This window comes from Gordionus sp. m RMFG-2023, chromosome 1 (genome assembly GCF_954871325.1).
Source record: "Gordionus sp. m RMFG-2023 chromosome 1, tfGorSpeb1-WG-v2, whole genome shotgun sequence".
NCBI lineage: Eukaryota > Metazoa > Nematomorpha > Gordioida > Chordodea > Parachordodidae > Gordionus > Gordionus sp. m RMFG-2023.
The window spans coordinates 86,901,147-87,045,325 of NC_088775.1; the positions used below are offsets into that span (position 1 = coordinate 86,901,147).

Genomic DNA, 144,179 nt, shown 5'->3' on the forward strand with positions numbered 1-144,179 from the left:
GGCTGAGCCTAAAATTTCTATAATAGACTAACTCTACCTATCACAAGCTTACAAGTTACAAACAATCTCCTCGTCTTGACGCTAAAAAGAAGGGATGGCTTTTGTAATTATACTAAATGGAGCAGGAGAAAGTCTAACCAATCTTTGGTTGGAAGATAGGAAATCGTCCTAATAAACTCGAAAATATTATTATATAAGATAACTTAATGGAAAATTTTTTATTTTCAGATCTAGAGCGGGAAAGAAGGAAAGGTTTAAAAATAAAAATGAGGCTTCTAAAAAGAGGGAAAATTTATGAAAGCCATATTTATTATTTATTTATCAAATGCTAATATATTTGGTTAAAGATGTTGTTTTCTTAAACCAATACTTTTAGATTCTTTAACTTAGAAATTAATGGCCTCCAACATATTTGGACCTGGACAAGATAAAGATCTATTGCCCTGATACTAAATGCTAGGTCAAGATAGAATTTGGTTTTAATAATAGCATTGATATCATGGATACTCAGACAAAATGCAATGGGTCTTAGTGATAGCCTAGTTGAATCCCATCATTATCCTTTCCCCAAAAACTAAAAAAAATTTCTGACCATAGAAGAATTTATATAAGTGAAGTAATCAGGAATTAATTCAAAGAATTTAGAGTATGATATAGATCTATGAAATACATTTAAAGCATTTTTAAAATCATAGAATTGAATTTGGACTAAGATTTTTATTATATATCCGAATAGTATCAGCAAATGTCTATCAGCCCACTTTGACATATAAGACAAAATTGGTAATCATCATGTTAATCTTTGTTGAATCTTAATTCTGTTTGTTATTTAATCGGCAGTTATTTAGGATAAGCAAATCCAATAGCAATCAATCGTAAAAAGAAGGATAAGCAATTATAACAAAAAGGATATCATATTTTCAATACATTAAGCACATTTTTAAAGCGGTTATTTCATTATATTCTTGGCCAATATCCTCAAAATTCTTATTCAGATATGCTTGGCCAAGAATTTAATTTATGCATTTTTTTAATAGGAAGCTGATACAATGTAAATTTAAAATATTGAAAACAATTCAAATAGAAAGCTCGTAAAAATATGAAATATGTCATATTGCGATTAAGATACATTGCCATTTACAGACAAACTGTAGATCCAATACCTTTCAATATTTTTAAAAAATATATCCAGACCCGCTTGAAAATATGATATTAGACCAATACCGGCCAATACAAAAAAAATATTTTCTGTATGTATTAAATAAAAAATTTCTAGAAATTCCACTGCTTTTAATAAAATATTTTGTCTGGAAACGGTCTTAGATATATATATAAATATTATACAAAATTATTTACCACAGTTTAGGATACCATTTATGATAATTAATGTAAAATAAAGTTTTGAAATCATTATTTAAGATTTTATAATTTATATTTTAAAAAAATGAGAAATATAATTTCAGAGTTTAAATTTGTTTTTTTTAAAATAAAGAATTAAACGCCCTTCTAGAAAATATGGCATGTTTTTTAATTATATTTAAAACAAATTTTGTACTTGCTATTGTGTAAAACTCTATTCAAACTTGTGTAAATATGAATTCAAAAAATCATATATTATATTATTTTTTTAAACATAATAATATTAAAGGGAAACCCAATTATATTTTTTTTACGATATTCCCTATAATTTTATTTCATCATATATATTATACATGTTTATTAAATAATCAGAAGTTGGACTTTAACGGGATACTTAAAAAAATAAAACTCTGCCCATGCCCACAATAACTTACAAAAATTTTACCCAAGACTGATCTAGGCCTTAATCTAAAAATTTAATTTTATCGCATTCAATGAAAATAAACAATATATTATATTTAAGAAATAAAATGTGCTATAAATAAAAATAATTTATTAAAACTTTTTTATTATTAAGCGTATTAATTTTACCGATAAAAATATAGGTAAAGAATGGGCTATATCCGGGGAAGGGTGAGCCTTTCTACCCAGAAGAATATTACTGATAAAAATAAATCCTATTTTGAAATACTTATAAAATATTAGCATAATTTATTGATAATTTAAACAAAAAGATTGGATTAATATTGAAACAGAATTCATGTGCCCAAAAAAGCGTTTACTTGTTGAGACAAAGAGCTATAAATATTTCAAATGCACTTACTAGTTAATTGTAAAATATAATTTTCATGCTTCTTTCGTGAATATTTGTCTTGAAGTTGAAAATTTAAAATTTTGTTGGTTTCATTTATCGGTTTTAATTTTTTTACAGTTGCATGACCTAAGTTTGTTTTCTTCATAGCGGCTAGCAAGGATGGATATTGACTAAATTTTTTAATAATTTCATCATTTGCTAGTTGTTTTTTTTCTATTATAATTTCCTACCAAATTAAATTTCAATAAGCATAAATATATTTCTAACACAAAGCTAAAAAGCGCTAATATGAACCCCTGAAAAGTAACCCCACACTCTAACTATCTTTGAAAATTTAGACATATTTATGTTTAAATAATTAATTTTATATAGAATAAGCTTTAATTTTTTAAATAGGATATTTATTGGATAATTAAAACCATTATAACTTTTCAGTTTTTGATAAATTTTGATTTAAAATAGTATTTGAGGGTAAAATTCATATATTTTGATTCGTTAAAACATTTCATCACAATTATTTCGACATACACAGATAGAACATTTATTGCCTTCTTGCAAGAATTATGTAGTATATGGCATATATTCATTATTGTGCTTAGCAATTCGGTAACTTTGATTTTTGCCAAAATTTACAGAGGCAATATCAGCGCAGAAAGCTGACATGCAAATGATTTCTAAAGAGAGGTAAATTAATTATTATGTGATGATAATGTGTTATGTTTATTAAATTTGTTAACTTTTTTTATTCCTAACTATCTTAAGCCCACCAACTTAATATTTACTCAAATATTCATCTCCAAAAATAGCTACTTTTCGCTATAAAATGTTTAAATTTTAAAAAGAAATCATCTTAATTATTATAATTTTAAATAAAAGATTAAAACTATTTATTATAACCTTACTATTGTTTTAATAAAACTATATTTATGTACCATTCCATATCCAAATATGTTTTAATTCTTTTTATTTATAAAGATTTGTTATGTAGGTGGTAATATTATAACAATAAAATTCGTTAATCAAAATAAATAAAATTAATTTATCTTACACGTAGCCCTCAATAAATTATATAATTAAACAAGCCCTAGCATTATGGGTTAGGATTTGTGGTATTGCATTATTTATGAATTGAGATAAGACAATATATTTTCTATGAAATTCTTTTTTCTGTCGTTCGAGAGAAAGGTAACCCTGGAGGTTTTAAGCGTTCTAAATCATAACGTATATTCATCATGCTGGCATACGTATTCCTTCCAAATAAGAGTTTGATTTCGCTGGGTTGGGCTTGGGCCTATATATTTTATTTTTAAAAATCGGACCTGGCCGGGCTTGAATTTTGAAAAAATACTAATATCTTAAAATTCTTTGCAAGAAATAAAGAGCCAATATTTTCCATTGGTTAGTAGAATGATCAAAAACTAAACTATATTGAAACAAAAAAATTTTTTTGTATAAATAAATTCGTGCCCTGTAGGATAAATAATTTCTATTTTTATTTCATGTCAGACATTTCGGAACTAATATGATATAATATTTTCTCAAAATCAGGCCGGGCTGGACAAATTTTTTAAAAGAATTTTAGGTAGGATAGGACTTTATTAGGTCCAATAGCGATCACTAATATAAAAAGTATTACTCACAATATGAATTTCTCTCGATTTTATCATTAACTTTAAATACTCTTATTAAATTATTAATACACATGTTGGAATATTTTATTGTAAAATATGACTCTTTAAACTTAAAAACGGATGTCAGTAAAAAAAAATTAAAAAGGATTAATTCATAACGTTCATAGATTCCATTATCACAAACGAACAAATAGTAAATTACTCTTCCTTATTTTATAAATGTAATTTACAATTTTAAAATGTAGATATTTTGAATTTTTTTAAAAATATAATTTGGATCACATCTGATTAAATGTTATGGTTATTCTCAATTAAAATTAGTAATTTAAAAAAAATTATCATATAAAATATTTAATTTGAAAATGGAAAATGAAGGTTAATTTTTAGAAAAATTGAAATCAATATGTTTTTTTTATATAATCGATATCAATATATTTTATTGAGACCAGACTAAAACCCCAACAGAAATTGATATTTCAGATATTGAAATTAACCGTATTACATTATTATTTTTGAGCATAGAATAATCATTTTCTTTTGGTATTAATATTCATTTATAAGTTGCATCAATGAGACTCTAAATAATACTTAATTAGACTGAGGAATATATTCATTTTGAAGCTTCGTTGAATACAAATAAGCCAAACACGCCATTTCCCAGATAAGAATATAAATATATGAAACTTTTAAAAATATATTTTCATAGAAATTAAATAATTATTTACTTGAGAAACAGAAATAAATGCCAGCGGCTGTTTAGTGTTGTGAAATGATACACCCTCTAATTAGTGAATCGTCTTTCTAGGTAGTTATACTTCGATAATCGACACGTAGGGGAGACTTGGGTTAGTCGAACCAATTTTTACAAATTTGGCTATAGCTCTTGTTGTTTTATAGATAATATAAAAAATAATATCAGATTGGATACCTAAAACTATACTCTATAAAGGTGCCTTATAAAAAATCTTAAGAATATAATCATTTTTTTTTAAATTTTATTTTTTGTTTTTGTTCAACAAGCCCCAATAGCGGGGTGAGGCAAACCACTTCAATAAACCATTGATTTTTTTAGGCCATAATAAATTGAAATGCATTTTTATTTATTAATAAGGATATGTTTATAATAATTTTATTGTTTTAATTTAATAAACATTAAGGACATAAAAAAATATGAATTTTAAGGAGAGATTAAAATTTCTTAGCATAAATCCTAAATACCAATCATAAACAGCCATGAAATTGCCTTTTCAAGATTTTGAAATTTTTTTCAATATTAATTGCCATAATTGACGTTATGGTTTAGCAAACCCCGCTAGCTCTAAATTGACAAATCATGATTAAAATAATATCTAATTAAGGATTTAAGACTCTATGTGCCTCGATCTCCTTACTGATGTAAATATTATGTGAAAAATAAATTATGTTTAGAAAAACACATTTTTTACAAAAATATTTTATCACCATTTTCTAAAAATTATTTTGAGGCGAATGCAATTACATTTTTTTTAAAGATTGCCTTCTGTAATATCTACAAGGCGAAAGAATAAAATTTATGCCTAAGAAGTCTTCTTATTAGTGATCTCGGGCAAATTTTTCAAGCCCGGCCCGGCCCGAAATTTTTTTAAAAAAAAGTTTTATCGGCCCGGCCTAGCCCGAATTTATTTAATAGAAATTAATTTTTATACTCAAAATATATATATTCTTGTTCTATAAATAAAATAAAATATTTTTATTTTACATAAAAAATTCAATATAAAATTGATAAATTTAGATATATTAAGAAAAATTTCCAAGGCTCGACCCGACGCGGCCCGAATATTTTTTTTTAATATTAGGCCAGAGCCAGGCCCGAAGCCCGTTTGGTCCCGGTATTGGCCGGGCCGGGCCTACTTTTGAAAATCTCTACTTTTTATATGCTATGGGTAGTGCATACCGTCAAATAAATATGCTGGATATATTAATTGAAAATGATTTTAATCGATAAATTATAAATTTAATTAGTATTAAGGCCCATCTTAATCAATTGTTTTGATATGGTTTTCTAATAGATACTTTGTCCTCGTGCATTACTTTTAAAATTCTGTTATAATCTTTATTAGTAATACATTTATGAATTTATTTGGCTTTATAAATTGTCACTTTTTAAAAAAGAATTATAGGAAAAATTTGAACGATAAAAACATCTATAGTGTTTGGCAAGTACCTCGTCTGGAATATCCAAGATAGTTAGTATCTATATAAAAAGGATGAGTATCAATAAATTCTTGTTCAAAATTTTTGATTTTTTTTTTATATTTTGTCAAGCATTGTTGCAGTATAAATTTTAAAGTGTGGAACATAAATAAATTTATTTTAAAAAAAATAATCTAATAATCTACAACACTTTTTATTTATTACTTTTAGTTAATAAAAAAGATTTTTCCAAAGTGTCCGAAACTGAACCCTATTTTAGTTATAAATTAGTGGTATTCCCTAAAAAATATTTTTGAGGCGAAGAAAATAATAATTTTATTTTAAAGATTCTCTTCTGTAAAAATTAAAACTGATTATTAATTCTTTTTAAATTAGATTATCTCAATGTTAAAACCGGTTCACAGTCTTTTTTAAAAGTTCAGGTTGGTTCAGGGTAGGATTTGGTAAATAATAACGGATAATACAGGTTTAACAGTTCAATTATGTTCGGTTTAAATCTATAGATTATTTCACCATTATTATTAATCCTTTTCTTTCAAAATTTAAATTTTTTTTTTTTATAATCATAAATTAAATTTTTATTCCAATTTGAAATATAATAATATCACATAATAAAGTATTAGTTAAACAAAATATTTATTTAAGTCGTAATATAAAGTATGGTTAAATATATTATTCATTAAGTAAATAAAATATATTTATTTTTTTTTAATTTTTAAAATTTTATTAAATTATATATAAATAAATTATTCATTACGCGATTAAAATAATATAAAATATATTCTAATCATCATGTGAGATGAGGCTGCCAATGAAGCTGATGTAATAGGCCATGTGAATTGCTATTGCGAGTCTTTGTCTTAAGAAAAAGCCTTGACGAGGTTCATCTGTTAGTTTGCGGATTAGCGATCCAAGTTCCTTGAAGAAAGAAAGAGCACGATTCCCAAAGGTGGTAGTCAAGGTAGTGGAAATGATGGGAATGAATAAGTGATCTTGGGATATCTCTGAATATTTTGCAATTTTTAGAAGCTCCTTGTTCTCCAGAATGTTTAGGGATTGATTGGAAGGAGCCAATGGATCAATACAAGAGTAATCCCAGACCAAGAACTGACCTCGCTTCCAGGGAATTTGAGAGATCCCGTCAGGGCGTTTCCCATCAGATCTGAAAAGACCAGAGGGTTCGAGAATAGAAGGAATTTGAGCGGATCTCAGAGCTCTAAGAATTATAGAATTGCAAATGTTATGTCTAACGATGCGGCCTTTACATGAACGACAATGTAGACTATACCTTCCATTATTCAAAACAGCAGAACTGCAGCAGGCACAGATGTGGGGTTGGGTTACTAAGCAATTTAGCTCATTTTGGGTCAATTGTAATTGTAAGTTCGCGGAAGGAATGGCTTTGAGAAACTCATGTCCAGAACCATTAAGCAGAGAGGAGAATAAGGGACGGTCCAATGATTGCATACTGGAAAGGAGAGATTCGACGCAGCTTGCAATAATGGGCTTATCCCAGTCCTTCTGCTTGTTCGTTTCTGGAATTGGGTGGTCGGCAATGAATCGAGACTTCGATTCAATGATGGCCCTATCAAAGGAAGGGTCAGAATTTAAGGAATTAGGATTTACTAAATTTTTGGTTAAAAAACAGCTCGATATACAGGCAGTTAAGGCAAGATCGGAAGGGGATCTGATGCCTAGTCCTCCCATCTTGGTAGGAAGGGTGGCTTGTGCACGCTAATTCAGGAATTTTAGATTAAGGATACTTTCAATTAGGACTTTAATCTCATTTTCATAAATGCCTAAGGAAGTGGGAAATTTAAAAATAGGGGTAGAGCGGAGCGCGTAAAGAATTTTTGGGATATTGAAGAAATTTTTCAGGAGAAAAAAGTCTTTATGAGAAGGGAGAAGGGAAAATAGGTCAGCCAAATCATTAAAGGTTTCGAGTGTTGATTGTAGGAAGGATGATATGGCTGTGTCCACTAACTGGAGCACCTAAGTGAGATAATTCCTCCAGAGTAATCTGTTTGAAATTATGAAAATTGTTTTCAGATGAATTAATTGGAATGAATTCTAATTTTTCATGGTTGATTGATAGACCAATGGATTGCCCTGCATCCTTGATTATCATTACAGCTTTATTGATTTCGTCGTTTGGACCACAAAGGATTCCATCATCGATGTACCATGCATGCAATGATAATGAACATGCCTCGTTAATAGATTTAACAATTTCATTGATCCCTAAACAGAAAAATAAAGAACCTAGAGGATATCCCTGTTGTATGCCCTCAATCGAAGGAATTTTATAGGTATCAAATTGGAGAGTGGAAGGCTGTTGATAGCATGAATAAAAGAATTTAGTGTAACCAGGAAAGAGAATTAATTTTTTTCAAATTTTTAATTTATTATAATAAATTTAGTTATCAAGAATATTAAACATAGAGTCTACTAATTTGCCACCTGATGATGATATGAGGCCAGATGGTTCAACAATAATATCATGACTTTAAGTTAATACTTAATTTAGGACTTCACATATGTCTCTTTCTTTTCAAACGTTCTTCTATCAAAATTATTCTCGCCTGCAATAATTACATCGTCTAAAGATACATTAACCATTGGAATGCTCTTTAATAGGTTTTGCATAAAGGGTTGAAATATTATCGGAGCGCTAGTTGACCCAAAAGGAATTCTTTGGTATCAGTAACCGACATGAGTCGAAATTACTAAAAGGTCTCTACATTCTGGACAAACTCCAAATTGTAAAAATGCATCTCTTAAAGCTATCGTTGAAAATATTTTACCACCCGCGATCCTATTTGTCAGGTCGACAAAAGTTGGTAGTAAATCGTTATCTATCGTTAGATATTTGTTGATTGTTAAACGAAAATCTCCGCATATCCGCACGGCACCGGATTTTTTAAAAATATTAATCGTTGACGTAGCCCAAATTGAGTCTTTGTTGGATCCACTTTCTAGATAGCGCCTTTATCTAAAAATCTGTCCAACTCAGCTTCAACTGAATGTGTATTAAAATTGAGTTTTTTTCCTGAACTAACTAGGTGAATTTGAAATATGGGATATGATATTTAGTAGATCAAAATCGATTGTTTGAATTTAAAACAGGTTTAATTTGTTGTTCAGCAATTGTTTTTCCACATATTCCTTTGTGTTAACTAGGTATTAACAAACATAACCCAATAAAGATGATGACATAAAGAATGAATAATAAAATTAATATAGTGGTTTTACTAATATTTTGGATTCACAAAATAGAGAAGCAAAAGTTGAAAAAGAAAACATGGTCTGGAATAAATTGAGAATTTATAAGGCCCCTGATACTAATGGGAAAATTATATAATTCCTAAATATATATGGCGGGCCATGCTCTAAAACAATGAAAAAGAGTTGAGGGAAAATAAAGATGGAAGAATACCAAAATTAAAATATTCTCATGTTATTAGATATAAAAACCCATATGCATAGATGATTGTGTGAATAATTATGAAAGGAAACAAAGATTACATGAAATAACCAATAGAAATGACAAAAATAGTTTTAAGAAATATAAAATAGCATGAAAAAGGGTAGGCTGTTGATCAATGTAGATAAAACTATCATAATTCTCAAGCAGAAATAAAATTCTAATACCTATTTATGTGTTTATTATTATTTTTCTTTGCAAGTTCAGACTTTTCATCTATTAAATTATGTTTAGTCTTAATTCCGATAAAATATTGAAAGATATAGAATAAATAGTAAAAAAAAATGTTTTTACTTTTTATTGTTAAAGAGGTTTGTTTATATAGTGCTTTTAGCTAAGAACATACCTTTAATACATTTCCATATTTGGCTTTTTCGTTCCCACTTGGATATTCCAATGTCAATCTGTATTGTTGTATTAGAGTTTTACAGTTCGACACGCAAATGTTTGGATTAAAGCATCAGCGGTTAGTTGACTGTTAAATGAAAAATAAATATTAAATTGTTTGTTATTAATAATATCTTTACCTGAACATCCATGCATTACCTAGACCTCCTACACTAGTTAATATTTTCAAATTAGGATACTTGTTTGCCAAATTCTTTAATTTTGTGAAATCATCTTTTAGTTTTACAAATAAATAGATATAATATAATTTTAAAAATTTTAAATTGAAAATACAACTTATACATGTTGATAAAATTATCTCCTTTTAACTATGCCATAATATGAAAATGAAGAAAAATTATAAATATCCCTATAGCTGATTTTTAAAATATAATTTAGATATTGTAATAAATAGATCCTTAATCGCCCTATACAGGAGAAATAATTTTGTAGATTAATTTTTTTATATTTATATGATATATAATAATTACAACTTACCCATTGAATAAACTTCAATTTTTCCGTTCTTTTCTATTCCAACATAGCTATAAATTAAATGAGTATACAGGTTACCATTCACATCTGATATATCTATGTAATATTGATTCCAGGATGTTATATACCCCACAATAACTTTCGAAGATACTTAATTATTTTTTTAAACGTAATATAGTATAAAATATTTTTATAAATTTTTTATTTATATCATTCTCATTGAATTTTAAATATTCATTTGTACTTTAATTAATGAAAGAGGTGTTGAAGGGTTGATTTACTTTAAATATTTTTCCTAACTCAAATATAACCATGATTTAATATTACAAAGTTTTATAATATTAATAAATATGAAATCTTTATTTTACATATATTATGTTATGTATAAATATCATATAAAATTATTTAGTACAGGATATAATTTGTAATAATTGATGTAAAATAAAGTTTTAAAATCATTATTTAAGACTTATTTATAATTTATATTTAAAATAAATGGGAAATAAATTTTCTGTGTTTAAATTATTTTTTTTTAAATAAGAATTAAATACCCTTCTAGAAAAAATGGCCTGTTTTTTAATTTTATATTTTAATAAACAAATTTTTCATTTGCTTTTGTATAAAGTTCTAATCAAACTTGTGTAAATATAATTCAAAAATATAAAAGGGGGAAATCCAATTATGTTTTTTCTACCTTTCCCTTTAATTTTATTTCCGTCATTTATATATTATACATATTTTTTTGAATAATCAAAACTTCGATTTTAATGGGAAATTTAAGAAATTATAACTCGTTCCATCCCACAATAAATTTCAAAAATTTTAAGCTCGACCTAGGCCTAAATCCATAAATATTTTAGACCGGGGAACATACGAACAAAAAGAAAATATCAATAAAATTAAAACTACTTTATAATATTATGTGCTATAAATAATATTTTAAAACATTAAAATTTTTAACTTTATTAATTTTACCGAAAATAAATATAGGAAAGGATGAGCTATATTTGGGGAAGAGGAAACCGTTCTACGCGGGGCTTTTGAGTTGCAAAATATTGATTATTTTTAAATATAAAAATGACATTACGAATATTGCTGATAAAAATAAGTCATATTTTAAAATACTTATAAAATATTAGTGAAAATTATTGACAATTTAATCAAATAAAGATTGATTTTTGCAACAGAATTCATGTGCCCAAAAAGAATAAAGATCTAATCACAGATACGCTTATTTAGATAATTGTGTATATAGTTTCAAGCTTTTTCTTAAATATTTGTCTCGATGTAGAAATTGATATTACGTTTAATTTTTTAAAAAAAGAGAAAATAAAGATTATATAAAAGATATAACCATCTTTACGTATTTGGGATTTCGTAATCATAATTATAATTTAAAAATTCCTTTTTTTGGAGATCAAACATCATTATACAAACATTTAACATTATTATGTTTAAATATATTTTCGAAAGATATTCGTTAAATTAGCATCATTTAAGAATTTTTTTTTATAAATTTTTTCATATATTTTTAATATTTTATTTTATAACATTACTATTGTTTTAATAAAACTAGGAATCATTGTACATCCAAATATGTTATAATTCTTTAAATTTATATATATTTTTAATGTAGGTGGTATAATTTTAAAACAATAAAATTTCGTTCATCAAAAAAAAAAGGAATAAAATAAATTTATTTTGCAAGGAGCCCTCAGGAAATAATATTTTTTAACTAGCCTCAGCATCATTGGCGTACGCAGCGGAGGGGGGGGGGCAAATCCCCCACCCCCCAAAGCCAAAAAATGCAGATACCGGATATATTTTTTAAAAATATTATTGTTTATATTAAATATATTTATTCCTATCTCATATTAAATATATATTTAATTACATTAATCTTCACATTTATCTACTAAATTATTTTATCAATTAATTTCGATTTCAAGTTTTCCGGCGTAATATTTACTTATTATTTTCAAATTTTTAGTGGCGTAATATTTATCTACCATTTTCAAATTTCTAGTCAAATAATAATTATTTCTGAAACTTCTTGTCCAACAGGGAAAAAGAAATTGCAACCTTGTCCAACGAGATCGAGTCTCTGCCATCAAGCGGTAACAAGGAGTTAGAAAAGCCAATTATTTGCTATTACTGAAATATCACAATGGCCTGAAAGAAATATTTCCTTGGAAGCAAATTATTGGATTCAATGCTTATTCCAAATTTTATTTCTCATTAGAATGTATTATTTAATTATACAACTATTTTAAGTATTACTTTTCAAAAACATGACTGACTTGATTAAGAAGAAGAATAGCGGAGAGCATTTTATCAGAACTCAAGGAAATTAAGGCTAATGTTGATGAAGAATTCAATATTTTATATTTTATTGTTGAGTCAAAGCAGAGCTATACGTATTTAATATTTGTCTCCCTCGACTTGTAGCAAGGCAAGCTCATCGTTAAAACATTAATATAGGATCATTAGAAGAGTGTATCTTAAATACAGATACATTTATAACCCAAATAAATGAATTATCATGCAGCACTTACTAATCTGCAAATAACTTCCACAAAATCCTTCCCAACCTTTTTTAGATGGTGATAGAAAAAGAAATATTTGATAGATTTTTATTATGAAGATGTTAAAGTATCTTATGATGCCTTACTATGAATAACTATGTTTATAAGATTAACTATGGTTGATACAGTCCCAAAAAATGCTATGGATGCTCTGCATTATTTCAAACACATTTTAGATTAAATTCCCAATGTATTAAAAGGGTTTATAAACTCGTAAACTAATGAGAGAACATTCTCTTTTTTAAGAAGAATAACAGAGGCCTGCAGAAGTACAATTTGCAGGGCACGGCCCGGATTTTTTTTATACGGCCCGGCCTAGGTTTTTTTAAAAAATTTTCAGGCCCGGTCCGGCTTTATTTAAATTTTAGGCCCGACTCGGCCTTTTTTAAAAAATTTTCAGGCCCGGCCCGGCTTTTTTTTAAATAAAATTTTCAGGCCCGGCCCAGATTTTTTAAAAATAAATTATATTTATTTTTGATTTTTATAGCTAATAATAACGATTTCAAATATAGGCTATTTTAAAAAATATAGCCCGTATTGGGTGTTTTTTTAAAATAATTCAAGCCCGGCCTGGGTGTTTTTTTAAAAAAAAATCGGGCCCGGCCCGGATATATTTTAAAAAATAAAAATATTGTCCGGCCCCCGGGCCTGGCCTGCAGGTCTCTGAAAAACATACCAAGATGTACAACATCTGAAAGTAGATTGAAAGGTTTGGATCTTTTGAATATTCATAGACATTTGAAGACAAGCAAGGATGAGATAATTAAAAAATTAGCTCAATCACAACGAAGATATTCTATACTGTATTATAATTTAAAAAAAAATAATTAAGTATCTTCAAAAGTTATTTTTGGGTATATACCTTACTGGAGTCAAATGATCTTAGATATATCGAAGGTGAATGGTAACCTTTATACTCATATACTTTATGTCAATGTGGGAATAGAGAAGGAAGGAAAAATTAGAGTTGATTCTAGTAAGTCGTAAATAGTATATCATATATATATATATATATATAGTAATTAAATCGGTATGTGGTGATTAAGGATTTATTACAATATCGAAACTATATTAAAATAAATCAGTTAATATTTCTTGCAGAGTCATTCATTTATTATTCATATATTTTTTTCTTCATCTTCATGTCCTAGCTTAGTTAGAAGGTTAGATAATTTTATCAACATGTATAAGTTGTATTAGTTTCAATTTAAGTTTATAAAAAAAATAATTTTATCTATTTATTTTAAAAGTAAAAGTAAAAGTAAAAGTAAAAGTAAAAGTAAAAGTAAAAGTAAAAGTAAAAGTAAAAGTAAAAGTAAAAGTAAAAGTAAAAGTAAAAGTAAAAGTAAAAGTAAAAGTAAAAGTAAAAGTAAAAGTAAAAGTAAAAGTAAAAGTAAAAGTAAAAGTAAAAGTAAAAGTAAAAGTAAAAGTAAAAGTAAAAGTAAAAGTAAAAGTAAAAGTAAAAGTAAAAGTAAAAGTAAAAGTAAAAGTAAAAGTAAAAGTAAAAGCCGATTTCACAAAACTATAGAATTTAACAACCAAGTATCCTGATTTAAAAATTTTACCTAGTGTAGGAGGTCAAACTTGGGGATGGATGGTCAGGTAAAGACATTGAAAATAACAAATAATTTTAATATAAAAATTATTTTTCGTTCATTCAAGTCAACTAACTACAGATGCTGATCCAAACATTTGCGTCAAGCTGTAAAACTGTAATACAGCAATACGGATTACATGGGATTGACATTGATTGGGAATATCCCAGTGAGAACGAAAAAGCCAGATTTGGATATATATTAAAGGTATGTCCTTAGCTACCATATACAAAAAACCTCTTTAACAATACAAAGATAAAAACATTTTTTACTACTTTTTCCATATCTTTCAATATTTTATCATAAAAAGTGCCAAACTAAATTTTAGTAGTTAAGAAGTCTGTACTTACAAAGAAAAATAAACACATAAATAGGTATTTGAATTTAATTTCTGCGTGGAAATTATTATTGTTTTATCTACATATATCAACAGCTTACACTTGTTGATTCAATTTTATATTTCTTAAAGCTACTTTTGCCATTTCTAATGGTTATCACATTTAATCTATGTTTCCATTTATAATTATTCACACAATCATTTATACATATAAATTCTCATATTTAATAACATTAGGCTACTTTAATGATATGCTTCCATCTTTATTTTCCCTCAACTATTTTCCTAGAACATCGCCCACCATATCTGTTTATTGATTTACATCAAGCCTAATTTACTACTAATACTAATATATTTTTGCAGCTCATATTCGCTATTCACTCTAACTTTTCTATAACTGATTTATATAATTTGCCCATTAGAATTAGGAGCATTTTTTTTTGTAAACTCCTTATGAGTTCTTCATTTCTTCCAGCCAAAGTTCCACTTTTACATCTCTTATTTACAGATCCAAAATATTAGTAAAACCAGTATACCAATTTTATTATCTATTCCTTGTGTCAACATCTTTATTGGATTGTACTGCCAAGTCACAATAAAAAAATTCCTCAAATAAAAATTGCTAAACAACAACCAAACCTTTTTTTAAATACAAGCAATCGGTTTTGATTTATAATGTATCATATCCCATTGTACAAATTCACCTAGTTAGTTCAGAGAAAAAAAAACTCTCAGGATTTATATCTGCTTTTATACACACTCAACTACTAGGCCAAATATCTTTCTCAAAATCGACGATTTTTTAAATATATATTATACTCATTATGTGACAGTGGCGTTCCAAACAAACAACAAATGTACCCATTCGTACACTGCCATTGGCTGTAACTAATAAAAACCTGTTTTTAAGTTTATCGTCATATCGAACAATACCTCATTTCCCATTTAAAAAATTTTTTGAGTCATCTTAAAGCCCCCTTTTGCCCGCCTATGTTTTTTTTAAATATTTGCTTGCCAGCCCCTTTATACCTATTAATTTTGTTTAACCGAGGCCTACAAGTGTTTAAAATATAAGTCCGTTCTACTTACTTCATAAAATATTTTAAATTTATTCGCCCGCGCCTGTCTATCAGCCTCCTGTTTTGAAAATATTTTTAACACGCTAGCTCACCCTCCCAATTTTAAATTTTTAATCTGCTCACGCCTAACTCTAGCATAGGTGTACGTGTGAGGACTAAAAGACCACACGTTTCAGATTTCTAATTCGATCATAGCCTAATATTATCGGTAAACAATATTTTCTGTGGTTTATCTCTCAGATTCCTACTTATAACATTAACTATCGTAATAAATATGAACATGCTTAATGCCTCCCCTGTTGTATTTCCGATATCTACATGGATGCTATTCATTTTCTCATCTTGTTTATATACATATTTATCTTCTGAGATAAATTAAATGAGAGTTATAATTTCAGAAAATTTGCTAAGTTATTCCTAAGCAAATATAATGGGTAAACACCTACAGCACAAAATTTAAAAGATATCTTTGGTCGTTGAATATCAACTTCATCATATTGTAATGCAATTTAAAAACCATCTCCGATCATTCTAACTTATTTGCATTTTCCATCTTGCATTTTTATTTGTGTGCTGGATATCTATTTTTCGTTTAAAAAATAATTGAGATTAAACGAATTTTTCATTAGAAATTCCTACTTTCTTAGTTATTTTTACTGTATACTAATTTCTTGTGCGACTAATATTTGTTAAAAGTTTGGCTGGCACTCTTGCTCTACTTCCACTTGGTCGGTTAAACATCATTGGCATCGCCTACAGTGAACATGATTGTAATTTAGCCTACTCATTCAGTAATATTTTTTTTGGTCCTAACAAATCATTCTATCTCTTACCCGGTCTAGTGAACTTTTAAAACCGCTTTTGACTACCCGGCAAGATTGCCATTTCCGATCGCAGATCAGAGTAAGGGAATGAAGTAAAATGATTTTAGTAAGAGACACTTTTTAATAATAAGATTTTAATTAATTAAATATTTAATATATAAATTTAGATTTTGCGAGAAACACTAGGATCAAATCTATTACGGCAAAAGCTCCTGCTAATGTTAAATACTCTGTTGGATTGGATGAAGTAGCTTTGAATAAGTGAATGGACATATATATATATAATTTCGCTATATCCCTATCTGCAAAGGAAGAATTTTCTTTCTTCTAGTAAATATATTGTCACATAAATATTATAAATGTAAAGAAATGATTATATATGATTAATATAAAGTTATCTAGATTACGTAATGTTGATGACATACGACTTCCATGAATCCTTATTAGAAAGTTATACTGGACATAACACACCTCTATTTGGGCCAGGACCTAACACAATCTTTCAAATATAATTTTATAGAATTATTTTTAACGTTTTGACACCCTAAAATAAAACTTTAAAAAATAAGTAATCTAATTATTTAAGAAAGGATGTGCTGATGAATGGATAAAAAAAGGTCTTAGAAGCGTAATTGTAATTGGGTTGGCATATTATGGTCGTAGTTGATTATTGCAAAATGCAATTAATTTTGGTGTTGGTGTAGCGTCAATTGACCCTGGAAATGGTCTTGATGGAATGTTGACTTGGAACGAAGTAAATGGATATTCAATATATTAATGCTAACATATTCATCTGTTTATATTTTATAATTAAGATAGATATTGCAGGTTGGAATAATTATTGGGATGACATAGCGAAAGTGCCTTACGCTGTTTTAGGCAAACAGTGGCTGAGTTACGATAATGAGAAGATCTTGGAAGCTAAAGTTATCAGAAAATGGGATAAAATATATGAAAATTATTACTGATTCTAGATAATTGACAAAGTCTATATTACAAAAATAATATATAAAAATACATTCTCCTTTATGTTTATACTCATCCGAAATTAGATTGAATGGGTTTGTCAGAACAACTATCAAGGGGTGATGATTAACGATATAGCTATGGAAATGACTCAAACTCTGATTCAATTCGTCCAAAATGCAATAAACTACTATTGCGGAGAAGGTACAACTGTTACTAACTCATCAATTACAGCCACGGATAAATGGTATACGCACACTACAATCAATACTATCGATAATTGCAGCACTGATACTGATACTATGTGTAATGGTCAATTATTTGCAAAATATCCTCCGGATTGCAAGTGAGAAAGTTCATGTTCATTTCCTCAATATTAAATATTAATATATGTCAGGTTTTCTTTTTTTTTGTATTTAATAATGAATATATTTTTAAGCTATTATATTTTTATTTTAATCAATATAAACTCTTTTCATTTTCCATCATTTTTACATTCATAAAAATTTCCAAGTTTTAAAATAAAATTAATTAATTTATAAATTTGTAATTCACCTAATTTAATTCTATTAAATAATTAATATTTGTATATATATTTATATACATATAAAAAAAACATTTTAAAAAAATAAATAAATATAGTGTTTGTGACGGTGTTAAAAAAAAATAAAAAAAAATATATTGAGGTTAGGAAGGATAATTTTGTGGGGAGAGACTGCTTATGAAGCTAATATAATTAGCCTTGTGTATTGCGATGGAGAGCCTTTGCTTTAAGAAGAAGCCCTCGCGGGGTTCACCGGTTTGTTGACGAATGTGGGAGCCGAGTTCCTTGAAAAAGGATAAGGCATATTTCCCAAAAGTAGTAAGGGTAGTGGAAATAATGGGGATGAAAATATATTCTTGAGAGATTTCGGAATATTTCGCTATTTTGAGTGTCTCCTTTTTCTCGAGTATATTGACTGTTTGATTTGATGGAGCGAGTGGATCAATACAAGAATAGTTCCAGACCAGAAATTGACCGCGCTTCCAAGGAATTTGCGAAATACCGTCAGGCCGTTTCCCATCAGATCTGAAAAGACCGGATGGTTCAAGAGTGGAGGGGATTTGAGCAGATCTAAGAGCTCTAAGAATGATCGAATTGCATAGATTATGTCTTACAATTCGACCTTTACATGAGCGACAATGAAGACTATGTCTTCCATTGCCCAAAACTGCGGAGCCGCAACCTGAACATATGTGGGGTTGGGTAATAAGACAATTTAAACGGATACCGATTGCATGTGTGAGCTCGTTTTTATTTAGTTGTAATTGCAGATTAATAGACGGAATGGCCTCGAGAAACTCATGGCCTGAACCATTAAGCAAAGAAGAGAATAAGGGACGGTCATATAATTGCATTCTGGAAAGGAGTGATTCAACGCAGAGTGCAATAATAGGCCTATCCCAGTCCCTCTGCTTATTAGATTCAGGAAGAGGGTGATCCGCAGAAATTCGTGTCCTCCATTCGATGATGGCATCATTAAAAGAAGATTTATTATGTTTTTAGTTAGTAGGCAACTGGATATAAAGGCCGTTAAGGCGAGATCGGATGGAGATCTGAGGCCCAGACCTCCCATCTTTGTGGGTAAAGAAGCTTGTGTCCAAGCAATTTCATCGAATTTAAGATTTAGAATGTTTTCGATAAGGATTTTGATCCCATTATCATAAACTCCAAGTGGAATGGGGAATTTAAATATGGCAGTTGAGCGAAGTGCGTAAAGAATACGGGGAATATTGAAAAAAATTTTCACCAGGAAAAAGGCTTTATGAGAAGGAAGAAGGGAAAATAAATCTGCCAGCTCTAATAAAGTATCCAAAGTGGACTGAAGAAAGAAATAGCAGAGTTACCACCAACAGGGGCTCCCAGATGATAGAGACCGTCAAGAGTCGTTACTTTGAATTTGTTAGTATTAGGTTTGATTGTATTGATAGGGATAAATTCTGATTTCTCTGGATTAATGGAGAGTCCTATAGCTGATCCGGCCTCCTTGATGATGTTCACAGCTTTATTGACTTCAACATTGGAACCTCCAAGGATACCATCATCAATGTACCAGAAATGCAAGGATAATGAGCAAACCGAATTAATGGATTTAATGATGTCATTAATACCTAAACAAAAGAATAGGGAACCTAGGGGGTCTCCCTGCTGAATGCCCTCGACGGAAGGGATTTTAAAGGTATCAAACAGAAGAGTGGAGGGCTGTTGATAACACGAATAAAAAAACTTAGTGTAACTGGGAAATAGATTACTTGAGGAACTCAAAAAGGAGTTCCGGGAGAGTGTGTTGTAAGCATTAGAGAAGTCAATTTTTATCAAGAATTCATTAGAAGGTAAATTTTCAAGATATAATCTGGACAAATGTACAACAGCTTCACAGCCACCAGGGATTCCTACACCAAGTTGGAAGGGACTTAGGAGACGTGAAGCATCATGCTTAATTCGAGATGATATCATCTTGGCTACTAATCGGCGAAAGGTAGAACCAATGGCAATGGGTATGATATCATTATTAGGTTTATGCTTATATCTTAACAAAATTATTGATAAATTTAATGATCACTAAATCTTGTAGAAATGTCTATATATCCTATCCTTCATGTTCTCATCTAAAATAAGATTCAATGGGCATGCCAAAAGAATTATCAAGATGTGATGATTTGGGAATTATCCCAAGAAAAACCCAATCTCGAAGTCAATTCGTCCAAGATAAACTAGATTCTTATTGCGGTCAGTTTGTCCTAGACAAATCGGAATCTTTTTGCGGGGAAGATAGCATACTTCTTATCAAATTCTCCAATTATAACCTCAGGTGCTACACAACACACAAATCCTCTTGTGACAACCGGAAGTTCTAATGGTTGCAACGCGGATACTAATATAATTTGTTTGGGCAAATCAGGGCTTGCCAAATATCCACCGGATTGCAAGTATCAAAGAACAACAAAAATTTTATGTTTCTTTAAAAATATAGTTTTTAATATGAAAATTTTATTTTATACCCTTCATAAAAAATATATTTTATGACAGTAAGTATGTGGATTTCAGATTGGTAAGCCATCCCATATTCAGTTGCCCATCTAATTTACAGCTAAACGAAGCTGGTCAATATTGTGATTGGGAAAATAACGTTAATTGTGTGCCGTGTTAGACCTTATGCATAGAATTTATCTTTACATAGTTTTAAAAATGCTAATGCTAAATTTAGTTTATATTTATTATTATTATTTTTTAGCTACTAGTATATATATTATATTGTATTGTGGGATTGGGTATAAAAATTTAATTTCAGGATTTATTATTTGATTGGATTTACAAATCTTAATTGTATTTTTTTAATTAAAAAATTGTATTGTACCTTATAATTTTAAATTTTAACCATAGATGTAAATTATAATAATAAGTGTAAAGAATCATAGTATGTATATAAGTCAGGTCTGTAGAGATGAACCACTATCAAGCTCATGTCTGAGGCAGTGTTGTTAAATCATTTAACTTTAGTAAACTCCATAATGGTTAGCCAAGTTTTAGTCCTAAACAATGAGTCTCAATCTTCAAGTTGAGATTTTAAGTCATTTTTTTTAGAATATTGGATAAGCCTTATTGAAGTTGGCCAAAGTTGGGTGATTTAACTATTAGTTTGTGTGATATATTCGCGATTGTTTAATAATGACATTAACTCTTTATTTATTATACCTTTTCAAAATGTGATTTTGGGATTATAAGAATTCTACGAATTCTCCGATTTGTGATATAATTTAAAATTGACCAAAAATATTTAATTTTTATCTTTATTTTTATTATAACATTTAAATTTTAAAAAACTATCATATAACAAAAAAACATAACAATATATACAAAAAATAATTTATCGTTATAAATCATTTTTTTTTAACTTTTTTACCTTTTAAATTGATCTTTACTTTTACATTTAAATCGATTTTACTTTTACATAAAATATTTCATTATCACCTCGAGTGATTTTATTTAAATTATTTCCACAATATAACATTTCCTTCTCTTTTAGTTTCCCCCTTCATCGTACCCATCATTCGTATCGTATATTGAGGTAATCCCTAAAGTTCTTTATTTATTCCAAGTCCATGTACCTTTTACTTCTAACATCAAATTTAACTAAAAAATTATATTTTATTTTATATAGTTTATTTATAATCAATGAATCTCTTCGGTCTCAAATTGTATTGTCGACTTGGCTCTTGAATACTTATTTTATTTCGATCTCGTATCTGGCTTTGAACTTGAACTTGATCTCGTACTTTTATCTTGATTTTGATTTTGCTCCTGACCTCTTCCCCCTCTAAAAACTCGTTCACTCGTCGTATAATCATTACTTGTCGATCTTATTTTTATTTGATCCTTTGTTGTTGTTTAGCCTCAGTCATATCTTTTCATTAATTTTAGCTTGTTATCCTTATCATCTAATCATTCGCTTGAACATCATCTTCACACTAGCTTGTTCATCTCATTATTCATTATCATTTTTATCAATGTTTGTAAATATGTATTATGATCAATAAATCTCAAATAAAATAATTTTGGAATAATTGAAATGATAATGGAATAAATAATTTATCATGAGAATAAGAATCAATGGAATATAGAATAATAGAATATTTGGAATTGTTTCATTTTATATTATAATTTTTTATTTATTATTAAATTATTTTTATTTTTAAATTTTACTCCTTTATTTTTCAATTTATACACTTTTTTTATATCATAATTTCTCTTCAACTTGTTCTTTATAAAAAAATTTCTCCTTCTCCTTCCATCATACGATCTCCATTTCGTACTCCTAATCTCTCTTTCAATATTATGATATTTAATCATCTTTGTTTTAATTTTCATTTTCAAAGTTTTTTTAAATTTTTTATTAATTATAAAATTTTTTATTTTATTATTTTCTTCAATTTTTATTTCATTATTGTTTTTAATAACTATTATTTCTTCAATTGTTATCAAATGATTTATTTCTTCTAATTTATAAGAATTTATTTCTTTTTTAACATTTAATTTACACAATTCAATTTTATTCAAGTTTTTATTATTATGATATTTATAATTATAATTTTCATGCTTTTTATTGTAATATGTACCTTCATAATTTTTATTATCTACTTCTTTCTATTTTCCTCGATTATTTTTACAATTTTATTAAGTATGTTCCCAAAAACTTTTATCCATGTCCTTCCCAGAATTGCAATTTTGTCATTTTGGACTACAAAAGCATCTAAGTTTTGAGTTTTGTCTTCATATCTCACTTTTATTTTAACGATTCCTAGCAGCTCTATTCTTCTCCCATCATAGCCAGTCAGTTTCGTATCCGATTTATTCAAGACTTTGATTCCTATCTTTCTAGCAATATTAATCGGCAATATCGAAAATTGTGACCCGGTGTTGATCTGCATGTCTACCGGTATATCGTTAAGGTATATTGTAACTTTGTAATCATCATTTTCCTTGTCATCATCATCCATTCTATTTACGTCAAATCTGTTCTTGTATGACTGATTATTGTTCTGATTATCATTGTATCTAGGTATGTATCTCGATTCGTTCTGATGTCTATAATATCTATAATTATTTTCATTATATTTGTAATTATCATTATTATTATATCTATAGTTATCGTAGTTATAATTATTTTTATTGTTTAAATCTTGTAAAATTATTATACGGTCTCGGTCCATTATACCCCCTATCATCATCATAAACTCTAGGATTATAATTGTTTCTATATCTTGGTTCATAATTATTTGTATGTCTCAAATCTTCATAATTATCGTATCTCGGTTTCCACTGATATCTGTGTACGTGCGACTTCATCCCTTTATCGTGTTCATCATATTTCATCATCCTTAAATTTTTTACTAAATAATCTTCTAATTAATCAATTAATTTTGTTTTATCAATATTGTCTTATTTTAAATATTTTAACATTAAAATTTTATTATATTTTTATTCAATTTTATATTTTAATCATCTCTTACGTTTTTTAGAATAATATTAAAATCATTTTCCATAATCCTCTTTCGTCTAGCTTCACCATGTTTCAGTATAATCTGTAGCGTCTTAATTCTCTGCCACCATATAAGAATTCTACGAATTCTCCGATTTGTGATATAATTTAAAATTGACCAAAAATATTTAATTTTTATCTTTATTTTTATTATAACATTTAAATTTTTAAAAAACTATCATATAACAAAAAAACATAACAATATATACAAAAAATAATTTATCGTTATAAATCATTTTTTTTTTAACTTTTTTACCTTTTAAATTGATCTTTACTTTTACATTTAAATCGATTTTACTTTTACATAAAATATTTCATTATCACCTCGAGTGATTTTATTTAAATTATTTCCACAATATAACAGGGATATAGCAAATATTTATATTAATTTTACCACTTTATATTTTATTATGCCCTTTATGCAATTGATTCTATTATTTAATTCTATTATTTCACTAATAAGAAATTATTCCATTATTTATTTATCTTATTGCACAACGGATATAACTGGTACAAATAAAGTTTGAAAAGTAATTAATAACGTGTCCAATTATTCACTATTGGCTATTTTTCGTGATAAAAATAATAACATTAATAGTGTTATAATTACGAATCCTTAGTAAATTATTCAACTCAATAAATGCTATTTGGTTTTTGCATGAAAAAATTGAAATAATAGGATAAATAGCGATGAAATCATAACTGTTATCAACTTACGATCCTAACAGGCGATTAAAAATCTAAATATGTTATGAGTGCATTGTCTTTAGGGACTAGATCTTGTGTCTTTGGTCTTGAGTGATGTAATATAGATAAAATACAAACTCCAACTTATCGCTATAATCTTCTAAAATACAATATTTTAACTTACACTTAATAGCGATTGGATCTTCTCTGAACCCACCTTTAATGCAATTAACTAAAGTAACATTAACTGTAAAATAATTATTAAATCTGTCGAGTTTACTCTTAAAAAAAATATATTTGGGACTATCTAAGCCTTTTGACTTTTATAACAATTATAAAGAAAAAAAGGGATTTAAATATAACACTTTTGAAAAAAATATTAAAAATTTTTTTGATAAGAAGGCTCAGATTTTCTTAAAAAATTTGGGAAAGGGGCTAAAAATAACAAGTAGAATTAGTGGGGGTGGGGTGAACTTTTTAACCCCCCCCCCGTTGTCCTCTCCCAATACATCCCTAATGTCATCACTTCTATCTAATTAATGATTTGGAACTAAAGGAAGGCACACTGCAGCGTATACCACACGAATTGCTAGCTTATGCAAATTCAACTTTATTCTTTAAAAATTAATCTTAAGTATTCTCTATCAAAAGAAAAATCATTTTATTCCAATATTATGCAGAAACTATTCATAATAAAAAATTTTTTTTTGCATAATTATTCCGAGCCCATTTATCAAAATAATATAATTACTCATGTTTTTTGGGAACTTGTAGTCCCACCTCTGTTTTTATATAATATTGTATTATTTTATTTTAAATTTGATATGTTAATTATAATATTTAAAAAAAAAATTAAAAAAAAAATAAAATTTTAATTTCTTGTGACAGTATGCAACAATGAGAAGCTTATGTTTACACTAATTGATTTTATTCAAATTTTAAACCTTTTATTAAATACACGATAGCAACATTGTTGGTCCTGCAATAATTAACATTCCAGACATTATTAATAATTTTAAACACATTACAGATTTATCGCTTAACAGGTCAAATCCATAATTCTTTTCTTAACAATTCTATTATCAAAAATGTCTCTTTCAAATATTTTTTCATTAAGGAATTTACTATTCTTGGTTCTTCTATTGGTGGTGGCACTACAATAAGGGTCTTTTTAGACCAAACTAATTCTACTAAAAGAAATTTATCACTTTTAAATGAATTAATAGCTTATCAGGCGTTCTTATTATTTAAAAATTATTTAAAACATCGAAGATTATATTTTCTAAGAGATATAAGCCAATCTTCTCAAAGATCTAACGTTCAAGCATGAGTTGCAAATCGGCAAAATATTTAAGACTATCGCTACTAAATATAAATTCCTGTTAAAATCCCAGAATTTGTTTCCCATTTCTCATCCCTCCTCATTTTTATAGCTTTTATCTCTTCAAAATTATTGTTGTATATTAGAAAAGTCGATTTCGAACGAGAGCTTTATTTTTTGGATTATTTTCAATAAAAATTATTGTAAAATGTACAGCCGTTTCATACCCACTGGGTAAGCCTACACATAATTGATCAGGGCTGAGTATGTGTCAGGCTTTGTGTTAGATTCTTGAAGAAATTACTTTTGCTACCAATCAGCGATTATTTGAACCAATGGTGATGAGTCGGCTATCCTCATTGGGGGTTTTAAAGAGCTATGAGTTTGGCACCAAAGAGTAAGGAGGTAACGAAACTGGAGATGTCTCTGTTTAAGATTTTATTAAATAAGTTGCCAATTTTGTGAGAATTGAAGTATATTAACATATCAATGGGGTGATGATGTCCTGAAGGAAGATTGGTTGTATACCATCAAGTACGTGAGTGGGACGCGATTAAAAAAGGATTGCTTTCCTCACTTTTTCCTATGTGAAATGAGGTACAATGCGAGTTGTGGAATTAATAAGTCGGGTGTTTGAGCATTGATATAGGTCTCTTCGAAAAAATTAGCAAGGGTATCATTCTCGGAAATATGTTTAAGGACTCCTTTAATATTAAGACTGTCTATTATTTTCAAAAAGTATATTGAATAAAAATCTAATTGTTCCAATAAAAAAAAGGTATTGTTAAATATGTGACTTTCTAACACGGGATACTGCTAACGGTACATACCCAGTCACATTATTGAGGAGCTTCGTCAAATTGTAAGTCAGATGGGCAACTCATTAGGACAGTTTTCCATACGACAATGCATTTCTGTTAAAGATGTTTTGTAATATCATTTTAAAAATAATGTTTAATTTAAAGTTAAAATTTTTGCAACTACATATACACCAACCAATGACATATATAATACCTAGACTGACTATTCATTCATTAAAAGTGTACATCAATGCAAATCAGCTGGAGATGCCATCTTTCTTTACACTAATCATTATTAAAATTTTAAATGGGAGCCTAATTTATTCCTATATCTGATGCAAACTTTATTAAAGAATTACCGGATCATCGAGATAATAAGGAAGCAAGTTACCAATTTAATAGTAGTTTTTAACAGGAGAATATTTACTATATGTGTTACCAAAATGGCGGGTCCAGCTGATTTGCTTTTAAAGACGCTTAAAAATGTATTTTAATTAATGAATCGTCAATCTAGGTATTATATATGTCATTGACACCAACTCACAGATTTCCATTAAAAGAACTATACATACACTTTAACCACTTATCCCCTAAAAACAGCTGACGATGATGATTATGAAAATTATTTAAATATTTGTATTATTTATTGTATTTATTCGTCTCTGATTTCATAATATTGTTAACTAAAAATACTTTTATATTTAATATTTCGATGATGAAAGTTATGTATCGCTTTTTAAAAAAAATTAAAATTTATATGGAGCCTTTAGTTAATCTAGAACCTAATTCGAATGCCTCATCAGTGCGCATTTTAATGCTTGGAAGGGACTGAGTGGAGAAAAGTGAGTAAAAGATTGCATTCCTTTATGTAAGAGGCAGAATTAAGAAAAATTATCAGTCACGAATGACCGGAAATAATTAATTTAAAAAAAAATTAAATCCCAAAAATATATTTCGAATTTTAAATTAAATTTAGCAAATATTTTTTATACACTTTTTGCAGAATTTATTTAAACTTTATTTTTTTATTTGTTATATAGCATGCGGAGGGCGCCACATTTTAAAATTATTTATTCGTTACTTATCAAAAGTTTTGCTATATTTTTTTGAATATTTAAAATATATTGTAATTCCAGCGTATATCGAAAGTGAATGAGATAGGAGGGGAATACAGAATATTATCATTTCGTAAATTTGTCTGTTCTGTTAAATATCATTAAGCTAATAAAAGAATATCTCTTACACAGCCCTCTACCTCTATCTTTCGTAAAAGTGCTATAACCAATAATTTGAAATAAAAATAGGCAAAAGTAAATTAAATTTTTAAAATAACCGCTATAATTTATAATTTTGCGGAAAAAGGGTATTTTTATATAAAAAAAAACCCAAATTATTTTTCTTAAAAATATAATATAAAAGCTTAAAATAAGTAGACTTAAAGACCTCTAATAAATTTATAAGGGAACACTTATTTAATAAATAGTATTTTGTTCACCACTACCTCCCCATATTAAAATACTAGAAACTCCTATGCAGCGAATAATTTGTGCTATAATGTTTTCTTTCTTGGTTGGTTTAAAAATTTAAAGAACTGTTGGGTACAAAATTCAAGATAGTTGATTGAATAAATTAATTTCTTATTAATATCTTAACCGAGTTCGTATAATTTCAAATTATTATAATAAGTTATTATTACATGAACCAAAATAGAATATGTCACCATTGGAACCTATCCTAACCCCGAGCAAAAGTGAGCTGTAGGCCCGAAAAGGGGAAGAGTTGGGCTAAGACTTCCATATAAAATATATATAATAAAAATTTCTACGATGCTCTTGAAGAAATTTTATCTGGCAACTTTGTTGGGTTAATATGTTCCATTATTATTTTTACCTTCTAGAAACCGCTCCCCCCTTACCCCGCCATTTAATGGTGCTTAATCCTCTCTCTGGTTACTAAAAATTTTTGTTAACCCTCTCATCCTACTACCCTCCAAAAAATTTAAATGAAGCTATTGCATTATAATCCGCTTCTGTTAGAAAGGCTCTGATTTTGTTAAAATTAGTCTAAAGCCATTACGCGCACTCTATTTAGTTAGGTCATCAAAACAAATACACGTATTTGATTGGTTTACTATTCGTATTCGTACGAATTATAAAATATAATATTCTTATTCGATATGGTTAACTGTAAATTTATCGATTTTTAATAATTTCATTTTTAAAGTCATATATTCAATTTAAATAAGCCTAAAATGAGTGACGCGATGGTAGTTCACAGATTTCAGAAGTATCACTGATTAAAAAGACACTAGACATAAAATATCCTCGGATAAATATCTAAATTTTAATAATTTTTCAATAAGAAAAGGCAAAAAATATATTAGTTTCTTTCCATTCCATTCTTAACTAAAAGATTTTTACACAAAAATTCATAAAAATGTGCATGAAAAATTTTTGGACATGGTCGGGCCGAACTATAACATAAAATATCAAGTAAGGCATAGCACATCTCTGATTTTTTTTATAAAATTGTAGGTCAGCCCCGGGCCTTGAAATTTTGGTTTATTTTTTTTTTTTGAATTTCAAGATTATATTTTGATTTTGATCATTATTATTAATATGAAAATAAATTACCATATTTCTTTCCATATTATAATAGCGATCATAGGTAAATTCGCAAAAAACAAACAATTTATTAAATGATATGATCTAATTTTAAATACACAATACAGATATCAAACGTAGAAATAAACGACGATAGAGAAGAGAGATATAAGAGCCCCTTATGCAAAATTGGAAAAAAAAATTAGGCATAGATATTTAATGAAGATTGGAAAAATCGTACTAAAATATTTAACCGACATTGAAGCAGACAGTAAGTATTTAAAAGTTTTACCAATTTTCGCGGTCAGCGTTAGCCGTAAAATTAGAGTTATAGTAGAAAGAAAGAGGGGAAGGGTTAATACTATTTAATGGGTAAACCAATGCCTAGTTTATGCATACGTTTACTTCGTCAAACAGGAAAACACTATTTCCCGAAGTTAGTGTTAAAATTAAATTGATCATTAAATAAGGGGCTGAATCATTATATAAAAAAATGGATAAATTTTGTTTAATACGCTAAGATTTATATAAGATTGTTTTAAATTTATCACCAAAAATATTTAAACAAGTGAAGAATAATAATTCAATATTAAAAAAATCTCCTATATAATCATTAAAAAAAAATTAAATTGGGATATTTTTGTCCGGTATCTTTTTGTCCGAGGTTATTTTTTTTTTACATGCGTTTTTTTTCAATGTCTATTGACGGAAGGTATTTTTGTCCACCGTTTTTTTGTTCTAGGATGTTTTTGTCCAGTGTTTTGTCCCAGGGTTTTTTGTCCCAGTCAGATATTTATGTCCGAATCAGGACATTTATGTCCAAGATTCGACTCCAACTCATATGTTTTTAAAATATCTGAATCTAAATTTGGGTATAAATAAAAAATATATCACCTATTTTTTGAGTACAAACGTTTATTTTTTCTATTGAGTATGTCTAAATTAAAAATTGACTTTATAAGCACGTCCTAATGGTCACATTGGGTTCATACACTTTCCCTTTATTTAATATAATAATATATATGTATATAAAAATTTTAAAAGTTTTTTTTTCTTCTCTAAATATCGGTTTGTTATAATATCGATCATGGGTACAAATAAAAAATGTTGGATCAGGTGAAAGAAACAAAAGAAGAAAAAAAAATTGGCACAACACTATTTTATTTTTTAGATATTATGTGTTAGTTATATGGTTATATTTTATATATACTTGAAAAAAACTTCTATTTTCTGTTTTTATATACCTTGTTTATCGAAAATTGCAACAGTTGATTCAACATACCCTATTTTATCGAAGGCCATGAAAGCCCTATATATGTGTATAATAAAATATAGAGAGAGAAAGATATAACATAAAATATTTACATTTTTATATTTTTTGGTTAAAAAAAAAATTATTTTCTTTTTTAAAAAAAGATAAAATAAGATAGAGTATCTTTTAAAAAAAATATATAATGATTTCACTTTATCTTACTTTGGCTGCTACATATTGCGTCTTGGGCTATGGTATAATATATTTATTATCATTATTATATTTTATATCATCAAAATTTTTTTACTAATTAATAGTTTCTCTTACTGTTAAAAATCGAATAAAAGTTTTAAGTTGGACAAATATTATAAAAAATTTTCTTTTATTCCTAAGGTTACAAAGATATATTATATCAAAGTTAATTTATAAAATTTTTTAAGGAAAAGTCCAACATCTTCCTAACTGTTTTTCTATTTTTGGAGGAACATTTCTTGTAGTTTTTCATTCTCTTGATCCCGAATATACCACTATTATTATTATGGCTAGAAATCAAATATATCTATTCTACAAATTTTAATAATAATCAATTAAAAATTATTAATATAAAAGTAAAATTTGTTCAAAAGCCAATGGCAAGATTTTCTACAAATCATAGAGAAAGTATTCTGCAAATGCAAATTTTTAAATTTTTAAAAAATTGCCTTTAAATAAATTATTTAATTTGCTAACATATTGTAAACTTTATTGTAATCATAAAATCCTGATTATTAGACTTTTGACTATTTGGGGACAAAATTTATTATTTATAAATATAATTAAGTTTATTTAAATTTTTATTTTAAAATATTTATATTAATTAAAGATATAAAAAAAAAGTTAAATATCCTATATAATTATTAAATTCATAAAACAAAAATAACTATCACGATTAAGTGTCGGCTAAAGTTATTGTCGGCTACATACCATCCTGGAGCCAACAGAATTTAGATATATCAAATATAAATGGTAATTTGATCACTCATCTACTTTATGCCGTGCCAATAGGAGCAGATGGAAAAATTAGAGTTGATTCCCCAGGTATGTTCCAACGAAAAAAAAATATTTGATATTTTTTAAAAACGTAAAGGAATCTATATTTACATATTAATATTAATTTGATAAACATATTCGCAGCTGTATAACTCTAAGAGAGGGGGATTATGCATCTACTTTAAAATGGAAAGGGATATAAAAAAAAATAGCTTTACAATGATTATGCTTAATTTAACACTCTTTATAGCATCGGATACATCCAATTAGAAAGAATTTTCCAGTTGATTTTGCTTCGCTTTGTAAATAATTTTCCTCTTTGGATCGTTTTTAAATTAGTTAGACCTCTCTGACCTCTCTGACCCCAATATATTTTTTTATTTAGGTTAGTAAACTCTTTGTATTTTTTTTCTAAAGTAAAAACAGCTGATATATAAAATTTTTTTGATTAAATCAGGAATAGGCCGTATTTACTATCAATTTAAAAATTGTATAAATATTTTTTTTTCCTTTTTCTTCACTATAATTAGCGGATTTCCAAAAATTAAAAAATTTAACGATAAAATATCCTAACTTAAAAATTCTACCAAGTATTGGAGGTGCAACCTGGCGATGGATGTTCGAGTAAATACTTAAAAATTATACAGAAAAAAATAAAACACTTATATACTATCCCTTTTCATTCCAGTCAACTTAGTACAGATGCTTTGATTCAAACGTTTGCTACTAGCTGCAAAACTGTAATTTAACAATATGGGTTGCATGGGATCGATATTGATTGGGAATATCCCTACGCTAGCGAAAAGGCAAAATATGGAAAACTGTTGCAAGTAAGTTTCTTAGCTAAAATTATGGATATTTTTTTCTACATCTCTAGACTCTTCTAATGTATTCTTGTATTATATTTTTTCTAATTTATGGCTAGAACTATATTTTTATAGTTTAAATAAAGCCCCTGGTCTATGATCCCTATCAATTCCCGTGAAAAAAAAAATAAAGACAATTTTAGAAGAGAACTGAAAACATTGGCTATGAATCAGGGCGGTTGGCACATATCAAGAGCCCATATGTTTTTTAATATATGAAAATGATTCAAAACTAAATCAATATCTGTAAAATATAGGTTTTGCGACAAACTCTAGGATCGAATTTATTAATTATGTCAGCCGTTCCAGCTGGTGTTCAAAATTTTGTTGGATTCGATGAAGTCGCTATGAATAAGTGAATATTCCACATGATTTTTTTTATGCAACTAGAATATGGGTAGTAGAAATTGAGAATCGTGATTTTAAATCATATCAAACTCTTAAAATAAATTATGAATCTGTATATTTAATCTGAGATAAACTTTTTAATTTATTTTCTTCTTCTTAGAAATTATGAATATTGCAAAAAAATATAAAGTTATCTAGACTATGTATTGTTGATGACATATGACTTCCATGGAGCTGGGTGGGAGAGTAACACTGGACACAACGCACCTTTATTTGGACAACCACCTTATACAACGGTAATCTATAATTTGTCAAAGTAATTTATTAAATTGTCTCTAACATTTTAAAACCATAAAAATTAAATTGAAATAATATTTTAGAAGGGATGCGCGGACGAATGGATAAATAAGGGTCTCAGAAGTGACAAAATTGTAATTGGGTTAGCATTTTATGGTCGTACATGGCGATTACAAAGTTCCGCTAATTATAGCGTTGGCGCGCCATCTGTAGGTGTTGGATCTGGTGATGGATTTTTGGCCTTGAATGATGTTAATTGATAAAATATTTACCTACTTCAATTTCCCACATTATTTTTTTATCATTATAAAAATAAGATAAGTAACTCAAATTGGAATGAATATTGGGATGACTCTGCAAAAGTTCCTTACGCAGTTATAGGTACAGATTGGCTGAGTTACGACAACGAAAGAAGTCTGGAGGCTAAGGTTTTAATAAATTTGACGGAGGAAAAAAAATTTATATGTTTGCAAAATTATAACCTTGCCCATCGTATTTAATTAAACCCATCTTAAAATAAGATTCAATGGGCATGCCAAAATAATTATCAAGGGGTGATGATTTGGGAGTTATCTCAAGAAAAGACTCAATCCCTTATTAGTTTCGTCCAAAATAAGTTAAATTATTATTGCGGGGGTGGTAGCACCAATCCACCTGTTACAAATCCACCTGTTACAAATCCACCTGTTACAAATCCACCTGTTACAAATCCACCTGTTACAAATCCTCCTGTTACAACCGCGCATACTACGCAGCATGCTAACCCTCCAGTAACAACCGGTGGTAATAATGGTTGCATCTCGAATACTAGTCAGATTTGTAATGGTAGAACAGGGTTTGCCAGTTATCCACCGGATTGCAAGTATTTAAAAAATAACCTTTTTAAAGGTTTTATAAAGATTATTTATTTTTTTTAATTTGTCGTCAGGAGTAATTATTCGCTTCGGAAATAAAAATGTGTGAAAAATAATTTTAAAATTATATTTGATGTTTAAAAAAAAAATTATGTCTTATGATAGTAAGTACGTGGATTGTAGAGTAGGGAATTATCCTCTCATGACTTGCTCATCTGGTTTAGTATTTAACGAAGCTGGTCAATACTGTGATTGGACTTATAACGTTAACTGTTCTCCATGTTAGAAGACCTCGCACATTAACTTATTCTTTAAATACATTTATTTTATATGCTATGGTAAAATTGGGCTTTTATTGGGTATTAGTATTTAAAAATATATATCATGAAAAATGTTCAAATCCTTATCTATATTATAATTGGGGTATTAAAAAATTTGTTTCAATTTTATTTTTTGGGTTAAATAATTATATCATAATGATGTTTAAATCTATATCTATATTATAATAAAATAAATTTGACTTTGATTGTTATTATTTATTGGGTTAAAGATTAATAATCATTTTAATAATATATTATATATTTTAACATTTAAATTTAATAAAAGATTTTGGGTTATGAATATCTACACTATGCATATCGGTCTCGAAAAGGGAACGCTCTAGCTTTCATATTCTTTCTATAGTTATCCCCAATCCTGTGGGGAAGAACCGCCCCGTGGAAACTTAACTCTTAATCAGAATTTTATATCTCAGCTTATTTTTTTACTCGTCATTCCCAGAATGTTGTAACCATTTGTCCACTCGGCGACACTAACCACTTCTACGAATGTCTAGTATATTATACCATTTATCGACATCTTTTAATCTGCTTTAGATTATTTCCTAAAATGAACCATAACACAATAAGCAATTAATAAAATCTCTACCTATGATATCAAGTAACAACGCTGGTTGAGGTTTCAAACAATGATGCAAAATAATTATACAGTTAAGCCACAAGTTAATTAATATCTTACCTAATTCGACTAATCAAATAAAATGTTTATATGGTATTTGTAATTATAATGATGAATTAACAACCTGTCTTGGTTAACATTTTAAATACCTGATAAATCATTTCCTAGGCTAGATTATATATATGCGGTGTATCATTCATTAAGGAGAATCTAAGTGTCTATCTGTTAACATGAGGGTGTAACTAAGTGAGAGATTTAAATTAATTTTATAAAATCAAAAATAGAGCAAAAATATTTATGCCGAATTATAAAGTTTTATTTAATTTTTTAATAGTTTTTTTAATTTTGGTTCAATTATTTCTTTATTTGGGCTGTGTCAAATGATAAAATTATAAATAAATTAAGTTTTGAAGAAAAAAATAACATAAGCTATTTCTAATGCAAAAATAAAATAGTGTTTTAAATCATTTTTGGTCATATACAAAAATTGATTTTTTTAAAATAAATAATACAAATTAATAAATATGAATAAAAATTTATCTAAAATTTATTTATTTGGATAATATTTACGAAAAACTCGCAAGTAATAATTAATGGTGGCATTGTTATATTTGTATTTTATTTTCGTTTTTGTCCGTTTTTTTTAGTTTTTTGGAAAGGTTTTTTTTGTTGTTTTTTTCATTTTTTATTTTAATTTTTACAAAACTTTTAAAAAATAATGGAAGACTCCAGAAATGTTTTATAATTCTATAAATTTGTGAAAATTTAAATTTTGATAAACAAAAAAAAATTTTTTTAATGGAATCTTAACCACTTGAACTAAAAATGAATTTTTTTGATTGCCCCCTGAAAGATTTCTATTATAATTCTATTAAGTAAAATATAGATATAATTTTATTATTTAAAAATTAATAAGACTATCTAAATATTTATTAAATGAATACTATTTTAAATATTAGATTAAATTAATACATATAAATTATATTTACACTATGTCAGCTAGCAATCAAATTTTATGTTAAAAATAGAATATCAATATAACTCACTAAATATTAATTTAGCATTAACAGTTGAAGCTTAATTAACTATTATTATTTAAATTATTTTATAACCCTAATTAAATAAATATAATCATTTATTAATTGAAAAATAAAAAATTTAATATTGTAATTAGCAGAGTTCAAAATGACTAATCAACTTTATATTTATTTTTAAATTTTATTATCATACCTATTCCTAAAAATATTTTCAAGGTCCAAATAAGTATAATAAAAAGTAAGTAAGTAGAGATATAGTTTATAATCCTATATTATATACAGTTAGATAAAATGCCACTTTTATAGCCGTATTTGACAGTTATAATATATTACAGCCAATATTATAATTGATTACTAATAAATGCTTTTGATAATAAATATAGTAACAATTTGCTTTCAAGTATTTAACGCCATCTATTTAGTTATAAATAATTTTAAAAACTATACATTTTATTATTCATCCTACAATAGATGTAATAAATTTGATATCTTTTCTTTTCTTTTTTACGTTAGGAAAGCTATTTTTTCTTTTTCAAAAAACAGTTTTGAGTTAAAATTTTAAAACAAATATATTTTTGATATTTTTACAAACTACTTATATTTTAAGATATAATATACCAATATCAACTAGAGGGTGGTGCGACAATATATAAAATCTTAATTGTTTCATCATATCATTCTGATCCTTATTTTATAGTCCAAAATGTTTCATTTCTGATATGGCATCCTTGCCGTGTAAATAACTCAAGGCTTCAATATATTTGCACAATTATTTCTTCCAAAGATTTTTGGTGTTTTTATTTTATCAATTTATCCAAAATATTAAATTCTGTTACTAGTTTACATTGTGAGTGTCATGCCTATTACTGCAAATTAACCAGCATCTATTATTTGTGTTGCTATGTAATTTAAGATTAATATTACAACGGCTGAGAGCATATTATTGCATATTTTAAATAAACTATAATGGTCAACTGTGTAGTCGTTTATATATTATATATCATTTAAAATGGATGATAATCTTTTAGAAATTTAATCTCTCACAATAATACTCTCTTATTTATCTAGCTACCATCATGTCATCTAAAAGGAAGCTCTAACTACTTAATAGTTTTATGATTTGGATTGGTCGTTTATACTCTCTTCTTCAAGAATTGTTGATTTGGTTTAGGCCTATAAATTTTTTCTAATTAGTCCATTCTATAAATGTGTAAAATGGTAACAGAGAGTTATATTAGTTTGATAACCTTTTGTCAATGTATGTTGCTAAGAATTATATTATTGCATTATGTGGTTTTTAAATATTATCAATTGAGGGATATGTATGAATTAATTAATCTTTTTTATCACTTTTAATTCTTTAGACGCAAATTTTTTTTATATCATCAATCGAAAATATTTTATACTTTAATTAATAGATTTTGTATTAAAAAAATTTATTTTTAGAAATGTCTTGTATTGTTTTAATTATTTATATACCAGTTTATTTTGTATGCATAATATAATAAATGAGAAAATTAAAATTCAGAATAAGTGTTCAGAGTTAACAAATTAAAAAAGTATAATATATTAATATAAAATCTGGCCTAAGGTCGGGCAAAAGCGGGCAAATTGGGGGTATGGGGGGCGAATTCCCCCGTAAATTTTTTTTAGTTTAGCCCCCTGAGATCGTAAAGAGGCTAGCGACGCCCCTGGTTATAACTAGGAGTCTTAGAGATAAACTATGGGCGGTATTTTTAGTTCTCCCACTTTCGCCTATGCTAGAGGTGGGCGTGAGAAAACGAATTTAAAAGAATTTAAATGTCGAGGATAAGCGAGCTGAGCGAGCAAATGAATTTAAAATACTTTAGAGTGAAACGAGCTGAACGGACCTATATTTTAAACACTTGGAAGTGCAAGTTAAGCAAATTATTTAGATAAAGAGGCTTGCAAGCAAAAATTTAAAAAAGAACATAAGCAGACAAGTGAGTTAAAAAAATTTTACAGTAGGCAGGAAAGCTTGATCAACTAACTATCATAGAGGAAACATAAGGTGTCTCGAAAAACATTTTAGATGGGAAATGCTGTATGTATTGTTTGATGTAAATGGGGTAAACGAAGAGCAAAATAACAGGTTGTTGTTAGTTAGAGCCAATGGCAGTGTACGAATGATTACATTTTTTTTGGTTAGATAAGCCACTTCCAGATATGGATATAATAAAAAAATATATTAAGAAAATTTTAGATCTTGATAAAGATATGTGGCCTAGTGGTTGAATTTGTATATAAATTGAGTTTAAATTTATACAATGGGATATTATATAGTAAATTAGAAGCTATCGCATGCATTTAAAAAACTTTGATTGTTGTTTAGCAATTTTTACGAATTTCTTTATCATGATTTGGTAGTAACAAACATAACCCAATAAAGATGATGACACAGGGAAAGATAAAAAAAATTGATATAGCATATTTTTGCTAATATTTTGAATTCATAAAAGAGAAGTAAAAGTGGAAATTAAACGAACAACGTGAACTGGAAGAATTGGAGAATTCATAAGGAGTTTGCAAAATAAAATGCTACTGATTTTTATAATCTGTCATCAGTTAGAGAATAAAGTTAGAGCTAACAAAATTATATTCATAATAGTAGGAAATTAGGCTTGATGTTGATCGATTAACAGATATGGCAGGCGATATTCAAAAATAGTTATTGGGAAAAAATATTGTGAAAATGGTTACATATTATTTATAAATAGCAAAGTCTATATTATAGAATAATAAAAAAAAATACTGTATGCCTCCTCCAACCAAAATAAGATTGAATGGACATGTCAGAACAATTATCAAGGGGTGATGATTAACGATATATCTAAGGAAGAGACCCTAGCTCTTAGTAAATTCGAAAATGCAGCAAATTAGGGGAGGACACAACTGTTACAAACTCATCATCAACAACCACATACACGGAGGAATCGACTACAACCGAGAGTAACTATAATTGCAGCACTGATACTGATACGATGTGTAACGGTCAATTACTTGCAAAATATCTTCCGGATTGCAAGTGAGAAAGTTCATGTTCATTACCTCAATTTTAAAAATTAATATTTGTCAGGTTTTCTTTTTTTTGTATAAAATATATTTTAAGTTTATCTTTTTTATAAAAAAGGATGAAAACGAAAATTAATACTATTAAACTATTATATTGAAGATTATTTTTTAATGATTAAAAAATGTTTTTAACAGCAAATACGTGGATTGCCGAGCGATAGACCGCCCTGTAATGAGTTGCCTACCTGATTTGCAATTTGACGAAGCTAGCCACTATTGTGACTTTGAAAAGAATGTTCACTGTATTCCGTGTGAGCCCTCCCACATTTAAATAATACATTTTTATTAAATAAACATTTTTGAGTTTTTATTTCAATATTAGATTTAGAAAAAGAATATATATTATAATTTCGATTTAAATTACATTTAAAATTTTCTTCTACTCTAATTATATTGATCATATTAGATGAAAGAAAAAATATTTTAATGATATTATATTATAACAAAATATAAATAAATATTATAATGTATTGGATAATTTTGTACTCGCTTCGTTTAACGAGTAATTAAGGGCGACATATTAGACTATTTTTGGAAATTAATTAAGGATTTAAGACTCTATGTGCCTCGATCTCCTTACTGATGTAAATATTATATGAATGTTTGGAAACATATTTTTTAAAAAAAATATTTTATCACCATTCTCTAAAAATTATTTTAAGGCGAATTCAATTATAATTTTTTTAAAGATTGCCTTCTGTAAAATTATATCTACAAGGCGAAAGAATTTATGCTTAAGAAGACTTCTTATTCGTGATCTGCATCGTGCCTAATTTTTCAAGCCCGGCCTGAAATTATCAGGCCGGCCGAATCTAAATTTTTTAAAAAAAATTAAACCGGCCCGGCATGAATTCGAAATTTTTTTAAAAAAATTATCCGGCCCAGCCTGGCCCGAATTTATTTAAATATAAAAATTAATTTTTATAATTGCTCAAATTAAAAGACATATTTTCTAGTTCTATAAATAAAATCAATTATTTTTATTTTACATAAAAAATTAAATATAAAATTGATAAATTTAGATATATTAAGAAAAAACTTTCAAGGCCCGACCCGGCCCGAATTTTAAATATTAGTCATTAGCCCAACCCGAATTTATTTTATAAATCCCGGCCCGAAGCACATTCGACACGAGTACGGGCCGAGCCTACTTTTGAAAATCTCTACTTTGAACGATAAAAACATCTATAGTGTCCGGCAAGTACCTCGTCTGGAATATCCAAGATATAGTATTAATAAAAGGAAGGAGTATCAATAAATTCTTCTTCAAAATCTTTGATATTTTATTTTATACTTTGTCAAGGGTTCAAAATTGTTCGCAGTATAAATTTTAAAGTGTGGAACCAAAATAAATTCATTTTTAAAAAAATAATCTAATAATCTGCAACACGTTTTATTTTTTACTTTTAGTTAATAAAAAAAGGTTTTTTTTGCATTTAAATTTTTCCAAAGTGTCCGAAACTGAATCCTATTTTAGTTTTAAATTTTAGGTGGTATTCCCTAAAAATTATTTTTGAGGCGAAGAAAATAATAATTTTATTTTAAAGATTCTCTTCTGTCAAAATTATATCTGCAAAGAGAAAGAATAAATATTATGATGAAGAAGGCTTCTAAAACTATGGGTATCTCACCGTCAAATATATCAAAAATAACTGAATTCAATAATATTTATGCTTATCAGTCAAAACTGATTATTAATTCTCTTTAAATTAGATTATCTCAAGGTTAAAACCGGTTCACAGTCTTTTTTAAAAGTTCAGGTTGGTTCAGGATAGGATTTGGTAAATAATAACGGATAATACAGGTTTAACAGTTCAATTATGTTCGGTTTAAATCTTTAGATTATTTCACCATTATTATTAATCCTTTTCTTTCAAAATTTAAATTAAATTAATTATTTTACAATTTTTAATTTATTATAATTAATTTAGTAGGCAAGAATACTAAACATAGAGTCTACTAATTTGCCATCTGATGATGATATGAGGCCAGATGGTTCAACTATAATATCATGACTTTAAGTTAATACTTAATTTAGGACTTCACATATGTATCTTTCAAATAACGTTCTTCTATCAAAATTATTCTCGCCTGCAATCATTCATCGTCTAAAAATACACTAACCATAGGAATTCCCTTTAATAGGTTTTGCATAAAGGGTTGAAATATTATCGGATAGTTAACCCAAAAGGAATTATTTAGTATCGGTAACCGACATGAGTCGAAATTACTAAAAGGTCTCTACATTCTGGACTAACTCCAAATTGTAAAAATGCATCTCTAAAATATTTTATCACCCGCGATCCTATTTGTCAGGTCGACAAAAGTTGGTAGTAAATCGTTATCTATCGCTAAATATTTGTTGATTGTTAACCCAAAATCTCCGCATATCCGCACGGCACCGGATTTTTTTAAAATATTAATCGTTGGCGTAGCCCAAGTAATTGAAGTCTTTGTTGGATCCACCTTCTCGATAGCGCCTTTATCTAAATGCTGTCCATCTCAGCTTCAACGGTTCGACGCAACGGAAATGGAATTCTTCTAGATGGCAGTGCAATTGCCACTGTATTTGGTTGTATCTTGATGATGGCTTACTGTAATTTTATTTGTCCTAATTTTTTTTTTTAAACTTGCGGAATTTTGAAACAAAAGTATTTAAACTGGAATCTTTCATATTTATTTTATTAAACGAGCTTCTTCGGGAAGTTTTATATCAAATTCTTTAAGAAAGGGCATTCCAAAAATAAGGGAATTCTCACCCTTAACTACCCAAATAAATAAAAATTTTGTAATATTTTTTACTAAACTGCAGCCCATTTATCTTCGCATAGATTGTAGCTTAATTAGCAAAAGACAGGCGAGGTGTCTGTGGTAAAATCATTTGTATAGCCTGCGTTCTACACTCTTTCGCTATGTGGTTTGCTTTTCCGCACCTAAAGCATATTACTTTTTTTTGACTGAAATTAGGTTTAAAACTTGGTTTATAAAAATTATGGTTGAATTTGTTAGCATTATAATAATAATTATTATTAATGAATTTGTTTACTTTGTTATAATTATTTTTAAAATAAGTATTTTTGGAACATTGCATAGGCTTATGTTTAATTATTTTATTAACTTCTGTCAGGGTTTCCTTCTCCAATGAAGACAGCGCGATCGCTAGACGCACAATATCTTCAAAAGTAATATTTCCTCGGCATATTTTGACCAAAGTTCTTTGTCCAGCTCAGGTAACCCTACTCCTAAGATGAAAATATCACTTAAGAGTTTATCAACAGGCGATTTAAAATTACATAAAGAGCAAATGCTTTTTAAAGAAATCAATAATAGTTTCATTATTTCTTTTTAAGGTATAAAAATTGTTTCTATGAAGAAAAATTCTCGAGACATCCTTAAATATTTTTTCTAAATTCTCGAGTAAAGTTAAATAATTTATATTATCTAAATTTTTAGGAAAATAAAATTTTTTAATTTTAAATTTTCAGTGCCTATATAGGCCAATAATAAATCTTTTTTTTTATTTTGCTCGAAAATATTTTTTATCTTGAAAATGAGTTCTATATATAGGTAATCCTGAATATTAACTTTTTCTTTGACAAATTCTGGAATATGAAATTGAGTATGTGTAGATGTTTCTTCGTTTTTCTTGAGGAATATCTTCTTTGAATCTTCGTTAGGCATAGTATTATAATCTTTTTATTTAAAATAATTCGTCGTCGTCAAAAATGACTTGAAAATAAATCGTCGCCAAATGAAATGTATTCAGAACAATAATATAAAGTGATTTATTTCATATAATAAAATATATATATGTTCTTCTATTTTTATAAATTGTAGCTTTAAGCAAATATAAAAATATATATATGTTCTTCTATTTTTATAAATTGTAGCTTTAAGCAAATATAAAAATCAATTTATTTAAATACATTACAATTTATTTAGATAATTTTTGGCTAGGCTGTATTTCTTAATTTGATAGATATCTTTTTCTTTTTATTGATAATTTATCTAAATTCAATTTGTTAAATTTTATAGTTATGAAAAATGAATATTTAGCTTGCAGCTAACCCAATATCTTAACGCCTTCTGATGAGGCATCTTGAGTTGAGTATATAAAAGTTATTTTTTGTAGTATGAAATTGATTAATTTTAAAAATAATATGACTAAAAGAATAACTGTAAAAAATTAAGCCTGGTTGAGTGATTCTAGTAGCATTTCTTTTTCTACAATTCGAATGCATATGAAGATGGTAAAATTTGTTGGGAATGGTAGTTTAAGTTCATGAATGTTTGAGTTTGGTATAATGATTATCATTGGAATAATAAGGTAGGATAATTATCACTGGATTAATATTTTTTGAAAGAATATTATTAGCCAAATTTGATTGACGTTTTTTGAGGATTATATATATAGAATAAATAAAAAAAATATTCAAAAAACATTATTTACTCACTAATATGAATCGATGAGAGAAACTAAATAATTATTTGGAAAAATAATTAATAAACATCATGGGGATCTAAAAAATACTTAATTTTATCTTATTAAAATAAGAAATAATTACATCTTCATTTATGGACCAAAGATCTAATTTTGATGGACCCGACTTCGAGACATTTTTTTCCCAAAACCGAACTAAAAAAATACAAGAGATTATGAACCCAAACCCGATTTTCTCTGAACACGGGTTCAAGTATATCTTTTATTTATTTATGGAGATTTATGTAAAACAAAGGTGAAAGAAAAATATTCATCATAGGTATACATTGATCAAGAATTAAAAGTCTGATTTCAAATTAGACCTTAATTTATGGTACCTTGACAATGGCTCTTTTGGAGGGTCTTTACCCAATGTTTTGTCGGTCATCGAGTACGTTGAAATGGAAGCTTCGAAAATTGGTCTTTCCTTAAATAGAAAAAGATGTGAAATATCTTCCTTCAACAATAAGTATTTTACCCCTCCCCAAGATTTTAAAATCATTCCGCAAGAGGAACTCTGTCTGTTAGGTCTCCTATTGGCTCTTCAACTTTCCTTTGTCGAAATTTTTTTTACAATTTGATTCAATCCTTTTTTAATTTGCTTAAAAAATCTTCCTCATCTTCCTAAGCATCAGTTTTTTTTCCCCAAAAAATATTTTTTCTAACCTGAATTCTTACACATCTTTAAATCTTCCCCGCTTTCCAATATAATTCCCTCCTAAAGTCCTTCGAATTAAAATTTAAACATTATATAGAATTCCTTCTAGTTTTAGTTTTCCGATTTTAATTGGTTATTGCCTCTATACCTTCTTACTAGGGGAGGTCTTGGATTTTCATCCCCCCATTTTATGGCAATTGCTTGTTTCCTATCTTTACGGATATCCTTTAGCGACTGTATTTCCTCGCTTATCGAGTTGAACAATCCCCTTTTAAGATCGGCCAAACAATCTTGGCTAACTCTAGTTCTTCAAGGATCATAGCTCCTAGTGTCAAGTCATTTAAAGAGGTTTCAGTTCTCATGCTTCACTGTGCATTTAAAAAACTTTGTTTATGTCTCGATCTAACTAACCTTCAATTATAGAAACGCAAAAAACATCCTAATGGCCATGAAAGACTAGATGCGATCTCGAGTGGTAAAGGAAATTTTACCCACACGATGAGTTTCAAATTGCCATAGGCCACAGCCTAAGGTTTTTTATTCACTCTGTTGGTATCTGTGCTGTCTGCAATAAGCAAGTTGAATAATTTTCTGTACATTTTTTATGCCTCAAAATTAGTAACCGTTTTTTGCGACATATCAATCTAAATAGGTTGATTGGTAAATCTTTGATTTCGGCCTCCCCAATAGTTTGGAGTGGAGCCCTTAGATATCCTAAATAATGATGGTAAGCGTTCCGATGGCATGTCTTTGACATCTTGGCTCGGTGACAAAAGACTGTGTTTTATCTCTTCCCGGCTAACAGAAACTTGGACCCCTTTGAACTCCAAGAAATAAAAAAATGTAATAAATACAGTTCCCTTTTAAAATATTTTATTTTTATTCCCCTAATTTTTAGTGTATTGGGAAACCCCGGTTCCCAATCTTTATTTAATCAATTGAGTAAAAAAAATTCAATAAGGACAGGGGGTTAAAAACGAGTCCCTACTCTTCAAACAAAAAATCCAATTTGAAATCCTAAAAGGGAACTACAAGTGTTACTTCGAAACACTCCCTTTTCCCTCTCAGTTTTCTTTATACGTATTTTATATTTTCTGTGAAAATAAAGATAGATTATAATTTTTCATTCGCAATTATGTAAAGTATTTTTAAAATTTAGTCTTCATCTTTTTGTTTCTTATCTATATTCTAAGAAAATATAAACAAATAATACCAACACAATAAATTTAACTCGTGAAAACAATATTATATTTTTTTTCCAAGTTTTATAAATCATTTTTTAATAAATATCGTAACTCATTGAATGATTTTGTGCCTTATAGCAAAAGATTTATCTAATTATGATTTTTTATTAACCTTATTTTCTGTTGTAAAAATTTTGAATAAAAATTTCCTCAAAAATTAAATAAAATAAGAACTAATTAATTATTTTGATCCAAAATAAATTCAAATCTTTTATGGTATATTAAAATATGAGAAGTCAGTGATATAGTATTGCTCTTTTTTGTAATTCTGGTTTTGTCTATTACTTTTATAAATAAAAATGGTGAATTAAAAAAAGTAGATTGACTCATGGCACAGTTGGAAATTTGTTATCCAAAATGGATGAATAGGTAAGAGGCGTAAATGGAAACTATTATAATAGATGACTTTTTGACCTACGCTCTCGTTGAGCCACATTGTTTAGTAAGCTGTAATCGCTATATTACACTTGGAAAATAGAAAGTGTCAAACCTTCAACCCATAAGGGAAACTAAAATGTTCTGATAAATGTCAACATTATTTTATATTTTTTATGCACTTTTTAAAAATAAGAAAAAATTTATATGATGTTATAAGAAATAAGAAGTTTCTAAGAGAAGAGTTTATTCCCATAAAATTTTTTATGTGAGAGGCGTGGGGTGGGAGTGAGGGGGGGGGAGCATATACAAAACCTTTACTCCATATATGAAGTTCTATCAAACAAAAGTTGTCCGACTGATAGGACTTATATTATTATTTATATAAATATTATAAAAAAGGTCAGATACGAAAATAAATTTAATGGATGTAAATTTTATTTGCGATTTTATGAAAGAATATGGAGAATATTATAAATGCTCGAGGAAAATAAGAAATCTTGATTCTGGAAAAAAGAGATAAATAAATATCCATAAGGGAGAAAATAAGCTCATGATCGGCCTTTATCCGAAGAGTACGTGTTTGAGGGACTTGACTCCTAAAATGACCTTAATTAATGACTAATTTATCTTTGAAATTAGGGGGAACACTTTAGTTAATAAATAAATTAAGGTTTAGAACAATATCAAAAAATGTTTTGTAAAGATTATGTAAGTTTTGTTTTTAAAATGTTTCTGGGATAATTATGTTTGGGCATTTTATTACGATGAAATGTAACCTATAAATGTCATAACTGGAATAGAATTCAAGATATAAATTTCAAATAATCTCATATGCCAGAAAACGTATTTCCAGGTTCAATAGAGTACTAAATTCAGAGTATTAGCATAGAATTTAAAACTACTCCTAAATTTTATTAATTATTTAAATAGTAACTGGGATTCATAAAATAAATTAAAAATACACCAAAATTGTTTGAAATTCAGTGTGGTTTTGGGTTGTGAAATGAATTGAATTTTTAATCATGTCACATTTTTTTTTAAATTAAAAAAATCTCAACTAAGTAAACTATTCAAAATTAAGACCTTCTTTATTTCCTTATAGATTCCTTCTCCCGTTACTATGACATATCATGAAGAGAACGAATATACCTTTTCATAATACCTATTTTCTTGGGAAAGTTTAAGATATTTGTTTATCACGCGATCATACTTTAATAATTCAATTACAAATCAATACACATCAAATATTAAAATAATATATAGAAAATTTAAAGAGGAGAAAGATCTTTATCAAGAGGAAGAATAGTTTAGTATGAAGAGGACGAATATTTAAAATATCAAATAAAATAGTTAATTATAACACCATCCTCGGGGGACCGGGAGGTACTCAGAGAGTCACTCTACATTATAATTACTTATTTCCAACAATATTAATTTGAGTATAACGTAAGTTTTTCAATATTTTCATTTTTGACATTTTGCGTACAAAGTTAATGATAGTTAGACGAAAACAAAATTTAGTTTTAATGGCATATGAAGGCTTGTTATAGTTTCAGATTTAAAAAAAGATTTATTAACAGGCTATAGTCGGCCGAAAACTAGGTTTAATCATTTTATAGCAGGTTAAATCAGGTAAAGTATGAGTAATTTCACAATTATAATCAATAAAACTTATAAACAAAAGAGAATCATTATTATTTTACTAGAATATTAAATTTATAACTCGAAATATTTAATATGATAAAAAAAATACAAATTAATTTAAATAATTTATATTTTCATGGAAGAATCTTCAGACCTTCTACGGTTTTCGAAATATCAGCTGTGATCATAATTGGGCAAAAGTATTTTTAAAATATTTGAAGAATAATTAAATCAATCGTAACATTATTTTCATTTATTTATATTTAAAAATAAATAACACTCAATACCATTTCGATAGTTTTAAGTTAAGCCGAAGTGTTTCTATAATTTCTATGCCATTATTCTTGACTTTTTAAGATCTATGTTTGTGAACCATGACCCCATGTTGCTGAATAATGTGAATACCATGACCATTAGAGGACCACCAATGTTGTGGAATAGTTACACCAATTATATATTCAATAGCATTATGCCCTCGACCCCTACATGTAAAACAGGATAAATAAGCTCCACAAATTGACAAACTCCTCGCCACTAGGGATTGGCACGTTAGAATATTGCTCCACCTCTCTGGCTATTTTTCCGTCTTGTCGTTGTATCCAACAGTCGTGCCACTTATCAGCCAATGAATTCGTCGTATTTATTGCTTTAACTTGTATCATGTTGCTAGATGACTTGACAAAGAATGTCTCCATTGACCACTATTTGTCTTATAATTCTAAAAATTTTAAATATACCATTTTAAACAAAACTCAAAATATATTCCTTTTCTTTACACAATATTCATTTCAATTTAACATTTTTATTTTTTAAAAAAAAACAATAAATTGTATTATCCAACAAACACATTATTTTTATTATTTTTTTTTTCTTTAACACATTTTCAACCTCCCTTCCAACCCCAGTTGTTCCTAACCTCCCTCAATTTTCCAAACCCGTGTTCTCCTTTCTTTTAACTTATTCTTGCTTTGCCAATTTTTACTATAATTAATTACTTTCACTTTTCCTTTGAACACAAAGTTTATTTAATAAACCCCATTTTTTAAACCTTTTACTATACACTGTACACTGTTTTTTAAACATTTTTGCAAACTTTTAAGTTTTCTAGTTTTACCAATTTCTTATATTATTACCTAAACCTTTTTATTTAAACTTTACTATATAATACATTTAGCCAAAAATATTATGCAAATGTGGAGATTTTGCTCATAGTTGGTAAAAAGGTTTGGACATCAATTAACCAAATCTCGCGGCTTAACATTTTTTGCTAAAATATTGGGTTAGCCGTTTTTAAAAATCGAGCCGTATAACAACACTACATTCTATAAAACATTTAACTTTAACCCGTGTGCTTTCTTTACATTTACCTTTACAATTTAAATATATGTTATATACTAATATAAAATTTTATTAATAAACATTTTTATTTAATATAAAAAAAAAATTGTATTAAAATGAGATTATTCGGGTCACCATCGTTCTTCTTAAATATTGTTTGGAGACATGTCATATTTCGATTTGTCTAAAATAATCATTTCTTTTTTATAATTAAAAGTTTTTAAAAGTTTTGCGTTTCGTTTTTCTGAAAAAATTTAAACTTCTGCAAATTGAATTTTGATTCAATAAATAATTTTTCTTCGATTATTTCATCATCACTCATGTCTTGTTCCGTTTTTCTCTTTGGCCCATTGATCTAAAAAAAATATATATAAATATTAGCATGAAAAAAATTATATTAATCAACTATTAGTAAAGAGGGTCCTGGAATCATTATCGGATGTTTTTGGTCTATCGACTTGCTTTTTGTAACTTTGTTTTATAATTGAATTTATTTTTATAGAAATAGTAGTTGTACATTTATTCAAAATAAAAAGATCTTCAAATATTGTAAAATTTAAAGATTTTTATTTTTTAGAAATTTTGAACAACGATGAATATCGTGATCTTTGAAGATGTTTTATTTTTTAAAAATTTTAAACAGCGATCTTCAAAGATCTAGGTCTGTTATTTTTGATCAACGATCTTCAAAGATCTTCATATTTTAAAATGTTATAGTAAAATTATTATTTTTATGATATTTTTTTTTGAAATAAATGGGTTAGAACAAAGTTATAAGAGCAATAAATAAATCATCACCAAAAAATTAGATAACAGAATAGAAAAAAATCTATCTAATGAAGATAATGCAGCTAACAATTCGACATCTTAAGTTAATTAATATAATTATTTTTCATTCCAATATTTTAATATATATTTTTTTAAATCAATAAGGTAAAATAGAAATTGAATGAGAAAGCAGGGGCGAAGTAATACAAACCCTCTACAAAACTTCTAAAGACTATATAAAAGAATTTAAAATTATTAGCAAAAAGAGAAAATTGTAATTATCTAATAAAATAAAATGCACAAAGAATGAGGAAAATAAAATTTTATATAAAATTAATAAAAATAAAAAATTCCTACAAACACTCTTTGAGAGTGATACAGAGTAGTGTTGTTAAACGGCTCGTTTTGAGCCGATTTTTAAAACTCAATATTTTATCCAGAAAAATATTACGTAAGCCTGAATATTTTGCTTAAAGAAGGAACAAAGGTCTTTACATATATTTTCGGAATCTTGAGGCTTAGGCAATATTTTTCTGGCTAAAATATTAAGTTAGCCGTTTTAAAAAATCGGCTCAAAACGAGCCGTTTAACAACACTAATACAGAGGAAGAAAAATAGATTTATAATTAGAATTATTGTTATTGTTGTAACTATGTCTTCTTTTGTTATATATATATATTATCATCGATTATATCATTGTTATTATTTAAATTATGCATTATCTATATCATCATTATATAAACAATCGTTAAGGCTCTCAGCTTCTTCATCGTGATGTATTAATAGCTTAATTAATTTAATCATATTTGCTGCATTATCGGTGGTTCGGTGGTTATTGTTTATTTTTCATCCTCTGTATCACTCTCAAAGAGTGTTTGTAGGAATTTTTTATTTTTATTAATTTTATATAAAATTTTATTTTCCTCATTCTTTGTGCATTTTATTTTATTAGATAATTACAATTTTCTCTTTTTGCTAATAATTTTAAATTCTTTTATATAGTCTTTAGAAGTTTTGTAGAGGGTTTGTATTACTTCGCCCCTGCTTTCTCATTCAATTTCTATTTTACCTTATTGATTTAAAAAAATATATATTAAAATATTGGAATGAAAAATAATTATATTAATTAACTTAATATGTCGAATTGTTAGCTGCATTATCTTCATTAGATAGATTTTTTTCTATTCTGTTATCTAATTTTTTGGTGATGATTTATTTATTGCTCTTATAACTTTGTTCTAACCCATTTATTTCAAAAAAAATATCATAAAAATAATAATTTACTATAACATTTTAAAATATAAAGATCTTTGAAGATAGTTGGTCAAAAATAACAAAGATCTAGATCTTGAAGATCGCTGCTCAAAATATAAGATCACGATATTTGTAGATCGTTGTTCAAAATTTTTAATAAAAAAAAATCTACATTTTTTACGATCTTTGAAGATCATTTTATTTTTAGTAAATGTACAACTACTATTTCTATAAAAAATAAAATCAATTATAAAACAAAGTTACAAAAAGCAAGTCGATAGACCAAGAAACATCCAAAAATGATTCCAGGACCCTCTTTACCAATAGTTAATTAATATAATTTTTTTCATTCCAATATTTATATATATATTTTTTTTAGATCAATGGGCCAAAGAGAAAAACGGAACAAGACATGAGTGATGATGAAATAATCGAAGAAAAATTATTTATTGAATCAAAATCCATTGCAGAAGTTTAAAATTTTAAAAACGAAACGCAATACTTTTAAAAACTTTAACTCATAAATAAAAAAGAAGAAATGATTATTTTAGACAAATTAAAACGAAATAGGACAAGTCTCAAAATAATATTTGAGAAGAACGAGGGTGACTTCGAATAATTTAATTTTTTAAATAAATTTATGATAATTGTTGGATTCAAGAAATTTTTGGATACAAGGGAATAAAGGAAGCCATTGTGAAGTGTATATATGGAGGAAATAATAATCCTTTTTTTAGCATAAATAATATATTTACATATGTGCCTGGGCTGGTTTTTGATAAAAAGCCTAAAAAATTTTCATTGTGATTAACTTAAAAAAATTTTGCATTTTTTTTTCTTCTAATGATATTTCAGTATTGTAAACAAAGTGATTGCCTAAATACACTTAAATATTGTTTATTTTCATTTAAAGTATTAAATTAAATTTTTGGATATGGGCTTGGGCAAAATTTTTGAAACTTATGATGGGTTTGGGTTTGAATATTTTTAATTAAATATGGAATGGGCCTGCAAATTATTTATTTTTACTACTGGCCTGGGCTGGAGGCTGATGAATAAATTAAGGCCCCGTGAAGGTCCCTAATTTCAATAACTGAATTATTTCATTTTCCATCTCACTTTATTTAAACTTAAAGGAATGAGCAAATCACAGATATGCCTTAATTTAAATCATTTGAAAAAAATTTTTTTTAATAATTGCTGGATTCTACAAATCGTTGGACACCAAGAAATAAAGAGAGCCATTGTGAAGTGTATATATGGAGCAAATTTTAAACCATTATTTTAGTATAAATAACAAAAAAAAATCATGCTTATTGTGACCTTGCCTTAAATTACATATATTTTAGGGATTTTTTTAAGAACCATTATCAAAAATATAAGTTACTAGCTATAGCCTGTCAACGGGAATCAGAATTTTATTCTTTATTCAATCGCTGGGGTGGCCTAATGGTACATGATGAATGCTTGTAAATCGTTTCGGGTTTTTCTTCGATGATGGATCTGTACAGACATATGATAAGATAATTTTCTGAGCTGAGAAATACCACACCGAAAGGCTTGGACAGCCGGGTGCTAGGATACTTTTCCAATAAACCAAATAAGATGGCCAGCTGAACTCGTGGTCATTCAAGGATGATAACGATCTCTTGGTCAGCGTTAGGATGATTGTGACCTAGGGGGCCGTTCGAGCACAATGTATACTAAGCTACAATGGACTTGATAACGATACTCCGGTATGAGATCCATCGGGATTGATACACCGGTGGGAGATAAAGCTTACAATGGAATCGATAAGAATACTCTGGTGGGATATCTGTCGATATTGATGCTTTGGTGCGAGGAATACGTTGGATATCTGTAGATATTGATAGTGTGAGACCAAGATACAATGTTCTCGATAACGATGGGAGATCCAAATGGAATCAATCAGAAATATAAAAATAGATAGTATGAGTAATAAAGTTGCGAGTTGAAGGAACTTACCACCAGAAAAGGTGAAAGTAAAGGGAAAAAATAAAATTCAATGATGGATGGATAATAAATTATACCTTTATTTGATGATGAATGAATCATAATTTCTCCTATCTTACGAGATGTGATTCAGAAAATTATATTTATTTAGATTTTTAAAATTATCAAAAATGAGAAGAAAAAAATTGAGAAGTGCTCAAATAAAATAAAGATTAAAAATGACTTAAAGAGATTGAAAAGGTTAGAAATGTATGTAAAAATTACAGTGAAAAAATCATAAAAAGAATATTGTATGTATGATGAAAAAAAACGCAAAGAATTGTTAAAAAAATGGACCAAAATTTATTAATTATTTTTAAAAATACAAAAGAATTATCAAAAATGAGAAGAAAAATAAATTGAGAGAAGATATAGTAAGAAAAATAAAAGTAAAGAAAATCGCAAAAAGTTAGAAATAAATTGAGAAAAGATCAGTAAGAAAAAAATGTAAAGAAATCAAAAATTTAGAAATAAATTAAGAAGGAATAACAAAAATAAAGAACAATTTAATAAAAATTGACAAAAAAATTTAAAAAATAAAATTGACAAAAAAATTTAAAAAATTTTTCCTTTTTCGATTGACACTTTTCCTTTATTGATTGATACTTTTTATTTTTTGTTTGGATCTTTTCCTTTTTTGAATGGGAAACCCTGTAATTCACCTTCGGTCAACTTGTATCAAAATCCTAACTCTTTCAGGGGTAATAGCCCAAATATAGGGTTTATTATACCACAGGAATTGTTAGATCAGGGCTTCCCCTGCGGAGGGTCATTTCCTTATAATCGTTTTACCACCAGGGTTATTGTTTAACATAATTCTCAATTCTTACCATGTACTTCAATGTCTTCGTTAATATTCGGCCTCGAGGGGCAATAATTTTAGTTTGGTGTAACCCTGATACTCCGTATGTAAAAAAAAGACAAAATATTTACTTGTAATTTTTATGGAATTATGATTCTTAATTCCCATTAAATTCACCCTGCTCCCATCGTGAGTTCATTTCGGTGCTGGAAAAAAACGGTTTTAGAATTTCCTCTAATATCTTCGGCCACCCAGTTTCAATGTACAATGGGTAATATACATTTATCTAGAATATCGATCATTACAATCGGGATGTGAACCCGAACCCTTAACCCTCGTATTTTAGCAGTACCCGAACCCTGACTCTTTCTAAAAGTGGAGGGTCCAAGGGTTCTAGGTGTCAAATATTACATATGACAATTGTCAATTAAAAAAGTTATATAATAACGATTTATATATATATTTTTTTTAAATCAATAAGATAAAATAGAAGTTCAATCTCAAAGTTCCCAAGAAGATAAATTAAATGAACTATACCAAAAATCAAAAAATCATATCAATAAATTCAAACAAGCTACTGTTAAAAGAAAAAAAATATAGAAAAAAGACTAAAAACAGGTGAAACAGAACACAATAAAATTTTAAAAATTGTTGTAAAACAAAAAGAGATTAAATACACTATTCGAATCTGATGAAATCAGAAGATTGTAATATTCCTTAATATATTTAGCGTTTTTGTTAAATTATAAATTTAAATGTGTCACTTATTTGAAAATACTGTGAAAATATTTATCAGGAAAATTAATCAAACGTAAATAAAAATTTTGTAAAAATTATATATCATGGACGATAAATTGATAGCCATAACAGACCTGTCATACAAATTCCCAAAAGAACATGGAGATATTAATAATATATATAAATTTTTTATTTTTAAAGTAATATATTAGGAATATCATAGATTTATATAAAACTATATCACAATTTTAAAATAATACACTGAACGTTAAAAGTAAAACATATATACGTAATTTGAAAATATATATTAAAAATATCATGTAAACTATTTGTAAATTAAAATCTATATAAAAAACTGTATAATAAATAAATAAAAAGATTAGTATAGTAAATTGTATGTTGGGTGGGAGGAGGTCAAGAAAGAGAGCCGTGGATGTCATTGCAGTTAGATTTGCATATATCAATAGAAAAGCGCTGTCTGAGATAGAAGCCTAAATTGGCATTGTACTTAATTATTTTGCAAACAGCACATCATCTGACTCTGTTAATATAAATATATTACTTTATAATTTAACAGATGACGTGTGCGATAAAATTAGGTCTTTATGCACGCATTGATTTTTTGGATTTTAATAAATTAAGGTACTTAGTACCAAACCAAAATATTAACGACATCATTAACAATTTTTTAAGCGCAACTCAGGGAGTTGATGAATCATTTTTAGACTGGTCTCTAAGGTTGTCTAAACTTAATAAACTATGTGGCTACACTAATGATGACCGCATAAAAGAAAAACTTAAAGTATTTAACATCATTTTCTATTTCATTTTAAAAAAAATAAAATACCTCAATTTAAATTCTAAATGAGAATATTAAGTTCAATATATTGTTTAATAAAATATTAAGTTTCATAAAATTAAACACATACATACAAAGTGTTTTGAAGGCGAATTTATAGTAAATTAATTGTAGGTAAAATCATACTTTTTAATCTTTAATCTTTAATAACACGTTGGTCATAGACCTGCCCAAATGTGAGCGTACATTAATTATATGAAGGCCTTTCCTTCATATAATTATGCCGATTTTTTTACTCAAGGATACCAACAAACCTTGTAACCCAGAAGTAAAGTAAAAAAAAGGGTGGGACTATATTCCAGCTATTTGTATATGTTAGTAATGAGTATAGCAAAGGAAAGGAAAGAATAAAAGAATAGAAAAAAGTTCCTTCTACCAAAAAAATTATTAATATTATTATTTTTTATTTGAGAATATTAAATATAAATTATTTAAAAATGATAAAAAATACTTAAAGATTTCCAATAGGTTTAAATCAATAGGTGACTAGATGATAAATTTTAAATAAAATAAATTTATTATTTATGATATAAAAGTGATTATTATATTAATTTAAAAAATGGTTAATCAATTTGGAAATAAAATTTGAATAATAAAATTAATCATATAAATTAGGAATATTTGGATAATAAAGAGAATTAAAAAATGGTGGATAATAAAAGATATATAATTTTAGTAGAAAATTAGTAATAAAGCATGATCTAAATATAGTTATGAAAAGAAAAACGTGTTTTGAAAAATGTAGGTTTTTTATGTAAAAAATAAATAAATAGCATTCTAAATTAGAAAATTTTTTTTTTATTTATTTATTTTATTGTTTATTTAAAATTCAAAATTTAAAAATTTTTTGGTAAAGTAAAAAAATAAAAGAAAAATAAAAAATGGAGGATAAATTAAAGTAAGAAAAAAATGGAGGAGAAAAAATATAGTAGTTAGAGATAAAAGGTTATTAAAAAAATAATATGTAACTTTATAATTTGGAAGAAGGTAAAATAAAGAGAGTAGTAAAATTTAAAAGAAATATATATATATATTTTTTTTTCTTATTTGGATCCAATAATGATAATGATTTTGTAGAATTGGCATCATTAATGTGAGAAATATTTTCAATTTTCCTAAAGATTAAAATATAAAATTTATAATTTAACTTGAGTCAAAAAAATTTTCATTGACATATTTCCATTTAATCACATTTGTTTATAATTTTATTTATATCTATTGTATTTGTCATTTCTGTCCAAATGATCTCCAAGTCTCAAATAAGCTTTTAAAGTCTGATCGTTCGTTTCATATGCTGCATGGATATATTTTTTTACAGCATAATGTAATAATTAGGCATTTCCTTTGGTAATGATTGCAGTCAATTTTCGAATTTAACATATCGTTATTCATCCAATAATTTTTTCATAACATCGTGTTCTGTCACAATTTGTTAAATTTAAATTTTTCATCCCAATAATTATCATTTTCAGAATCAAAATCTATGAGCTATATATATTTTAAAAAATAGCTAATGTTTTAAGGGGACTTCATTTTCGATTGTAATCATTTTTGAAACTTTTTTGCTGAAAGTTCTAGTCAATTTTCGAATTTAACATCTATAAACCCTAATTTCATTTTTTTCAAAGCATGCAAACTATCTTTAACAAATTGTTCGTGTGATAACATTAAAACATCGGTAAAATCATATTAATAAATAATTGTACAAATATGGAGGCCATGATAAAATTAAAAAAATATATGTTACGATGCGGTGATGAAGAATATATAATTTTTTTTAATAAAGCAGAAGATTATTTGTAAATATTGGTTATAAAAGCAGAAAATAATTTTATTAAATATTATCGCTATTAAGAATCAGCTGCATGAACATAACACGTTTATCATAAATTCAACAGAGGAGGTGGGTTAGGGAGTATCTTTTAGGTAAAAATTTTTAATAATTATTTTAAAATCCTTTTAAGTTTAATTTTTGAAATAATATATCATTTTTATTTTACCTTTAATTTTTGAATGTAAGAATCTTCCTTAATTTTTTTTTCAAAATACTAAAAAGGGCAAAATAAATTTTTTATATAGTAATTTTAAAAAAAAAATCACGTGAAGAAGTTAGCCATATTAAAATTATACACGTAAAATAGAATATTATGCAATGTTTGTGAAAAATATAAACTACTGGTAGTTATATTTAAAATAAAATTGAACTAGATATAGTTATAGATTAGGTATATTTTAATAGAAAAATTCTGCGAAAACATATATCTATACATCATAATAAAATAAATCGTAAACAAAATTATTTTCGTATAAAACTTCTTCCTGTTTAAATTTTATTTTCTTATCAAATTTCATGGTTAATAATAATTTATAACCTTAATCTTTAACTCTATATTTAAATCTTGTGCCATTTTAACTCAACTTTAACTACGAAACAAAATTGAACATAGATAATAAAATATTAAGCCTTTTGAATGAAGACAATTAATAAGCATCATCTTTCTGCCTGCCAATATATTTATATATAAACTCTTATGCTCCTTTAATTTCAAATTTTCTATATACATTTTTTGGATATATGTTCGGAGTTCTGATAATATTTATTTAACAATTTTATCAACACTTATTGATTGAATTTTAGGGATGTTAGCGATAGCTTATAAAGAGGCATTTTTTAATGAAATGGGAATATGACTTTTAAAAAATCTTATTGAAACTCTATAATTTCTTTGCATTAGAAATGTGCGCAACAAATAATCTAATTTTTACTAGTATTTATGGCAAAGGACCTTTTTCAAAAAACAAATGATATAGATTTTAAGTTTACACCAAAAAATCGGGAAAGTAATTAGTTAAATGTTGATTTATTTCACAAATTTACGTCAATTTCTCTGTTCAAATCAGAGATTTAAGAATTTAATATTGGCATGCCTCAACTGGAATCAAGACAAATGGCTCAAATGTTATGGTTAAAATTCTTATTTTTAAAAGCATTATTCATTTGGATAATTTTTTAGTTCAAATAAAGAAGAAATAGAGTATTTCCTAATAGATCATAATTATTATGTCCCCTCACTATATAGAAAATAAATTTAATGGGTTAAACCTTTACATTTATATGGGATTCGAAACCAAATTTATTGATTTAATCATTGAAAAATTAGCTCAATCACATGGGTAATTATGTATATTTATTTCTTAAATAAATCTATTACTGGTTTATATATATGTATGCCACATTTCTTAACAATATTTTTTTTGTCAACACATATTTATTTTATAGTAATAATCATTCAAAATTTTAATTCGAAGGAAATAAGGAGAAAATTACATTTAAAAAGCCGGGGAAGATTTAAAGATGTGCAAGAATTTAGGTTAAAAAAAACATTTTTTGGTGAGGAATAAAAAATTAATGTATGGGAAGATTCTTTAGCTAATTTAAAAGAGATTGAATTAAATTGTCAAATATTTTGCCAAACAAAAGTTCGCTTCGATTTTTATCAATGAACGTAGAAGGCGAACGCAAGTTAAGTCTAAAATATATTTGAAGCAATTAAAAAAAATATTTTCTAGTTACCTAAGTTTATAATAATTCTTAGAAATAATTCTGAAAATATTTAATTTTATACGTGCCTAATAAAAATATGAGTAATAAAACAAATTATCAAAAATATTATCGTAAGATGTATATATAATATTTATTATGTAAACAATTATTTTTTATAATAATAAAAATTTTTATTTTCCCTTATAAAAAAACATGAAATGAAATGTTTAGTAAAGAAAAAAAAACACCCCGAAAATTAACTTCCAGGAAATAAATTTAAACAAGAAATTTCCCTGATAAACATTTCAGTGAAATAAAAATCTTCTGAAGTTAAATCTAGGAAAAAAATTTCCCTGGAACCCCCCAATTTTATTAGATCAACAAGAATAAGAATGAAAATAATTTCCCTAATAAAAATATGAGTAATAAAACAAATTATCCAAAATATTATCGTAAGTAAGATGTACATGTAATATTTATTATAAGTAAACAATTATTTTTTATAATATTAAAAATTTTTATTTTCCCTTATAAAAAAACATGAAATGAAATGCTTAGTAAGGAAAAAAAACACCCCGGAAATTAACTCCCAGGAAATAAATTTAAACAAGAAATTTCCCTGATAAATCATTCGTCAGAAAATAAATATACTTGTAAATTTCAGAAGAATAAAAATCCTTCTGAAATTAAATCTTAGGAATGGAAAAAAAACCCCTCAATTTAATTAGATCTTAACAAGAATAAGAAGGAAAATAATTCCCCTAATCCTGAAATAAAATTACTTGAAAAATAGAAATTTCCGAACATTTAACGCAAAAAATATAACGATTCCCGTTATATAAAATAAATCCCATGTAAAATTATTTTAGGGGTTAGGGCTCTATGTATTATCTTTTATTTATTAAATAGTAAGATTTCATTCGGCACAATTTGATTTTCCGCTTTGGTAAAAGAACGTGACTCCCGTCTGACGCCTGCCCGTTTTAGAAAATCAGTATTATAACTGGTTGTTTTTATTTTCAAAAAAAAAAACGTAATTAATTTTTTTAAAGTTACTACAAAAAATTTTTTTAAAAGACATATGTGCATCTCTTCTTAATGGCGATAACCTTAATTTTTTTTGCCAAAATTTTTTTTGAAAACTTGATTCAATCCTTTTTTAATTGCCTAAAGAATATTCCCTATCTTTTCCACGTATCAATTTTTCTTTCCTCACCAAAAAATGTTTTTTTCTTACATATTCTTGGTAAATCTTCCCCGGTTTTTTAAAATACAATTTCCTCCTTAATTTCTTCGAATTAAAATCTTAAATGATTACTATAAAATAAGTATGTGTTGACAAAATAAAACTGTTCAAAAAAAATATTCTTAAGAAATGCATATACACAGGGTTTCGAACCGTTAAGCATAACTTCGGTTCGTAAAAAGGTAGATAAAGAAAATTAATCCGAAAATAAATAATATTATAAAACTATTATATTGAAGATTATTTTTTAATGATTAAAAAAACGTTTTAAACAGCAAATAGGTGGATTGTCGAAAGTACATTAATGAGTTGCCCACCCGATTTACAATTTGACGAAGCTAACGAATATTGTGACTTTGAAAAGAATGTTCACTGTATTCCGTGTGAGCCCTCACACATTTATATATTACATTTTTATTAATTAAACATTTTTGAGTTTTTTTTTTCAATATTAGATTTAGAAAAAGGATATATATTATAATTTCGATTTAAATTACATTTAAAATTTTCTTCTACTCTTATTATAATAATCATATTATTTAGATGAAAGAAAAAATATTTTAATGATATATTATAACAAAATATAAATAAATATTATAATGTTTTGGATAATTTTGTACCCGCTTCGTTTGACGAGTAATTAAGGGCGACATATTAGACTATTTTTGGAAATTAATTAAGGATTTAAGACTCTATGTGCCTCGATCTCCTTACTGATGTAAATATTATGTGAAAAATAATATATGTTTAGAAAAACTCATTTTTTAAAAAAAATATTTTATCACCATTCTCTAAAAATTATTTTGAGGCGAATGCAATAATATTTTTTTTAAAGATTGCCTTCTGTAAAATTATATCTACAAGGCGAAAAAATAAAATTTATGCCTAAGAAGACTTTTTATTAGTGACCTGCATCGGGCCAATTTTACAAGCCCGGCCTGACCTAAAATTTTTTTTTAAAAATTATCAAGACCGGCCTGGCCCGAATTTATTTAAATATAGAAATTAATTTTATAATTGCTCAAAATAAAAGACATATTTTCTAGTTCTACAAATAAAATAAAATATTTTTATTTTACATAAAAAATTCAATATAAAATTGATAAATTTAGATATATTAAGAAATATTTTCAAGGCCCGACCCGACCCGGCCCGAATTTTAAATATTAGTCCAAGGGTTCAAAATTGTTCGCAGTATGAATTTTAATGTGTGGAACATAAATTAATTAATTTTAAAAAAAATAATCTAATAATCTACAACACTTTTTATTACTTTTTATTTTTTACTTTTAGTTAATAAAAAAAGGTTTTTTTGCATTAAAATTTTTCCCAAGGTGTCCGAAACTGGATCCTATTTTAGTTATAAATTTTAGGTGGTATTCCCTGAAAAATATTTTTGAGGCGAAGAAAATAATAATTTTATTTTAAAGATTCTTCTCTATCAAAATTATATCTGCAAAGAGAAAGAATAAATGTTATGATAAAGAAGGCTTCTAAAACTATGGGTAGCTCACTCGTCAAATATATCAAAAATAACTGAATTCAATAATATTCATGCTTATCAGTCAAAACTGATTATAAGTTCTCTTTAAAGGTATTAGAATATCTCAAGGTTCAAACCGATTCACGGTCTTTTTTTAAAGTTCAGGTTGGTTCAGGGTAGGATTTGGTAAATAATAGAGGATAATACAGGTTTAACAGTTATATATGTTCGGTTTAAATCTCTAGATTATTTCGCCATTATTATTAATCCTTTTCTTTCATAATTTTAAATTAAATTAATTATTTTCCATTATTATAATTAATTTATTCTTGCGTTGGCACGAATACCAAACATAGAGTCTACTAATTTGTCATCTGATGATGATATGAGGCCAGATGGTTTAACTACAATATCATTATTTTAAATTAATACTTAATTAAGGACTTCAAAAATGTCTCTTTCTTTTCAAATAACGTTAATTCAGATCCGGTTGATATGAATAAAATTTACTAATGTAACTAAGTAATCTTAATCATGGTTATGCCTATTAACATTTGTATATTTAATATATAGTGTGTTCTCTATATATATGAGGAAATGGCTAATCTGTTAAAGCTAAAGTTTTTCTGACTATTAGCTAACAAAATTGCTACCATTAAATAGCTGTTTTATATAAAAGGACTATGATGAATAGCCATAACCAAGATAGATTTTTTTATAGTTTTCTTTTTGAAATAAGTTAGCCATATAAAAATTAAAATGAATTTTAAATTATTTGGTTCAAAATATAACTATATTGTTATTTATAAACTATATCAACTCACAATAAATAAGAAGATAAAAAATGAGGGGGGGGGGAGGTTAAACAAAAATAAACTATTGTTTTCTATAGCTATAATGGTTATGTTTAACCAAGGGTTTATATATGAAAATACTCCAAAGTTTCCTGATAGGGATGTTATTAGTAGTATTCATGTTATTAATGTTAAGACGGGTAGGTGGGACCAAAACCCTATAAAAGTTGTAATTAAGAGAAGGGTTACTATCATTTTATAGTGCCTTTATCTTTCCTATAGGTGTTATTTTTGAATTTGAGCATTATAGGAGAATGTTTTATGAAAATTCATACTATCATTATTAACAAATTAAAATATTAACGGTCAATTCTATAAAAACATAAGTGTAACTATAAAAACATAATTAGTTAATTTCGAGTTTTTTGTCTCAGCAATAACAACCTTAGGTGAATTAACAATTTCTGGAAAGAGATGTATAATTAAGCATTTGCCTAAAGACCAAGGTACTTAAGTTTCTAATTTCAGGCTATCATCTTATGATAAATTAGCAGACTCCATGATGTTACTGAAGTTTCTAGTTTCAGGATATCATCGGATGATAAATTAGCAGACTCCAGGATGTCCGGTTACCGGGTAGACGTATGAGTAAATTAAGTATAATAAATTTAGTTTTTTGAAAGGAAATAGAGCATTAATAATCGTAAAAAATCCACCAAATCTGAATCAAACTGTTGAACAAGTATTAGCCCTTATTATTTAGCAAACTAAACCATTAAAAAAATTCATCCTAATTTGAACAGAACCTTTAAAGATGTGAACTGATTTGAACGTTTTAATATTTTAATTCTTTTAAATAGGATAAATAGTCAGTTTTGACTGATAAATATGTGTAATTTATTTTTAGGTAATTCTGTATATTACTAATTGACCGTGCAAGATACACATTCATAGTTAAGTGCGATTGTGGCGAATTATAAAAAAAAATACGGTATTTTTGAATTTTCTACCGTATTTCGAGCTAATGTGAACGAGGGGACCCTGCATTCATAAGCAGGGTTGCCAGGTCAAAATTTTCAAATTGCGGGAGAAATTTGGTATTATGCGGGAGAAATATAAAAATTGCGATAGAAATATAAAAATTGCTAAAAAAAATATTTGGCCTTAGCCGGGATTTTGAATTGACTTAATTATCCGCCTATTATTTTTTATTTAGTTTATATAAATACAAAGTCGGTAACTATTTTTTAAAATAAAATAACATCTTGATTTGTTAAAATATATTAATTTATAAAAAAAAACCAACGATCTTTTTTAAATATAAAAGAATGTTAACAAGATAAAATTTTGCGAATGTTTCGCAAAACGACCGCAATTGGAAATCTACCGTGTGTGTGTATAACATTATAGGGATAGGCGCTTAATTATAACGTATCACGTTTAAATACATAATAAGGTTTTCCAAAAATAAGAAATAATACAGATGAAACTACTTGCGGCAATTGTAATCACTTATCTTGTAGTACAACATTCACAGAGATACTTATCATCACGATGTTGGTAGAATCTTTTTCCATAATATTTAACGACTAATATAAATGAAAACTATACTTGTAGAACAAAAATGGGCAAGGCTATCATCAATGTTTTAGGACCTAAATCCAGGAGGTAAATTCTTGACGAATTGAAAAATAGGCATACATATGCAATTCTAACAGATGCATCTAATAAGAATATTTCCCTTGATCCTCCGCTATTTCATCAAAATTAAGGTCGTTTCAATACAACTATTAAATTTTTTCCCCTCAAATAGTGAAAAATCCAAAGACATAGCTAACCATATAAAGGTAAATATAGCAGATTCGAGATTATAAATAAATTGCATGTCAGCTTTCTGATTTTGCCTCAGTGAATTTGGTAAAAAACAGAGTGTATTTACAGAATTGAATCAGCACAATGTTGGTTTTGATATGTTCCTAATACCCGCCATCGGAATTTTAAAATTTTATAAACATTTAAAAAAATATTTCATAAATAAAGATTATAAAAGCTGTCCTAATATTTTGAAAATTTTTTTCAATAATGAATGGCAGAGGTATATTTAGGAATGATTTCACATGTAGGAAATCTATTACATGCTGTTAATGTGTAGTTGAAAATCAGAAAAATCTTAAAAGATTCACCAAATTATATTGCAGATGTGTTCATCTTTACAGTTAAAAATTGACAATAAATTTTATAACGCCATTACTAAAACTTAATTATAGTTTATTTGAGATTTAAATAATAGAATTAAATGTTTACCGTCGTTATTGAGATATTTATAAAATTCCTGGCATGACATATTATATATTTATTTAACCATTGGTTCGGCCTCTAATGTTGTTAAAGCAATCCGATTTCTCTCCTTTTTCCAGGCAGTCCTCATCAAGCTAAAAATGCGCTCGGATGAGGCATTAGAATGAGGTAAGGAGAAGAATACTCGCATATTTTTTCCAAGCATGGGGATTTATCGTTATTACGAAAAAATTCTACCCATTCCTCCTCTGCTTTTAGACCTTCTAACTTTAAGTATTTTGGCGAATCATAAAAAATAGAGAGAATTACAATCTCCTCAAACAAGACATCAATGTCTTTCGGTATTTTTAATATATTTATTAAATTATAAAAACCATCAATTGATGGTCTGTTCCAAAGTCATAATATTTATACATTTTTAAATAGAGTTATTAAAATCAAATTTTGATTGTAAATATTCTAAAATTGTCTTAATAAAAATATCTGCTTCATTTAAAAAAATGTATTAATTAGAGTATTATTTGAACATTTTAATATAATATTTTTAGCAATAGCGCCATAAAATTTATTATCAATTTTTAACTGTAGAGATGATCAGAACTGTAGCATAATTTTGTGAATCTTTTTTAATAAAGAATATTCTTATTACAACTAAATATTAACTGAATGAAGTAGATTTCCTACATGTGAAACGAATCGCAAATATGCTTCTTCCATTTCATACTCGAATAAAATTTTCAAAATTTTAGGACAGCTTTTAAAATTACTATTTAAGAAGTTTTTAAGGGTTAATTTTAAAATTCTATCGATGGCAGGTATTTATGACAACCACCTGATAGGTATATATCGCAACAACTCCCACCATTCCAAGTCAGACCACTTCACCAACTCTTTTAATTCATTAACTCTTTTAGTTGATGAACTAAATTCGTTAAAACATTTCATCACAATTATTTCGACATCCACAGATAGTACATTCATTGCCTTCTTGCAAGAATTATGTAGATATGGCATATACAGCCAATTGGTATTAATTCATTATTGTGCTGCCTCAATTCGGTAACTTTGGTTTTTGCCAAAATTTACAGAGGCATTATCAGCGCGAAAGCTGACATGCAAATTATTGATATCAGCTATATTTACCATTATGTGGCTAGCTACATTGTTGAATTTTTTACTATCCGAGGAAAAATTTTAACAGTTTTATTGAAATGTTCTTATTCTTGTTGAAATGGCGAAGGATCGAGGGAAATGTTTTAATAGTTCCCTTATTAGATGTATCTAATAGAATTGCATATGAATGCCCATCTTTCAAATCGTCTAGAATTGACCTCTAGGATTCAGATACTAAAACCCTTGTGATAGCCTTGCTAATTGTTGTTCTGCCACAAGTAAGGTTTGCACTAATATTGAAGTCGTTAAATATCATGAGAAAAAAATTCGACCCACATTGTGATATAGCTCTGAGAATGTTGAACTACATGCATGATAGATATATACAATTTCCGCAAATGTAGTTGCATCTGTATTATTTATTTTGTATTGCAATCGATGTTGATATACTCCCCTGTACTGACTTATATGAATGAAATGATGTTGAATTATTATTGGATAAAAATAAAACAGGATTGAAAGAAATTTACAAACTAGACATGTTTTTCGATATATAAAATTTATTTTAAAAAAATATAAAAATAATCAATTAATGTCTCTCAAATTTATTATTTATAAATTAAAAACGTTAAAATACTTTTTTTTAAATTGCTGGAGAAATTAAAAAATTGCGGTAGATTTTTGCGGGAGGTTTCCATTTGCGGTAGTTTTGCGGGAGAGAGAGGTCTGCGTGTAAACTAAAAAATGTCGGGAGTCTCCAGCTGATGGGGGGAGACATGGCAACCCTGTTCATAATTAGTACGAATTCACGGCGAATTTGCGTTGTTAGCGTATAGAAGTGTTCTCAGCCATATATTTCCTCATTATGGAGTTAAAGAAAGTCTAAAAGGAGGAAAGAAAATTGCACGAAAAATAATAATAATTTTATTTATATTATTTATTTTTTTGCATATTTTGGAAGACAAAATTTTTAAATTTTTGAATGAATGGCAAACTGTGTAAATAAAATTACACATTTGATTTTATTAAGTATTGTTGTCGCGAAAACATGTATTAGAAATATAATTTGTCCCATTTTTTTAAAATTTTTAAGTAAATTATACACATTCAAATAATGATTTTAAAATTTTATTCTATATTATGTGCTATTATTTCTGGTGTCATGAGCTATGGTATAGAATTTGTATAATATTAATATATATATATATATATATTAAAGATTTCCTAATAAAATTGTGAAAAAGTTATATTTGATACAATTCGTGGTTATATATTAGTTTGTGAAAAAATAGGTGAGTACAGAGTCCAAAGCCCTGAAATACCCTTTTTTAATGATATTAAATTAAAAATAGAACATAATATTAAAAATTCGAGACGAGAAAACAAATGTAAAATAAAAATTTTGTAAAAATCTTTAATATATATTTATTTCAACCAAAAAAAATTTAAATAAGCATCTTCCAAAGTTATTGTCAGTTACATACCATCCTGGAATCAGGCGAATTTAGATATATCGAATGTAAATGGTGATCTGATGACTCATTTACTCTATGCCTTTGTGGGAATAGGGTCAGATGGAAAAATAAAAGTTGAATCAACGGGTGAATTATTTAATAATATATCATATTCATATTAATATAATGTAAAAAATTAAAGCTAGATATAATAAATAATTTAGTTGATATATGATAATTAGATCCATTATTTATAATAATTATATTTATTTGTAAAAGTAAAAGATGATTTCACAAAATTGAAGAATTTAGCAACCAAGTATCCTAACTTAAAAATTTTGCCTAGTGTTGGAGGTGCAATTTGGAGTTGGATGTTCGAGTAAAGAAGACATTAAGAATATCCTAAACAATTTTAACATAAACAATTTTAAAATAAAAATTTATTAAAAATTTATTTTTCATTAATTCAGTCAACTCAGCACAGATGCTTTGATCCAAACATTTGCGATGAGCTGTAAAACTGTAATACAACAATACGGATTTCATGGGATTGATATTGATTGGGAATATCCTTATAGGAACGATAAAGCCAAGTATGAAAAGATATTAAAAGTACGTTTCTAGCTAAAAGCACCATATACAACAAATACAAAAATAAGCATATTATTTTCTACTTATTTTACTTTTAAAATATTTTATCATAAATAGTTAAGACTAAACTATAATTTTAGTAGTTGAAAAGCTTGTATTTAAGAAAAATAAAAACAATGAATTTATCTCTGGGTAGGAATTATGATTATTATTTTATTTATAGACCAACAACTTACATTTTCGATGCAATTTTATATTTCCAACAGCTATTTTTGCCAATAATCTTTGTTTCGATTCATAACTATTCGCACAATCATTTATGCATATAGATTCACATTTTTAATAATACGCGGCTATTTTAGTTTTATATTTCTTCTCTTTTTATTTTACCCTCAATATAGATATTTTTCACCTATTAGACAACATCACCCGCTATATCAATTTATATAAGGACAATCATCAAACTCATAAATCTATTTACGAATATATCTTTGCAGCCCATACCCGCTATTCGCTTTAACATTCTTTTGTCACCAATTTCTCTAATTTGCACATTAGCGGAGAAGAATATTTATTACAAATAAAGTAAATTAATTAACCAATTGTAACAAACCTTAATCTTAAAATTTCTCACAAATGTGAATATATGTGAATAAATGCTTTAAAATTTAATTAACCAAAAAAATAAATTTATTCATAAATTAGGCTACTTTACTATTTTTTTTTCTTAGCTTATTTATCCTTCCATCAACCCTAATTCCCCCTCGCATTGTGTGCATTACTCTATACCCTCCTATAGGCAAATCTCCTATCTATTTTCCTCTCATGTAGACACTGAATGTCATACTTTTTGGTTAAATATTGCTGTGTTTAAATATTTTAGTTCCTAGCCTAAATGCCAATGCGTATCTTTGGAGGCTATCAGACGTTATCTTATTGTTTTGGTTTGATAGTCCTCGACATTCATTATCAGTCATGTTCATAACCAATGAACGAAAGTTTTTAAACTATTTTATGTCTCTGTTCAAAATAAATGTTCAATGAAGCTTAACATTATAATTGCACCTCAATTCTTTTATGAACTGCTTGTGTGATAATTCATTCCCTCTGTTACATTGCCAATCAGTTAGATAACGTGAAATTAAGTAACAAAGGTTTAATTAGATTATTAAAATTGGGCTCTCGGTCATTGATAGAAGATGATAAATGAAAAGATTGGTGTAAATGAGAATATAAACCAAGTTCTCCGGAATTTGTTGGAAGAGTAATTTTATAATAAGGATTTTAATTTTATTTTGTAGACTTTTTGAAATAAGAATGTCCTTTCTGAAACAGTAAAGATTGGAAATGTTTAAAATATCATGAAAGATAGGATTAAGATATTGTGTTTTGATGTCATATTATATGTTCCTTCTGATTAAGCCATAGTGATAATTTAATATTTAAAATTTTTTAAATATTTAATGATAAGTTTTATTGTTGTAAAGGCTAAGAGTGATATTGTCAATCAATTTGTTTATTTGTTTATTGAATCTGAGTGTAGCGTCAACTAAATATCAAATGTTTATACTAAGGCCACATTTAGTCTTTATATTCTGAATTATAAGTTTTGACCTAGAGGACCGCCCTGCTAAAATCCTTGAGCTGATAAAATTGTGCATTGTAATGTAGAATTGATGGTTTCATAGCTTAATTTATGTAAATTAGGAATTTTGCATATTTATCGGAAAACTCATCACAATGTTACAGCTTTATGTAATGAAGACATTTTTTATATCAAGATGGGAAATTATTGCAATTTAGCCTATTCATCTGTTTCTATTCGTTTTATTTCGTCATAAATCGTTCTATCCTTTTCAGAACTACAGTTTCCATGTAGGTGACCTTTTAAAGCTACTATCTTTTTGGAGATATTGTCATAGTCTAGTTCAATTTATAGTCATGATCTTGAGAGTGATATTTTTTAAAATAATTTTAATTAATTTAATATAAATTTAGACTTTGCGTCAAATACTAGGATCAAATCTATTAATTATGTCAGCAGTTCCTGTTGGTGTTCAAAAGTTTGCTGGATTCGATGAAGTCGCAATGAATAAGTAAAAAAACAAATATTCTATTGAAATTATCTTTAACCAATATCTATATCTTTTCTGACTTTATTTTGAAATTTATTTTGCCATGAATAATATAAGTATATAAATTATTCTTTACTTTTAATATAAAGATATCTAGATTATGCATTGTTGATGACATACAATTTTCATGGATCCGGATGGGAAAGTTATACTGGTCATAACGCGCCTCTATTTGGCTCAGGACTCCTCACAATTGTAATCTCATATTAATCAACAATTTATTAGATTGTAATACAATAATAAGAGAACAAAAAGATATTTTTGAAAAAAAATTTCAGAAAGGTAGCGTGAACGAATGGATAAAGAAAGGTCTTAGAAGTGATAAAATTGTAATTGGGCTGCCATTTTATGGTCGTACTTGGAGATTGCAAGATTCAAACAATTTTAGAGTTGGAGCACCATCAGTTGGAGTTGGATCTGGTGATGGAATCTTGGCATTGAATGATGTAAATCGATATTAAAAGTATTATATTGTTTTAAAATCATGATTCATTCTAATAAATTTTATAAAAAAGATAAATATTGAAGCTTGGACCCAATATTGGGATGACATAGCTAAAGTTCCTTACGCTGTTAAAGGTGTAGACTGGCTGAGTTACGATAACGAGAAGAGTCTAGAAACTAAGGTTATAATAATGAAACGATAAAATATTGTGAGAAAATTGTTACTAATTCTATATAAATATCTGATTAAATAAAATATTCTATGACATTACTTTCGTATTTAACATATTCAAAATTAGATTCAATGGATGTGTCACAACAACTATCAAGGAGTGATGATTTGGGAAATATCACAGGATAAGACCCAGGTTCTAGGTCAGTTTATCAAAAATAAAATGATTTCTTATTGCAGAGGAGGGAATTACAATTTATCTATTACAAACCCATTAAAAACAACCCCACATAAGCAGCAGACGTATCCGATTGCTGCAACAGATAATAATGGTTGCAACAATAATATTGATACTATGTGTAATCGTCACTCACTTGCCAAATATCCTAAGGATTGCAAGTAAAAAATTCGATATTTTTAGTAACAATTTAAATATAAATAACTGCTAGTTTTTTCTTTAAGAATTTAATAAGGGTAGGGGGGGGGGGTTTAAATGTTAAAGAAATTTTTTAATTTCTTTTAAATTTTATATTGAAGATTATTAAGATGATTTTAAAAAAGCACATAAACATTAAAATTTAACATAATTTTTAAATGATTTAAAAAAAACGTAAAACAGCAAATATGTGGATTGTCGAGTTAGAAACCATCCTATAATGAGTTGCCCATCTGGTTTACAATTTAACGAAGATAGTCAAATTTGTGACTGGGCATATAATGTTAAATGTTCTTCATGTTAGACCTCATATATTATTAATATTTTTTTTAATTAGAAAATATTAGTTATTATTTTATATTTTTCCTTATTATATTGATCATATTAAAAATATTTTTTAATTTTTTTAGTAATTTTTAACAAACTAAATAAATATTATAATGCTTTGGTTTATTTTTTGATTGAATCCATTTTGACTTTCTTTCTTTCTGAAATATTTAGAGCAGTGACCGTAGGCAGTTATACCGTCACAGGGAGGTGGAGGGTCCGGGATTTTCGGAGAGGGTGATAGGGGGACCAGATTTTGTTAGCATTTTGGTCATCGTGCTAAACACTATCAAAAAAATAAAGGGTAAGTACCATCGGTAAATTATTAGAAGGTGACCGGAGTCCCCTTGTAGGTCGTTTATTTAACCGAGACGGCAACAGCCGCACCGTAGGATTAGTGCGGATTTAAACTTTAGTTAACTCAAAAAAACTCTACTGAACGGAATGCTTAACACTGCAGGATTAGGGCGGGTTTACCATCTATATTAAACTAAAAAATATCTAACGATATTAGCCGCACCGCTGAATTAGGTATGATTTAAGCCCTAAATTAATTGGATAAATTAGGGATAGCTTCGCCGCTCTACTTAGGGCAGATTTAAATCCTAAATTAATTTGTTAAAGAAGGAACGGCACATGCCGCACCGCAGATTGTTGCGAATTCAAGTCCTAATTTTAAAAAAATTCAAAAGGACGGCATACGCCCCCTGGCAGGATCAGCTCGTTAAACTTTAGTTAACTAAAAATATATAAGGAACGGCAATCGCCGCAACGCAGGATTAGTGCAGATTTAAAATTTACCTAGTTGGGGTTGTCACGGTCGATTTTATATGGGGTAAGTAAAATCTAATCGCAAGATTTATTGATAGAAATTTTTCGTCGTAGTTTACATAAAAAAATAAAGATCGCTATTACATAATTTTCACCTATATATATATATATGTTAGCATTAATGTGTTTTTTTTGGCAATTTGTTATTTTTACAATTTTAAATCATTTTTTAAGCACGTTTTTTTAAATTAAAAATCTGATATTACCGAAAATAAGTTCTATATCATGTTTGGAAAACCTATCTTATGAACTGTAGACAATTTTGCTGCTAACCTTTGAGTCATTTATAATTTATATAAAAAATATATTGAAAATTTAATATAAATTATATTAAGTTCAAAAGTTTATGGAAAGATTGTCTGAAATTTATAGTATCCAAATATGAAGGCATATATTTTCGGTAAAATCAGATTTTTAAATTTTTAAAAATCGGCACAAAAAATAATATAAATTTGAAAAATAACACATTGCCGGAAAAAACACATTGACGCTAATATATATATACCAAAAGAGGGTTGATAGCAACTATTTTTTTGCCATAAAAGAAATAACTATTTATACAATAAATTTATTATAAAAGATTTTATCCTTATTGGCCATTCTTAAATCTGTATTGGACCAGTCAAGTGACTTATGGTCAAGAGAAAAAAAATAAAATAAAATAACAAGATTTTATAAATTTTAATGTCATGCAAAGAATGTAAAGAACTATGGATAACTTATAATTAAAACAGTGGGGGAGACTTCGAAAGAAAATTGTTTATATTCCTTTTTCTTTAAAACTATTTCTTTCTATTAAAAGGTGTAACATAGTTAAATATGTACTATTAAGATCTTAAAAAGTCCGATTTGGGTAGATTTTTAAATCCGAATAAGATAATAACAAAAATAATATTACTTGGAGATTAGCTTATAGAGGGTAAAAAGTTTTGGACATATATTTTCTAAATTTAGCCCAATAATAATAAAATATTTTAGGAAAATTAATTTAATTAACCTGCCTGGCCATGCTAAGATAATTATCAGAATTTTACACTACAATTACATTTGCTTAGTAAATTGGAATATAATAATATTCATAAAGAAAAGGGTTAATGGATTACGCGAGAGCATTGAATAATTACATACCGTGTAACAAATAAATCTTTACAATATTTATCAGTTTTGCTTTAAAGTTTATAAGTCTTCAGGATTTAATATCCCGTGGTATATAATTGTGTGCTTTCAAGCTTTATAATCTGTTTCATTTTGGACAGTAAAAGTCAAATGTATCGTTTATTTTTGTATAATTTGAAATATTACAAGTAAAAAGATAAATACTGATCTTTAACAGTAAAAGAAAATTAAAAACAAAAAAAGTAAATTGATTGATTAAAACACATTAACCATAATAAACATAATCTGGAATACTATTTTTTAATTTCATTGTTGCACAAAAAAAGACGTCGGTAACACCTTTGATACAATCAAATTCTAACTATATTGATGATGTTAGTTAATCATCAATGCAAATAGTGTATCATAATTACCATATAGTTCACGATATCCATTAAAACATTTTTTACTCTTTCATTGAGGAAATCTGCAATAATTTTTAAAAATATTAATAAAATTTAAGTTATTATATTAGGACCACATTTAAATAAGGTTAGCATTCATTTAGTTATTACCTATTTTTGAAATTGATAACAAGCAACTAGAACCAGCTCTTAAATATATAATATAAAAATGAGCTAAAACTTCTTACCAACACTACAAAATACACCATTATTATACCGTCAATTTTTAGTAACTCCTGTTTTTCAATCGTTTCGTATTCTAGCGAGAAATAATTTTTAGCGATTATTTTTAAATTTTTTTTATTTCGTAGTTATCATTAGTAGTAATATGACAATAAGTATTATATCTTTATGTTAGACACTGATTATTATTATAAAATAGGATATGATGATTATGAAGATTCATCTTCGTTAAACTTATTTTACGTAATTAGAGTTATCTGTGATGAAATGTATAATATGACAAGAGAATTTTTTTTATCACATTTCGATTTAGACATTCAAGATTATTCAAATATAAGCTCTTATGTAAGATTTATCGCATTATTTTTTACATTTTAGATTCTAGAATATATTTAATTATAATGTGGGTAATGGAAGAAAAACTCTATTTAGACTATTGGCTGCAAAAATTCCTATTAAGAATACATATAGAATTCATAAGCATGTATAAACACTATAAAAATTTCAAAAATCTATAATGAAAAAATAGGTTATTTTGCAAGGTAATAATTATGAAGAAAAAGAATTATTTAATGAGGATTTTAAATCAGAAATTATTGGTTTAAATAAATTAAATGATGAGCAACCAATAGCATTATCCAAACAAGAGTTTATATTGATTTAAACTTTTTATAAAAATAAATTTAGTGATAATTTTATTATAAATGACAATCAACGCATAATAGAGTTAGAAAAACAATTATCCCTTTTAAAATCACATATTGCTGACATTGTGATTAATCTAGAGAAGTCTTCCTCAAGATCAGACTCATCAACTCATTTAAACAGTAAAATTATATGTTTTAATACAATATTTAATACCATGTTTAGATATTGATGGAAATCTTGCTATTCCAAATAAAGTGTCTGATTGCAGTAGCTTTATGATTCCACCACCTTTACCCAACAATACAGTATTTTATTCTAGTCCTATGACATCATTACCATTAACTAAAATGGTAAGATTAACATAAATAGATTAGATAATCTTAAATTATTATTTGTATATAGGAACAAGTTATTATAAAAAACACTTTAAATAAAAATAATGGTCAGCTAGAGGGCAATAAAAATGTGCCTAATATACCATCCATACCTAATATGTTACCTCATTTTTTGGAAGACATAGGCAAAATTAAACTAAAGCCTGTCATCCCTAAGTATATATAGATATATATATTATTCCATAAAAATAATTATATTTAGTGGTATAGTATCATTTTTTTAAACATCTGGACTTTTATCTATCATCTTATTAGCTTGATATATAATTTATTTGTTAAATAATTTTAATATGACCAATTATAAATGCTTATTTCATTAGAGATCCTGTCAAGAATTTTAAGAAGGTTTTTTTGGCCTGACCCATAAAATATTTATATTTTTAACTTGTGTGGACCAAACTTTGGGCCAGGCTATTGCAGATCTTGCAACTTTATATTGTCAAAATTAATTTTTTAAAAAGAATATTCAGATTAATAAAGAGCATGACTAAAATACGTGTCCCCGGTCAAGCGGGTTTAATTTATATAATATTAATAAAAAATCTTATTTAGCTTTATAAGATGAGTTAAAAAATGTTTTTTATGATTTAAAAAAAATGATAACTTAGTAAAATTTTTAAAAAATTATTTTTTTAAATAAAAAACTACGCGTTCCCGGTCAAGATACATTTTTAAAAAAAAAATAAAATCAGATTCGTATTTAGCTCATTAAATGGATACATTTTTTATTTAAAAAAAGTGGTAACTTAGTAAAATTTTTAAAATACTAATTTTTTACATGAAAAAACTACGTCCCCGGTCAAGATACAATTTTTTTTTTTAATAAAAGCAGATTCATATTTAACTCATTAAATGGATACAGAAAATGATTTTTTGAAAAAACACTTTTTTCTTCATTTTTTGACTAAAATACGCGTCCCGGGTCAAGATAGATTATTTTTATAAAAATGAATATAGAATCGTGTATAGTTTTTCAAGGAGATTCCGAAAAATGTATTTATAATTTTTTTTTTTTAAATTAATTTTCGAAAAATATTTTTTTTGACTAAACTAGGCGTCCCCGGTTAAGATACATTTTTTTTAAAATAAAAGCAGATTTATATTTAGCTCATTAAATGGATGCAGAAAATGTTTTTTTTTATTTAATAAAAAAGTAGTAACTTAGTAAAATTTTGAAAAAACACTTTTTTTTTCATTTTTTGACTAAAATACGCGTCCCCGGTCAAGATAGATTATTTTTATAAAAATGAATATAGAATCATGTAATTTTTTAAAAAACATTTTCTATATTCATTTAATGAGGTAAATATGAATCTGCTTTTATTTAAAAAAAAATTGTATCTTGACCGGAGACGCGTAGGGACGCGTAGTTTTTTCATGTAAAAAAATAATTTTTTAAAAATTTTACTAAGTTATCATTTTTTTTTAAATCATAAAAAACATTTTTTAACTCATCTTATAAAGCTAAATAAGATTTTTTATTAATATTATATAAATTAAACCCGTTTGACCGAGGACGCGTATTTTAGTCATGCCATGATTCTTTTTTTCCAGGCCAAACTTTGCCCAAGAATTATTTTTGTATCTATCCAAATTTGATCCAACTTATTTAGGATATCTCCTTAAAAAATTAGCATCCTATATTCCTTATTTATTGATGTTTAAAATACTCATAAATAATGCAAGATTAAAGTATAGAAGCAAAATTCATGCTACTTTTTAAGGCTGAGATAAAATTAATAATTGTCAGTTTTTGATGCTCCGATTATTGCTATATTTTTATTTTAGTCATATACTTTATATTTTGAATTATTTTTTTTAATAAACTTACAATTAAATTTATATTTCCATTTAAAATTAATATAATAATTAAATTTATATTTTCTTTTAATAGCATTTATTCTACCTGATAAAAAAAGCATCTACAAATTTAAATGTACACTTTTAAAATCATAAAGGTGATCAAAGTCAGATGAAAAATATACCAATCAGGTGTGCATTGGCTCTCCAGGATTTCATTTTAGGACCCCTTAAAAAAAAGCAAAAAAATGGAAATCCGATCTAAAATACCAAAAAAAATTAAAATCTAGTCATTAGAAAAAAAATAATGAGAAATCCAAAAAAATAAACAAAGAAAAATTGTGAACCCATTCTATTCTTAAAATGGGTTCTTTAAATATTTCACTACAAGGACCTATAACATAAGGTTGAGTGGGTGTAAAAATCAATTGTACCAATGAAATCTCATTTGCTACTTTTTTAGTCAACCTACATGGTCAGTATCCATTTTATATTTTAGTCAGTGGGGAGGGGAGGTCTCCACATCAATGATTTAGGAGGGTCTAGAGGGTGATGCCAACCCTATTATCATTGGGTTTTGGGCATACAATTATTTTTTAAATTTTTATTTATTTTTTATCACCTTCTATTGGGACACATATACAAGGCAATTTTATTAATTTCCTGGTGCAAAAATAGCTTCTCTTAAGTCTATTAAATTATCCCTATGAGTTGTCATCTTATGTATAAGATAAACCTACAAGAGACAAATTTTTCCCTAAAGTCATTTAAAGATATTAAATTGCCAAACCTGAATTACGAAAAATCCATTCAAAAAAATTCTTAGATTATATTTTTATCTGTATCAAAAGTTTTGATAAAAATTTACTTATTTCATCAGAAACATTTTCGACATATATTTTTTTTTTGAAAACGTTTATATTCCTTGGACAAATATGACCCTAGTAAGAAAAGACAGGCAGTATGTAAAAGATGATCTAAAAATGAAATATTAGCTAAGAAAGTTTTTTTACCAAAGAAAGTTGGAATCTGGGCTAGATTTCAATTTTTAAATAATATTCAACTCTACAAGCTTGAATGAATAAAATGTCATCCGGTCAGATAAAACTTGGATAGGTTCGCGCAGGGCTCAATAAATGAAATTTTAATATTATCAATATGGAATATTATTGAATTAAAAGCAACATTTTCATTAATATCAAGTAGAAGTAGTATTATGTTCCAGATATGCACTGCTATTCATACTTGGTTTTGGTAATTAGCCCCTTTCAATCTTAACCAGTAAAACTTCAATAAATCAATAAACGAAATAAAATTGGTCACATTGAGCCATATCGGTGACACAATGATGCCAAGGTGGACACATTATATTGTTAAAGGTACCAAGAACTGAAATCGTGTTAATTTATTACTTTGTTTTACATTATATAAAACAAAATATGAAATCCAAACCCAAAGATTTTATATGAATTTTACCCGCCAGCTACTCAACCTGAACCTAAATTAATGTATTAAATCATTTGAATTGGAATTGAGCAACGTATTTCCCTTTAATAATTTTTGCACGAGGTTTCCAGAAAATTTACGAAAAGTCAAGCCTGGGCCGGCTTGTTAAAATTTTACTAAAAGTTCACCATGGCCCGAATTTTTTTTTTACGAATTTTCTGGCCATCACATTTTTAATATCAATATCTAATTTTTCCCCAAACTACAATTAAAGGTTTTACATCTCTCTATGGCTATCCATTTTCTACAACAATCGTTTTATAAATCAATTGTATTTTTGAAATCTGTATTGCGTAATTTGTTATTGGATCTAATCTCAAATAACTTGTTTAATATCTTGTTAATATTAATTGTATTATTTATATAGACAAACCCTTAAAATAACCAAGAAATTAACGTGCTCTAATTTAAATCAAATAAATTAACTCGAAGTTTCAAAAAATATATAAAAATTTTAATCTAAAAAAATTCAGAGTCTTCGTTTTTTATATATAAACTGTCTAGCCCAGCCTGTTTAATTTTTTTTAAATTTTTCTGTCCAACAGTTCTCTAATGGTGGTATCAGTTTCATTCTATCTCGCAAGAAAAATAGTTACCATTTTCAGATTGAATGACATTTTTTAGCTCAAATTGATAAAAAAAATAAATATTTTGGAGGAAAAAGGAGGATATTTTGGAAGTTTTTTTTTGTATTTTTTCGAGGTTGGAATTACCGGCTCCATATTTTTACGAGATAACATTATTTTTGAATTAACACTACTTTATCTTAATATTATTTTGATATTGGATATTTTCGGTACTTTTAAATCGATGAATTACACTCTTATTTATTAATAGTAAAAAGCAAAAATCATATATAGCTGTGCCACGTATCTATACTGGGCCTATAATTTTGGGATCGGTTCCATCCGACATTTATTTTACTGCCCAAACTATTCCATTCTCTAGAGGATTAGTTGAATAGCTTTTTTGCATCAATTCTGCACTAGAAAATTTTTTAAATATTTTCTTGCAAAAATTTATATAATTAATAATTTATCGTACAAAAAATAGGTCAGTTATTTTAAAAAAATTTATTTAAGGCTGTGCCCAAAATATCAAAAAAATCTATTTCGCAAACTTTTAAAACTTTATCGAAAAAAGAAGAACTAGGTTTTTTTTAATATAAAAATAGAAACTCAAAATATTTCATTTTAAGTTTTAAAACATTTCGAATTTTTTAAGAAATGATTTTGAATTATAGGACTCTCTTAGTTATCAAGCTGAATAAAAAATGTTTAAATTCAATACCCATTTTGAGTTTTAACGATAGATTTTCAATTTTAGTATCACGCACACCTTATATGATTATATGTTTTTTTAAATGATTCCAAATTGCATATAGGATAAATTGTATCTGTATATTTATATACATTTATAAACCATGTATTTATATCTAGATACATTTGGAAAAGTATCTTAGTATGGATGAGTACCTCTACATACGCTGGAATATATTTCACTTTAAAATAGAATTTTATAAACTCCCTCATTGAGTGAATTTAAAATTGAATTTAGCAATCCGATTGTATTTCATAATCCCAAAACGGATTCAGTAAATCAGGGTTATCAGAATCGGCAAAAATAATTAGATCGATATATTCTGATAAGAAATTTGTAAGCTTCTTTATAGATGGGTAGAAATTCCGACTCTGTCCAAAAATTTAAAACTATTTATAATAAAGAAAAATGTGATTAGTAGAAATGCGCGCATATAGCTTGACTATGCAATTAGAAAAGGCAACTTGGACAAATTTGATCAATTTTGTAATAAAAATAAGATTTGAGATGAATTTTTGATTAAATTAATCATACTCAGACCAGTATACCCCGTTTTGAATTATTTCTAAGAAATATTATATTTCAAATATTTCCCTTTTTTAAAGATGTTTTTCTCGGCTTTTAATTATTTATTTTTTAAAAAACATTTTGATATATATATTTTTTAATAGTAAAGTTCAAAAGCGATAGATATCTTTTCTTACATATATCCTTCAAAAGAAAAATTAATTAATTTATAATTTATTGTTGTATAAACATTTTAATTACAAATTTATTGTCAACTATATAAGAAAGAGAAAAAAAAAAGAAAGGAAATTTATAATTGTAACTGCTATAGTTTAAGCACTGATTAATTGATATAATTTTTAATAAAAATTCGGCTTAGACCAGATTTTAAATTTTTTTAAGCCCGGCTCAAATATCATACCATTATTTTGGTCTGGTAGGTTGCCCATTATTTGATTACGTTGCCTGGCTTAGCATAAAAATTTTGCTTGTGGGCTTGGGACAATACCTTACCGTTTAATACCTAGTTTCTTTAGAAGACTCATCCCCAAAATAGATGTATTCTCAGTCATATAATTTACAGGTATACAGAAGAATGATTGGTGAATCATAAATTTTGATTTTTACGAGGTATGTATTAATCTGCGAACTGTACCTATATTTTGATGAAAGGTGATTCAGAAATTTTCCGCATAAAATATGTTAGTTAAAATTTTGTTACATAATAAATAATATTTATTTTTTTTAAAAAAAACATCTATTTCATAAATATTTCAAAACAAAATTTACTTTATACCCGCACGATGAAACAAATACTTTCAACTACTATTTCATTTAAAACATAATTTATCTTTGTAGTTTATGATCTTCTTAGATTTAATCTTTACGGTAAGTGAGCTTTCGCAAATATTATATTTATACTTTTTATTGCCCTACAAAACCCATCACTTAGCAGGAATAGTTTTCTTTAGACCATAACATAAATTATTCGTTAACATATTTTATTTAAATAACGAAAAATTTATGAATCTCCTTCATAAAAATAGGGAAAATTTTTTATTTACATTCATTCTTTGGGCGGGCTATCTGCTAGTTAGGTAATATTCAGCATAATTTATGGTAATATAAGAAAGGAAGTATGCACTAAATCACAAAAGGCCTCGTTTATGGTAAGATTCGACACCCTTGAAATATAGAGAGGTAAAGAATAAACAAAAAATTTGAAATAATACTCTTTATTTTATTCACTTTTTTTAAATATATCTTAAAACTAAATATTGAAATATTCGACACACACACTATTAGAAACATTAAATATGACTTTTTAATTAGCATTTCAATATTTATTATGCTTCTATGCGAAATTTATCCATCTCAGATATATAATTATGAGCGGGTAATTTGATTGACATTTTATAAAGGATTAGAGAATCGTAATAACTATCCATTTATAAGACTAAAAAATTCTTTTTATCGAGTAGAGTTACCTTGCATTAAAAGTATACAAAAATTAATGTAAAATTATTATATTTATATCATATTTTGTATACTTTGCCGCGAATTCGCGTTAACTTTGACGCAAGGTAATCCAATGCTCCGTTAGCGATTTTTTTTATCTTAAAATCTTATATCACACGATAATATTTTCAATAACAGCTGTACCAAAAGATCGTCTAATGAAGGCTCTTGCTATTGTAGAAAATGTACGATCATCAAAGGTAGCGGGAAACAACTGGTCAAATCGATTATAAAAACTTCAAAATCTGATGATATATGTCAATCAAATAATTTATGCGTACCAAACGATATTTTATATAATGATATGAATAACTCGAAATTCGTTAAAAATAAAAATTCGCAAGCAGACGATACTTCTCCCATGAATCTCATTGCCAAGGCGATCGCTCGAAAATTCGCCAAAACGAATTTGCATGAGGTTAAAGAAGATTTTGATTTATCATTTGAAAGGGATTCATTCCCCGACGTTAAGAATCATCTTAATGCCGACAAAGGAATCGATACTATTAATTCGGAAATGAATATTCAGGCATATTAAATGATTTTATTAAAATTATTCGATTCGAATATGAATAAATATTCTCAATTTTTATATCACCTGTTAATTATAATTATCAATGGGTTTTTTTTGTGTATACGAATTATTAGATTGTATTTAAATTTTTAAAAAATCATATTTTTTTTTATTCTTAATTATTATAATAATTATTACATTTTACTATTTTCTCGTTAATTCAAAATGTTGAGATGATTTTTTAAAAAAAAAATAATATTTTTGTGGAATATCATGTTTACAAAATTTTATATACCCTTATATTTACAAATGACGGTATGTAACGAGAAGAAAAAAGAATATAATATTAAGTAATCGATTGTATAAATTTGTTTTTACTAAATAATTTACTAAATCACACAAAAAAAAAGGGTTAAGTTAAAATTATGCTAATATAATTTGATAATCGTTTAAGTTAATAATTTATCCCGTTAAAGCTTGTAGTGACGTGGCTATTTGTTTCAAGGTGTTTATCTTGTTGATTAGATCCAAAAGATATCCAGGACCTAAAATAAATTATAAGACAAAGTAAAATTGTGTTAAATCAAAAATTCGTTTTCTGGAATAACATAATTATTTTTAATTTTTAAAAATAAAACACTAATTTTTTTAGGGGGGTTTTATTAGAATATTTTGAAATTCTCAAATTACAACACTTTTAAAGTTCGGTTAATTTAAGAGTTATTTTTTTAATATATGGTCTAACCATTTATAACTTTCGATCCAGTAGTTTATAAAAATTTTATTTGTTTTTTAAATTTAGCAACAGATTTTTATATGTTAGTTATTAAATCTCTTTCTAAGAACTGATGTGAATTTCTGAACCCGAACAATCGGTATAATTTTAAAATGTGAAGACTAGATTCATAGTGGGATCCGATCCGACAAGATTTAGGAGTAATTATTTCGGTATTTTTCTTTCTTAGAAGTCTTCAATATTAAAATAGTAACTTTTAAGCTATTTCAATAAATTTTTCTCAAAAAAAAAATATTAAATGATATGCGAAGTTTTTTTTTCTCTCGATTTTTAAATAGAACCCGGTGAGTCGAAGGAAAATGTAAAATAATTCGAGCCGATATCCGAAAAAGTAAAATATAAAATAATAGTTTTTTTTTCCTTGTTTAATAGGAATTAGAAACAAACGTATCATTTAAATTAAGGGGGTTCGAGCTTAACATTAAAATAAAAATTGGGGCATGTTTTAGCCTACTTAAAATTTCATTTCGGGGTCAACCCAAAAAAAGAAATTTTAATTTGCAAGACTACTGCACTAGATATGAAAACTTTTTAAGTAAAAATAAATTAATTACTGAGAGAAACGTTTTTGGTGCTTTTATCCGTAGTCGCATCGTCGTCATCATCTGACACCTTTTTGGCTCGTTTAGTCTTTTTACTTTTCGTCATTTTGGTTTCATCTTTGTATTTTCGGATTGTCGAAAAAAAGAATCATTTTTAAACATAAATAAAACCACAAAATTAATAAACTATAATAAATAACCTTTACCTACGGATGGGGACATTTTGCCGGCTTTTGCTGCTTTCATCTTAGATAATTCTAAAATTGTTTAGTTTAATGAATTTGAATACATTTCAAGATTATATAATTTTTTATAAAAAACAAAAACTGTTATCAAATTTTCATACTATTAATTGTATTACTCAGTCTTATAATAGTTGTGATTTGGAGTATAGTTATTATTTATCTTATAATAAAATACTATTATACCCAAAAACTATATATATAGTAGATTCATAATAAATTTTTCCACTAAATAAAATATAAATTAGAAAAATACTAATCATTCAAAACTTACCTATTTTTTTTTTCTGTTTGGATCCTATAATCTAACATCATTTCCAAGAATGCTTAAAAAACAATTTATTATGAAGCTGAGGATTACGCTTGGATTTCAAGCAAGAAATGTGAACGAAATAATCCGTCATGCTAAATAAAAACTTCAACATTTGAAATATCATAAAAAGACATGACAGAGTATTATTCCCTTGTGATAAATCCCCATCAAAAACCTCTACTTCCTCCCCTCCTAAAAAATTTTACCGCCTTCGGAAACGATAATATTACGTTATTAATTATAATGGCAAGCCCTTTATAATATTTTAAAAAGAATAACTTAAATTATCAATGCCTTACTACAAACTATCAAAAAATTAAATTGTGAATGTGAAGGTTATTTTTTTTAAAATATGAATTAAATTATAAATCTTAAATTCATTTACGATGAATGCATTGTTACAATATTTTGTTTGGCATTATCAGTAGCGCTGTGCCAAGACTTGGCGGCTCAAAAAATAATTTGGCGCGCCTTTAAAAAACACGATATACCTAAGCTATTTGATAAGTTTTCGCAATGAGAACTAAAAACATACTTTATTTAATTTTAATCATAAATGAATGTATATATTAACATGACAATATTCATAGACTAAAATATTGCCATCTTATTTATCCTCGCCTTTACAAAGGTGGATATTATGTCGGCATAATCTAAAGATTGCGATATCATTTCCTATTGAAATTATATCGAGAGATTAACAAGTCGGTCCTGTACCAAACAGAATCGTGGATAAGTTTTTAATTAATTTGATCTTTAGAAGCCGCCATCTGCGGATGTCACGGTAATTGAAATTATTAATAATCTTTTATATAATGGATTTATTAGGTAAAGTTTCATATAACCAATTTGTGTTAATATAGAGTAAAATTTCCAATGGAGTGTTTAATTCAATTAATATCACATTCTAACGTATCCTGATCTGTTAAATATTTAATTAACAAGATTTTTTTAGCTCTCTTTCAGGCGCATTTGTACATTCCGGTATATTAAATATCGATCCAAAATGATCTTAAAGAGCTTTGACTGCTGGAAATTTTCCTTCAACCAATTTTTCGCTTGATCTAGCAATACATTGAAAAATTCAGTCTCATATTTTTTTGAGGATCATGTATATAGGCGCGTCATCTTCGTAAGAAAATTGTTTTTGAACTTTCAGTCTACTTATATTGTTATTGAATAAACGCTGAGTTAAGGGAATTATAAAAGCCGTTTCCCTTAAAACGATATTAAAATCTTGCGCACTTTATACAAGTGTATGGTTCTTTCTAATTAAATATTGTCATTTTACATGCCTTACTAAATAACCAGTTGACAAGAGTTACCACAAATAGAAATTGTTTTAATTTCTTTGGCCAATAAAATGTTATGTGCAGCATTTCGGATTAAAACGTCTGAAACTAGCATAGTATATAATATGCATCAACACTTAATATTCGAATCTAAATCTTAATTAAAATAATAACTCAATCTACTAAAGTAATTTGTAGCGTACCCACCTGAAAGGTAAATGTATAAAACGAAGACTATAGTGCAAGCTTTTTTATTTTAAAGTAGACTAAGCAGGATATCCATAATAGCTATTAAAACAGGACATTTACTAGAAAATAGACCAAATATTTATCCCAATAGTCAGTTAATAAAAATTATTTTCTTAAAAATAAATTTATATATTTTTAATTTACCAATTATCTTATTTCTCTGCCAATAGAAAATTTAATTGAATTGGTTTTAAAAGATTATTTATAAATAGATAAATTCAATAAAAAATCAAATTTCATAACTAAAAAATAAATTAAGTTTTTTTTACTGAATCAAATTTTTCTTTATAATACATATAGCTAGACATGCAAAAACTTTTTTCTAAATTTATAGTTGAATTTTCTACAAAAAAAAGAGTAATGTTTTGTATGTAAAAAGATAAATTCTAATTTTTAAAGAGGTTTTGTATGTAAAAAGAAAAATTCTAATTTTTAAAGAGGCTAAAAATAATTGAGCAAATTTATAAAATTTGGTGGCCCCAAATTGTCTAATTTCGACCCCGTTTTACGGCTCTGAGTCTGAGTTTGCAATTAAAAATATAGAAGAAAATTATCCACAAATAAGTTTTATTTGAAATATAATGACCCTTGCAAAATATATAGCTGTGAAAATTAATTTAATGTCTTCATATTTAATATAAAGGCATTAAATTTTTCACAATTTTTTGCTCTATTTCATCTAAAAAATTTATAACCCCCCCCCCTCCCACCAATAAATTTAGGCTATCTCTAGCTTAACCCCCCCCCCCTCTTAAATAATTTGGAGGCAAAAGGCACCAATCCCCTCCCCCATTATGTAGACACTGTTATGAGTAATTAAAAAAAAATATTGCAAATATTTCATTATGTTGAATAGATATAACAAACAACATTATAAATTCATAACTTTAAAAACATTTGGGGTCTACACTTTAAAATTCTAATTACTTGGTAAAAAAGAGTTACAACTCATCTTGCTACCACAGTATTTTAATATTAAATTAATTAGATTTAAAATACGTTAGTAAACCTTCCTGGAATTTCGGTGGTAAGGTTATGCCGCTTTCTTCTTTTAGTTTATTCAAGGCTTCCATATCTGCGCTACTGAGTTTTGAGACCTTTTGTTTCAGATCAGCTTTCTGTTCTGGGGTAAGCATGCCAATTTTTTCCTGAATAGCTGCCGCATCCGATAATTGTAAGCTTTTCAATTTCTTTAATAAAGCTGTGAATTCTGGTGATTGTACGATATCTTTAGTCTCTCTTTTACCTTTAGACTTTGCAGCGGCTAAATATAAATATCAAATTATTTCTTTTTTATATTTTTAAACAATTTAAAAGAATTTTAAGCAAAATTTTTTTAACTATTGAAAATTATGGTTATAAACCCTATATAGTGTTAAATAATAGATTATTTTTAATGTTTAAAGCGTTATATTGTAATTGGAATTTTTATATTATGTTTAATTGTGTTTAAAAGAGTTTATTTTTATGATCTGAGGCGATGTTTTACCTTATACAAAATGATCAAATTTACTTTTATAGAGTATCTTTTTGATATTAAGAAAAATCGAATATTTATAATAAAAATAAAATATTTGGATAAAAAAAACTTTGATCTATTCTTATCGTTTTCAATTTATAAGATCAAGCTCAGCTTAGTTGCAAACTTACCTCAACTTAAGTGCTCTCCCCTCTTGCATCATATACCAAAAACTCCAGCGTGTTATGAATCATATAAATTTTAGACAATAAATCGTTGCCTATTATTATTTTTGGAAAAGAAGGTAATTTAAATTTTAAAGTCGAGTTTTTTTTATGATATAAATTAGATATGAAATTAAGATCATCTTTGGAATCAGCTGTTTTATATCTTCTCCGCATTAGTGTTGTCGATTTTTAAAAATGGCCCTATTAAGATTTTAACCAAGATAATATTATGTAAGCCTCAAGATTTGGCAAATAGGGGTCAAAACCTTTCTGCCACTTATGAGAAAAATCTCCAGGCATATTTAATATTATTTTGACTAAATCGGGCCGTTCTCACCAATACTACTCCGAATGTTACATCAGTTAAAATTTAGCATCCAATTATAATTATTAATATTGAAATTTATAGAAATTATAACTTAATTTTTAATAATATTTTCCTTCGAAGAAGTGGGAGGAAAATTAGAAATTTAAAAAAAAACTATGAAATCGAATGTTGAATGATTTTCGAAGGCAATCGAACTATCTGATTAAATGGGCTAAAAATAGTTACCATGCAATTTGGATTAACAATGTAGAAGCGGAATGCCTAACCTCAGCCAAATAAATAAGATGGCTATTTATTATTTCTAGATTAGAACTAAATTGTTAGTGGAACATATTTCTAATAACTTTATGATGATCCAGTAGCCCCTACAACACGGAGAGTGTTGTTCGAAGCAACTACTTCTTAAAATTAAACTGAGGGTACTTTTTAAAAAAAAAAATTTATATTAATTTTTTTGTTTTACCACACTCATCCATAACCAATAGATTTCTTGTCTTATAAAATTATTTTTATAATATCTAAATTTGTCCAAAAATATTAATCAAAAAAAAATACAAATACTCAATTAATAATTGTACAATAATATAAGAGATGACAAATGGACAGACCATATATGAAAAAGACAATGTGGGCTAAATTTTAACGACATAAAGGAAAGCTTTAAAGGGTAGCTTTTAAAGACATAATTAAACTAATAGCATATTCCGAGTCCTCAAATTGTATATTCAAAAAAAAGAAAGGATAAAAATACAAAGGGATTAAAATCCAAATTATACTCTAACTGTTGCCGTATAATAATATAAATATTCTCTCAAACCATTAAAAATATGGTTATAAAAAAATAAAGAAATTGTATCTAATAGATACTTTTGAATTGTAGTTTATAGTAATTTGATATTTTTAAATCAGAAGTGAAGCAATAGCTTTGTTAGTAAGATATATTGAAAATAATGAATGGCCTAAGCCGGTTGAAAGATGAATAGATTTATAATATTTTGAGGGTTTGAAGAATTTAAAAAATTCTGAAGATTCCGCCACTTCTACAATGGCTAGTGCTATTGTTTTTAGAATAGAAAAATATTTTTTATTTTATCACTTTGTGAAACCATTTCGAAGGATATAGGGTTTGCAATAAATAAAATTCAATTGGCGAAAGATTGCCTGATTAATTTGAGAAGTACAATTTAAATTATTATCTTGTATTATTTTTTAAACCATATTTGTGAATGTTTTTTCACAAGATTTTGTGCAGGGAAAATTTGCCTTTTGATTTTGAAAGTGCTCCACTTCAATGATTACAATCCAGAAAAGAGAGGTGTGTATACTTTCATTATTAAATATAATATTTTATTTTATCTATTAAACCAGTTTATGCAGCACTTGATTTGACATTATGCAGTTAAATGAAAGATTCAATGACGAATCGATTAAATTTTTAATGGCGGAAAAGACATTCGTTAAGGATGATATTGAGGATATCTGTAAATTTTAACCATTTAAATTCAAGTCAAATTTTTGAAAAAATTTATATTATGGCTAAAACGAAGAATGTAATTATTACACATGACTTTGAGGTTAAAGAATCTAAAGATCTTTCAGATTCTGAGAATTGTAAATTTATTTTATTAAAATATTTATATTAATACATCATTTAGCTTCTTCTTCTGTTGGATTATATGATACTTATGATTTACAAAAAATTAATTCGCTTATAACACATTGTCGTTTATAACTTAAAAAATTTCTGCTTTACAAAAACTCTTATTCTTGAAAATTTTTTTAAGAAGTTACAAAATTTTATCATCAGGTAACTGTGTGACAATCGATTTAACTCATAATTAGTATTTTTTTAAGTTTTCGGAGATTGGCAGCACACTGCTGCCTTTTGATTGTCGTCTGGTTTTGGGCTAAGCATTTGAGTGAGAGAGAATTTCAAAAATTTTTCCCATAGTCCCTGCCAAATATGAAAACCCTTCGTTTCTTATGAGATGAAACCTGTCAGGTGATTTAACATCTTTAAAATTTTTAAGCTACTTTAGATTTATTTAATATTTTAATCTGTAAAATATAGTGTATATTTTATTAAATAATTTATATTGAGAAATATTCTTAATTAAACAAATTGTTAAAAAAAAATTTATGTGTAATACTGGCATACTTTCATCTGGTGGAGACATCTTCCCGGATTTTGCTGCTTTCATTTTATCTAATGCTAAAATTTATTTATTATATATTTAATCTATTTCAATATAAGAATATATTTTGAATGTAAGTATTATAGAATGAATTATTCATCAATCTTCATTTGTATATTAATTGTATTCTTAAGTAGTGTTGCTAAATTTATCCAATTTTAACCCACTCTAAAATAACTTAGACGAGTTTGGTGAAAAAATTGGCTAAACATAATTAGGCTTGGCCTATAATCTGCTATTAGTTTTAGCCGTTCGGCCAAGCCTAACTAGGTATCTGGGCTTAAACTAATTAGTCCTGCTAAGAAACTCGGATAATCGTTCGTCAGATTCTCTTTATATAATAAAAATAAAATAATTATATATAAAAGATAATTTTAATAAATAGGCTTAGGAAAGATTTTCCTCACTCTTATAATAGTATGTTTGAAGTATAGTTATTATTTATCTCATATAATACTATTATTATAAACTATATTTTCGACCAATCATAACATAAATTTTAAAAAAAATACTATCAGTAACTTATTTAATTATTTTCTCATTGGATCATTTACTTACATATTTCAGATATAATGTTCAGGAAAAATTTATAGGAAAATTATACCTTGATTTTCAATAAATTAACATAGGAATTTTTTAAAAAATAGATCAGGCTAGATTCAGGCCAAAAAAAATTTTTATTCGTTATATTTAATTAAATAAATAATTAATCGAGGAAAAATAATTGAAACTTCAACATTTGGAACACCATACTAAGGGTACTTTACGAAATGGTGCTCAATATTTTTTTATGGATTAATTTATATTATTATTTTTGATAAAGGTTTATAATTATAATTTATAAAATATTCATAAGTTTATGAACATTAGGATAGAACACATGAAAACTTCTACAAATCAGAAAAATAACGTTTGAAGCTAAAATTTTTCCTCAAAATTTTATTTTTAAATTATTAACATGTAAAATACAATATTAAACCTTCTTGGTATTTCGGTGATAAGGTTATGCCACTTTTTTCTTTTAGTTTATTCAAGGCCTCTAAATCTGCCTTATTGAGTTTTGAGACCTTTGCTTTTAGATCAGCTTTCTGTTCTGGGGTGAGCATGGCTATTTTTTTCTGAATAGCCGCCGCATTTGATGCATTTACGCTTTTCAGTTTCATTAATAAAGCTTTGAATTCGGGAGAATGTGCGGAATCATCAACTTCTCGTTTACCCATTGACTTCATGGCTAAACGAAAGTGTTAAATTATTACTTTTTACATATTGTGAGAATTTATTACGAAAAATAAAATGTACATTGTTTAAACATTGAAAATTGACATTTTATACTGATATGCTCTCCTCCAGCGTTACTCATTTAGAATTCAATAATTAAAATTACCTCTAAATTCAATGATGACCTTCTTATTTTCAATATTATGATTAAATTTTTAAAAATTTCATCCAATGCAATGATATTTCCCCTGAGAGAAGTGGGAGAAAAATTATAAATCTTATAAAATGGGCCATATGATTCTAATGAGAATGATTTATGGTTATTCGATGTTATTAAAAAGACTGAAATATATTCCCTGATAGAATTTGGGTTAACAATATAAAGGCCAAACGCTAAACAGAATTAATAAAATGGCGACTTATATCTGGATCAGAAATAAATTGTCAATAAACATTATTTAAAAATTATCTCGATCAGAGAACTCATCTTTAGGTCGAATTTTGACTATTTACATAATCGTGAATGAATGATCGTAGATTTTGAGTTATGCTGCTTTTGAAAAACCTAACTCTGTCCAATTAGTTTGCATAGAAATACAACGTATCTTTGAAAAACTATTTTAGAGGTTGCAGAATTGCGTATAGGGTAATTGTGTAAGATTCTATTTAACTCATATTTAGCATAATTTTTTTTTAAGATTTTGCTAGCACAATGCTTCTTTTTGAATGTGAATTGTTTGAGTTTTGATCTTATAAAGTTTTTATTTAATAAAATGACCTTATAATCTGTCATATTTAAGCCGAAAATTTTCCTTGATAATTTCTATTCTCGAGTTAGAATGAGTTTCGAAAATTTTTTTCCAAAATTCCTACCGAATTTTAAGACTCAAATGAAATCTGTCAGGGTATTTCACTGCTCTTAAAATTTCATAGCTACATTAAAAATTTTTTTGCATTATACATCCATAAAATATGGTACACATATATATATATATATATATATATATATTAAAATATATTCTTAACAAAAATTTGACATACTTTTATCTGATGAAGGCATTGATTTTGCTGCTCTCATCTTAGATAATTCTAAATTTGTTTTATATAACAATTTAATCCAATTGTATACATTTAAGATTATATATATTTTTTATTTAAAGTTTACAAAAATGTATTATAATCATTAATCTCGACTCGTATATTAATTGTCAGTGGGTGAAAATAATTTTAAAAAAATATATATTTTTGAGCCCCCGGATATTGGAAAGGCTAGTGAAGCCTCTGTATCTTATAGTATAAATAATATTATATCTTTAAAACAATATTCTAATAAATACAATAAATTCTTCCATATTTCAAAATTAATATTAACGAGAAAATTACTATCAATTACAAAGTATCTAGTATTATCTGTTTGTATCCTCTAATCAAACATTTTATTATTCTTATAGAATATTCTGAAAACACTTTACAATTTATGAATTACGCCTAGTTGTCAGGAAAACAACGTTAAAAAAAAATTAACCAGACTAAATTTGAACCTCGATATTTGGTGTGTTAGATTATATTTTATTGCTGAATAGCTATTCGTAATATACAATATTACTGTATCAATAAATTTATTAAAATATTGGGAATATTATTATTTGTCTCAAATACTTTAAAATTTTAGACAACCAGAATAAAAACATTTGATCTTGCAGCATTTTTAATTTAAACTTATAAAAAAAAATACGTTATTAAACCTTCCTGGTATTTCGGTGATAAGGTTATGCCACTTTTTTCTTTTAATTCATTCAAGGCTTTCATATCTGCGCTATTGAGTTTTGAGACTTTTGCTTTCAGATCTGCTTTCTGTTCTGGGGTGAGCATGGCTATTTTTTTCTGAATAGCCGCCGCATTGGATGCATTTACGCTTTTTAGCTTCATTAATAAGGCTTCGAATTCTGGCGAATGTACGGAGTCTTTAACTTCTCTTTTACTCACGGACTTTACAGCGGCTGTTATTAAATTATTACTTTCATTTATATATATTTAATGAATTTACGATTAAATAAATGTATGTATGTTTTTTTTTTAAATATTTATAATTATTACTATTGATATTGTCTACACCCCAGCATGTTAGAATAGAAATTTTAACCAATATTTAATGTGGATTCCTCATTTAAAATCAACCCAAATAGTTGTATTCTAAGGCAATTATCTAAGTTTTCTTTAAACTCAAATGAACATCTTTTTTTTTAATATTGTTTTTAAATTGTATTTTATGATTAGATTTTTAAAAAATACATAGGGCCGTTTTAGAGCCATGGTTATTAAAGATGAATCTGTTAAGAGAGCTAATTCTTAAATTATAGCGAAATGCCCTTATATTATAATATATCAATAAGGCATTCGTTTTTTATACTGTAAAATTATGTATTTTTATTAACTCCCCTCCCATTATTAATTTAACACCTATAAATAAAAGGTAATATTAAAACTAAAACAATTTATTTTCTTTATCGATCTGTTAAAGCTGCGTAGATGAAACATCTTATCCTATCAAAAAAATGATATTTTACTTAAGAGAAGTGGAAGGAGAGCCTTGTTAAACGGTTCGCTAACTTAGTATTTTAGTAAGAAAAATATTACATAAATCTCAAGATTTCGCTAAGATGTCCAAACCTTTGAGTCTTCTATGATAAAATTCTAAGGTTTGCGTAATATTTTTTGTGAACAAAATATTAAGTTATCCGTTTTTTAAAAATCGGTTTAAATCGAGTCATTAGTAAATTAAGGAATTTTATGAAAACGAAGAAACTCTAATGTGGATTATGGAAAGTTGTTTTGACATAGAACGGACTAAAATAAATTGCCAAGGTAAAATAGGTATCCGAACCTCCGTTTAATTAATAAATTGACCATCTATACTTAAAGATAGTTAGTAGACCCTTCTAAATTTATCTTGTACTCAAAACTTTACATAGGCTGCTGACCATTTTGGAAATCTTAAAGGAAAATGATCATAAATTATGATTTTTTGACTAATATATTTTTATATTTTTTAGATATCGAATTTTTTTTTTAAAATAACTTATAACTATATTCATATTTTGTTTGCCCATAGCAGTGTAGCTAGCTTTGCAAAATTAGTCATAGTTCGAAATTTTTTTTATCACTTAATTTATCTGAAGATATGTCAGCACAGCGCTGCTTTTTGACTGATCTAGACTATACTCCGACGGCTAATCTCTTAACTTTCAGTACAAACGAGTTTCGAAATTTATTTTTTACATAATCCCTGCCAAATTGTAAGACTTTTCGTTTTTCATCAAATGAATGTCACTTATCTCGCATCTTTTTAAACTTTTTAACTACTTTAAGTTTTTTTTAAAATTTATTTTACATCCACAAAATATAGTAATATAATATGTAAATTTAAGATCTGCTAAAGTAGGCCCAGCCCGTAAAGCGCCAACTCGCGGGCCTAATATTTTTTAAGAAAATTCGGGCCGGGTCGGGCCTTAGAAATTTTTTAAAATATATCCAAATTTATCAATTTTAAGTTGAATTTTTTATGTAAAATAAAAAATATGTGATTTTATTTATAGAAAGTAGACCCCAAATAACATATATCGTTTATTTTGTAAATTTATATAAATTTTAAAAAAAATTCGGGTTCGGGCCGGGCCGGGCAAAACTTTATAAAAAAATTTTGGGCTGGGCAGGGCTTGAATAAGGCCCGATGCAGATCACTAATGTAAATATTATTCAATTATTTATATTAAAATATATTTTTTAATAAGACGAATGTTAAATTATGGACTAGATGTGTAATATCAACATACTTTTATCTGATGAAGACATTTTTCCGGATTTTGCTGCTTTCATCTTAGATAATGCTAAATTTGTTTTGTATATTCATTGAATACATTTATTTTAAAAAATGGTTACAAAAATTGTTAATCATTTATCTTCGTAACCGGTAAGATCATATTTTATTTCTAAATGACTAAAATTTCTAAATGCCATAATATTTTTGTATCAATTAATTTATTAAAATATTGGAGGTATTATTTTTATAATAAGGCAGAACATCATAATTACAATAGAATAATATTCATATAAAAATTCTTGAGTTTAAAAACATTAAGCTTGGACACTTAAATATCAAGACAATCAGAAAAACATTTGATCTTGCCTCAGAATTTTAAATTTATATATAATAAAAAATACGTTATTAAACCTTCCTGGAATTTTGGTGATAAGGTTATACCGCTTTTTTCTTTTAGTTTATTCAAGGCCTCCAAATCTGCGCTATTGAGCTTTGAGACCTTGGCTTTCAGATCAGCTTTCTGTTCTGGGGTGAGCATGGCAATTTTTTTCTGAATAGCCGCCGCATTTGATGCATTTACGCTTTTCAGTTTCATTAATAAAGCTTTGAATTCGGGAGAATGTACGGAATCATCAACTTCTCGTTTACCCATTGACTTCATGGCTAAACGAAAGTGTTAAGTTATTACTTATATTTTTACATAATCAAGAAATTTGATACGAATACAAAAATGTATTAATTGTTTTTTTAAATATTGTAAGTTATTTATATTGATATTGCCTCCATTCCAACGTGTTATGATATAAATTTTATACTTGTGGATTTCTCATTTAAAATCAACCCAAATAACTGTATTCTGTAGCAAACGTTTAAGTTTTCACAAATCCACAATCATCTAAGTTTTCTCTAAACTCAAATAGATAACTAATCATTTAATATAATTTTCTTATTTTAAAAATACTAGCTTAGATTTAAAGACAAGTGTTTTTACATGTAAATTCCATTTGAAAAATATAGGGCCGTTTAGTAACATATTATATTTTTGCGAGCCATGGTTTATTAAAGACGATTTCGTTGAGAAATTAATTATATAGTTAATTGTCCTTAATTATAATATAGTCTCCAAAATGTTCTATGGATTTTATAATGAAAAATTAAGTATATTTATTCACTCCACATTACCTAGTCTTAATTTAACACCTATAAATAAAATGTAATATTAAAACTCATAAAAAAAATTACAATTTAATTTCTTTGTCGACCTGTTTAGAGGAAACATTTTATTCAATCAAAAAAAATGATATTTAACTTGTAAGGAGTGATACACCCCCATAAAATATACCCCTATGTCATTTCTATGCACTTCCTCCTTGTTTACCATGATTATTGGGGTTGGAGAAAAGGAGAAAAATTTAATTTAACTAGTTACTTTTATAATGTAATAACTAGTTTATTTTCTTTAATGTAACGGTAAAAAATTTTAATTGTAACTTGTAACTGTAACATTTTTCAGAAACATCTTTTAATAACACTATATTTTTCATATTTTTTTGGATATTAAAGTTGATATAGATTATTACAAATATTATTAATTTTTCTATAAATTTTTTTTTTACAAAGACTTAATAATTAAATTGAAAATTTGAAAGTTTATGAAAACAATTCGACTCTTTTACATTAAAGGGACTAAAATAAATTGACAATATTATTTGAATTAGCAAGGTTAAATGGGTATCCGAGCCTCTGCTTAATTAATTAATTGGCCATCTATACTTAAATAAGAAATAGATCATTAATAGACTCTTTTAAATTTTTCTTGTACTCAAAACTTTACTCCCCGTAGGATGCTTACCATTTGCGAAATTTTAAAGGAATGTTAATAAATTTTGATTTTTGACTAATTTATTTTTAATTTTTATATACTGATTTTTTTAAAACCTAACTATACTCAACTAGCGTTTGTATAGCGTAGCTAGCTTTGCAAAACTATAATATAGGTTATATTATTGCATTATCAACTAATTGTGTAACAATTGATTATCAACATATCTATAAATTTTTCTTATCACATAATATCTCTGAGATATGGCAGCACAGCGCTTCTCAAATTATTTATATTAAAAATATAATTATCAATAAAACGAATTTTTAAAATTATGAATTAGAGTAATAGCAACATACTTTTATCTGATGATGGCATTTTTCCGGATTTTGCTGCTTTCAACTTGGATAATTCTGAATTAGTTTTATATATTCATTAAATACATTTAAAATCATATATTTTTTTTTAAAAATGGCTACAAAAATTGTTATAAATACCAAATATTTTTGTATCAATTGTTTTATTAAAATATTGTTGGCAAAACATCATAATTACAATTTTATGAAATGTTCATATTTGAAAATTTAAAAGTTTAAAAATATTAGCTTATAACACTTAAAATTTCTAGACAATCAGAGGAACATTTGATCTTGCTTATAAAAATACGTTATTAAACCTTCCTGGTATTTCGGTGATAAGGTTATGCCACTTTTTTCTTTTAATTCATTCAAGGCTTTCATATCTGCGCTATTGAGTTTTGAGACCTTTGCTTTAAGATCTGCTTTCTGTTCTGGGGTGAGCATGGCTATTTTTTTCTGAATATCCGCCGCATTTGATGCATTTACGCTTTTCAGCTTCATTAATAAGGCTTCGAATTCTGGCGAATGTACGGAGTCAACTTCTCTTTTACTCATAGACTTTACAGCGGCTAAATGAAAATGTTAAATTATTAACTTCATTTATACTTATTTAAAGAATTTACGAAAATATTTAAAATTATCATTTTACTATTGATATTGTCTTCACCCTAGCACGTTAGAATAGACATTTTAACCAATAATTATTGTGATTTATCACTTAAAATCAACCCAAATAACTGTATTCCGTAAAAAACACTTAAATTTTACCTAAACTCAAATCCTAGACAATCATTTAAGTTTTCTATAAACTTAAATAGAGGTCAAATTTTAAATATGGGTTTTAAATTTTATTTCAAGATCTTGTTTCTGATTTTTAAAAATAATTAGCTTAGATTTAATGTCAAGTTTTTTAATGTAAAGGGCCAAGGAACATGTTATATTTTTGCGAAGCATGGTTATTAAAGACGTTTCCGTTGAGATAATTTATTCACTCCCCATTCCCTAGTCTTAATTTAATACCTATAAATAAAAAGTATTATTAATACTCATTTCGACCTATGATATTTAACTTGAGAGAAGTTGGAGATAAATTAGAAAATTCATGAAAACGATGAAATTATAAACGAGAATAATCGACCTATGTTCGATTCTATGACATTAAAAGGGTTTTGCCAATATATAATGGATTAGCAAGGTAAAAATAGGAACGCGAACCTCCCCTTTATCAATAAAATGGTCATCTATACTTAGATGAGGAATAGATCGTTAGTAGATCTAACTTTATTATACTTAATTACTAAATTATATCATTAACTAATTGTGTAACAATTGATTCGTTCGAAATTTTTTTATCACCTAATTTCTCTGATATATGGCAGCAAAGCGCTGCTTTTTAACAAATAGACTTGGTTTGAATCTTTTTTTCCCTTTTCATCAAATGTAATCTGTCAGGGTATCTCACATTATAAAAGTTCTTAACTACTATGTTTTTTTTATATGCATTTTACATCCACTAAATTTAGTAATATAAATGAGTATATCTTATTCAATTATTTATATTAAAATATAGTTCTTAGTAAAAACGAATTTAAAGTTATAAATAATATGTGTTATACGTACCTTTATCTGCTGACATTTTCCCAGATTTTGCTGCTTTCAACTTAGATAATTCTAAATTTGATATAAATATAAATGCATTTAAAATTATATATTTTTTTTAAAAAAAAGGCAAAATTTTCATTTATCTTTATTCGTATCTAAATTTTATTCTTCAAGTGAAGGAAATTTATGAAACTATATACTGGTAAGATCATATTTCATTTCTGATTGGCTAATATTCTAAATGCCAAATATTTTTGTATCAATTAATTTTTTTTAAATATTGGAGGTATTATTTTTATAATTTGGCAAAACATCATATTTACAATTTTATGAAGTATTCATCAGTGATGTTAGGGCTCCATTCGAGCCGATTTTTAAAAACAGCTAACTCAATATTTTATACACATGAAGATTTTTGGTCGTAGATGGCCCGAAGATCTAAACATTTAATAGCGAAATCTCGAGGCTTAGGCAATAAGCTTCTGGCTAAAATATTGAGTTAGCCGTTTCTAAGAACCAGCTCAAAACGAGCCGTTTAATAACACTAGTATTTATATTTCATTAAATATTCATAAGTTTAAAAAACATTAGGCTTGGAACACTAAAAAATTTCTAGACAATCAGAGAAGAAAAAAAACATTTGATCTTGCCTAAACATTTTTATTTTAAATTTATTAGATATGGCTATTTAACCTTCCTGGTATTTCGGTGATAAGGTTATGCCACTTTCTTTTCTTAGTTTAGACAAGGCTTTCAAATCTGCGCTATTGAGTTTTGAGACCCTTGCCTTCAGATCAGCTTTCTGTTCTGGGGTGAGCATGGCAATTTTTTTCTGAATAGCCGCCGCATTCGATGCATTTACGCTTTTCAGTTTCATTAATAAGGCTTCGAATTCGGGCGAATGTACGGAATCTTTAGTTTCTCTTTTACTCACAGACTTTACACTGCCTAAATGAAAATATTAAATTATGAATTGAATACTGAAATAAAAATGTAAAATACAAGGATAGTTGGGACACTTTTCGTTCAAGCCTGAATAAATTTAATAATATTTGAACTATTCTCTGTAAATTTTCCAATTTTTCTAATAAGGCTAATAATTCTGGCGATTGTACCGCGCCTTTTACCTCTCTTTTACTCTTTGATATTTGGGCTGAAAATATTTAAATTACTTCTATTTTATTTTAGACATTAAAATAAAGATTTTATTATTAAATCAGTTTTTTTTTTATATAATTTAGGAATTAAATATCTATTATTATTTAATAATGGAAATTGTATATACCCTTTTTGAGTTGCATCTTTTCAAAGTTTTCTTTAAGGGACTTTAAATCCTCGGGAGTCAAGTTACCAGCCTTTTCTTGTAGCATCTTTTTTTGAGCGGGAGTGAGTTTGGAAATTTTTTCTTGAATCCCCGCCAAATCTGAGGGCTTCATTTCTTTTAGCTTTTTCATCAGAGTCGGATCAAGGGATTTTGAGTCTACAATTTGTCTTTTAACTACTATAGGTTTCTTACGTTTTACTTCAACAAATTTATTTTTTTTTAAAAAAATAAAATAATAATAATAATATTTCTTTACAATTATCATTGTGAGATTGCAGATATTTGTTTGTATGTAAATACCGAAATTTTTGTCAAAATCTTTAAATTATTACGATAATAAATTATACAATTTATTTGAGAATCACTAGAGTTGTAAAACGGCTCGTTTTGAGTCAATTTTTTTAAAAACGTCTAACTCAATATTTTATTAGGAAAATTATTATGCAAGCCTTAAGATTTCGCTCACAGATGGCACGAAGGGTCTTAACATCTATTAACAAAATCTCGAAGCTCAGGCAATATTTTTCTGGCTAAAATATTGGAAAAATATTGAGTTAGCCTTTTTTGAAACTCGACTCAAATCGAGCCATTTAACAAAACTAAGAATCACAGTTTGTAGCAAAACAAAATTTTATACCTGTCATATCAGGGCCGACTAGGACTTCTGCAATTGGAATATCAGCTGCTCCCATTCCTTCTTTAGCTTTCGCCTTTCTGATTACATTTGATAATTCTTATAATTTATTTTATTTTTTGATTAATTTATGATTTAATATATTTTTTTTAAATATTCAATATAAAAATATTAATGAATTGTTTAAGCTCACCCATTAAAATACTTGGCGATGCACCCTGACCAGTTTGGGCTCTCATTTTAAGAAGTTTGGCTCTTAGCTCTTCCCAATCTTCCGGAGTGAGTCTAGCAGCCCTTCTTCTTAGTGTGGCCTTCTGTTCGGGTGTTAGCGTAGAAGCTACTTGCTTTAAGGTAGCTATATCTGAATGTTTTAACATTTTCCTTTTGGCCGCCAAAATTATCAATTCTCGAGATATTTTGTCGTCACCTTTAACTTCTCTTTTAGCAACTCTCATGCGTTTCTTGCCTGGAACTATAGGCGTTACACCTACAAAATATAGCGAATAATTGATCAAAATTCCTATTTCATCCTCAAGAAATCTTAATATAGATCAAAAATCTCTGAAAATTTAGAAGATTTCAAACACTGATAGTTAAATATCGGGTTAGTTAAGATTAGATAAAATTTAAATAAAATCATTATGTTATTATTATATATAAAATTTGAGAATTAGATGTGACATAGTATCAACTAAACGGTTTCTCATTTTGTTATAAGAAATTATATTATTCCGATATTTAAAGTCATTTTTTTTATATACCATCCATATCACCAACGTTATCCATTTCAGCCATTGAATCTCCGGAACCCGCCATCATTTTCTTGGATTTTGTCTTTTTACCTTCCATACCCTCAACGTTTTCCATTTCAGCCATTGAATCTGCTGAACCAGCCATCCCTTTCTTGGATTTCGCCTTTTTGATCACCTTCAATAATTCTTTTTTTTTTAATTCCATGCTTTTTTAATTTAAAAATGTAATTTTTTTGCCCCCCTTAATCATCAAAAGAATATGGTACAATTTCACTCTTTTATTATTTAGCTACCACCACTCTATATAACTATTGAAGGTCAATGATCCTGACCTATCGAGATAAGACCAAATCGAACTTAGCGGACCGTTATTTTTGAAGACCACAGTCCAGATCGGTTTTTTATTAATATTTAAGTTTGCTTTAATATTCAAATAATATTAAAAAAAATTTGTTATATTTTATTTTATGTAATTTTTCTAGATGAATTTATTTTATTTTATTTATTGTAAACATTTAGTTTTTTATTTTTATTTTGCAAATATCAAAACCATAAAATTTTTCAAGAAAGCATTTTTTACATATAGTCCTAATAAACGAGAAATTAAATAACCGGTCTTTTTATTTTGGACTACGGTTGGGTTTGTTCTTTACGATCCGAGCGCATCGGTCCGTCTTCACTATCTGCAACTTATAAGTAAAACCTATTAATTAATAGTAGTTACCCATTTTGGTCTTTTTTGGTATAGTTATCCCGGTCTCCGCTTTTATTTGAATGAGTTTTCTTCTTAAAGCTTCCCAATCTGCTGGAGTGAGTTGTGCTGCTTTTCTACGTAGCATGGCAATCTGCTCGGGAGATAGTCTTGAAGCTACCCTCTTTAAGTTAGATATATCTGATGATTGTAAGGTTTCTATTTTCTCCGCCAAGGCTAGCAATTCGGGGGACATCATTCGACCACTTTTAACTGCTCTTTTAGCTACTTTTACAGGTTTAGGCTTAACGGTTACCTTAGGTTTTGCATCTAACATTGTAGAGAGAATTATTAATTTATGATGTAAGAAGGCAAATTATATAAATATTCAGTTGCTGGCAGGAGTAGTGTTGTTAAACGGCTCGTTTTGATCCGATTTTTCAAAATGGAATATTTTAGCCAGACAAACATTGCCTAAGCCTCGAGATTTCGATAATATATCTCTAAACCTTTGTTCCTTCTATGATCTTTCTTTCTTTCTTTCTTTCTTTCTTTCTTTCTTTCTTTCCTTCTTTCTTTCTTTCTTTCTTTCTTTTCTTTATTTCTATTTTTCTGAATGAAATATTGAGTTAGCCCTTTTTAAAAATCGGCTCAAAACATTTAGCAACACATGGATATCCTAACTAAGCTAATATTTAAAAAAATAAAAAATTTGAAATGATAAATATCGTTAGTAAACGTAAACTAATGCGATTTTAGATTTTTTGAAATTGGATTATAAACATAAATAATTGATTGTTAATTTTGCATCTAGAACATTCTTCCAAGAACAAAAACACCTTTTTAGAACATAAAATTAGTTTGTTTCTATATGCCATATTAATTTTTTTTTTAAAATTCTTCGAATAAGGTTTGTGGTGACAAGCGGTAATGTTAATATTGCTTTATTTTAGGCTGACCTTATACTTTACATAAATAATAAAGATTTTTATGGGGAAGTTAAAATTATTTAAAATGTGCAACAATTAAGAAACTTTTTAATGCAATCTTCCCATCTTCAGCACCCGTCAAAAAAGATTGTTTTATTTTACCCAACTAATTAATTTTAATTAAAAGTTTAGTTGTCATTTAAAAGGAACTAATTTATTATTTTGTTTTATTATTCTCAATTATTTTATTTGACTTATAATATAAATTAAATGTGTAATTTATACATTTCTATGTTAAAATTATCGTGGTAATAATTTAGGGTGTTTATCGTAGGAGTGAATAATTGTGTTGATGATGACAATTATCGTTGAAGTAAAGTCCCATTGAAAATATAATTTACAATGTATATCGTTACTTATTTGCCAAAATTATAATTTTTTATTAAAAATAACTTTTTCGACTACACTAAAAATTTGGTTTTACTCTTTTTTTAAAAAAAAATAAATATATATATATTTGCAATATAGTGTTAAAGATTCTTACAATTTAATTTAATTCAAATAATTTAAGTTTTACCCATACTGGCTTTCATTTCTGTATCTTCTTCCATAGCTCCTTCCATCTTGTCAATTTTTGCAAGTTTTCGCAATTCTTTATAAAGTTTTTATCATGTTTTTTTTCCACAAATATTTTTTTAGAAATTGATAATTATTACATTTTTTAGCAATGAAAGCAGCACAATTTATGGATAATAAATTTAATGAATATATTTTCTACCATCTCTAGCCATTGGTGATATAGTAACCCCAGACTCATCTAGGATGTCAATGAGTTTTTCTCTCACCATTGCCATGTCTTCCGGAGTTAATTTCGCTGCCTTTGCTTTTAGCATTGCTTTCTGCTCAGGCGTTAACGCTGCGACCTTTTTCTTTAAATTAGCCACATCCGAAGAATTAAATGTCTTAATTTTTTCAATCAGGGCTAGTAATTCGGGGGATTTTATATCCATCATCATACCTGTTTTTTTGATCAAGATAATAAATGATTCAAAACTACTTTTATAAAATATAAAAATTTAATTAATAATGGGTATCCGAGCCTCTGTTTAATTAATAAATTGGCCATCTATACTTAAATAAGAAATAGATCATTAATAGAATCTGTTAAATTTATCTTATACTCAAAACTTTACTCCGCATAGGATGCTTACCATTGAAATTTTAAAGGTATGTTCATAAATTTTGATTTTTGACTAATTTATTTTTATTTTTTTATTCTGATTTTTTTAAAACCTACTATACTCGGAAGCATTACCAAGTCGTAACCTAGGTAACCTCTTATCAGATGAACAATTAAGAGTTGCCATAGGCCATCGACTTGGATGTAACATTGTTCAACCACATACATGCATCAAATGTAAAACATTAGTTGACTCCAAAGGGAGACATGGTCTAAATTGTATATATAGTCAAGGCAGGCATGCAAGGCATGCAGCAATTAATTTAGCTATTAGCCGTTCTCTTACCAGGGCCCGAATACCAAACATCCTGGAGCCTACAAATTTATCGTTAGATGATGGCTTAAGACCAGATGGTTTAACTTCCGTGCCTTGGTCTTTAGGGAAATCCTTAATTTGGGACTTCACATGCGTATCTTCTTTCCCAAAAAATTTAAATTCTAATCCGGTTGATATAGCCGAGAAAAAAAAAACAATGAAATATTCCAAATTCACAAATTATATTTTTACACCGATTGTCATCTCTTCCCTTGGACATATGCCAAGTGGAACTTTAAAGTTTTTAAAAAATATAGGGGATAAGATAAGAGCCCTTACATCAGAACCTAAAGAATCTTATTTCTTAAAACAAAACCTCCAAATCATAATTTTAAAATACAACTACACATGTTTTTTGGGAACTTGTAGTCCCACCTCGGTTTTTATATAATATTTTATTTATTTTATTTTATTTTATATTATTTTAATTTAGAATTTTAACGCTATGTATTATTTTACACAAATTATATTATGAAGTAAATGATTAAGCTATACTCAAATAGCGTTTGAATATCGTAGCTAGCTTTGCAAGCTATAATCAACTAATTGTGTAACAATTGATTATTATCATATCAACTATAAATTGTTCTTATCATATAGTTTCTATGAGAAATGGCAACACTTCTTTAATTATTTAAATAAAAAATAGATTTCTTAGTAAAAATAGATTTAAATTATGAATTTGATGTGTAATACCAACATACTTTTATCTGATGATGGCATTTTCCCGGATTTTGCTGCTTTCAACTTAGATAATTCTAAATTTGTTTTATATAATCATTGAATGCATTTAAAATTATATATATATTTTTTTTTTAAATGGCTACACAAATTGTTAATCATTTATTTTCATTACCGGTTATTTTATTTCTGGAATGACTAAAATTCTATATACCAAATATTTTTGTTTATTGTATTATTTTTGTAATTTGGCAGAACATCATAATTAGAATAAAATAATATACATATAAAAATTCTTAAGTTTCAAAACATTAAGCTTGGACACTTAAAATCTCCAGAAAATCAGAAAAACATTTGATCTTGCCTCAGAATTTTAAATTTATATATAATAAAAAATACGTTATTAAACCTTCCTGGAATTTTGGTGATAAGGTTATACCGCTTTTTTCTTTTAGTTTATTCAAGGCCTCCAAATCTGCGTTATTGAGCTTTGAGACCTTTGCTTTCAGATCAGCTTTCTGTTCTGGGGTGAGCATGGCAATTTTTTTCTGAATAGCCGCCGCATTCGATGCATTTACGCTTTTCAGCTTCATTAATAAGGCTTTGAATTCTGGCGAATGTACGGAGTCTTTAACTTCTCTTTTGCTCATAGACTTTACAGCGGCTAAATGAAAATGTTAAATTATTACTTTCATTTATACTTATTTAAAGAATTTAGGATCAAATAAATGCTAAATATTTAAAATTATCAATTTATTGATATTGTATCCACCCTTGCACGTTAGAATATAAATTTTAACTAATAATTATTGTGGATTTATTACTTAAAATTACCCAGGTATTCCGTAACAAACACTTAAATTTTCCCTAAACTCAAATCCTAGCCAATCATCTAAGTTCATCTAAGTTTTCTTTAAACTTAAATAGATCTCTTACGGTGGGTATGAATCGCTCGAAGCACTTCCAAGCCAAACCTTAGATAATCTCTTAACCTATGACCAACTGAGAGTTACTATAGGCTTTAGACTAGGATGCTGGCTTACAAATTCACACTCTTGCCACCAATGCAGCCTACCCGTTCAACCTAACGCCAGACACGGTCTAAACTGAACCTGCAGCCGAGGACGCCATCTCCGGCATAAAGCAATTAATAAAATCATAAACGCTTTTAATAAGGCTAAAATACCCAACATCCTTGAACCTACCAACCTCTCATTACAAGACGGCCTTAGACTCGACGGCTTAACCTGTACCCCCTGGTCCAATGGGAAATCCCTTATTTGGGATGCAACCTGCGTATCATCTTTTCCTTCATCAACTAACACAAACCCTCTTACTTGTGAGGAAAATAAATTAATAAATACTCAAAATGAAATAACTTTATATTTCAGCCAATAGTCATTTCAACTAACGGCAACTTTTCAGTCTACATATTTTTTTTTTAAACTTTTCGAAAAATTTTCAGCATAACAAACGAAAACCGCTATTTCTTAAACAAAAACTTCAATTAGAAATTTTTAAACACAATTATACCTGCTTTTTAGGTACATTTTCATTATAAAATTAATTTTTTTTTAGAGCTTTCGATACTTTTAATATATATTTTTATTTAGTCATTTTACAAATTTTTACATATTTTTATATAGTTGTTTTAATATATTAGGCTGCATTCAAAGTGTTGACAGATCCGTTTTTTACATCCGTTCCGTCAAAAGTCAATCTCATTAAAAATGATATATATGTTCATAGTGCGTCCGTTCCGATACCTTCCGTCTTAAAAAAGGATCCGGCAAATTTTAAAGTCAAAATATTTTGACTTTTTGATCCGGCAAATTTTATAGAGCCTTATAAGGTTACTTATAATTTTTTAAAAATGAAAATCAATATACATCATTTTTAATGAGATTGACTTTTGACGGAACGGATGTAAAAAACGGATCCGTCTTCACTTTGAATGCAGCGTTAGAAAGAAAAAAAACAACCTTATATAGCAATAAAATTAACATCTTAATTGCAATAATAAGCTAAACACCAATATATTGTTTTATATAGTATTATAATTTTTTTTTTTTAAATATTTCATTTTATTTTATTTTTCGATTTTCATTAATATTACAGAGGATTAAAAAATATATAATAAAATGGATATATTAAAAATTAAATATAAAATAAATAAATATATAATATATATAATCCATGATGACATTAAAAAGGACTATAAAAAAATATATATATTTTAAAAAAGGGGGGTATATATCATCCAAGAGAAGAGTGAATACTTAAAAAATTAGACGGCAGATTTCCAGCGAAATCTGCTGGCGAAGGTAAAATCCTTCATTGGGGTCCCCTGAGATCTGTCTCATTTTTTTTCCTATAATTTTAATGAAATTGAGGGCCTCGTTTCCAAATAGGCCTAGGGTATTGGTAACGATAGGAATGAACATAGTGTTGGCGAGGCCAGCGTATTTATTTTTTTTAAGGATTTTTGCCTTTTCGATAGCAGAAAATGAGAGGTTAGACTTAGCAGCATTATCAACGCAAGTGTAATCCCATGTTAGCAGAAGACCATTAGACCAGGGTATGAGAGAAATACCATTCGGGCGTATGGCGTATTCGTTTGAAAGACCCACTGGTTCGAGGGTAGTAGGGATATTAACTTTTTTGAGGGCGGCTAGTAAAATGTTATTGATAGATTTATGCGAGGTTGTCGTCCACGGGAGAACTTGCAGTGCAAGGGATGGTAAGCCTTCGATTTAATGGGCTGACCACAATCGATGCAGATGGAGGGAACTACGACATTACAGCCGAGGCGGAGGGCTATAGATATACGTAGCTGTTCGCCAGTCATGAGGAGGCCAAGATTGGCGCTGGGGATGGCTTCCAACCATCGTAGCCAGAGTTTGCATTTAGTACCAAATTATTGGGATTTTCCTCAAAGATCCTGTTCGAAATAAAATATTCAACGGAACGGGCGATCAGAGGAGCTTCCCAGTCTTTTTGGGTACTGGAAGCGGGACGGCTAAGGGTGGGAGAGCAGTTGTTGTCCCAAGAGGTGAGGGCCTGTGAGAGGTCAGTATCTGATGGAGTAGATCCATTGTCGATAATAGATTGAGCAGCAAGACGAGATGAGATAAAGGCTGAGAGGGAAAGTTGTAAGGGGGATCGGATACCAATACCACCAGACTTGCATGGAAGGGTGGCCTGGAGCCAAGATGAATTGGAGAATTTAAGGTTTAATATGTTTTCTAGGGGATCCTTAATTTGGGTTTCGTGGGAAACTAGCAAATGGCTGCATTTGAAGATCGGTGAGGATCTCAGGGCATAGAGGATTTTGGGTATATTAAAATAGTTTTTGATTAAAAAAAGGATTGATGAGCGGGTAGGTAATTAAAAAGTGAGTTTAAATTAAATAAATTGTCGAGGGATTTGTTTAAAAAAGTTTCGATTGCTTTTTCACCCCCTATCGTTGATCCAAGATGTGTCATCTCTTCTCTGGTGATGGCGAGGAATGTGGTTTCTGAAGGGATGGATGTTGTAGGGTTTAAGAAGCAAATCTCACATTTGGGGAGGTTGAGAGATAGTCCTGTTATATAAGAGAGATTTTTGATGATGAAGGGAATGGACATGACTGTGGAGAGGTTGCCTGAGACTATACCGTCATCGAGGTACCAGGAATTTAGAATGAGGTTAGATATAGATTGAATATCCAGGATTATCTTGTGTATCCCGATGCAAAAAAGGGCTGGGCCTAAAGGGTCTCCTTGTTGGATTCCCTCCTGAGATTTTATTATGTTGTTATTGTACTTTAAAAAAGTAGGGCTAGAGTAACTGTTGAGAATGTATGTATAATATAGAGGATATTTGTGACAAAACAAGGGAACGAAATATTGACATTTGATTGTATTGAAAGCATTTTTGAAATCAAGTTTTAAAAGGACATTGTCAGGAATATTATTTGAGAGGGTAATGCGAGCAAGATGGGCCGAAATTTCAGATCCTCCAGGTACACCAAACCCTAGCTGAAGTGGCGACAGGAATGAAGAAAGATATTCCTTTATACATGAGGCAATGATCTTAGAAATAGTCCTTCTGAAGAACGACCCAACAGCAATTGGGCGGATACCTCCATCCTTTTTTGAGGGCTATAAGGCGGGCACCAAAGAGAATAGGAAGGATAGGTGGTGGGAGGGGCCCATTAAGAATTAAATTTAATAACCTGGTAAGGTTCTGCAAAAGAGCTTTGCATGATATGTTAGGTTTTAAAATGTCTTGGATGAAAATAGCACGAATGCCATCAAGGTCTCCAGAAGAGTCTCTTTTGAAAGATCTGACAGCTTTGATCGTCTCATCAGAGTTAATTTCAGGGGCTATATGATCGTTTTGGCTTAAGAAGGCAAATTCTGAATCACATGAAGGGTTTTAGAAGCAAGGCTTCTAGAGTGGATTCATTGTTTGGAGCTAAGGAATCTTCAGAGGTCATGACCTGAAGGGCTGAATTGATATTAAGGCTGTTTATTTTGTTTGAAACTATTTTAGCCTTATGGGCAATAGGGAGTGGATTAAATTGGTGGGTCTGAGGTGTAGGGGTTGGAATAGAGTCAGGGTTGAAAAGAGATATTGAAGTTTTAATGTGTTTAGATAATTGGATATTTTTATTATCGGGAATTTTAAGGGTGAAATTAGTAAAACTTAGTAAGTTTTTCCAATTTGATAGGTTTGCAGGATTGTTTTCTGTTAATAGGATTAACTTGTTACAGGATTCTGCAAAAGAATTGTGAGCACCACGCGGAATACGGGATATGGTGAAAACATTGGGTACTGATAAAAAATCATTGGCCCATGATTGTAAGTTGGGAGTTTGCTGACTAGGGGGCAAGTTGGTAGCAACAATAGGCGGGGGATGGCTTGCTAAATTTAATAGGCTAAATGGAGGAGGATCTGTAGGTGTTATGCATGGTAACCCTGAACCTGGGCATCTAGAGGATGCGGGGCCGTGAACTTGAAACTTTCTGTCACTGGTAATTTTAGTATATTTATGGCAAGAGGGGCATAAATTATGCATTTGGATTATAGTTGCCAAACTTATAATTGTTGTATTCTTGCTTCACATAGCTATTTAGGCATGTATTATCCATTAATTTAGGAATATATGTAGGAGCTACCAAAATTTTGCTTGACAAATATTAGGACAACAAGGACCACATGAACCATTTGTTTGTATTTTTGAGATTCTGTTATAAGAGTTGCATTGCAATGGAATGAGTTGTTACTTTGGTGAATCAAAATAAGAATATAATCAAATAATCCTTCAAGAACTCCACAAGAATATTGAATGACCTCTATAGAAAATGATTCCAAAGTAAGTTTTTATCTTAGTTTTTCATTTAAAGTGTGATCATTTGTAATTTCTTTATTGGTAAATTTGCATTAATATATATATTTCTAAAAAAACACACTATATTTGATCATATATCCATAATGAATGTAAAATATGTTGTATAAAATATAAAATGTTTGAATAAAATCGCTTATAATAATGGCGCATGGCAAAATACTAAGTATATTAATTTATATTTAAAATAGAAGCTGCAAACGTTTTACACGGGATCGCAAAAGAAGCATATAATAAAAATATTAATAATAATCAATGGAACGGTTGAATTGAGCCCTATAGTGGTCGACCTTTTTCAACTGGTTCTATGTGATACAGAATCGAGATTTTCTAGAACATTCCTCCAAGAAAAAAAAACCTTTTTAGAATATAAAATTAGTTTGTTTCTATATGCCATATTAATTTTTTTTTAAATTCTTCGAATAAGGTTTGTGGTGACAGGCGGTAATGTTAATATTGCTTTATTTTAGGCTGACCTTATACTTTACTTAAATAATAAAGATTTTTATGGGAAGTTAGTATTATTTAAAATGTGCAACAATTAAGAAACTTTTTAATGCAATCTTACCATCTTCAGCACCCGTCAAAAAAGATTGTTTTATTCTACCCAACTAATTAATTTTAATTAAAAGTTTAGTTGTCATTTAAAAGACTAATTTATTATTTTGTTATTATTCTTAATTATTTTATAATTTGACTTATAATATAAATTTAAATTTGTTTAATTTATACATTTCTATGTTAAAATTATCGTGGTAATAATTTATGGTGTTTGTCGTAGGAGTGAATAATTGTGTTGATAATGACAATTATCATTGAAGTAAAGTCCCATTGAAAATATAATTTACAATGTATATCGTTACTTATTTGCCAAAATTAATATTTTTTAATTAGTTACTTCTTAAAAATAACTTTTTCGACAACACTAAAAATTAGGTTTTACTCTTTTTTAAAAAAATAAATATTTATATATTTGCAATATTGTGTTAAAGATTCTTACAATTTAATTTAATTCAAATAATTTAAAGTTTTACGCATACTGGTTTTCATTTCTGTATCTTCTTCCTTAGCTCCATCCATCTTGTCAATTTTTGCAAGTTTCCGCAATTCTTTATAAAGTTTTTAGCATGTTTTTTTTTCCACAAATTTTTTTTTAGAAATTGATAATTATTACATTTTTTAGCAATGAAAGCAGCACAATTTATGGATAATAAATTTAATGAATATATTTTCTACCATCTCTAGCCATTGGTGATATAGTAACCCCAGACTCATCTAGGATGCCAATGAGTTTTTCTCTCACCATTGCCATGTCTTCCGGAGTTAATTTCGCTGCCTTTGCTTTTAGCATTGCTTTCTGCTCAGGCGTTAACGCTGCGACCTTTTTCTTTAAATTAGCCACATCTGAAGAATTAAATGTCTTAATTTTTTCAATCAAAGCTAGTAATTCGGGAGATTTTATATCCATCATCATACCTGTTTTTTTTGATCAAGATAATAAATGATTCAAAACTACTTTTATAAAATATAAAAAATTAATTAATAATGGGTATCCGAGCCTTTGCTTAATTAATAAATTGGCCATCTATACTTAAATAAGAAATAGATCATTAATAGACTATTTTAAATTTATCTTGTACTCAAAACTTTACTCCGCGTAGGATGCTTACCATTTGCGAAATTTTAAAGTATGTTCATAAATTTTGATTTTTGACTAATTTATTTTTATTTTATTTTTTTTAATCTGATTTTTTTAAAACCTATCTATATTCAAATAGCGTTAGAATAGCGTAGCTAGCTTTGCAAACTATAATCAACTAATTGTGTAACATTTGATTATTATCATATCAACTATAAATCTTTCTTATCATATAGTTTCAAAATATATTTCTTAGTAAAAAGAATTTTAAATTATGAATTTGATGTGTAATACCAACATACTTTTATCTGATGATGACATTTTCCCGGATTTTGCTGCTTTCAACTTAGATAATTCTAAATTTGTTTTATATAATCATTGAATGCATTTAAAATTATATATATTTTTTTTAAATGGCTACACAAATTGTTAATCATTTATCTTCATTACCGGTTATTTTATTTCTGGAATGACTAAAATTCTATATACCAAATATTTTTGTTTATTAAAATATTGGAGGTATTATTTTTATAATTTGGAAGAACATCATAATTACAATAAAAGAATATTCATATAAAAATTCTTAAGTTTCAAAACATTAAGCTCTGACACTTAAAATCTCCAGAAAATCAGAAAAACATTTGATCTTGCCTCAGAATTTTAAATTTATATATAATAAAAAATACGTTATTAAACCTTTCTGGAATTTTGGTGATAAGGTTATACCGCTTTTTCCTTTTAGTTGATTCAAGGCCTCCAAATCTGCGCTATTGAGCTTTGAGACCTTGGCTTTCAGATCAGCTTTCTGTTCTGGGGTGAGCATGGCAATTTTTTTCTGAATAGCCGCCGCATTCGTTGCATTTACGCTTTTCAGCTTCATTAATAATGCTTCGAATTCTGGCGAAAGTACGGAGTCTTTAACTTCTCTTTTACTCATAGACTTTACAGCGGCTAAATGAAAATGTTAAATTATTACTTTCATTTATACTTATAGAATTTAGGATTAAATAAATGCTCATATTTAAAATTATCATTTTACTATTGATATTGTCTCCACCCTAGCACGTTAGAATATAAATTTTAACCAATAATTATTGTGGATTTATTACTTAAAATTACCAAGGTATTCCGTAATAAACACTTAAATTTTTCCTAAACTCAAAGCCAAACATCTAAGTTCACCTAAGTTTTCTTTAAACTTAAATAGATCTCTTACGGCGGGCATAAATGGCTCGAAGCACTTCCAAGCCAAAACTTAGATAATCTCTTAACCAATGACCAACTGAGAGTTACTATAGGCTTTAGACTAGGATGCTGACACATTCGCACTCTTGCCACCAATGCAACCTACCCGTTCAACCTAACGCCAGACACTGTCTAAACTGCACCTGCAGCCAAGGACGCCATCTCCGGCATAAAGCAATTAATAAAATCATACATAAAGCTTTTAATAAGGCTAAAATACCCAACATCCTTCGGCTTAACCTGCACCCCTGGTCCAATGGGAAATCCCTTATTTGGGATGCAACGTTTGTATCATCTATTCCTTCATCAATTAACACAAACCCTCTTACTTGTTGGGGAAAATAAAAAAATTAATAAATACTCAAAATAAAATAACTTAATATTTTAGCCAATAGTCATTTTAATTAACAGCAACTTTTCACAGTCTACATATTTTTTTTAAAAAACTTTTCGAAAAATTTTAAACATAACAAACGAAAACCGCGAATCTTTATTTCTTAAACAAAAACTTCAATTATAAATTTTTAAACACAATTATACCTGCTTTTTAGGTACATTTTCATTATAAAATTAAGCTTTTTTTAGAGCTTTCGATACTTTTAATATATATTTTTATTTAGTCATTTTACAAATTTTAAAATATTTACATAGTTGTTTTAATATATTAGAAAGAATAAAAACAACCTTATTTAGCAATAGAATTAACATCTTAATTGCAATAATAAGCTAAACACCAACATATTGTTTTATATAGTATTTATAATACTGTTCATATATCAGTATTAATAAATTTGCATTATAAATATATATATTTCTAAAAAAACACACTATATTTGATCATATATCCATAATGAATGTAAAATATGATGCATAAAATATAAAATGTTTGAAAAATAAAATCGCTTATAATAATGGCGCATGGCAAAATAGTAAGTATATTTATTTATATTTAAAATAGAAGCTACAAACGTTTTACATGGGATCGCAAAAGAAGCATTTAATAAAAATATTAATAATAATCTATGGAACAGTTGTGAGCCCTATATTGATAGAACTCTTTCAACTGGTTCTATGTGATACAGAGTCGAGATTTTCTAGAACATTCCTCCAAGAAAAAAAAAACCTTTTTAGAACATAAAATTAGTTTGTTTCTATATGCCATATTAATTTTTTTTTTAAATTCTTCGAATAAGGTTTGTGGTGACAGGCGGTAATGTTAATATTGCTTTATTTTAGGCTGACCTTATACTTTACTTAAATAATAAAGATTTTTATGGGAAGTTAGTATTATTTAAAATGTGCAACAATTAAGAAACTTTTTAATGCAATCTTACCATCTTCAGCACCCGTCAAAAAAGATTGTTTTATTCTACCCAACTAATTAATTTTAATTAAAAGTTTAGTTCTCATTTAAAAGGAACTAATTTATTATTCTTAATTATTTTATAATTTGACTTATAATATAAATTAAATTTGTGTAATTTATACATTTCTATGTTAAAATTATCGTGGTAATAATTTAGCGTGTTTGTCGTAGGAGTGAATAATTGTGTTGATTTTGACAATTATCGTTAAAGTAAAGTCCCATTGAAAATATAATTTACAATGTATATCGTTACTTATTTGCCAAAATTATTATTTTTTAAATAGTTACTTCTTAAAAATAACTTTTTCAATAACACTATAAAAATTTGGTTTTACTCTTTTTTTAAAAAAAAAAAATATTTGGTGAATTAATACCATATCAAATCAACCAAGGTTTCAACCCGATCCCCTTTAATTTTTCTTAAATTTTGTATACTGGTAGTATATACTATAACTAAGAAAAAAATGAAATTTTACCTTCCAACACTGTTTACCCGCTAAGATAGTGCCGAAAGCGCGGAAAAATGGTACATTTTTGACAAAATGCACCTCATTTATTTTCAAATATCTCAAGAAATAATTAAGTTAGAAAAATAATTTAAATTTTATTTTGTAGCTTAATAAAAGTTCTTTGAAATGACATAAAAATAAATATAATGGACATTTTATTAATATCGAAAACCTGATGTGTTTTTTTGTAGATAGATATCACACTGCTTTATATTTGAACAAAATTCTAGACTGGGATGAACATGGGTTTAGGATCTTTATATGGCTAAAATTGAACAAAATTAACATTAATATCATCATATTTTAATTAAATGAATAGTTATGAAATAATGATAATAAATTATATCTAAATGACAGGCCCTTACTTTTTTTTATCTTTATCAAAATTTTTGAGAAGTCGCTGGAATAATGAGCTTTGTTTAACACTTTAGTTAAATTTTGTCTTGAAGTTACTTGACAAAATAATTCTAAACATAATATAACTTAATTCTCAAATTGCATTACATATAATACAATCAAAAATTTATAATTAGAATATATCATATATTATAATCATCCAAGGATATTTAATAAATTATGATTTTTGTTTCGTCTAGGGGAATAAAAGCTTGGAACTTTGTGTTCCAGAAATTCTCTTTGCTCTCAAAAATCTGCTTTCAAGATGACTTTCTATGTTCATACATTCATTATTGCTCACAAATATATAATTTACCCCGTAGATATTATTTCTTGCATAGTTAAATAAATATATTGTTGTGAATATGTGATGTTCATATATAATATATTAAGCCTTTCTTTTAAATTTGAATATATTGGGGAAAAATTTATTGTTGAATTTCAATTTTGGTAATTTTATGCTAAATAAAATATTTAAAATTATTTTGTCAAGTAATTTTAATTTCGAGATAAAATTTAACTAAAGTTTTAAACAGCTCATTATCTCAGCCACCTCACAAATTTTTTTTATAAAGATAAAAAAAAAATAAGGGCCTATCATTTAGACATAATTTTTAAATTAACATTATTTCATAACTATTCATAAAATTAAATTATGATGATTTTAATGTTAAATTTGTTCAATTTTAGCCATACAAAGAGTGATAACTCCTAAACCCATGTTCATCCCAGTCTAGAATTTGTACAAATATAAAACAGTGTGATATCTATCTACAAAAAAAAAATTTTGGAAAAAAAAATACCTCTTTCTTCTATGGCCATTTCCGGTTATACACATCCGGTTTTCGATATTAATAAAAGGTCCATCATATTTAATGTCATTTTAAAGAACTTTTATTAAGCTACAAAATAAAATTTAAATTATTTTTTTAACTTAATTATTTCTCGAGATATATGAAAATAAATGAGGTGCATTTTGTCAAAAATATACTATTTTCCGCGCTTTAAACGGCCATATCTTAGCGGGTAAACAGTGTTGGAAGGTAAAATTTTGTTTTTTTTCTTAGTTATAGTATATACTACCAGTATACAAAATTTAAGAAAAATTGAAGTGGGTCGGGTTGAAAATCCACTTTTTTTGTTGATTTGATATGGAATTCACCATTTATATATTTGCAATATTGTGTTAAAGAATCTTACATTTTAATTTAATTCAAATTTAAAGTTTTACCCATACTGGTTTTCATTTCTGTATCTTCTTCCTTAGCTCCATCCATCTTGTCAATTTTTGCAAGTTTCCGCAATTCTTTATAAGGTTTTTATCATGTTTTTTTTCCACAAATTTTTTTTTAGAAATTGATAATTATTACATTTTTTAGCAATGAAAGCAGCACAATTTATGGATAATAAATTTAATGAATATATTTTCTACCATCTCTAGCCATTGGTGATATAGTAACCCCAGACTCATCTAGGATGCCAATGAGTTTTTCTCTCACCATTGCCATGTCTTCCGGAGTTAATTTCGCTGCCTTTGCTTTTAGCATTGCTTTCTGCTCAGGCGTTAACGCTGCGACCTTTTTCTTTAAATTAGCCACATCCGAAGAATTAAATGTCTTAATTTTTTCAATCAGGGCTAGTAATTCGGGGGATTTTATATCCATCATCATACCTGTTTTTTTTTGATCAAGATAATAAATGATTCAAAACTAGTTTTATAAAATATAAAAATCTAATTAATAATGGGTATCCGAGCCTCTGCTTAATTAATAAATAGGCCATCTATACTTAAATAAGAAATAGATCATTAATAGACTCTTTTAAATATATCTTGTACTCAAAACTTTACTCCGCGTAGGATGCTTACCATTTGCGAAATTTTAAAGGTATGTTCTTAAATTTTGATTTTTGACTAATTGATTTTTATTTTTTTTAATCTGATTTTTTTAAAACCTAACTATACTCAACTAGCGTTAGAATAGCGTAGCTAGCTATGCAAGCTATAATCAACTAATTGTGTAACATTTGATTATTATCATATCAACTATAAATCTTTATTATCATATAGTTTCAATGAGATATAGCAACACAATACTTCTTCAATTATTAAAATAAAAAATAGATTTCTTAGTAAAAATACTTTTAAATTATGAATTTGATGTGTAATACCAACATACTTTTATCTGATGATGACATTTTCCCGGATTTTGCTGCTTTCAACTTAGATAATTCTAAATTTGTTTTATATAATCATTGAATGCATTTAAAATTATATATATATTTTTTTTAAATGGCTACACAAATTGTTAATCATTTATCTTCATTACCGGTTATTTTATTTCTGGAATGACTAAAATTCTATATACCAAATATTTTTGTTTATTAAAATATTGGAGGTATTATTTTTATAATTTGGAAGAACATCATAATTACAATAAAAGAATATTCATATAAAAATTCTTAAGTTTCAAAACATTAAGCTCTGACACTTAAAATCTCCAGAAAATCAGAAAAACATTTGATCTTGCCTCAGAATTTTAAATTTATATATAATAAAAAATACGTTATTAAACCTTTCTGGAATTTTGGTGATAAGGTTATACCGCTTTTTTCTTTTAGTTTATTCAAGGCCTCCAAATCTGCGTTATTGAGCTTTGAGACCTTGGCTTTCAGATCAGCTTTCTGTTCTGGGCTGAGCATGGCTATTTTTTTCTGAATAGCCGCCGCATTCGATGCATTTACGCTTTTCAGCTTCTTTAATAATGCTTCGAATTCTGGCGAATGTACGGAGTCTTTAACTTCTCGTTTACTCATAGACTTTACAGCGGCTAAATGAAAATGTTAAATTATTACTTTCATTTATACATATTTAAAGAATTTAGGATCAAATAAATGCTAAATATTTAAAATTATCAATTTATTGATATTGTCTCCACCCTAGCACGTTAGAATAGAAATTTTAACCAATAATTATTGTGGATTTATTACTTAAAATTACCAAGGTATTCCGTAACAAACACTTAAATTTTTCCTAAACTCAAAGCCAATCATCTAAGTTCGTCTAAGTTTTCTTTAAACTTAAATAGATCTCTTACGGCGGGCATAAATGGCTCGAAGCACTTCCAAGCCAAAATTTAGATAATCTTTTAACCAATGACTAACTAAGAGTTACTATAGGCTTTAGACTAGGATGCTGACACATTCACACTCTTGCCACTAATGCAGCCTACCCGTTCGTTCAACCTAACGCCAGACATGGTCTAAACTGCATCTGGAGTCAAGGACGCCATCTCCGGCATAAAGCAATTAATAAAATCATACATAATGCTTTTAATAAGGCTAAAATACCCAACATCCTTGAACCTACCATCCATTACAAGACGGCCTTAGACCCGACGGCTTAACCAGGGTCCAATGGGAAATCCCTTATTTGGGATGCAACCTGCGTATCATCTTTTCCTTCATCAATTAACACATACCCTCTTACTTGTGGGGAAAATAAAAAAATTAATAAATACTCAAAATTAAATAACTTTATATTTCAGCCAATAGTCATTTCAACTAACGGTAACTTTTCACAGTCTACATATTTTTTTTAAAAAACTTTATCTCGAAAAATTTTCAGCATAACAAACGTAAACCGCGAATCTTTATTTCTTAAACAAAAACTTCAATTAGAAATTTTTAAACACAATTATACCTGCTTTTTAGGTACATTTTCATTATAAAATTAATCTTTTTTTAGAGCTTTCGATACTTTTAATATATATTTTAATTTAGTCATTTTACAAATTTTTACATATTTTTATATAGTTGTAATTGCAATAATAAGTTAAACACCAATATATTGTTTTTACTGTTCATATTTCTTTATTGGTAAATTTGCATTATAAATATATATATCAGAGACCTGCAGGCCCGGCCCTAAGCCCGGCCCGGCCGTATTTTAAATTTTTTAAATATACCCGGGCCGGGCTGGCCTAAAAATTTTTTTTATAAACATATCCATGCCGGGCCGAGCCTAAAAAATTAATTTTTTAATATATCCGGGCCGGGCCTAAGATTGTTAAACCCGGGTCGGGCCGGACCGGGCCTTAATATTTTTTATAAAATTTTTTACATTATGAGTTAATGGTTATAAGATTATATTATATTATAGTTATGATTAATATTATATTGGGTGATGGTTAACACTACCTAACACCCACAGATCGATCTAATTATTAATTTCCTGCAAATTTATTCAAAGTATTAATATATTTTTTTATAATTCATATCTAAATTTTTACAGCATATTTTACCAAAACATTCAAATAAAGGAATATCTTAAATAAGCCCCAATATTCAAGTATATATTTTTTTATAATTTATATCTAAATTTTTAGAATATTTACCAAAACAATCAAATAAAGGAATATCATGGCACAAAATACTAATGATATAATTAATAAAATTATAAATAATATTTATTCTTTTAGAAATACAAATAATAGGCTAAATTTAACATCATCATACATGAAAATAAAAATAACATTGGCTACCGTACAATGTAAGAATTGTTCAAGTATATTATCTTAGTATTATAAACATGGTACATCACATTTAAAAATACATAAATGTTATGGTAAATCCATGAAAATTAATAAAAAAAATTTTACACCTGAAAAACCAACCTATAAATGTAATATAAAATATTTAAAAGAAAAATTTATAGATCATTCCTTAACACTTTGCGCAAAAGATATTAGACCTTTCGAAATGATAGCTGGGAATGGGTTTCTTGAATTTAGCCAGGCTCTAGTCGATGTTGGGGCAAAGTATGGTAAAATAGAAATCAACTTATTGATTTCACATCCCACCACTCTATCACGCCACCTTAAAGAAAAATATAATAAAATAAGAAACATTTTGGTTGATAGTATTGCCCCAGTAATCAAGAATCGATTTATGGCTGCTTCCACTAATATATGGTGCGATGACCATAAAAAGAACTCGTTTATAACAGTTAACATGCACTAGATGACAGGAAGTTAGTGAAGAGAAACCTATTTACCGCTAAATTTAAAGAAGTGTCAAAGACTAGCAAAGTAGTTGAGGATGAACTATTAAAAAAAGCATTTTTTAATTTTATTTTCATTTTATTTCTCTTTTTCTCTGTCCCAAATTCAAGCAATTACGTATGTTGTCGACATATCGCAAGATGAAGGAAAACTATATAAAAGATTATATTAAATTACAAGAGGCTCAGGAAGTAAATAAAATACCATCGACCAGTCAAATTACGACTGTTGTTAAACAAACTGAATTGTTTTATGACAAATGGGGCGATGGTAATTCTGGTAATATGTCAATATCCGATGATGAATATTATAATTACATAAATAAAATAGATGAAACATTTAAGGTGGATAATTTGTTAGAGTGGTGGGCGGCTCATCAAAGCTTATTTCCAATTTTAGCAAAATTGGCAAATGGGAGAATTCTTGAAGAAAGAAGAAATAATCTTCAACCTGAAAAGGTAGATATGCTTCTCTTTCTTCATGATAATTTGTGAATTTTTAATATCTTTTTTGAGTATAGGGTTTCGTCAATCATGCTGGTTTTTTACTTTGCAAACTGTCAAATATTATTGCATTTATTATATTTTACCTTGAGTCATGAAAGTTTTTAATTCAACATTTTTCATTATTTTTTTTTACAATATTATATAATACAATTATCTTCTTTTGTTAAAAATTTATATTATAAAATAAATTATATTAATATTGTGCAATTTATTTAATTTATATTAAATATAAACTAAAAGTATACCAAAATATTCATTTAATGCCAATTATTACATATAAATAGAAAAATCTAATTCTTAATCTTTCTAATAATATGATATACATAATCGGAAAATATATATATATATTAGATATTTAAAACATATTTGTTTAATTATAACGAAAAATATTTTTTTGTGGTTAAAATCTAAATATAGTTGCGATGCAAGATATAAATAAAATTAACAAAACAGTTTTTAATATATAAAATATAATTAACTATATTTGATAAACTAGGAGGGAAATGGGAGTGTTTCGAAGAAACATTTGTAGTTCCCCTTTAGGATTTCAAAGGCTTTTTGTTTAAGAGATAGGGACTCGTTTTTAACCCCTGTCCTTAACGAAATTCTTCTACCCAATTGATTTAAGAACTTTAGGGATTGGGGATCGGGGTTTCCAAGGAATTAGATTATATTTTAAAAATACTATTTATTATACATGCATTTTTTTAAATAGCGATTTATTTTTATTTTATAAATTAAATAGTAAATTAAATACAATATTCTCAAAATATTTTCCATTTTTATAAATTAAATATTAGTTTTATTTTTTTTAAATGCAATATAAAATATATTATATGCTCAAAATATTATTATTTTTATGAATATTAATTTTATTTTTATAAATGCAATATAAAATATATTATATGCTCAAAATATCCATTTTTATAAATAACAGTTTTATTTATAAATTCAATATAATATTCTCAAAATATTAGCTTATTACATGTATTTTTTAAATAATAAGCGATAATACTTGCTGAAAAATATGGTAAAATACCTCATAGGTGAATTTTTATATATAACAGGTCGAATATAATTTTAAAAAATTCCGAGCCGGGCCTGAAATTTTTTTTTTAAAAAATATCCGGGCGGGGCCTTAAATTTTTAAATCCGGGCCGGGCCGTGCAAATGGTGCCTCTGCAGGTCTCTGATATATATTTCTAAAAAAACATACTATATTTGATCATATATCCATAATGAATGTAAAATATGATGTATAAAATATAAAATGTTTGAAAAATAAAATCGCTTAGAATAATGGCGCATGGCAAAATAGTAAGTATATTTATTTATATTTAAAATAGAAGCTACAAACGTTTTACACGGGATCGCAAAAGAAGCATATAATAAAAATATTAATAATAATCTATGGAACGGTTGAATTGAGCCCTATATTGGTCGAACTCTTTCAACTGGTTCTATGTGATACAGAGTCGAGATTTTCTAGAACATTCCTCCAAGAAAAAAAAAACCTTTTTAGAACATAAAATTAGTTTGTTTCTATATGCCATATTAATTTTTTTTTTAAATTCTTCGAATAAGGTTTGTGGTGACAGGCGGTAATGTTAATATTGCTTTATTTTAGGCTGACCTTATACTTTACTTAAATAATAAAGATTTTTATGGGGAAGTTAATATTATTTAAAATGTGCAACAATTAAGAAACTTTTTAATGCAATCTTCCCATCTTCAGCACCCGTCAAAAAAGATTGTTTTATTCTACCCAACTAATTAATTTTAATTAAAAGTTTAGTTGTCATTTAAAAGGAACTAATTTATTATTCTTAATTATTTTATAATTTGACTTATAATATAAATTAAATTTGTGTAATTTATACATTTCTATGTTAAAATTATCGTGGTAATAATTTAGGGTGTTTGTCGTAGGAGTGAATAATTGTGTTGATTGTGACAATTATCGTTAAAGTAAAGTCCCATTGAAAATATAATTTACAATGTATATTGTTACTTATTTGCCAAAATTATTATTTTTTAAATAGTTACTTCTTAAAAATAACTTTTTCGACAACACTATAAAAATTTGATTTACTCTTTTTTTTAAAAAAAGAAATGTTTGGTGAATTAATTCCATATCAAATCAACCAAAGTTTCAACCCGACTGCCTTCAATTTTTCTTATATTTTGTATACTGGTAGTAATATAAAAATGAAATTTTACCTTCCAACACTGTTTACCCGCTAATATATGGCCGTATAAAGCGCGGAAAAATGGTACATTTTTGACAAAATGCACCTCATTTATTTTCAAATATCTCAAGAAATAATTAAGTTAGACAAATAATTTAAATTTTATTTTGTAGCTTAATGAAAGTTCTTTAAAATGACATAAATAAATATGATGGACATTTTATTAATATCGAAAACCGGATGTGTAAAACCGAAAATGGCCATAGAAAAATAAAGTATTTTTTTTTCAAAGTTTTTTTTTGTAGATAGATATCACACTGCTTTATATTTGTACAAAATTCTGGACTGGGATGAACATGGGTTTAGGAGTTATCACTCTTTATATGGCTAAAATTGAATAAAATTAACATTAATATCATCATATTTTAATTTAATGAATAGTTATGAAATAATGAAAATAAAATTATGTCTAAATGACAGGCCCTTACTTTTTTTTATCTATATCAAAATTTTTGAGAATTCTCTATAATGAGCTTTGTTTAACACTTTAGTTAAATTTTGTCTCGATGTTACTTGACAAAATTATTCTAAACATAATATAACTTTATTTGCCTCAAATTGCATTACATATAATACAATCAAAAATTTATAATTAGAATATATCATATATTATAATCATCCAAGGATATTTAATTATGATTTTTATTTCGTCTATGGGAATAGTTAAACAAATCTATTATTTTGAATATGTGGTCTTCATATGGACGTTGCAAGCTTGCTCAAGCTGCTAACCGTTTAGTAACGGCCCCCAAAATGTCGCATGGCCGTTTACCTTGTGCGGTTTCAAAAAATGTCACTCAGCCTTTATCCCAAAATCATTTTCATGATTGTACAGATTAATTGAAACCTTTTATTTTTATATTGGTTACTGCTCCATCAAAAAAATAATAAATTTTATCCACTCTATTATCTTTCTTTCAAGAATACGATCAATTTTTAAAATAAATAAAATGCGCATGCGTTGTGCTTTAAACAATCTGATATAACCACTAAATTTACATGTTTTATTATATTGTTCTCACGGTAATAAATTTTAAAAGAGTTGATAGTGGCTTGATTATTGGTCTGATTAAATCCTTATGCATGGTTCTGCACTATTTAGTTTTCTGAAAAGTCTGCAATAACTAAGATCGCCAACATTTAAATTGAATTTTTAAAAGTTTCGAATTAATGATTATCGTGAAGCTATATACAAATAAGGAATTAAATTGTTTAATTATTCAATTAAATAATCTATAATTTCGTCAGCGGATTTTGTCAGTGTTTCGAGGGTAGTTCGATCAATTGCTATCCATTGTTTGAATGTTTTATCTATAGAATTCTCGTCAAATAATATATTAAGCCTTTCTTTTAAATATGAATATTTTGGGGAAAAATTTATTGTTGAATTTCAATTTTGGTAATTTTATGCTAAATAAAATATTTAAAATTATTTTGTCAAGTAATTTTAATTTCGAGATAAAATTTAACTAAAGTTTTAAACAGCTCATTATCTCAGCCACCTCACAAATTTTTTTTATAAAGATAAAAAAAAAATAAGGGCCTATCATTTAGACATAATTTTTAAATTAACATTATTTCATAACTATTCATAAAATTAAATTATGATGATTTTAATGTTAAATTTGTTCAATTTTAGCCATACAAAGAGTGATAACTCCTAAACCCATGTTCATCCCAGTCTAGAATTTGTACAAATATAAAACAGTGTGATATCTATCTACAAAAAAAAAATTTTGGAAAAAAAAATACCTCTTTCTTCTATGGCCATTTCCGGTTATACACATCCGGTTTTCGATATTAATAAAAGGTCCATCATATTTAATGTCATTTTAAAGAACTTTTATTAAGCTACAAAATAAAATTTAAATTATTTTTTTAACTTAATTATTTCTCGAGATATATGAAAATAAATGAGGTGCATTTTGTAAAAATGTACCATTTTTCCGCGCTTTAAACGGCCATATCTTAGCGGGTAAACAGTGTTGGAAGGTAAAATTTTATTTTTTTCTTAGTTATAGTATATACTACCAGTATACAAAATTTAAGAAAAATTGAAGAGGGTCGGGTTGAAAATCCACATTTTTTTGTTGATTTGATATGGAATTCAACCATTTATATATTTGCAATATTGTGTTAAAGAATCTTACAATTTAATTTAATTCAAATAATTTAAAGTTTTACCCATACTGGTTTTCATTTCTGTATCTTCTTCCATAGCTCCATCCATCTTGTCAATTTTTGCAAGTTTCCGCAATTCTTTATAAAGTTTTTAGCATGTTTTTTTTCCACAAATTTTTTTTTAGAAATTGATAATTATTACATTTTTTAGCAATGAAAGCAGCACAATTTATGGATAATAAATTTAATGAATATATTTTCTACCATCTCTAGCCATTGGTGATATAGTAACCCCAGACTCATCTAGGATGCCAATGAGTTTTTCTCTCACCATTGCCATGTCTTCCGGAGTTAATTTCGCTGCCTTTGCTTTTAGCATTGCTTTCTGCTCAGGCGTTAACGCTGCGACCTTTTTCTTTAAATTAGCCACATCCGAAGAATTAAATGTCTTAATTTTTTCAATCAAAGCTAGTAATTCGGGGGATTTTATATCCATCATCACACCTGTTTTTTTTGATCAAAATAAATAAATGGTTCAAAACTACTTTTATAAAATATAAAAATTTACTTAATAGTTTTTAAAAATAAAAATAAAAAACCTTATTTAGCAATAGAATTAACATCTTAATTGCAATAAAATAAAATTTTAGACACCAATATATTGTTTTATACAGTATTTCTAATCCTTGTTCATATTTCTTTATTCGTAAATTCGCTTTATAAATATATATATATTTCTAAAAAAACACACTATATTTGATCATATATCCATAATGAATGTAAAATATGATGTATAAAATATAAAATGTTTATATAAATTTTGAAAAATAAAATCACTTATAATAATGGCGCATCGCAAAATAGTAATTTTTTATTAAAATAGAAGCTACAAACGTTTTACACGGGATCGCAAAGAAGCATATAATAATAAAAATTATAATAATATCTATGGAACGGTTGAATTGAGCCCCAATATCTGTCGAACTCTTTCAACTGGTCCTATGTGATACAGAGTCGAGATTTCCCTGTCGCCGTAGTATCTTTGAAATGCTCCCCAGGATCTATCTTTTGGGAATCGACCGCGTGCTAGAATTCCGCCTCTATAGATTTCATCCCTATCGATATAATCCCTATCTATAATATTCCCATTAATCGCACCACCCCTATCCACAATATCTCCATCGATTTCATCTTCTTCTAATACATCGTCATCATCAACGTTATCATCGTTAACAACAATTTTGTTTGTAACTATAATTCGATCGGGTTTGACGGTTTGAACATTCACGACTACCTTTTTGCCGGGGCTAACTGATACCGGTCTAGTTTGAATGATAGTTTCTAAAAGAGCGCCACCGTCATGATTCAAATTGGTTACAATAATAATTACATTATATTTCAAAAAACTTTACCAAACGATTTAATGTTTGAAAGAATTTTTTTTTTCAAAAAATATTTCATCATATAAAACGTTAAACATTCATTACCCTTTTTGGCGGGCACCTTTGCTACAACTACCTTTTTGGTGGTAGCTTTAACGGTTTTGACTGTTACCTCATCAGCGTCGCCATCTCCATCTTCAGCTTGTCTTTTAGTCTTTACTTCTACTTTAGTCCCCTTTATATCTGCTTTCGAAATCTATTCATTAAAAAGTAAAAAGGATATACCAATATATTTTTTTATAAGTTTAAGGCTTGTCTTTGAGTGAACCTGCCTCTCATCTTTATGGAGTGCAATATTGCTCAAATTTAAATTATTTACTTCACCATACCCCATATAACCCTCTCTACACCCAGTTAACTGTCAGGAATGCACAATATCTGTATCGGCCTCTGCTTTCAATTTAAACCATACCAGTGTCCATTACCCCAAATGATCATTAACGCTAATAAATTCTTTTTTAAAAAAAATTGGCCTAAATGCTATGAATTTATAGGAACAAGAAGTGCAAATTTTTAAACTTGATTATAAAAATATTTTGTGGAAGAGAATAGGGGGGATTATATTTATTTTATTTTTTCCTTCATTAAAAATCGATATCAAATACCGGATACCGGTGGTGTCGCCCGATACAAGAACTAATTCAGATATAGAGTATAGTCCAAGGCTCCAAAAATATATAAAAGATTTTAAAATTTCCACTCTTTACTTTTATCAAACATTATAAAATATATAAATGATGTTTTATTTATTTTTTTTAAATAATATATAAAAAAATTATTAAATGACAAAAAAAATCTTTCGAAACAATGTTTAAATGTTTTTTTTATAACCTCCATTTTTTTTTTTTCGAGAAGCTCTTTGGCTTTGGCTAATTTAACCTTTTGCAATTCATCATCATCGTCATCGTCGCCGTCATCATCTGCATCCATAACTAAAGCATAAAAAACAACATTTAATGGTGTTATTTTAAAAATATATGGACATGTTCCTTCCTTCCTTCTTTCCTTCCTTCCTTTTTCCTTCCTGCCATTCTTTCTTTTTTTTCTTTTCTTTCTTTATTTTTTCCTTTTTATTCTTTTATAAAATTACCTTTTGGCTCGGCCCGTGCCACCCTATAATTTATTTCTTCCGCACCGTCTAAAGCAGTTTCCAAAATCCTGGCATTTGTTACGTCGGCCAACCTGAAAGCTAAAATTACAAACGCGACCTATAAAATGATAAAAATATAAAAATTAAATTATTTTGTTTTATTCTTCCATCAATTTTGTTTGGACAATAATTGACATAAAATGGTAAAAATTGGGAAAATAATTTATCATCATTACCAGGAGTAGATAAGTGGGTACATTTTTCAAGATTTTTGTCATTTTTTTAAAACTAATTTTTACAAAAAGCCAATTAAAAATTAATTTTATCAAAAAAAAAATAATGGAATTATAATTATATATTTATTTTATTTCTTAATTAATTTGATCGCTTTAAAATATCAAGAGTGATAATCAATTTTTTAAATATATTAAAGGTTAATTGATTTTTTTTAAATTGGTAATAATTCAAAATTTATAATTAAGAAAGAAAATTTTTTTTTTAATCTTCAATGCTATCAAGCTATCTTTTTTTTGAAAGTTATAAAGTCATTTTCAAGATCAATTTTATTTTTGAATTAATTTTAATTTTTTTGGGTTTAGAAATCCATTTTTCATAATTTTTGAAATTCAGCGAAAAAATAAAGTAATTATTAATATATTCTTTTTTTAAAAAATCAATTGTCAGTTTAAAATTATAGGTAATTTGAGGTATATTTTACAATTTTTGGCAAAGTTTTATTCCCCCCTCTTTTCATTTTCTTCAATTTATTCATTTATTAGATCTGGATGACAAATTTATTATTTTTTTAAAATGTTTTTTTTATTGGCAATATTTTTAATGAATTATGGTTAAAAAACAAATAAATTTTCGTTTATTTGGATTAAGATAATTTAACATTAGTATAGACATTTTGGAAAAACTGTTTAGAAGCTCAAAAACTAAGTTCAGAAAAAGGCGGGTTGTTTATAAATTTAATTAGGTTCTGTTAATACCCATAATCGATTTGAGTAGATTTTTAAAAAAAAGATAACTCAATATTTTATCCAGGAAAATATTATACAAGCCTGAAGATTTTGCTTAAATGTACTACAAAGATTTTGGATATCTATTAACGAAATATCGAGGCTAAGACCCTCTTTTTCTGGACTAAATACTGAGTTCGCCATTTTTTAAAAATCGGCTCTACGAGCCTATTTAACATCACTCAGTCTCAACATGTTACTTCCGTCAGTCAATGCGTTATATTTTCATCTTTGAATAGTTTTTTGAGCACGATTTATTTTTAAAATTCGATTCTGCAGGAAATGTAATCTGTTTAGAATACTTATCCTATGAATTTTAGGCAACATTGCCATTATCCTTTAATCTTAAGATAATTTGGATTCTTTTTAAGGTTATTTTTTAAATATAAATTATAAATAGCTCAAAAGTTTAATAGCAAAATGGTCTGATAAATTTTGGGTAAGTAATGCTGGAACACATTGCAGATAAGATCGGATTTTTTTTTAATTTTAAAAACGCGCTAAAAAAAATTGATTTAAAGTAGAAAAAATTTATACATTGGTGGAAAAAAAACACATTTTATATATTAAATATACGTAATGATAGTTATAAAGACATCAATATTTAATAATTTTTATATCCTAAACAAAGATATTTTAGAGAATCAAGTTTGTTTACGATGAAAGTTCTAAGTATCTAAATGCCACAGAGATCCAGATACTAGGCCTATTAGAATCTTGTCAACACCAATCAGTGTCGTATAAAATTAATTAGGTTTTACACCAAAAAAAGTTTGTTCCAAGGGCCTGTTTTAGACAGAATAAGCACACTCATTAAACATGGCTTGGGTTTTTATATATATTTGGAAAAAAATGGGCGTATCGTGTGCATATGTTGCCTAGGATAAATATTTAAACTATTTACTGACCTGGTTGCCTGTAAATGAGATGAATGAATCTAAGGACTATCTAAAATTGAAATAAACACAGAAATTTGATTGGGGAAATATGGTAGAGTAAAAAAAAAATGGCAGAATATTGAGGAGAAAAAGGGTTGTAAAAATAAGGATAAAATTTTATTATATAAGCTTAATTTTCTACTTCCAATCGCAACAGAAGACATTTATAGTAAATAAACACAAAAGTATCACTTAAATGTCACTGTTCTAGAGAATGTATGAAAGGGGAGGAGGAGGGGGGGGGGGGGGGGTTGTGGATAGATGGATGTCTAGAACTAACAGTTGTCTTATGGTATATTTTATCAAAATTCACTCGGTATTGCTAATACGGCATTAAAAATTGATGGTGGAAAAAAGGTTTTTGTTGATATTACATGAATGGAAAGCATGTTATAATCTAATTTAATTTATTTTTTAAATTTTAAGATATCGACAGGGTCTATGAGGGGGGGGGGGGGGGGGTATAGTGATCTAAAGAATTTGTAATAAAATATCTATATTAAATTTCATTTAGGATTTCGTATTCAAGCAAGGTCGAAAATGTAAAGTAAGATTAAGTCTCTGTATCTGAGATCCTTTTATTTCTTTTACAAAGAATCAATCTATTTTTTTTTAAAGATAAATAAAATATCTGCATGAAAATAAGTAATTAAAACATAAAAACTGTAGTTATGTGTTTCAGTTGTTAAAACTATTTCTTTAGTCTACCGTCTACCTCAAGTCTAGGTAAAAAATAACCTTTGTGATCACAAATCTCTAAGTCAGGACAAAATGTCTATTCTTGTAAATATTTAATTTAAAAATAGACAGATAATTAGATGGGTCTTTAAATGTAATAGTTATTAACGCCGTTATCCAGTAATTCAGAAAATTTCCGTGATTTATATATTAATAATACGATGTGCAATTCAAACTCGCAGTAATTTTGAATTTTTTTAAAGAAATATATAATTTTATAAATAGTTTAAAATGTAATAAAATGCAAGCGAGAACTTCTATTTCACTAGAACGATCATATGAGATTATTTAAGGTGTTGAAGTCGGAAAAGGCAATAATTTTACATTGCATTTTTTCTAAAAATTTCTATTTTTAAAAAAAATTACATTACTATATTGTCGAATACAAGGAAATCTTTTAGAGTTAGCGAAAAGTAACGATGTACTACTTATTGTTCATAAGGGTCCTAACTTAATCGTTCAAAAAAACTGAAATTCTCTGCAGAAGAATATTCTTAAACGATTGTTCAGATTAATTTCTTATGGCCCAGATAAATTACGCAGTTACCCATAAAAATTCTAATTTCTCAGATGAAAAATAAATTTCTATAAAAAATATAGGAAACGCTCAGAAAATCGTAGATTTTAAATAAATATTGGTGAACTTCAGTAAAAATTCTGCCTTATAAAGTATATTTTTTTATTCTGAGTAATTCTAAGCGTTTGTGTGTTTTTATTCTAAGTAAATAAAATAAGTCGCAATCTAATAATTTATAACCGTTTTATAATCTTTTTGAGGTGATTATCATACTATACATCTTAAAATTTATTATCAGAGTAGAAGTGATAATTTTATTCCTATTTTAAAATTGGTTTTTTAAAAAAAAATATATCATTATAATACTATAGTATTTATAATTATAGATATTTTTATAATAAATAGATAAAATTAAATTAAAAAATTATATATTATAATTTGTATTTGTAATAAAAATATATATATATACCACGGGGAAATTACAAAGGGTAAAATATAATATAATATAATGAAAAAAAAATATATCTGCATAATATATATATTAGAGAGTAATTAAAGAACATATCTAAAAAAAAATAAGGGTATAATTTGTTTCATAAAAAAAATTTGTTTATAGGAATAAATAAAGTTCCTATTTAAAAAGGTGAAGAAAAATAACATATATAAATTTTGTCAGGGGATATTATTTTTAAGGAATTGTTCTAAAATAAGGAATTGTTCTTCGATCTGAGTTTCAAAAGGCTGCTGGATATAATTATCGAACTTGTCCGCACTTTCATCCCGTGAATAAGCTTTAGCCATGAAATGGTCTATAATTTTTATATTACGATTTTTCTTAGCTAAATTGAGTGGATTTTTTAATTTTATAATAAAAAATACACAATTTATATAAATAGGTATATATATATATTAATAAATTCTTAAATACTATCATGTGTTTTATTAATCAGGAAAAAAAAAGAAGTTTATCAGATATTTATTCCTCCAAAAAAAACAAATAAAATTATATTACCCAACAGCTTTTCATTGTTAGGGAAGCCGGCGTATATCATTGATTCGATTCCGCATTCATCTTTCCCTCTTAAAATCTTAAAAAATCCTTTGTCACCCCAATCCGCGTTCCAGCTATTAACGGCCAACCAATAGGGAGTCTCTTTATCCACGCCCCATCCTATAATTTTTATAGCGTGGCCGCCCATAAAACCCCCGGTTTCGTGTTTATAAACTCCTGATAATGGATATACAAATAAAATTATAATGTTTTTAAAGAAAAATGAAATTAGTTTGTTAGAAGCAAAACGTCGCAAAATCACCCAAAATATCTGGAGTTTTTGGAAAATGAAAGTTTCCTCAGCCCTTTAAGTAATTTCTAATTTATTGAGTCAATCACATACAACGTCAAAAGAAGAACTTATAAGAATTAAGATCATAAAATTTTTATTTGAGTTTTTTTAAAAAAATAATACATTATTTATTATACCTGATTTATATTGCAAGAAATCCTCGTAAATAGATAAGGCAGCCTCTACTGGTCCGTATAACATAATTTCTGATTGTATCTGTTTAGGATCGGAATGCACAGAATATACTTTTTTAGCTAGATAAAAAAATTGTATTTATAAAACTTTACATTATCTTAAAAAATTGAATAAATTTATGTCATATTGTTATAATATTAGTGTTACTGCAGTACTACCAGTACCAGGGAATCAATTAATTTTTCTTATTTGTAAAAAAAAAAAGCCATATTATATTAAAATATTTAAATAAGCCGAATTTATCTCTTTGTTTAAAAATGCTCAAGTATTAATTAAACTATAAAAATTTTTGTTAAATTTTATAATTTGTGTCCAATTGAGATCAATGATAAATATCGAGTAAATCGATTATGACAAACCCTGTTTCTAGGGAAAAAAAGTTTTTAATTAAGATGAAAATCCTCATTTTGTACTTTCGGTTACTGAAGCGAAAGTTAAAACAGGATGAGTTTTTGATTATTAATCACTATCGAATATCCCTGGTTCTACAAAGCTAATCCCTACAATTTTATTTAATAATAAGCATTTATTTTTATTAATAAAATATTGCTTCCCTATCTCCGCGATCACAGTAGCGCGAATTCGCGACGAAGTGTGTATATACCTCGCCACGAATTCGCGTTAAACTGTGATGAACGCTAGTTTCGTTTAAAAAGCCCATTTTAAAAAACGGCTCGATTAAGATTTTAGCCAAAAAATTGTATTGTTGTTGTGCTGAATTTTGATTATTTTTTATAAGTAAATAAAGAATTTTTTTTTTTTGGTTAATTTTTTTTTGTAAAAATAATAATACCGAAAATAAATAAAGAATTATATTCTTTTTTGTTGTTATTTTTTTTTGTAGAAATAGTAATACCAAAAATAAATAAAGAAAAGTTTATAAAAACGCGTATTTTTTTTTATTTATTCATTCATTAAGAAATTTTTGTGTGTAAAAAAAAGAATATTTGTAACCCATATGCTAATTTTCAAAAAAAATATTATTTTTATAAATTTATACGGTTCGATAATTTCTATTTTATAAGCATATATTGTTTACTCTTAAAATCTTTCCCTTCTTTTTAAGTATCTTTATTTTCCAATAGCATATGGGTTACAAATATTCTTCTTTTTTTTACACACAAAAATTTCTTAATGAATGAATAAATAAAAAAAATACGCGTTTTTATAAACTTTTCTTTATTTATTTTTGGTATTACTATAATATAATTCTTTATTTATTTTCGGTATTATTATTTTTACAAAAAAAAATTAACCAAAAAAAAATATAATTCTTTATTTAACTTATAAAAAATAATCAAAATTCAGCACATGTTCCCACCGAATGAGATCCAAATCCTATCACTACAACCCCAATAATTCTTCCAATTCCTGTGCTGACAGTTCTATCATAGGCCAGCTATCTCTTCCATCCATCTCAGAATCATTATTTATAGTCTCCCCCAGGTAGGGTTCCACGACAGCCATCGGTACGACTGTATTCGGCCCGCTGGTTTCCCTAACCTCCGGCGTCCGTCTCGTTACCGGTGGTAATATCATACGTACCGGCCGTATTTCCTCCCGACCGTCGTCTCGGCTCCTCTCCCTTGTTCGTTCATTATTTTCCCGATGGCGACCGTTGGTTCTTCCATTACTCGGCCCACGGGGGCACCGGTCCTGCAAATTTTCTGTCTATCTGCATAGGTAGCACACTCGTCTTTGGTGCCGCAACCGCGTCTGTCGGGGTTCCGGCAACTCCGGACTACCATTCATTATCTTTGTCCCCCTGCCCGCCATTCAAGGTCGTACATTTGGCTTAGAAATACGGCTGGTACGTATGGTATTACCACCGGTAACGAGACGGAGACGCCGGAGGTTAGGGGAACCAGCGGGCCGGATACAGTCGTACCGATGGCTGTCGTGGAACCCTACCTGGGGGAGACTATAAATAATGATTCTGAGATGGATGGAAGAGATAGCTGGCCTATGATAGAACTGTCAGCACAGGAATTGGAAGAATTATTGGGATTGTAGTGATAGGATTTGGATCTCATTCGGTGGGAACATGTGCTGAATTTTGATTATTTTTTATAAGTAAATAAAGAATTATATTTTTTTTGGTTAATTTTTTTTTTGTAAAAATAATAGTACCGAAAATAGTTGTAGGCCTCGAGATTCGGGCAAGTAGAAAAACCTTTCTGCCATGTACGAAGCAAAATCACCAGGCTTACACTAAATATCATCTTGGTTAACTCGGGCTCTTTTTAAAAAATCGATCCGAATCCGGCTTTTTAAAAACACTTGTGAAATGAAGGAAGGAAGGGTAGGAATGTAACCGATATGTTATCTCTTTTGAGATACTGATCATCGGCCGATATTATTAAATTAGCCGATTACGATTCGATAAAATGGCGATAATTCAAATTTTTTTTTTAATATTTATTATTATTATTTATATGTATAAGATATAAGATATAACTTATGTTAAAATAAAATAATTGATTATTTTTATAAGGATGTTTACGATTATTAAAGCTAAATAAATTTTAAATTTAAAAATAAAAATTCCAACTGTTTACATTGATCATAAATATACCAGTGTTAGGATTCTTTAACTTTTTTGTAGAGCGAGAAAGAGAATTAAAGATAATTAAATGATAATTTATATAAATAAGATTAAATTAACCTTGTAGTTAATATGACTAGTTTATTATTTATTTGTTTATATTATTATAATTAGTTACTTTGTAAAATTTATATTAAAAATATTAAAAACGAATAGTACTGATTTGTAACGTAGAAAAAATTGTACTTAATTTTGTTTAGGGAGGGGGGGGGGGGTGTTAGTATCAAAAAATAATATTAATTTTTAAACAATAATTGCTTCTATTAAGGCCTTCTTCGTCACTGGTGTACCTACCATACCTATGGGTTGTAAAAAGAACAAACGTTTATTTTGTCCTACTTTTTTTTCAATATATTATGTTTATAAATAAGTTTCTTTCAAATTTGAGATATCTTCTTAAGAAAAACTCCGAGGCCCAAAGTGATAATTTTCGGCTAAAAATTTTTAAACAGCTAAAAATATAAGTAAATATTACCTAAATATACCACTAACAATCAATGCGAAAAATATGATCTTACAAATATTTTATCGCGAAGTAATCGACCAATATTTTGTTGGGAGATTTTTTTATTTTATCATTATTTATAACTTAATTTTAGTAAATTGAGTTCATCATAAAAAATTATGTTTTTTTTATAAGAATCTTATTTTATGTATATTTAATTTTTGAGCGTTTTAAGAATTTCGCCATTAGGCATGTTATTTTTAATATTTTTTTTAATACATTTGTAACACAAAAAAATGTTTTTTATTACATTTCTAGTCCTACCAAACCTCTCTGATATTCGATCACCCTTGATTTTTTTGTAGCTTATATTTAATACTTTCCCCATAATATATATATAAATAAATATATATACCAAAATGCTTGTCATCTTTGTATGTTAAGTTATAGTTGCTTTCGCACATCGTAACGCATTTCGGAGTTTTTACCGTTTTCCCACACGGTTCGTAAATGCCTTCATTTCGTAAATTTGCATATAAGACGAAATAAAAACCAAACAAAATAAAAAATTTAATAACATTTATTTACGTCTCGAACATATTTAAACAATATTGTAAAGCGTCATCCGGCTTTTTTAAAAACTCTTGAGATCCAAATTTAAATCAATCAATCATACATCGGTTATATTTATTGCCCTTTACCCTTGGTGTGGTGATCGCAATGCTGTATTTCGTAAGGTAGGCAACCTTGATCAGATCCAAACTGGCCCCCGGTCACCAAGCCGTGTTTCTGATAATAGTTCCAAGCTATACCCGGATGACCTCCGTTACATCTGCACGTGTTTGATAAATAGTATTTAATTGTATAACTATCATAAAAAATGTTGTTTTATTGACAAATATTTTGAGAATGATTTGGAATGGTAAAATTATTTCGAAATATTACTTAAGTATGAAATATTTTTTTAAAATAGGATTACAGAAATAAGGATGTTGAGTTTTAATGTTTCCCGAGGATGTATTCTTCAAACCTTAAAAACTTAAAACAATTAAGGTACTCTTTTTTTCGCGTTACTTATAATTTTTATATTTCAAGAATATGGGACTAAAAATAAGGAAATGAAAGTGACTGATGGTGGTTATATTAAAATAACATATGATTAAATTAAATTTTAGATATATCTTTATGCTAAAATTCTAATAATTATAAATACATAATATTATAGGTCTTTTTATCAGCATTAGAGTTTTAACTTCATGAATCATCGTTTTAAAATGAATAATAATAATACTAAAAAAACCAAGATATAATGGAATACGAATATGCCAGAACTTTCTAGCGTTTCAGTAAATTAAACATTTAATAAAAAGTTATATTATTCATTTTACATGATTAATTTAATGGAAATTATTCGGAATAATACGACTATTAGAATCAGACGATAAATTTCATAATATGTAAACATTAGAAATTATCTTAATTTTTGGAATCGATTTTTTTGACTTACTACTTTTGAACATTATGCAGTCAAACTCTTGAACGTTCTGGTATGACCTTAGCCTCCTTAATAAGGAAACCAATCATAAAATAATTTAAATCTTATTTTCACTAACCCCATTCCACAATCGTTGCAACAGGTGAGCAAATCTTCGGCGGAAATGTGGGCATTCACGGCTCCGTTACTGTTAATGCAGATCCTATCCGACATAGCCTCCACGGCCCCGAAGGCCTTTAAATAGCAAAAAAAATAGTAATATTTAATGGGGAAAAAAATTAATAAGAATTTTTGAATCCATTTTAGGTCAAACTAGGTCTTGTCGGTGTTAGATTTTCATTTTAACAAAGATGGACATATTATATGCGTTACTCGTAAGCTTTTAAAACTTAAGTAACGAATGGCCTCCCGTTTATTCAAAAGGTAACGACGTTACTTTATATGATGACTCAATAATAATCTGATAGAAATCTTAATTTTGTTTATGTTCCTTACCTTTCAATTTACTAAGCAACGAATAAATTTGAAACCATTTAAATAATATATATTATACCCGCACTCATATCTTTCTAAATTTTTATAACCTTACCCTAACCTTGTCCGAAGAGTTGGAAATTATTGTATATGAGGGCGGGGATGGAACTAGGGTTGAAATAGTTTTCCGCCCTGGTCTTTAGCCCATTGAGCCCCCTAGCTACAATTTTTCAAAAAACGATATTTTTTAATATTACGTCATCAATAAGATATAAAACAAAAAAAAGGGGACATTGTTATTGTTCTTAGAAGGTACACTTGCCAACCTTTATCTGTTATCAAAAGCGTCCAAAAAAATGACTCGGAAACATTTTTACTCCGGGAATGACAAGTGACAACCCACACGTAGAAGAAATCAAATCCCCCCCCCATTTTTCTAAGAGGTATGGTTCTAACAGCTTATTGAAATTGGGTATTTTTTCCCAAAGGAGATGGTGGGGGGAGGGGGAGTTGTTCCATTACCGCTAGATCTAAAAAGAATTTAAAAAATATGAAATACATTGAGCGATATTATATTTTTATAAAAAAAATTAATGCGTCAAATTTTCGAAAAATAGAAATTTTATTAGATTTATTTGAATGAAATCATATGTACTTTTTTTTTAAAAAAAACATTTAAATTAAACCATTTTCTAATTGTGGTGGGAATTTGGATGATATTTCTTCCATTTTAGCGATTTTTTTTAAATTTTCAATTTAAATACAAGTGTTTAGTCCCCTAGTATCTATTAATATTAATATCAAATTTACTTTAAAAATTTTCTAGGAGATATAAGCCATGTTCCCAATTTTTAGCGATTTTTGTTTTCGCGATTTAGAACGGGAACCTTTTTGACTGTCTTATTGTCCGGGACATTTCTGGCAATAAGAATTTAATAAAATTAATGGGGTTTTTTTTTCCTTTACTAAATTATTAAATTAACAATAAATAAAATATGTATAAAAAGTAAAATTAAATTTTAAAAAATTTTTTTTAAGAAATCTTTCTAAACTGATTGGTTGCCTATTAATCACAAATATTTTCCTAAATAAAAAAAAAATTAATGTAATTTTATATTTAAAAAAAGGGGGAGGGAGAGAGGGGGGCTGTTATGAATGATTGATAACTAGGAGCTCAGAAATTATATCGTAAAATCTTTTGATTCAATATTAAATATACTATTACTGTCTCTCTTCATAAGGGTTCAACATATTATGGGAATAAGACTTCATTTATAGTGGGATGTGATCCAACACAATTGATGCCACTATGAATGTGGCTTAATGCTTAATGATATAATGTTTTAGAAAAAATGTCAAATCTACATTTTTTTTTAAAAATAATAATTTTATTTCCAGGATTGTTACTCCAGCAAGTAAACCTACACTATATGAGTTTCAGGCAATTAGTTATAATAATTTTGGATATATAGATTTTTTTTTAAAAAAATGCAAATAATTTATAGCAATGCATTTTTTTCTAAAAAAAAAATCTTAAAATTTGCCACAATCTTACTTTAGATTTTTGCTATGAATAGTAATGTCAATGAACATAGCCATAAAGTTTCTAAACCCCCCACAAAATAGTTACATATCAAATATGTGAAGCTTAGAAAAATGACAATGATAATTATTTTTTTTAAATTTATTAATTAATAAAAGTAATTATATTTAGAGGTATGCAAATATCGTTTTTTGAAGCCAATCCAATATCAAGGTTATGGTCAACATCTATATTAGTAAATCCAATATTGATAAATATATGCTTTATTTCCATTGTATATTAACTATAACACATATTTTTTTAAAAATAATTTTTCATTATATATTTTATGGTTAGTAGTAATATAAACAGACTAATTCAAAAGTATATATTTTTTCTATTATGTTATAAATATTTGATTTAATATTATTTATTATTATATTCTTCAAGGATATCATTATTTTCAAAAATGAATATTGGTCATCAAAACACTTATAAAGATTAATTTTTTAGATCTGAAAAGAATTTATATTGGATAAGTAAAGAATTTATATTGGATAAGTAAAGACTTTTTGAGATATAATGAAATCGATATAAAAATTATATTCAGAATAATTTGTGCATAATCAATTTTACCTAAATATTTCATCAAAATAAATAGAAATTTCTGATTCCCAAATTATGCAAGAACATTTGGATCATCCTCATTAAAAAAATGGAAAATTTCTTATTCATATTTACCCATGGTGGGGGGGGGGGGGAAGGTGGTACCATTATATTATCCATTTAATTGTGAATATCATTTTAAGCTATTAAAAAATTTCCCTCTTTCATAAAATTTTGTAGTTTTTAGTTTAATATTTTATTATTTAATTTTATGAAATTATGACTTTTTTTTCTTCAAAATTAAGTGGATTTGCTTCATATTTATAGTCCTGCCCTATTATCTTATTTAATCATGTGATATTAACCTCCTTTTTTAATATTTTGCTTATTAACTTGCTGATAATAAATATCTCTTTGGAGGCAATTTGCAAAACTCAGCTATACTTATTTTAAAATACAAGAAATACTAAGGCATAAAATGATCATTTTTATATTAATATAATAATACCCAACATGATCCACAAGCACCTTGATCTCTAACCTCCTGAAGTGTTGGACAATTTGGCCATTGTGTTCTACTATCAAATTCCTCTGGCAACTGCATTTTATCTTGATCATGAAATTGAACTTCCATGTTAAATAATTTGGAAGTTGTAGCATTTAATTTGACTCCCATTAATCCCTTAATAAGATCATAGTCCCAACTTTGAAAATTTGGAACATCACTTGCCTATTTATAAAATATATACGCAATTATATAATCTAAAACCTTCCAGGTGGTATTAAGATTATTGATATAATCTACAATTTGAATAGCCCGCGATCCATATTTATTTTCTGATCTTGTAGTATAGAAAAATCCACATATAAATGCAAGGAGTAAAAAAAAATTCATGAAGAAGGATAAATGATGAAATTAATTTGGCTGATTGTATTGGTCTAATATTTGATCAGGTGGTATAATTTATTAACCTTAATCATTATAATAAAGTGTAATATTTGTATGAGGATAAAGTAATTTATTTTAGTAAATATTAGCAATATGTATTGGAAATCAAGGTTTTTTTGTTAATAGTTTAATCTGCCATTTGGATTATTATGGGGGGGGGGGGGGGGGGGGGGGGGCAGATGACATATTATAAATTTTATTATGAGACTTTAATTGCAAACCTTTGAAGGTTATATTTTTAAAAAAAATTGATTCTTCCCTCTTACATATTTTCTTATTAATTGTTTAGTAACATATTAACTTTTCTAACACTACTCCATATTTGGCTACCCTACTAACTTCACCCAATCTTGTATGAAAATTTGGTTTCAAGAAAAAACTGATCTGCCATCGCTGGCCTCGGCAAGTTATTTAATTGGTGACGTCCCCTGTAGAACAACTGATGACCTTAATTCATTTAGGAAGAGTTCGAATAAAGGTTTTGTATATCTTACTTCTGGCAAATTTTATCACAAGTATATTTTTGAGATTGAGTGTTATGGCAGATATGCACCCCCCCCCCCCATCCAGAACTGCCATTTAAGATTTGATAATTTTTCTGTATATAATTTTAATTTACGACGCTACCAAATATTTATTCAAAATATAAAAATTTAAGCCGATTTCAAGCATCAAACTTATAAATACAACTTGTAAATACTAAAATATGAAATAAAAATTAGGTCATTTTTTATATTAAATAACTATAGTTTAATGCAAAAATATATGTGTCTTACAAAAAAGTGGATGAATATAATCATCGGGGGTGGCCCACGAATAAAAAGTTAAGCCACCTTTTATAATACAACAAGAAATTTAAATAAAAGTATGAAAAACATAATTATTATATGCCTTCTAAAAAAATATAAATGCGGAAAAAGTCCAAAGGTAATACTTAGAAAAAAAAAAAATATCTGCATAATATTTATAAAATTAATATGAGATCATATCAATATAATAGTGGAAAATTTGTCATTGATAAAAAAAAAATATATGGTAAAATATATACTTTGTTTAGGCAATATTATTTTGATATTCTTCCAGAGTAAGTAAGTGTTCTTCGATTTGATTTTCAAAAGGCTGCTGAATAAAATTATTGCTCTTGATCTCTTCTTTATGATTCAGAGGATCGTTTGCAGGACCTATAAATTCTTAGTTAATTTTATTAAAGACGTTTTCACGATTTCTGGAAGCTAAATCGAAATATATATTGTTTATAATATTAGAATCGAAATAATATAGGTAAAAGAAAGTTATTTAAATCAGAATTTGGTACGTCAGCCAGAACCCTCGGAATCGGGGAAAATATAGGAACCGAATTTTTTAAATTTTAGCACCAGATTCCATTTTAAAATTCTAGGTAAACGCCCAAAAACGGAATTTAGGTTAGGTTCCGAACTTTTAATTTAAATAGAATATTGAAGAAAAAATTTTTTTTGATAATTTGACCCCCTACCTTCTACCCCCTAAAAAGTATATTTTTTTAAAAAAATGCATTCCTTGTACCCATTTGTTTTTCAGTGTTAGGCAAACCGGCATATATCTCTGCCTCAATTCCGCATTCATTTGTTCTTAGAATCTTGAAAAATCCCTTTTGCTCCCAATCTTTGTTCCAACTATTAACGAACAGCCAATAGGACGTGTTATCTTGCACACCCCATCCTATAATTTTTAAAGCGTAGCCGCCCACTAGATCTCCAGTTACGTGTTTGTAGGCTCCTGTTGCAATATAAAAATAAATTATAATTCTTTTTAAAATAAAAGGGAAATTATAGTTTTAATAAAATGGGCTTGTAACGCCATAAGGATATATGGATATATCTGAAGTCTTAGATGTGTAACGTTCGCTCACCCCTCAAAGTATTTGTTGTTTAGCAAGCTAATTACATACCGTTTTGTAAAAAGTATAAATATACAATTGTCATCTACCAGATTTGTATTGCAAAAAATCTTCGAAAACGATCATGATAGCTTCTACTGGCCCGTATTGCATAATTTCTGATTGTATTTGTTTAGGATCGAAGGGCACAGCATATATTTTTTTAAAATGAATTTTACAAATATTGATGCCTCAGAACTAGTGTTTATTAAACGGCTCGTTTTGAGCCAATTTTTAAAACGACAATCTCAATATTTTATCCAGAAAAATATTGCGCAAACCTTTAGATTTTGCTCATAGATGGCACAAAAAGGTTTGAACATCTATCGACGAAATCTCTAGGTTTAGGCAATATTTTTCTGACTAAAATATTGAGTTGTTTTAAAAAAATAGGCTCAAGTCTAGGCGTTTAACAGCACTACTCAAAACTTTCAAAAATGAACAAGGAAAATCAGAGGGAAAACTGGTTTACCGACCTGGAAATCGCCATTAAACGGAGAAGAAGGAAAAAAAAGAAGATTTAGATACTAATTATAACAAATCATTTTAAAAGAGCATTGCTATTAAATTCTTTGAGATTATACTTTAATTATTTTTCAAAATATAGCAATAGAGGAGACGAGAGTTTATTCATTATCATTCTTACTTTATAAAAAATCAAATATATACACTCTATAAACAAGGATTCACTCCTACCAAACCCGTTCAATAGCTATTAACGATTAATTTACAGAAATTTATAAAATAAATAACACCCGAACCTAAACTTCGTAAAAAAAAGGTTCCTTAAACCAGTTAGAAATTTTTTAATATCTTGAACTGTTTCAAAATAATCATCAATAAATTGTGATTGATAAATTATCAGTGACCATTTTCAGATATTTGTTTTGTATATTGCTATATGACGATGTAAGCTAAAGGTTAGTAGGGTATAGAAGTGTTCTTGGCTATAGAATAAGCTAGATATTCTTTTTCTAGGGATTATTTATAAAAAAAATTTTAAAAAAATGTGCCTTCCTTTACAAAATGTCTAGTAACAAGTTTTTTATGTGTAATAATTAGAATCGGTTTTTAAAGGTTCAAACCAAACCGAATTATTATCTGAACCTAAACCGATATTTTTTAAGGTTCAAATCTCTGTTTTAAACTCATTTCCTCTCTAAAATATAAAATACTTAGAAATCTTTCACAAATAATGTCATGCGTCTAGTCATATTTAGAGGCCTAATGGATTGAACTCGGGGTTGGTTCGGATATTGAATACTTTTTTCTCAGCCCGGGTCAGGCTGTAAGAGGTGTCAAACATGAAGTTCGAGCCGATAAATAAATATTAAAAATATAAATATCTTCAATATTATTAACACATCCTCAATAATCATTTTGTTTCATAAAATTTTAA

The 144,179-nt window shown here is 27.2% G+C and overlaps 5 protein-coding genes across 5 annotated transcripts; 3 read left to right on the forward strand and 2 right to left on the reverse strand.

The window, feature by feature from the left end:
* The first annotated feature begins 32,680 nt into the window (after positions 1 to 32,680).
* LOC135930877 (acidic mammalian chitinase-like) lies at positions 32,681 to 39,244 on the forward strand. Its single transcript, XM_065467674.1, has 8 exons — positions 32,681 to 32,742; positions 32,926 to 33,031; positions 33,116 to 33,283; positions 33,350 to 33,460; positions 33,554 to 33,894; positions 34,052 to 34,167; positions 38,782 to 38,926; positions 39,109 to 39,244. The coding sequence occupies exons 1-8, from the start codon at positions 32,681 to 32,683 to the stop codon at positions 39,242 to 39,244; spliced, it is 1,185 nt and encodes a 394-aa protein (XP_065323746.1).
* Positions 39,245 to 65,322: 26,078 nt separating this feature from the next.
* Positions 65,323 to 71,163, forward strand: LOC135930878 (acidic mammalian chitinase-like). The gene is made up of 10 exons (XM_065467675.1): positions 65,323 to 65,353; positions 67,082 to 67,228; positions 67,361 to 67,460; positions 67,552 to 67,693; positions 69,671 to 69,768; positions 69,897 to 70,002; positions 70,086 to 70,253; positions 70,323 to 70,433; positions 70,551 to 70,822; positions 71,043 to 71,163. Exons 1-10 carry the CDS (start codon positions 65,323 to 65,325, stop codon positions 71,161 to 71,163), a joined length of 1,296 nt encoding a protein of 431 aa, XP_065323747.1.
* A 2,808-nt stretch (positions 71,164 to 73,971) lies between these two features.
* On the forward strand, positions 73,972 to 82,069 carry LOC135922244 (uncharacterized). The gene is made up of 7 exons (XM_065456655.1): positions 73,972 to 74,104; positions 74,145 to 74,243; positions 74,289 to 74,407; positions 74,447 to 74,586; positions 74,630 to 74,757; positions 74,810 to 74,958; positions 81,592 to 82,069. The coding sequence occupies exons 1-7, from the start codon at positions 74,027 to 74,029 to the stop codon at positions 81,989 to 81,991; spliced, it is 1,113 nt and encodes a 370-aa protein (XP_065312727.1). The 5' UTR covers positions 73,972 to 74,026; the 3' UTR covers positions 81,992 to 82,069.
* Positions 82,070 to 82,429: 360 nt separating this feature from the next.
* Positions 82,430 to 95,186, reverse strand: LOC135930879 (uncharacterized). The gene is made up of 10 exons (XM_065467676.1): positions 95,060 to 95,186; positions 94,662 to 94,715; positions 92,574 to 92,828; positions 91,870 to 91,917; positions 90,590 to 90,841; positions 89,574 to 89,627; positions 86,411 to 86,665; positions 83,512 to 83,562; positions 83,318 to 83,422; positions 82,430 to 82,512 (listed from the first exon to the last, which is right to left on the reverse strand). The coding sequence occupies exons 1-10, from the start codon at positions 95,184 to 95,186 to the stop codon at positions 82,430 to 82,432; spliced, it is 1,284 nt and encodes a 427-aa protein (XP_065323748.1).
* A 36,500-nt stretch (positions 95,187 to 131,686) lies between these two features.
* On the reverse strand, positions 131,687 to 140,839 carry LOC135922713 (cathepsin B-like). Its single transcript, XM_065457157.1, has 8 exons — positions 140,683 to 140,839; positions 140,422 to 140,643; positions 137,430 to 137,545; positions 136,518 to 136,648; positions 136,232 to 136,330; positions 132,709 to 132,825; positions 132,241 to 132,456; positions 131,687 to 132,067 (listed from the first exon to the last, which is right to left on the reverse strand). Exons 1-8 carry the CDS (start codon positions 140,806 to 140,808, stop codon positions 131,901 to 131,903), a joined length of 1,194 nt encoding a protein of 397 aa, XP_065313229.1. The 5' UTR covers positions 140,809 to 140,839; the 3' UTR covers positions 131,687 to 131,900.
* Between the last annotated feature and the right edge of the window lie 3,340 nt (positions 140,840 to 144,179).

Bases quoted from the DNA above. Each gene is read 5' to 3' on its own strand.
- LOC135922244 (XM_065456655.1), top strand. From the start codon at position 74,027: ATGTATAATATGACAAGAGAATTTTTTTTATCACATTTCGATTTAGAC. The intron at 74,408-74,446 runs GTTTATATTGAT...AAATAAATTTAG, and splicing joins ATAGCATTATCCAAACAAGA to TGATAATTTTATTATAAATG. The intron at 74,959-81,591 runs GTATATATAGAT...TTTCAATAACAG, and splicing joins CTAAAGCCTGTCATCCCTAA to CTGTACCAAAAGATCGTCTA.
- LOC135930877 (XM_065467674.1), top strand. From the start codon at position 32,681: ATGTCAGCCGTTCCAGCTGGTGTTCAAAATTTTGTTGGATTCGATGAA. The intron at 32,743-32,925 runs GTGAATATTCCA...AAAAATATAAAG, and splicing joins GATGAAGTCGCTATGAATAA to TTATCTAGACTATGTATTGT. The intron at 33,461-33,553 runs GTTTTAATAAAT...TCTTAAAATAAG, and splicing joins AAAGAAGTCTGGAGGCTAAG to ATTCAATGGGCATGCCAAAA.
- LOC135930879 (XM_065467676.1), bottom strand. From the start codon at position 95,186: ATGCTCACCCCAGAACAGAAAGCTGATCTGAAAGCCAAGGTCTCAAAG. The intron at 92,829-94,661 runs GTATGTTGATAT...ATTTAATAACAG, and splicing joins AATGTCTTCATCAGATAAAA to CCGCTGTAAAGTCCGTGAGT. The intron at 82,513-83,317 runs GTAATTAATTTA...AATTTATTTTAG, and splicing joins CACCAAAAACGTTTCTCTCA to GTCCTGGATATCTTTTGGAT.
- LOC135930878 (XM_065467675.1), top strand. From the start codon at position 65,323: ATGGCAGGTATTTATGACAACCACCTGATAG. The intron at 67,694-69,670 runs GTACGTTTCTAG...ATATAAATTTAG, and splicing joins AGTATGAAAAGATATTAAAA to ACTTTGCGTCAAATACTAGG. The intron at 70,003-70,085 runs GTAATCTCATAT...AAAAAATTTCAG, and splicing joins GCTCAGGACTCCTCACAATT to AAAGGTAGCGTGAACGAATG.
- LOC135922713 (XM_065457157.1), bottom strand. From the start codon at position 140,808: ATGAATTTTTTTTTACTCCTTGCATTTATATGTGGATTTTTCTATACT. The intron at 132,457-132,708 runs GTATAATAAATA...ATCCATTATCAG, and splicing joins TTTCTTGCAATATAAATCAG to GAGTTTATAAACACGAAACC. The intron at 132,068-132,240 runs GTAATATAATTT...CACTCAATTTAG, and splicing joins TAACAATGAAAAGCTGTTGG to CTAAGAAAAATCGTAATATA.